This window comes from Chaetodon trifascialis, chromosome 16 (genome assembly GCF_039877785.1).
Source record: "Chaetodon trifascialis isolate fChaTrf1 chromosome 16, fChaTrf1.hap1, whole genome shotgun sequence".
Classification (NCBI taxonomy): domain Eukaryota; kingdom Metazoa; phylum Chordata; class Actinopteri; order Chaetodontiformes; family Chaetodontidae; genus Chaetodon; species Chaetodon trifascialis.
Genome location: NC_092071.1, coordinates 17020969 through 17153765, shown reverse-complemented (window position 1 = coordinate 17153765; position 132797 = coordinate 17020969). Strand labels below are relative to the sequence as shown.

Here is a 132797-nt window from a genome sequence, read left to right as displayed (position 1 = left end):
AAGGAACTCTAATGGTTATAATCTGTGGCGATAGGCTGTCTCTTATAGATGTTATCGCAGCGTGTTGGTGCGCTGGGGAGGGAGATAGCGCATTTCCCCATGCAGGCTCCCAGCTCTGCTTCTCCCTGATATGTAAACTCCCGACAGTATAACACTGTTTCTGTCCACGGATTTCTTTTTCTTTTTTTGTTTTCACTTGGCCAAAGCAGCAGCTCATACATGCAAAATGTGCATCAGCAGGTCGCGTGGTTACGTTCATGGAGGTATTTTGTTTGACAGCTGATGTCTTGGATGACAAAAAAAAAAAAAAAGATAAAAACAGAGGCAGAGATGATGTGTGTCTCTGTATGTCTCTGTCAGGTTCTGTCTGTTTTTATTCATGATTAATTTTACAGTTAATCAAAATGAATCAAGGCAAAAAATGGGAGAGGATATGTTTTTTTTGTTTTTTTTGTTTTTTTTAGATTCATTGAACCTCCTATGTCATCTATTTTCTTTAAGCCTCCCTTATGAATATGAACATGAATAATAATTACTTTCATTCAATAATAGTAGTGTATTTATCTATTAGTATTAGAGGAAGATGGAAAATTGAGCATACTGCAGTGAAGGAGCCAAGTACACCTATTTTTACCCAAATTCACACAGATTTTCACATACAAATAAGTGTAAACTCAAATTTACCAGTGTTCTCATATAGCCTAAAAATGTTTTTTGAAAATGCAACACAATAATTCCTCCCAGTTTTGTTTGACAGAGGATACTTTGAGCGTGCTCTGTAAGCACCCTGGACAGCACCTCAGAGCGCTCTTCAGTGCTAACAGTGCATAAATGAATAAAACAGCCTGATAGTATGAATGGCAAACAAGGTAATCTGTGGAATTAAATCATGTGTGTGACCTTGCATCTCTTGGTGAATTATTCAAATTAAAATGAAGATTTTTTTTTTTTGCCCCTCAGTCACAATTGCCAAACAACAGCCAGGTTTTGAATCTGATCGCAATGCTACTTTACAGTTAAGACGCTGCATGCTTTTAATCATTCGCCACCTAAATCATCAGCCTTGGTGACACTTAGCTGTACAAAGTGAAGACATCCTTTGCTTCAAAATAAAAGAGGAATCAAAGAATATTAATTGCTCTGTCAAGTGAGACAAACCTCAGCCTCGGGGATATCCTCTACCTTCATTGCAGTTTGCTCAAAGCCAGCCACTGCAGGCAAACAACAAGAATGAAGTGTTAAGGAGAACTATTCATTCTTTATTTGCCTTTGGAAAGTGTGTTTGGATGACTGAAAAACAAGGTATTAACCCTTGTTTGTACTCACAACTAAAATTTTTAATTTAATCTGATGGAAGTGTTCTGTGGGCTTGCCAAAGCACAAATGGAAGGAAATTTTCTAACTGTTTGGATGAAAAAGTGAATTTTCTTATAATACTAAATATAGTCTCTGGACACAAATGGGTTAAACAACAGAAACACTGCCAGGAAATGGATATTTTACAGAAGCCTCGCAATAAATATGAGACCACCAATGATAATCAGAGCAAATGCTTAAGACTCCTTTTTTGTCCCTCAAACCTGATCTGATCTTCCTAAATGTAAGGCTGGGTGACACTGAAGAGACCAGAGGGAAGGTAGGGATCTCCATGATATACTAAGTGTGTCTTGTGTGGACAAGTGTCTCCTTCTGGCTTTGTGTATCTTCATTAGAGGTGATGATTAGAAGCCGAGCACAGCGAGCTGCCCCCCCCCCCCCCCCGTACCACTCCAACACACAAGAGGTCTCTCTGCAGCACTGGAATTTGGCAGGGTGCATGCTGTTTGTTTTGGAATGAAAAAAGCATGTCATTAGTGTTTGTTAATTGCAGCTAATTGGCCCTAACGAGATGAACAGGCCACCCACTGGGACCATTCATACAAATAATTTGTTGAAAACAAAATTAATTACTAGATGCTAATTAAAGTCAATTAAAGTTAATTAGACAGTCGTGGAATGGGAAAGTTAGAGAGAAGAGGAAAATACCTGGCAAGACACAGTATGAGGTGACAAACACATCTGGCAGCTCATGGAGCTCCCCCCTGTGAAACACAATGCAGATGCCTTTATTCAGTCCCTGTATGCTGAATTCAAGGAGAAGTCTCCACTGATCAATCAGTCTCACCTGGAAAGTGATAACATGATACTTGCCTAAAGACTAGGATGTAGTAAATCTAGTAGATCTAGGGGGAAAAAAATCAAGGGAGTATGTCTTATTCTTCCATGGCCCCCGTTCCAGGAAGAAAAATCTCTCCTAGCATGTGGCCTGTATAGAGTTTTCATGATCTCAAAATGTAGAAAAGAGGACTTTCTGAACAGAATGACGCAAATTAAATGGGATGTTTCTTCCACATTTAAGAATACAATTTAGGAAATCCTCACCTGGCTTGTGTTCGAATACAAGTCAGTAATTATTTGTCAGATACCACAAAAAGATGATCCAGGTACAATCCAAAAACGCAGATGAGCAGGTCTGTTCCAGTCCGACAGAGTGCACAGCATATTGCAATTTTTTAAGGAAATGGATTAATCTTTATGAAATGTTTCTTGTTTATGCGATATATAATTTTTTCCCCCCTAACTATTATTAGATTATAATTTTAAAAAATCTGTTGTTTCACTTAAATAGATAAAAGTCTGTGCACATGGTTTGCTAGAGGCAAACTAACTGAACAATTTGTGTTTGCAGATGAAAAACTGTCTTTATTTGTTTTTGTTAGGATCCAAAAAAAAAAAAAAAACTGCTCATTGTTCCTTTTTTGTTCTGCCATTCAAGGGTTAACACGATTAAGAAAGCCTACAATGTCTCTTGTACCTACTTGTATTGTGTAATGCTGAAAGGTGTTTCTAATATTTAGCTTACCTTCATAGACAGATAGTTTAGGAACACTTCCCAAACTGCAGCCTCCAAAATGAAACTTGAATCAACACCTCTCTTAAACAATTTCAATAAAAATCTGCATTACTTTTTAGCGAGGTGTACCTAATAAACTGGCGACTGATGTTTAATGAGGCATTAGTATGTGTTACTGGTGTCAAGCATGGTTTAATATCCATTTCTGGCCAGGGAACACACCATCAGCAGCTATCCTGCTCTGAGCCAACACTGACCTCTTGCCTTCATATTTTTGAAGAGCTGAGAAGTGGAGCAGCTCGGCGTGACATTTGCAGTGCTCAGCATACAACACGTGGTTACTGTCTTTGCACAACCTGGATCAGCATAATACAGGTAGCATAGAGTTTAGAGGTAGCAACGTGCCAGAATGGTAACACATGTTACTGAAGCAGTGAAATCAATCAGTGCAGGGTTCCCAAAGAATAATCCAGTGACCACCTCTATAATGACCTGCTTAATCATATCAGGGGTTTGTCTCTTTCACACAGACATCTTTATCAGTCTGAGACCTATAAATTGATATCAGTGAAGGTTTTCACTGGCTCTGCCATCATTATACCATTAGTGACACAGAGGGAGCGAAGTATCCCAAAGCATATCCTACAGCTAAATGAAGCTAATGCAAAAACTCCCTTGTGTATAATCAAACAGCTATTGTGGAAATCAGCACAGAAATCAATCCTGCTGATCATGGGTCTTTTCTGTTAGAAAACACAGCGCCATTAAAAATCATTCTCAATTAGTCAAAGCTGCGCTGAAATGGTGAGATGGACATTTCATGCGCAGTGCTTGATTATCGAGAGCAAAATGTGCAGCGAGCGCCGGGGCCAACGCAGTATCGCATCGTTCGCATGAGCGAGTATGGAGTGTGAGCAATAGTAGGGGAGCAAGAGGAGACGCACAGAAGGGGAAACATATCCCATACGAGGGGACAGAGGGTGATCTGCCTGAGGGGCCGTTCAGTGAGGGGGCCCGAGGGACAGAGTGCCCGCGGCCCTGGTGATGATGGTGATTGATGGAGGCACAATTCAGACACCCCAGACGCCGCAGCAAATTAAAAGGCTATTTTGTAAAGTTGTAAAGGAGCAGAATGGCAAAGGGGAGTGATCAGCGCCCCCCTCCCTCACCTCCTCTGCTCTGTCACACTATCAGCTTCTGTTTGGTTTCTTTGGTGTCATCAGTCCCTCAGGGAGCAGAGCTATTACAAGCCCTTCACTCTCACTCATACTGGATACACTGCCGGTGCTGCTTGTGCACATATGGGAGTGTGTATGAGTGTGTGGACAGAGGATAAATATGGATCTGCGCACAAGGGAGAGACTGAGAGGCTATCTGTGAGTCAGAAGATGAAAGTCGGCAAGCAAATATTGATGAAGCATCCATGGGGAACTTGGGATGAATGTTTTCACTTCTCAACTGTCAAGCAGCGATGCTTCCTCCCTCCTCTGTGCATTAGTCTCTTATCTGTACATGATTTACAAATCATTTATCCTCAATTTGAATTTAATTGACCTGGCTGACCTGAGGATGCACCCGTTGCTGGGCGTGTGTCCTGTCTGGGAGCGATGTGTGTGGGGAGAGGAGATAGAGAGACAGGCTGCAGGCTATAGGCAGAGCAACCTTCGGGGAGGACGACTCACATGCCAGAGGTCAAACCTGTGTCAAGTGGGGAGTGAGGCCAGCTGAGCTGCCTTGGCCCACGCATTGTGTTCATCAACGCAGCTGCTGTCAGTTATCAGGAGTGGTTGCAAGGGGGGAGGCACAGCGGGCTGGGGGTGGGGGCTCAGGCTGTGTTGATAGAAAGGAGCGTGCTTGTGTGCAGGTTTGGGGGAAGTGGAGGGGCAGGGGTTGGGGGATTGTTGGAGCTTGGGGGCATATGGTCCTACTACCAGAGGAAAAGGGCTCTTTTCCATGCAACACATGCCAAGTCTCTCACAAGCAGGTCACCTGCCTCACATCTCTGCTCGCAGGAAACATTTGATGGATCAACATTTCATAATAAAAGTACTAAATGTATAGGATAGTCAACAACTGCCGTACTGTCCCGTGTATTTCTGATGTTGAAAGTACTAATTTTTGAAAAAAGATAATGATAAAAAGAAAAACAAGCAAAATTTATACAAAAGACAAATATTTTATATATATTTAATCTTTTACATTGATTATATGTATAATAATTTAGAATGAAAGGTTAATTTAAAATTTGATTTAATTAGAATGAAAGTTTTCAATATACATGCAATTTAACAACTGCACGAGTTTTAACACACTATAAACATATAATGACAATAATCATAATCATAATAATATTAATAAGTATAGATTTTCAACACAATTTTTAAAACCTGCACTATATTAGTTCTCCACTGTTTGCTATCTGGTTATTATCCTCTCTTTTGTTGCTGCTGTGATCTCAGACAGGGGTGATATATATTTCAGGCTGGAGTGTGCAGGCTTGATTCTCAGACCTAGCAGCCCCGGGTGAGCTATAATCAGCCCTACTGCAGTGGGGTCACGACTCTTGCTGGAATGATTTCACTGGCCTATAGCAGCTTATCACTTGCTCCCACTCTGCTCAGCCCATCCACTGAACACTGACAGCGAGTGGGGGGGGGGGGGGGGGGCTCACTGTATGAATCGATCTGCGCTCATACAGACATGTCCCGCTAAGAGGTCACCAAGAATGGGTAATATGTACACTGGCGAGTCAGTGGGAAAATATTAGCCAAACAGCTTAAAGAGAGGGAGTGAGGAGAACACAGACGCTGCATGCATGAAGGGATGGATGCGTGCATGTGTCAGACATCCCAGTCTGCTTCCCCTGTCGCATCTGTCAGCCTCTGATCTCTGAGTTATATGCAAGCAGGGGAGTCATACAGGCTGCATTAGAATAAGAGTGGACTGCAGGAGTGCTGCAGACAGACTGTGTCCTGATGCTGCCGCCCACCCTTGTCTTTTCAGCTGGGCCTTCTCATACTCGTCCCATTCATTCCAGCAGCTCTTTGGGACTGGGCTCGTCCCAATGCACTAAACAGATGGGCGTCTCACAAAGGGCCGCGCTTCTTGGCAAGCTGGTGTCCTACATGGCTGATTACACCTAAATACCAAACCTAGAATTGATACAGTGGCTCATGGTCACGTCGCGCAATGGGGTTACAGGGCAGATAGAAAAGACAAAAGATGATGTAAGTTGAAACCTTGTTTTGCTGGCGAAAAATACGATACATCAGATATGATTTGCAGGAAGAACAGAGGATGCATAAACGGCAACAATGTAAACCAACATCAACAAAAACATGAAGGCAACAACCTTACTGAGGTAGGAAAACACCCAGATAAACTTCAGTATAGCAGCTGTTTCTTGAAGTTTAAAGATAATGAAATCATCAGTCATTCAATCACAAGTGAGATCACCATTGTCTTAACCCTCCTCCACAGCTTCACCATCCTTCATGTTATACCTCCCACATTGTTGCATGAATTGCATGGCTTGAATAAGAATCCATGCACTGTGAATGGACTTGTTATTAATTATTAAACTGTTTATTTTGAATACACCTGTTGGTCTATCATAAAATCATTTGTTATTAAATACATGCATTTTATAGTCAGCAGACAGTGAGCTGTGAGCAGTGTTTATTTCTCAAAACCAGTGTTTCCCTTCTTAATTGTATTCCCCTTCTTCCTGATAAGACTCATCTTGCTGTGTGTGTGTGTGTGTGTGTGTGTGTGTGTGTGTGTGTGTGTGTGTGTGTGTGTGTGTGTGTGTGTGGAAATACATGCATGTCCATTCTCGTCTGAGGCTGTGCATGTGCACCTCAGATAGAGGGGAACAGAGCGAGGGGAGTGCGTACATGCCTGTAGCCAGACTATCCACATTTTCAATCAACATAAAAAAAACAAACCAACAAACTGGGCTTCTTATCAGCAGCTGTGTCCTTTCCTTCCTCTCAGACTGCCCTCCCATCCCTGTCTGGCCTCCCAGATATGCTAATCGCTATGTAAGAATATCCTGTTGGATAATTACCATACATTACCCTATGCTCATCTCTGGATTAATGTGCATAATCGCATTTGGGCTTCTTTTCCAGCCCAGTGTTAAAGGTGAAACGTGGGTAAATACAATTTATATCGGTCCAACATTATAGTATGGAATGTGTTGGCAGCTTTTACCTCCAGGATATTGTCTGCAGACTGAGATGGCTGAATGAAGAGGATTATCTCTTCAGACATAAACTACCCAGACTGCTGGATCCTAGAGAGTTGTAATGCCACCACCAGAGGCTGTTTTCAATGGTGGATATAGTATTATCCTTTGTTATTTGATGGTTTTACAGTCATTTGGATGTTCATGTTTTGTATTGATCTCTTACACTGTAACTGTCAATGCAAAATACCTCATTACGGCACAAATTAAGTTTGGTTTATTTTATATTTTTGTGTCTCACAAGAGCTTTACAAGGTAGAGCTATCGAATAACCAAAAAACAGAAACAATGAAAAAATGCAGCCCTAATAATAATCAACTCTTTTAATCTTTTTTAATATATTATTCTAACTTTCTAATAAACTACAACAGATTCTGCAGTCTTCCTTATAATAAACAGACTGACCAATAGAGACGTCAATGCTGGCATTCTGTGTTTTTCCACTTAAGTTATCGCAACCATTTAGAAATCACATCTGAATAAAATCACCAGAATAAAATAGAGGGGGGTCATTACAGGACACTGAAGTTAAAGAAACTATTTGTTCCAAATAGCGTAAAAACATTCAGATATAAATATGGCACCTTAAACTGGGTCTGGTCGGTTGACTGATCAATGCATTCTGGTCACATGATGCTACAACTGGAGCCATCCTCGTATTGATAGCCCCTCCTCTATTTTTATATCTCATTTGAATATATTGAGCGAGCCATCTGTAAGCCATTTATCTACATCAGAAAGCCGTTAGAATTGCCATCTCCTCCCCCTGGCCTTGCCTCCGGCTCAGTCGGCACAAACAAATCAACACATGCATGCATATGTTGCTGCATGCAAACAAACATACACACACAGACAAAATGCATGTTCAGGTAATTTGCCCAACATGTCTTGAAAGCTTTGATGTATATCTTATCCATGGTTCATTTTTATCTTAATCATTTTTCTTTCTTTTCTGCAACAGGGTATAGACGTCTGTCTGGCGTTAAACATTCTTCATGGACACAGGAAGCTGTTTTAATATGATCCTCCTGACAACTGATGCCTACATGTCTGTCTGCAGCCCTGTCAGCAAAGCCCTGCTGGGGCTGTTGTACACACGACCCTTGCGAACGAAACATAAAAGCACTATTACAAGAGTAATGACCAAATTTAACACTTTGCCTCAGCACACCTGGGTTCCAGACAAGGACCGTATATTTCCTCTGACGGTCCCAACATCTCTGCAGAGCGCAGCCAACCGGATCTTAACTGGCAGGGTCAATATCCCCGGAGAGAGAGAGGGAGAGAGAGAGGAGTCCTTCTATAAGGGAGGGAGAGAGAGAGAGGGAGAGAGAGAGAGAGGAGTCCTTCCATGAGGGAGGGAGAGAGAGAGAGGGAGAGAGAGAGGAGTCCTTCCATGAGGGAGGGAGAGAGAGAGAGGGAGAGAGAGAGAGAGGAGTCCTTCTATAAGGGAGGGAGAGAGAGAGAGGGAGAGAGAGAGGAGTCCTTCTATAAGGGAGGGAGAGAGAGAGAGGGAGAGAGAGAGGAGTCCTTCTATAAGGGAGGGAGAGAGAGAGAGGGAGAGAGAGAGGAGTCCTTCCATGAGGGAGGGAGAGAGAGAGGGAGAGAGAGAGAGAGAGAGAGGGGTCCTTCTATAAGGGAGGGAGAGAGAGAGAGGGAGAGAGAGAGGAGTCCTTCCATGAGGGAGGGAGAGAGAGAGAGGGAGAGAGAGAGAGGGGTCCTTCCATGCCTTCGGTGCCTACTGCCCTTTGTCTCAAGGAAAGGGGAGTTTGCATGTTCTCCCCATGTTCACCTGGGGTATCCTCCATGAAAAACCCCCACTAAAAACATGCAAGAAGATCACCACCTGACCAAGGACAACTAACTTTTCTTCCTGAATTCTTACAACAGTGGAATGAGAGAGTAGCTTGAAAGGGAAAAAACTACGTGGTGTGTTTTATTAGAAATTGGCCAGGTAAGGTGGATGGTGCACAGTTGGTGTTCAAATAGTCCAGAAAGCCAGACCGCTGTGGATCTTTAAATGTATAGTTCCTCATTAACACGCATAAAACCAGAGTGCACGAGTTTGATATTTAAACCGTTCTATTCTAGAAAAAGAGCTGGATCATTTTCTGCTGATGTCAGTGAGCAGCAGTTGCATTAACAGCCAGCGGGGCCTGAGGCAGAGCCAGAAGTCTTCATTCAGCCCCTTCAATGCTAATGTGCTAATCTGTTTTCTCCCAGCATGCCTCAGGGCTTGACACAGCATTACGGCCACAAAAAAAAGTATTTTCTTCAAATTAGTTAATTGGTCACGCGATAGGGAGGGGCAGGAGTGATAAAATGGAGTTTTCAAACTATATTCACTATAACATTAAAGACATAGTATACTGTTATATACTGCACTTGTGTTTCACACCTTGAAACTTTGGTCTATCTGCAGTGAAACATCTTGTGTGAAGAAGTCAGCTGCGGAAAGCCACTGAAATACCAGAAATCAATTGAAATCACAACATGCAGCAGGACACACGTTGTAAATTTGAACTGATATACATCATGATATATTTTTCAGATTTGGTCACCCTTTGAGCTGCCTGAGTCAGCGGGATGGTGGGTGGTGAGAGTCAGGGGAGCACACACTCACAGCTCTGCGTGTCTGCCAAGCTTCATGCCTCTCGACAGAGACATATGTTCAGAACAAAACATTGCTCAAATATAGTTGTAGCACCCTCACTGCTCTTTATTCAAACCTCCTACAGTCTTCTCCCCTGCCACCAACACCCCCCCACTCCCACCACACAGCCTTCCCTGCTAAGAAAACACTTATACAGTAGGAGATGGCAGAGGGCGAGACTGGGAGCTAATACTCCCTCCCAGCCTTTTACATATCCTACAATAGGTAAAATTAACAAAGAGAGGAGTAAATTAGGGTTTTAAAACATATTTATTTCACTGATTTGGGTCATTCTCCAAATTAATTATCTTAATGACCTTACAAGTTCAATTAGATGATCATTTGTCTGCTTAACTGTGAGACCATTTTAATCAGCTACAATAATAAACCAAACCAATATCTTCCCGGAGTGGCCTGGCTGACAAGTGGTCAAGAAAAAGTAGAATTTAATAGAGTTAGTAGAATTTACTCTCAGGTTTGGATTAAACAAGCGAGATATGATGTGTTACTTAGTGAGCTTTAGCAGTGCACATAGATGGACTTTGAACAGAGACAAGGTAGCTCTTTCCCTCCTGTTGCCAGTCTTTATGCTAAGCTAAGCTAAGTGGCTCCAGCTATGTATTTACTGTTCAGATGAGTGAGTGGTGTTAATCTTCTGATCTAAGTCTTGGCAAGAAAGTAAATAAATAAGCACATTTCATAACAAAGTTAATAGCATTACTCTCCTTCTCTTCTTAAAATTATGCACCTTCAAAACATGAACTTGTCATGATACAAACAACAATTTTCTCAAGCCATAATCCTTCAGTTTATCTGAAAAATTCAAAATCACTTTTGTTTGACCAGCGATAATAGAATAAATACATGATCTCATATCACACTGATCTCCAATCCCTATCAGTCATATGCTGTGACACTCTTCATACTATTGCCACGGTTACATGACCAAACCAACTAACTGTCCAAACAGCCCTGTCAATGCATATGTTTCATTAGTCATGTCAGTGAAGCTATTTGCAAGCAATTGATCCGTTGTAACCGCACAGATCTCACAAAAGGGGCGAGAGTTAAAAATAGAGGGAGAAGAAGAGGGAGTGCTTCTTCACATCTGACCCCAGATAATATCACAAGACCTGCAATCAACTCTTCCAAGTGGCCTTGCAGCAGCAGTGAGTGATAAAAGAAGCCATGACACTGTACTGTCCCGTCAGGAGTTGTCAAAGATCTGCATCAAAACCCCAGAGAGAGGGGAGGGTCTCCATAGAGAAACCAGTCTCTGAGTATCACAAGGCCGATCGGGTTGATTTGGCCTTTTCTGTTCCTGCTCAAGCAGATCACTGCATCCCCGCTTACCCAGAGTGCTTTTGGGCATCCCCTCCTTCAAAAAGAAGACGTATCTGCCAGTGCCAAAGCATTCCTGTTTTTTGCAAAGAAGAGGGAAAATCAATGGCTATCTCCAGTTTGTGGAGACACAATCAATTCTGTGGGTTTTATCCTCACAATGAAGATGAGGGAACAATAACAGAATATGGTCATTTCAGGGTCACAGTAGACTGGGGGAGATGGCCCTTGCTTGAGGTGTTTGTGTTGGATCCTGAGTGTTGTGTTGTGTATTGATTTCTTCCATCCTCTGTGTCTACAAGAAGCTGGGCTCCATCACATGGAGAGAAAGCAAATCACTCCTTCATGGCCGCTTAACTTTCTGTGTCTATAGGTACACTGAGGGCCCCCAACCTGCTGTATTCTTTCTTCTGTTGTTACTCTGAGCAGTACATAAAAAATGCTTCAAAACAAGCATACAGCAAACACATTTTCTGTGGTTTTCCTATTCTGAAGAGCTCATAAATTGGGGGGCTCGGGAGGGGTCGACAGTATAAACAAGATAATTATATTTTGAACTGCAGGTGGTAATTTTAGAAGTAGTATCCTATAGTATTCTTCTGTTAAGAGTAACCTAGGGTACCTTTGACGGTATATCTAGTGTGGACTGTGTGGCAAATTGCCTGCATAAAGCTGCAAAAGAACTATAATCAGTAACAACAACAACAACAACAACAATAATAAAGCCACATCAGGTCAAGATCAGTCAGTATACACATTTTGATGTTACATGAAGAAAAACAGTAATATTCAAATAAGGCAGAATAAAAATTATTATATTTTTATGTTATTAAGATAAAAAAAAAACAAATGTCACAATTATCACTAAGTATAAACCTCTCCTCACTGACACACACACACACACACACACACACACACACACACACACACACACACACACACACACACACACACACACATAGGTGGAGTTTGAATGATACAAGATTTCCATTTTAATTCCTATTAATCCCCTAAAATAATTCTTAATTCTATTTCTCACCCAGAGGATTAGGCTGCCTTATTTGGCTGCATCTGTTGTGTACCTCCTGTGATTTCACACACCTCTGCCTGCCCGCCACCAAAAACTGTTACCACCCATCTTTCAGTTTCTTTCTTTTTGAACCCCAGATAATCCATGATTGGCATGGTATGATCCTTCAAAGTGTTGCATGTATGCAAAGCTTCAAGAAGATTGTCTTTGTATAGATTAGTCTTGTTCTTCATGTAAATTGCATCTTTGTTGCAGCGCAATCAGTAATACAATTGGATTCTATTGTTTTTGGCCACAGTCAAATTTCCCAGGATGGTGCAAATACATTGACAGGTGATATATATATTACAGGGCTTTGCATCAGACAGGTTGTTCTCATGACCTTTGCTTTCAAGTCAGAGACCATCAGCTACTCTGAGACATGTGACTACTACTGGTCCACAATCAGACATGGCTAATGCGTTCATCAAAGGTGAAAAACCATTTGAAGGGAAAATCAGCTTATGGCAGACACATTACCTCCCCAACAGTAGCCAAGAGAAGGGCTGACAGATATTAGCCTCTTGTCACTTTCATGTACATTAAAGATATTTTTCCATGACTCTGACAATGCAGCATGCTTTGGTCAAACTAGCAGACCAGCGTTTTACACCAAAGGTCATTACATCACACGTGAACCAACCTTCACCATCTATCGCTATGTATGAGTATTTCACTGTTTAAATCAGCTACCAGATGAGAAATGACACATTGACTCCCTGTTCAAATGAAACCCACCACTTTCTACACACATTCATTTTCTCATATCATATGCTGCTGCCTCTCCGAGTGTGCATTTTATGGTTGGTCCAACACTTTCAAATGTTTCCACAAGCATTCATCTATAGAGGATATGGATGCCACAATCTGTTCCTCAGTTCTACCTCTCTCTTCTCTCCAGCCCTCCACATTACTCTCGGTCCCTGTCTCCAGACCGGTTACTCTCCACCAGATGCCTTAAATTTTCCCTCATTTGCCCATCTACACACCTGTGTCCACTCACTAATCCTGCAGTAACCTGGCCTACTCTGCCCACTGCTCACCTGCAGCTCATTCCATCATCAGCACATCACTCACCATACACACCGCTCTGCTTCTTTAGTTCCTTGCCAGAGTATTGAGTTACTTTGTTCCTCATGTCTCAGCTCTCTAAATCATGTACCTGTTTCTGCCTGTTTACATTTTTGCCTGCATTTTGGAATCCTGCCTTCTCCTTTTGGATTTGTTCATCTGTTTTGGATCACTGCCTTCTTGCTTTGACCCTTTCTTGCTTCACCATCCCGTAAGCCTTTTGTACTTTTTTGCAATAAAGTACCGAACTGCACCAGCTCAGCCTCAGAGGTGTGCATTTAGGTCCCCTCCCCTGTGTTTCTGCTGCCCTACTGGCCCCCGCTGTGACAGTTGAGCATTAATGAGCTGAGGGACGTAGTATAGAAAGATGGAAAATGAGAAGTGGGACCATCTGTCAGTACTTGTGATGAATGGAAATGGACCTCACTTCTCCATGCTCAGCTCTCTAGTATCCTCCACCACCTTGGCTGACATTTCTCCGATCAGCCATGTTTTGCACATTTGTGGCAAATTACTCCATCAGACATTGCTAGCACCTCTCCGTCAGACAAATGGGAAGCCTGATGTCTCACAGACAGGTGAGTGACAAGGGCAAAGCTTGGGGAGAAAACCAAGCAGAAGCAGCGGTGTGAAAGAACAGAGAAGAAAAGCCCGGGACTCCTTTGAACATGAATTCCCAGGGGTGAAGCAGTATCAGTCAATCTGCGGCTAATTCATGTCAGAATGTGTATGCTGTCTCCTTGAGAGGCCAGCAGAAGGTTGATAAAATTCAAGTGGAAATGAAGATGGTTCCACAAGTGGGCCAATATATCATCAGTGAAGAAAACAGGACAAAGATGCTGATGATCGGTCTGTAATCGACATTCCTTGGCTCTATTCTTACCATGTTTGGAGAATCCTCCTGACAGTAAATGTTCCACTTCCATTTTGAAATGCAAAAGTACGTTTGTATCCAGCCTCAACCACAAGCACCCTTTTAAAGAAAGTTGAGAAAAAGCTTGCATATTATGCAATTTTATTTTATTTTTGCACGTGAGGCATATGATAGTTGAGGGATATATTTTAAACATGGCTTCACGCTGACAGATAAAAATGTTCAGTGAATTGTATCCGAATCATCTCACCAAACTTTATGTTTGGTGAGAAGATGCTAGCAAAAAGCCTGACTCATTATTCCATCAGCAGCTCAAATAATGAGAGGCTACTCAGAGATAAACCCGTCTCACACTGAGGATAAAACATTCTAAGATGATTACTGCAGCTGACTCACACAGGAGAGGTCAGCTGTTTTCACATATGCAGAAGTACTGCCCAACACTTGTAAACAGACTTTGATTTGTGGAACTGGCTGAGCTCTCTTCAATGAAGAGGCCATCGGACTAATAAACCAGGCAGATGACATGCATTTGCTGAGAATTTATTTTCACAGCAAATTCAGCTGAAGTTGAATACTGTTTTTTGTTTCCAAAATGACATCAGAAAAAAAGCATATGGAGAGGCTTAAAACGAAGACAGGCCTGAGGACAGAAGACTGTGCTCTTAAGACTTTTGCCAACTCTGAGTTGCAGCCTTTGTGAAAATGTTTCATGTTTTCTCAGCCACAATCAAACAGAAAGCAGAGAAAGAGTCAGACAATACAGAACTGATCCATGAACTCAACCTGTTCTCCAACTCACAGTTCAAAATATATGACCCTTCTCTGGTTTCAAACCACTGGAATCCTTCAACGCAGTCTCTGACAAAGTCATCCAAACCTATTTCACAAGAAAATATAACCAAAAAATAAAAAATAAATAAATAAATAAAAAAATTCACTATGTTGTTGTATTGATTGCAGAAAATAGCAAAATGGAACATATTCATTAATGTTTGATCAATATAAGGTTGTGAGACCTTATCCTTGGAAATGCCTCCACTTTCTATATTTTCCATTTTTCAAAGAGAAATACTGAAAGCATCACGTATAAAGGAAGAAAATTAGAGGGAGTGGGGAAACAGAGTTCAATGGAGGTACACTGGGTGTCAGTCAGAGGCAGGTTAGAAAGCAGAGCAGATGGTGAGGTTGGGGCTCTGTGTCGAGTACGTAATGTGCCCTTGGGCCTAGGGAAGCAATGTCTAAATTAATATGATTTGTCCACCTTTGATATTTAAGAGGATTATACCTTATGTTCAAACACAGGGTTGTGAATAGCCTATGATGAAAAGTGACACAGAGCAGAATAGAATTAGCGGCTCCTGACGGACTTCTTCATTCATTGTTAACTTCTTGCCTAATCCTTATTAGGATATACAGGTCTGAGGGAGCCGGTCGTGGCTGTGGGGACATGTGCCCCCATTGTGTGTCTGATGGTTAATCATGCTGTCATGGCAGGGGGAGGGGAAAGCAAATGGGAAGAGAGTGAAGGATCAAGAAAGAGTATAAAGGCCCCCTGCTCCTTATGGGTGTTACCCAGTCTGGCTGAGCTCTGATCCTCCTCTATGGCATTAAGTATGACGTGTGGAGCACAGGCACTGGCTCCCAGCATGTGCACATGAGGTGTATCACATATGCCTTCACACACTCAAACCTGCAAATTACATGCAGCAAAAAGCAGCATGTGCCACTGGAACATCAGCAAAATGTGTCATAAAACACTGATTTCTTACAATCAATCCAATTCAGACCTTCGATTTCTGGTGCTGGAGCAGATCAGGCTGCACTACTGGTTCAAGCAGTGGATGTAGGAATCAGCTCCTTTTTGTGTACAACTGCAGGACTGGTCATTTGCAAAAATTTTGAGAAATTAACAAATTTTTATTCTATATATAGTTACTTCACAGTAATCTCATGTGTATAATTCTGCAGTTTTGTCTCACTGTTAGCAAGTGTGTGTGTGTGTATGTGTGTGTGTCTACAGTCTCTAGAAAAAGACTTCCACTCCACTGCTGACTTCTATGACCTGTTTTTTGAGATCCCAGCAGGGAGCAACACCATGGAAACAAAGTGTAATAGCCCACTTCATTTAAATGTGACTTATGTATATCAAGAGTAATTTTGTAATTTTGCTTGTTTGACATTGTTGGTAGTGTTTCTTTGCTGTGCCATCATATGAATCGGTATGTTGTGGATGATTGGCACGTTTTGACAGAATTACTGACCCTTTTGTTTATGGCCCATTATTCAAGAATGTGTCCGTCCACCCTCTGCCCAGCCCAGAGCCTCTGTCAGCCCATCAGCGTCTTTAATGAAAGGAAGCTTTATTTCACTTCGACCAACCCATATGCCATTGATCTCAGAGCAAAGCGTAGATAAAAGAAGCAAATGAACCCTGCATGCAAAGGGAGAAAGAACTTTGATTCAACGCTTGGTGACACCGTGTAGGCATTTGCAATAATTTATATTAGGAGGCGAAAGAGGGAATAAATGTTTCACCAAGAATGTCAACTATCCTTTAGGACAGGGGTGGGGAATTTTTTTCCTATCACAGATCATTTCAATTTTTAGCACATCCGTTGAGGGCTTTACTAAATTATTGAACACATATATCCACTCCAACCTCTGATGCGATGGCTGGAACTGCTTCTCTTTGGTGAGGCGTCTGATGTCAGATGGGAGTGATGATGATGGTGATGCTACTCGCAGCTGGTTGTCCAGGTCTTTGCGAGAGTCAGTTTTGAAAAGAGCTGCTCACTGAAGTATGTCGTTGCTTTGCACCTCAATGATTTCACTTTGTAGGTTGTCAGGCAAATCAGCTCGTTCCACAATAAACTCCATAGCAAATATATTCAGTTGCCTTGTTTTACTTTTCATGCCCTGAAACCTCTCACCGAATGCTTGAGGGAGTTTTCACACTCAGCAGCATATTCAGATGTCATAGCGCGCTTTTATGCTTGCAGAGCAGGAAAATGCACAGTGTTTCTTCTATGCAGTTGCACTTGCCACAGAGAGCGGAGAAGCTGCCTGGAGCTCGAGTTTTAGCTCAGTGCTAAAGGTTTCCCTTCATCTAGATGAGCTCAAGACAAGCTGACACTTCGGAACAATTGTACTTTGTTCCAAATTGTCCCTCTGAATGAGGTTTCAGCTTCTCAGCTTTTAGCTCTCTCACAATAAAACCTGCCTGGATAACACTGTGTCTATCAGAATGTGGTGTTGTAAAAGCAGCTTGTTGGGCATCCAAACCTTGTCAAACAGCTTATCCATGTTACCATGTTTCAAACTGTAATGATGTGTGACATTGGCCTTTTTATAAATGCAAGTGAATCAACTCAAACTAACTAAAGTGCAAAAATCTGTTTCTGTTTTTATTTTCTTAACACTTATGACTGTCATGACAACCGCTACATGTGTGTTACATTCAGAGCCCACCTGGAAAGACATGTTGTTTTATGTTATTTTCTTGTATCACTGGAAAAAAGATATTTTTTTGTGTTTCTGATTTCCTTTTTTGTATTTATGAATTTGCTCGCAGGCCGGATCAAATGATCTCATGGGCTGTATATGGCCAGAGGGCAGGAGGCTCCTCATCCCTGCTCCAGGAAGTGCCTCAATGCAGGCATTTTAAAGAAGGGAATAGATTGAACTTCAAAAGTTATGTTCTTGCATATGTGTAAGTGGGGTATAACTACAACAACTGTGTTGTTTGTAAATTCACAGTGTTGGAGCCAGTGGGAGTTTTTGCAACCTCCCCGTAACTGTGGTGACACAGAACTGAGTCAACACAAGGCTGGAAATAATGAACCACTTGCATTTTTTGTCAGTGCATTGCATTAAAAAAAATAACAAAAATGCAGGTTTGCATTGAAAACAATAATAATAATAAAACAATGCTGATCGGTGCAGTCAAACCTGAACAACATTGACAAGATCTTAGTTCGGTTATGTCTAAAAGCTGCAGCTGTTCTGACTGTACATTTTCAGAGCCTTTAAAATAAGTACAAATTTTCTCTCCAGTTCCTCATCCCCCAACTTTGCAGGTGCTGTAAAGGTGGACCGGCCTCTGTCCATGGTGCTGAAACCCTTACTGTCTCACCATTGAAGGGGAGGTCCAGGGCCGACATTAGGTCATAGTAAATGATGTGTATGACTACATCAATATTATCCACGTGAGGGGTCTAAGAATATCTCGTAGCGTAATGTGCTGGTATCTACATTTTGATGTTTTTAGCAACAGAAATGACCCTAGCACTCCAGTATGGCAAAAAATGAGCAAGAATATACATTCATAACTATCAGTGATTAAACATAGTTATATGGCTCTGTGTGTGTCAGTGCAGTACAACATTGTCAAAAGACTAGAACCCTGTCTTTGCATGGCACTGTGCATCATGTGCTCTCAGATAAGAAAGCTGGGTAACACCAGTGTTGTAAGTGTATTCTTCAGGGTGTGCACCTCCCCCTCACCTCTCACCCCCACTCTCCCAAACACCGACATGCTTCCATCTAATGCCACAGTGCACTGGTCTGACCCCAGCGTGCTCAAAGAGACACTGTGGCAATACTATCATGTAAATGAAGTCAGTGCCTTTGGGAGATCATTGGTTTATCAGAAACATGCCTGCCAGAGCAGTTCAGTATTGTCCGTTTACACCAGTGCACAGAGAGCGTGTGGTAGTCATATTCACAGCCCAAAGGTCAACATCAATACTAATGCAAACAGAGCCCCGTACTCACAAAGCCAGACACTGGGTTGAAAAAGCAATTCCGGCTGTTGCTACCTACTATTGTCATGCTTAGAGGGTCTACTTTCTAAATCTTAATACTAACAAGAGGACATCATTTACATGTCAAATCCTGCATACATTACTTCAGTGTTAAAGAACCATTTGGGAACTCCCTTCTCATATTCTTTTGTTCATATTTGACATTTCTCAACCACATAACCACAAGTAAAAATGCATGATCGCATGCAGTACGTGTGGGGAGTGTTATAATGGAAACCAAATAGAAAAAAACAACACTAGATTATTTGTGAAATCGAATCCAGTTCAATATCTGCACCATCCTAATATACCAAACAGTGCATGACATTGACAGCAACGTACCCGCTTGGTTATTCTTACGCCTGCAGAGCTCTCCATCAAAATGTAATTAAATTATGAACTGATACACATTGGGCTCGCCACGCCTGTTTGTTTATCCATTATTAGAGGCACAGAGCTTCTATCCTGTGAATACGAAACAGGGACTCGAGTGTGATGAGCCACACACAGGCAGACAAATGAATTTAAGCCATTCTTTAATAAATTGGTCTGGATAGAAATGCCAAATAATAAGAAGTAAGGCATGTAGTTGTGTATCGGTACACCCTCAGCCAACAGTGATGCAGTGTTAACCTAGACAGAATTTAAGTGATTATGAAGGAATTTTCCAAAAATATAAACCAGTTTCCATTTATATGAAACAGCAGCTGCTTGCTTGACTTCCTTTCATGACAAATGAAGTGCTAAAGAATGTTTCCTCCAGTTGAAATACATGAAAATAACAAGCTCTGACCCTTTCCAGACAACCAGCTGACACTTAAACCCTTAAGTCGCTGTTTAAATGACCTTTTGCAAGACCGTTGATGTCACTCTTGCAACAGTCCATTTCCCTGTTGCTGGCTTTTGTTCACCTGCTTGCCTGTTGCTTTTGTCAGGAGTGAAACACTTGCCCTACTTTTGATTTACACACACAAAATTGGAGACAGGTTATGCTTTAAGGGTGAAATTTAATGCTCCTTGGGCAACAATGCAGCCACTTCCTTTCCTCAACAACTAATACAAGTTATGATGAGAGATGTTGTCGTTCCCATTTAATATACTGTCAAAAAAATAGCGTAATTGTAGCTGTTAGAGCAAATTATGACACTTGTGGGTAAATGTTCTGTAAACTGTCATTAGAGGTGAGCAGGTGGAGAGGCAAAAGGCTGTAGCCGCCACAATCTGCCATAATAACCCACCCATTTACAAACACATCCTGTCTTCCATTCTTCTGTGTGACTGAAGTACTTTGACAGTTTCAGCACTCAGATGGTCCACTTCTTATCTGCTGTACATCAGGAACATGATTTGTGTTTAAACTTTGCTGTATTGGTAAATGCTTTTTTTCACCACCTCTCTATTTCTTTCCTCAAAAATGCCCTCTTTTGCCTTTTTGCAGAGAGTAGATGAGGCAACTGATGCAGCTCTGTATTGTTATGGTAAACATGAAGCTACAGCCAGCAGATAAGCTAACATAAGCTTAAGCTTTATTTTCATTTTGTTTTATTTTATTTTCTTATTATTTTTCATTTCATTTTTTTTCTTATTTATTTATTCATTTATTTATTTATTTTTGTTCTTTCTTCTTTTCTTTTTTCTTTCATTTCTCCTTTTTACTTTTCCCACTCTCTTTTTTTCTTTATTTCCTTGTCCCCCACCCCCATTTCTTCACTTGGATATACTTGGTGTCTGGCCAGTGGGTGTGTGTTCTGACAGGGAACTTCCCACCTACTCAACTCATTAGTGTAACACAGCATAGGTGTGCAAGTTACCCCAGTCTGACCCTGATGAAGACCTATGTTGTTCGATACGCGTTGGTCTTTTTTTAAACTCTTTTGGACCAGTTTTGCCATGTAAAATAAAGGCATTTTAACTTCACACAAGCTCTACAGTGTGCCTTGGTGTTTTTGAGGAGGCTTGTTATTTTTTGATTTTTTACTGAGACATTTAGACCTACAGTATGCAACAAGCCCTTCACCTGAGAAGTAAGTGCAAAGTACCTGAAGTATCCAAAGAGCACCTGTGTTGCAATCAACAAAAAGACCCAGCAGCGCTTCCACTCTGTTGTCTTCATAAGCTAATATAGCTTAGACAAGGACTGGAAACAAGCAGAAACCACTAGCCTGTCTGTCCAAAAGTGGGAAAATTCATCTACTGGTACCTGTAAAGCTCACCAGTTAACATGTTGCATCTTTATTGTTTAATTCGTACAAAATCCCAAGTGCAAAAATGGCGAGTTGCTGCTTTACGGGGGTTAGGTGCCAGGAGCAGTTGCCTAGCAACAACTCCAGGAAGTTTCTGCTCCAGCACATAGCCCCCCTGAAAAATTATTCTCTTTCTTTTCTTTTCTTTTCTTTTCTTTTCTTTTCTTTTCTTTTCTCTCTCTCTCTCTCTCTCTCTCTCTCTCTCTCTCTCTCTCTCTCTCTCTCTCTCTCTCTCTCTTTTTAACATTTCTCAAAAATGAACTGGTTCTGTTTTGTTTTTTAATGAGTTGCGAAGGCTGCAGATCTAGTTGCATGGTAACAGATCTAGTTGTAGATAAGAGTTTTTTTATTAAGACCCAAGGTGGCAGAAAGTAAGCACAGAACTAAGGGAGCTGTTTAAACGAAACACAGTCTCAAAGCACAAAAACAGCCCTTAAACAAAAAATCAACTACACTGGTGCAAGCAGGTAGGAAAAATTCAAAACTAGGAACAAAGTCTAGGAACAAACAAATTACTTGGAACAGGGTTAGGAATAATTAAACAGGCTACTAGGAACTAGGCTAGGAACAAACACTCTGGAGACAAAAGGCATAAAGCTGAGAACAATCTGGCAACGAGGCATGCCGATTAAATGGAGAGAGATAACGAGCAGATCAGTTTCAGGTGTCGCCTGCCCCACCAAACAGCCTGGCCACACCTCCACTGCCACACTGGAGGGGAAGACTCAAACACAAACATTAGTCCCAGCCACAAAACAGAGAAACATAAAACCAAACAAACTGTACTACTCAACACCACTAAGTTACATTCTGTCAACTTGTTAATGATTTCTTGTGATCATCATTTACTTGCAGTTATTTCCCAAGAGTGGTCAGATGCTTCAGCTCGATGTGTTGGTTCAAATTTGTTGCTGATGTTCAGACTTGTTTTTTACAGACCCAGAGGACACAGTTTGCATGAAAATTTGAATTTTTTTTTTTTTTTTTTGAGTTTCTGTTCTGTACTGCTGTGTTCATAAAACTCCTTCAGATACTCATAGCTGCATCTGAATTGGCATTTACTCTACGCCAGACACCCCATATGGCTGATTGTCCCGTTCTCTTTGTTGGTTGGTTTGGTTAGAGTTAGGCATGAGGAATGAGACTGCTTTGGGTTTAGAACATCAGGTTGAGCCAATCGGAGGCAGAGTAGGGCTGGTCATGGCATTGCCATGCAGCATGCTGGGCATCGTAAAACGTGGTGTGTGAGTGGCATTAACTCTGGTAGAAGTTAATGACGCTTGTGTCTATATTCATTAGTTGCAACTGGATATGTTCAGGTCACTGTTCATCAAAAACATGAGCATGTTCAGTGAACACTGAGATAAAACATCTTAATAAGTGAGCTGTACAGGCACTAGTAGTGCTAGCTGTTTTCAGTCTTTGTGCTAAGCTAAGCTAGCTTGTTGCTAGCTGTAGCTTTATATCAAACATACAGACATCACAGAAAGGTAGCAAATAAGACTACTTTCCTTTTTTTTTTTTTTTCTTAACCCATTAAGTGCACATGTACTGTACAAACTCATTGGGTGGACCTTCATGCTTCTCAATTTCTCCTTAATTAACAGTAAGAGCTCTTCATTTAAAGAGTCCTCCATTTTCATGGTCACTCCTCTCAGATATGATACAATTACAACAATTACAGAGGAAAAGTGGCACTCTGTCCCCTGTGAGTAAAAGTGAGTCATGTGACTGCCTCCACTTCACACTGGAGCTATAATGAGATTGGAGTGTATGGCTGGCTGAGGTTATGAACTCTAACTGGACTTCTCATCCGCTGGTGTTCATTACTCTGTTGACGTTCCTGACGTGATAATGATCCACTTCTGTCTGCCGCATAAACCCCTCTTCTTATTCATCACCCAAAATGAAAGCACACATAAATATTGAGGAATATTTTCTAAGTATTACTCCTCCTGCTTTCACTGCTGAAATTTTAGTGATAATACCAGAACTATAATCACTTAGATAAGCCTTTTACATAAAATAAAATATGAATCTTTACATGCTGATGACATGTTGATACTGTATGTCATGTTATTTTTCTCTTTGCATTGAACTATACTGTTGTACATATCCGTGTGGCACGAGAAGCCAAGTTGCACCTTGCCAGTTGTGGTATCCCAACATCAATCATCTCCAGCCTTGACCTTCTGCTTCCACTGGCCTTTGTCTCACACACAGACTTGGTGATTCACAAGCAGCGCATGCTTGGCTTGTGACATGTCTTTTCCCAGTATTTTGTGAGAGACAGAGATAAATCATTGCTCAGAAAACGTGACTTGCCATGAGAGTAAAACAAAAAAAGATCACAACTGAGTGACATCTCCATATCTTCTTGTCTTTATGCTGGGTTTCATTCTTTTTTTCTGTATCACACATCTTGCAAGACTTTATGGTGATCTGAGTGTATAACCTCACCTTTTCTTTCACTGCCCCATTCAGGCAGTGAAATGAAGGCACTGATTTCATTTCTCCATGACCATTCTCACTCCCCCATTGAGTGACTTTCCATTCATTATGATTCAAATATGTGACACAAGGCAGCTGACAAAATTTCGTGCTGGTGCACTTGAGGGGCATGTTTCTGAGCAGTTTAGCAGCTTAGCAAGAGTGTGACAGCTGACATTGAAACATGGGTTTTAAGGACATGTGTTTAATATTAGCTCAGCCTGATTGTAACAGAGGTTTCAATCATGCACTAAATACCTACCTCCATTAAACAAATGTATCATAAAAGTTGCTACAAGAGCCTTTTTTGATGCTATATGATGTCTTAGAAAATGTATAATTAAGCTTGTAATCATTACGCAACATTTCAGTGATGACCTTGGACTGTAAAACAATAAGTTTTCATTATTATCTCTCACTGGTTGAATAATGACGAGTTCATATGTGCCACTGTGCTCTGTATGACGGCTGGTCATAAGAGGAAAAGCTGCCATTATCAGAGAGGCAAATATCCTCAGGCTTCAGAAATAAGACTCTGTGCTTGTTTAAGAAGTCATATCATGCTACAGTAGACCCCTTTCCTTGTCATCTTCCTGCTACGGTAGTCATCATGACAGACCCCCTGCAACCCCGATGTAGTCCCACAACAGGGATCTGGTTGCCCAAAGGATCTGCTCCCCTGTTATGATCATATTCCATAGAAAGTTATGTAATAACTCTGCTTATTATCAAGCAAAAGGATGTCTTTTTTCATAATTAGGATATCTTAGAAAGAGCTGTAACAGCTAGTGGAGTGTGGAAATTGGGGTTGTAAACCAAAGGCCAAAGGATCTTGGGAGGTGCTCATGTTTTTTCATTAGGGAAATACAGTCCATTATCAAAAGCCTAGCACACCGCAATTACCCCTCCAATATCTTTATGGGCCTCATACAGTACTTAATCCCCATATACTGTATGTAGTTAACCAGAGCATCATTAACTAGGCTGTCGGGAATCTAATCTGGCTCATCTTTACAGTCCTATCTCCTCGCCATTGTTTATCACCACAAGTTAAATTAATCAACTTTGATTCAAATAGTTACACCAGTGTGATGGTGAAGCAGCAATCTAAGCCTCCATCCTTTGTCTGTACCACCTCATCCAGCTCACTGTGCATGAGACCAATCATTGTAGAAATAGAAGGTTAAGTTTAGGTTAAAAAGGAGATTTTTATGGAAAACAATACTTGCCCTGAAGTGAGATTCTCTCAAATTCCTGAACTTAGAATCAAATGAAACCCAGCTTTCATTAAGCATTCAAAAGGACTTCATTCAACTTTGTGTCAGCGTATTTTAATATAAACAATTATTTATTTGTACGTTATTTTAGAATTAATAATAAAACAATATGTGTGCAGAAAAGGTTGCGAAAGGGAGAGACGATTGCAGTCAGGCAGAAAAAATGACACAACAACAACAACACAGTCATTGAGGAAGTAAAGGAGAATCAATGACCAGAGTTAAGTAATATCTAGACATGGCTTTAGAAATGGAAGTTGCAAGGCTTCTTGTCTAATAGGCTGACACACGTTACATTGCAGATTTACAAATGACTCTGGAAATGCACGCAATGCGAAAGCTGCTGTAAGGGATGAATGAGTATTCACATATCAAGCTCCTCTTCAGGCATTATGAATGTTGCATTAACATGAAAACTCTCTGGAGCATGAAATATCCAGTGGTTGGCAGATATGACTGATGAGTATTGTTTCTACAGCACAGAGACAAAAGAGTTCAGCCATCCTTATCCTACAACAGTACAGTAACAGCACAGGGCGTATCAACACTCTGCCGGCAGTACACTGGAGATTTGGGAGATATTTATGTTTTTTTTGATCAAACATTTTTGTTCAATTAAGAATCACAGTCTTTCCATGGAAATGGTCCTCAGCTTTTCCTCATGTACCTTCAGCCACAACTGAAACAGAGAATGACTAATTGAAGTATAATTTGAAAATGCTGGCAAGTGATTAATCAAGACACTTGTAAAATATAGTCCTGTAGTGCCTCCTGGTTAACGCATTAAAGAACATATTAAATTTTAATGTTTAATTATAAAAAGATCTCAAATTAAATATTGATGACTGTTAATGATTCAGGTAGCAATTTTGATTCCTATTTGTGGTGTGTATGCTGCTTCCACAGCAGCCTTTGAAAACAAAGATCTTTGTTGACAATTACAGCTTTTTATTAGATGGGAAACTATTACTCTTCTTTGGTAATTAAGGTCCTGAATCATTTATAATAATTCAACTCCCCTACAAATACATTTTTTTCCTTTGTTACTATTAGAAGAGCCTCGCCTCAGATTAACCACAGACCAGGTGCACAGCTGTGTGTACTGTATGTTAATGCTTTAAATGTAGAGTACTTGACAAATTAACTTGAACTTCACACTAACAATGGGGTTATTAATGTTTTAAAACCTGTTCAGCTCAGTCAGAGTTAAAGTGATCTGTCCTCTTTGTTCATTTCTGTTCCTGCTGTCGGGCATCTCCCCTCCTCTGGTCCACTGTTTGTGGACAATTTTGAGGTTTATGAGACGCTTTTGTCAAAATTGAAGATGTAATTGGGTGAGAAAATGTATTTTTTTGTTGTATAGCCACTGCATTCTGGTGCTGGGTCTGGGTGCATGGGGTTAAGCACATTTCTTTGGTTTTAGAGGCAAACAAAAGTGCTTGCTAAAGATAATCACTTTTCTTTCATCTTTTTTTCCTCCCAGTGGTTAAAAGTCTCCCAGTGCCTCCAACAGAAATGATCAGGGAAATGTCAGTGCACAAGCTCTGCAAACTCAGTATTGTTTACTCCCCTCTCTATCTCATGCATCCAAATTAAGCCATGTAAAAAGAAACTCTACCTGGCATCCCTCACATTCCAAACCAGTAATGTCTGATAATGATTATGCATCACTATACTGAGCCGAAATATGGGAAGGAGGAGCGAGGAGAGACTGAAATCGATATAAACACCACGTTCTTCCCCTCCATGGCGGAAAGGGGATCCATTACGGAGAAATCATGATTTATGTCAATGATAGGAGGGATGTCAGGTTGAGCAAGGGATGGAGGGACGAGCCAATAATGATAAATGCCCCCCATTCCCATGCCCACCCAGCCCCCCAGTACACTCCTCTGTGACCAGGGGTGAAGCGCTTCAGCACTTCTCTCCATCCCTCCACTGTGCTGCTGCTCCTCAGCGTTTGCAGCACTGCACTCTCACCCTGTCTTGTGGTTCCACACTCCTTTCTCCATGTCTTTCTTCCCCCTTACCAGATGTAACTCTGTCTTCTTCTCTGTTGCCGTTGTTGTCTGTTCCTTGTGATCTGTCTATGTGGAGACCAGTGCTGCAGCTCATGATGGATTCCAATGATCCAGCGCTTTAGGGAACAAGGAGCGAGGCAGTCACCTTTAAGCTGTGGCTGAGCAATCTGTCTCTGTCAGACATCCCCCATACGTGCAACATGGGCCAGACAGTGAACAAGAGGAAGAGGAGGAGATGAGGAAGAGAAATGGCCAAGATAGTGTATAGAAGATCAAATATACTAGATGGTGATAAAAACAAAAAAAAGGTTGACAAGTAGAGACATAAATCTGCTCATCTGGTCCCAACATGTTCAAAACATGTTTTCATTCACAGTATAAAAATGACAGCATATACAGCCATAATGCACTTCATGCAATGTGGGCAATCTAAATATTGTGTGCTGTAGCAAATGAAATTGAATAGTAAAATTTATGTTGTATAAATCAGCAGGCTTGACATTTCTGTAGTTGGGTAATGATTTGATTTTAGTTTTATTAGTATTGAGTTCTGCAGAAAGTCTGCAGTAAGCACAATGCTGAAATCTATTAGCACACATCATCAATAGTGATTTTACACTGGATGTCTTTTTTTTTTTAAGAGATTTTAGTATGTATGGCAAATTATGCTCAGTGATCACCATGGCCAGCCTGACCTGTGATTGCGTATTCTTTCAATTTGCACTTCCTCAGTTTGTGTTTCCTCATGAAGTCTGAAGCAGGTCAGGTGAGCCAATAACTCTAAGAATGACTGTACGTGAGCGATTGTCTATCAACCACCGAGTATCAACTGAGATAGACCCCCCCCCAGCCCTATTACCACTGGAACTCAATAAGAATAAACAGGTAAAGTCAGTGAATGAATGAATGAATGGATGCACGAATGAAAGCATTGTTATATCTTAAAGCCAACACTCACCAAAATAATTACTCTGCACACATTCAGCAGGTGTCTGCTGTGGATGTGTGGCGGGATCTTTTTCACTGCGTGGCGGCAGGAGGGCAAGAGGCACATAGTGTGTAATTGACAGTGACAGATAGCAGTCAGATGTGATTAGTTCCGGCTAGGTAAGCAGTCCATCGGTGGCCTGGCTGACAGAAGAAAACAGAAGTGCAAAGGCAGCAGTGGAAAGACCCAAGCTGTTTGGACACAGGGCAAACAGTGACAGCAGATCACATTCAGCAGAGCCTGTCTTCCTCAAAATTACTCAGATGATTAAAAGGTCTTAATTTCTTCTCCTTTCAAATTAATTACCACATTTCTCTGACAGTAAGTCACCTAAAAAGGCTTTAATCTGACACCCCACCCATCTGACCAAACATCAACAGTGCTTTACATTTACCACTATACCAGCCATGAACTTTATATTGACTTTGGTAGTTTGTATAACACAGTCTCAAATATGCAAATTGTCTTATTTCTGTATTTAGGTAACCACCTTTTTATGTTTCACAACTATGAATTTACATATAAAAATGCTGCAGTTGATTGGCAAATAACTGGAACGAAATCTACTTAACATGCTGAGGTGCATGAGTAAATACGACAGCCCCGGCCTTCCACCCCCACTCAATATTTACCATGTGGTAGACAGACACTTCCCTGCTTTTAAGCTACTAGCAAACAGGATTGTCCGCTGCAAATTTACATATAGGATGGATAAGCCATGATATCTCAATGCACCTGCATACTCTGTTGAGAAGGTTAGCCCACGGGTGAATCAGCTAATACCTTTCAAATAACAGAAGCAAGGGGACAATGACTTACTTCATTTTTCTCTTATTTTTTTACACTCTTCAGAAAATGGTGTGAAATGTTCAGACTCATATTGCGCTGATGAAAGGCCTAAAGTGAATGCTACCTGCTGCCTAACAACATTTCATACACAATCAAACTGTTAACTCTGAAGGTATTAGTGATACGTTCTTAGTAGTTCCAGTTCTGCTATCAATGAAGGCAAAATATATCTGGCAACAGTTTTAGGATAAAGCTAAACAATTAATCTTTTTAGACTATAGGTAGCAATTAGAGTTAATACGCTGTAAAGATTAGAGTTGTAAGTTTCTTGTTCACTGGTGTAAACTGAACAATAGCAGAGGTAGCGGTGCACAAATAGCTGACAAGATGTCTCTGCCGAGCAGGAACATGATCTAAATACTAATCAAACATCATTTACAGCTGGCTTTATTTGAGGCTCCTGAGAGACTGTCCCATCCTGCCTCTTCGCCATGGTAACCAGGGATTCATTTCAGAGGTGTCATGCTGCATTATCATCTTACCAGCTCATCCACTCCCCTCCGCCCTCTGGCTCGCTTGCTTTTGTCCCTTCTCTGTTCAGACCCTTCAATCTCAAACCTGCCCAGCATCCTGGAAGGAAAACATCTCCTATCTTGCTCGAGCTCAGATAATACACCAATATGATCTCTCTGGCTTACACACACACACATACACACTCACACAGAAACACACGTGCAGGTGCACACATACTGCATACAGAGCAAACCGTGGACACACTTTTAGACTATTTTCGCACAAAAACACACTTGCTTTAGAAGCTACACATCCAACCATCGCGGTGCCTTATTCAAAGAGACAAACATTGAAGTAACAAGGGAGTGTGGAAGGTGCCTCCTCCATCTCTGCATTATTCAAACCATCAATTATTATCTTTCTAACAACTTTGAGTTTGGTTTATTTCATTTTTGATATGAAGCATTTTGAACATTTGACGGTTCCTACGTGTAGTTATTTTCACCAGATCGTGAGTTAATATAGAAATTGTGTGATATGCAGCTATGCCAGTAAACACGTCACATGGGCTGCATTCACATAGAGCCTTTATCCAAAGCTCTCATTCACCTGTCCACAACCACACTCACACACATCAGTGGCAGCAAATTGGCATGCAGGGTGACAGCCTTACCATCAGCTCAGCATCTTGCTCAAGAGCACTTTGATATGTGAACTAGAGGATCCAGGGATTGAACCACCTACACTTAGAGGACAACCTGCGCTACTCCCTGAGCCACAGCCGCCCCTGTCAAGCCCACTTTAAGCCGGCTAACCTACGCTGCGTTGTTTGCCGCAGCTTCTCAACCCACCTCCATCATCATCATTCATCCCTTAACCCAGCCTTCTACGCATCCATTCATCCTCGTATTCATCCTCTCATCCCCTCCTACCCTCAATGTTGCGCATACCTCCCCCATTTCTCCTCCATGCTTCAGATATACCATCTGGAGCTACAAAAAGGTTGACGCCTGAGAGACAGATTCCCAACATTGAGTCATTTTCTTTCCACATGGCCAGCCCTGTCCAACAACTTCCTGCTTCATTCATCCTCACAGTCATTTATTCTCCCTCTATCCATTCACCCTGAACACCTAAATGCTGCCTTTACATCATTTAACCTTTAGTCATCAAGTGGCATTTGTCTTTGGCAGTAAACAAATCTCCTCCACTTTACATGTGAAAGTGCAAGACGTGCTTTGCTGCATCCCGCCGGTCAAAACACCTCTGGCTGCATCTGATTGGACGTGTTGCGCAGGAAGAGGTAAAGATGAACCACGATAAGAGCCATGTCAAGCCAAATCTACTCTGAAATGGAAGATCTGTGTGTGAATGTTTCGCATGCTCAATAACCTGTGTACAAACCCTCAAAGCGTGAGCTTCAACATCCTTTCCCCATGATGAATGGCATTTCGTAAGACAGAAATCTCATCAAGCACGCACAATATGCACACAGAGGTTGTTAAAGGCAGTGATCAGCTTGTGTAATTATGGTACGAAATGTAAAAACACACTCTGTAATTTCACTCTTCTATCTAAACAAATCATGTGAAGGAAGATATCCTCTGAAACTGTGTCTTTTCAGGCACATTTTATGTGTCTAGTGGGTCCTTTTCTCACAAGAGAAATAGCTGAGCAAGATAAAATGTAATTTGATGTGCCATTCAAATGAATGCAAGACATGAAAACGTATTTCTCACTCTGCCTGAGATCAGCTATGCCAGTAGGGGTCTCAAGGTTGGAGATGGAAGCTTATTCAAGCACTTCTTTGTTTACACGAGTCTCAGTGATCTGAGGGCATTAAGGAAGCCCTGACCCCCTACATATGCTGGAGATTTGGCATCTTGCCACATCAAGCAACACCAGAGGCGTGCAGAGGGTTTACCCTTTGTTTTGTGCAAAATGGCTTCCTGAGGCTGCACTTTGTAATAACAAAGACAGTCAGCCCTGTCTGTGCGATATGACATGGCTGCCTGCCTCATCAGCCGCTGCTCCTCAGGGACTGTAACAAATAGTGTACAGTAGCAAACTGGAGAATTTCCTTCCATGAACACTTGCAATGAAGGGATAAAGAAGGAGAAACACATGATTTCATGTTGAAAGACTGAGGAGAGAAATCACTTTCAGTAGTTGAGTAGTAGCAGTTCCATGTCGAAAGCAAAATGAGCCACTGAGCTGCAGCAAACTGATCAAACACTTGCTAAATTCAAATCCTTCAGGTTATGCTGTGCTGTATTTCCATACCTCCACATTAGTCCTCAGTCGTGTTTTACTATGATAAGACATTGGTGACATGCTGCTTGTCAAATGTCTGTGATTCCTAAATCCATCTGTGTTAATGATTATATTATAATCATTAATAATCATAAATATTAATGATTATGTTATAATAATTAACACATTTATTAGCTATATTAGATGATTAATACTTGGAAAAAGGCACTAAAGGAATGGTCAGATATGTCATTTTGGTGTAAAAACAAGACAATAGCAGTGTAATATATATAGAACAAGTAATTATCTGTTCCAGTGGTCATGGTGCACAGACAAGCCTAGTGTAAAAAAAAAAAAAAAAGACTTGTGGTGGCCCGCATACAGCACTGTGGGTCTGTGTGAACAAAGGTCAGGCCTGTGGGGGTCACAACCTCTTTGGAGCAACTGACCCTGGCACTAACCTTCATTTCCCCTGCACCTGGTGCCACCTTAAACAAGAAGCAGCTTTAACAGGTCCGGGTCCCATTGGTGAGTAGATATTTCTCCTGCTCTACTGTCTTAATGGCATATTAATCAGATTAATAGAATCCCGCTTAAGGGAGGGAGAGCTGTCTGTCAGGCTTGGCTGAAAACACAGAGGTAAAAAAAAATAAAACAAGCCTCGGGGTGAACCATCAAAGTCCTGATTAATCTGATTAGACTTCAAATATAAGACAGAAACAGACAGAAAGGACTTATTTATGTTTCTTTTCCAAAACTAAAAGAGATAAAGAAAGCCACTTTCACTAATCTCCTCTATGTGAGCCCAGTGGAATCGCTTGTAAATCACTTTCACCTTAAACAATAGTTACACCAGTCCATCAAGACCAGCCTGCAAAATGTCCACACAGAGCTCGTAAAATGTTCGAACACATCTGACACATTCACCAACTGGTTTTGCTGGGCATACTGTGCTGTGGAATTTCTACAACTCAGTGCATTCAGTACACTAGAACTCTTTGAGCGGGTCATTAGGTTAAACTGAGTCTCATAATGTGCATCCCACATCCCCGTGGCAAGCGTACTGTGTGCCCTCAGGCTGCTGACACAGAGAGGGAGGTCTAATGGTCTGCTGTATTAGTGGGTTAATTGCCATGTCCTGGTCTCCATTGGATTGTGAGTTGGGCGCTTTATTTTAATTGCGAACCATACTGTCCTGTAAACCCCCACGCTAAGCAGGCCGGCACCGGTGCATAGGGGGAGTATTCAGCGTTGGTGATGGTCTGCTGCATCTTGAGGCAGTTGACCCCCCTTAGACAACTGTGCTGGTAGTAGACTGCCACCTGCTGGCACCATGATAAAACTAACCCCTCTTCCATAACAATAGAGCCCATACAAAACATTCTTGTGGCTGATAAACAGATTTCATATAGTATGTTGCCTTCCATCACCTTTTATTTTGGTTGTCTAATATCTTCACCTTCACCCTTCTGTCTAATCTCATGCATGCCAAACTGATCTACAGACTCAGCTAGGATGAACTCAGGAGCTGCAAGATGCATATCATATGTTAGCAGCACAACAACACAGTAAAAGTTCTTTTATATGTTTAAAAAATATTTTACTTTGTTGAACAGAAATGTAATCTTCTGCTGTGGTTCCTGGCCATATTACATTAATAATAATCTGATACAGGCCACAATAGAAAACGCTGAATCTATTTGGAATTTAGCAGATCTTACAATGTTAATCCAAAAACCTTGAAACTATGCAGTCGTGGTGTTTTCTTTATCTTAGATCTACATAAAAAGCAGTTTGCTGTTCACTCTTGGTATTTATGCTATCAGACGATTTTAATTGTTATCAGCTGGTCCTGCTGTTTTCTCTACTTTGATTTACTTTTAACACATGCAGCCTTTCGGTTCATTCATGAGGTTTAGAATTTGAAATCTGGAAACAAAACGTACAAAAAGGGGTGTAACCCACAGCAATGACAAGCCAACCTTGAAATAATCAATGTTTAATTTTTCTATTTGTGTTTTATTATATATTTTATTAGCTTTCGTCATCTCTGTGACAGCAGACACAGAGTCAGTCTGTCAGTGATTAACATGTGAGCACAGAAACAACGACCTGACACGTTATCCTCAGCTGTGGTCCTTTTGGTCAGGCTGCACTGACTGCACAGGAAATTTACATTTTAATGGCTCAAACTGCTCCTTGCCCCCCAAACCCCCATCAGAGCGAAAGCTCTGTTGAAACATCGCGTGACTGCCTGCAAAAAACCCACTGAGACAAACCAGCTCCCACATAGACACAGGCACAAAATAGAAACCTTGACATGATCATAAAATTACATGTAATCAGTAGAAATTTACTATAATACAAACCAGAGTCTGTTAAGTTGTTTTGTTTGTTCTTTGCACATTTGAGGTCCTTGGTGCCTGCTACTGTGACTCTAAGTAAACCACAAGCTCTGACAATGTGGTGTACTTAACACTCAATAAAGCTCCTGAAATTCTGAAAATTCCCTGTTTATTGACTCATAATTAAAAGAAAATGAGGGCAGCCCTGTTCCTTTGCTGGTATCTGGGAATCTGAACTGTCTACAATCACATCCTTCAGTGCAGATTAAATCTAGTCCCACCATACCAGCCAAGTCCAGCCTTCCTCTTCTTTCCATGTGAAATTTAACTTCAATATTTTTTTTATTCTGTGTTGGGTACGACAGATTGAAAATTGTCAGGAGATATTGAACAAAAATGGACAGAGGTGTCTTGGACACATGGTATGACGCAACGCACAAATATAAGTTGAATTAGATCTACAGCATGAGCATAACAAAGGCTTGAGAATAACTTTACCTCAAGTATAACCCTCATGTCCTGCTTGTTATCATGCTGCCATCTAGAGGTAAGCAAATGTATTACACATTAAAGTTGGCACCCCCTCTCATACTGCTTACGTGTGTTCGCTTACATATTATGCTTCAACTGATAATTCTGGCAGAATTTGGTGCTTGACCTTGACTAACCTGTAAAGGTCGTTCATGCAATATGAGCTAATATTTCCATTTAGGTATACTTTATTGTCTGAAGTAAGGGTTGTGTTAGTGTGTTTCTGTTAAATGTTCAACCATGAGCAACACTCAACACTCATTAATGAGTCAATGACATTACTTTAAACAACAATTTATTTTATTATTAACCAGAGGATTATAGATATTTGAAGGTGATTTGGTTTCCTGGGTGCGGTTTCGCCAGCCGTGATGCTGAAAGACAGATTTGTTAGAGTAAAAAGGATATGCACAAAGGATATGAGGTCTATCTACAAATTTAACACAAGCAGATGCACCACAACAAAGTGAAAACCCGCCTGTTACACATGGATCTGTTTTGCAGTCAGTACAGTTTTAGCTGTTGATTTGCAGGAGTCAATCTGATGCAGTTACTGCATGTTGTCACAGGGTTTTATCTGAGGGTGCAGTGAGGTGCAACCACATTTTGGAACATACACAAATGGACGAATTGCTACTTAAACTTTTGAGGCAGACTTCACAGTATGACAGAGTTATCCACAGCTGTTGAGTCCCACATGAAAACATGTACAGTATCTGAGAAATCCTCTGATACGCAGTTGGAACCACGCATCAGCTTGTAGGAAAATATCCGACACCATTTGTTTTTGTGTCTCGGAGAGAAACTGTGTGATCGAAAAGACTGAACACAGTGTGGAGTGCTAAGAGTCAGGCCTACGAATACAAAATTATAGTTAGGTGAGAGGTTCAGTTTTCATAACATTTTCAAAGATGTGATTTTTCAGGTTATAGTCAGTCGTGAGGCACTCATATTAGACAGGCAGTTTATTTACAAATAGCGACCCATACACACAAAGAAAAGGAAGTAATGATGGCAAATTTACAAAGAGTGTCGGGTGATGAGGAACTTGTAACAGATCTCAACAATCAAAGCACAATTTCGCTCAATCTCTCTCATTTGCTACTGGCCTGGGGCATCAAAAAGTACTCAAAAACATACAATCACCAACGGTCATCAGCAATTTACTTTATAAAAATATCACCATGGTGATCCACAGATTCACAGATTGGACCGTGGAAAGAGAGACTTATTTACAGCAATCCACACAGAGGGGAAATGGAAAGAAATCGTTTGGGAACAAAAAGGTTGGAGGAAAAGATGAGCAGTGCAGAGAGGGTCCCAAAAGGCAAAGCTTGAGCAATTCTTGCTTTAAGGTCTCTAAATGGACACCTCTTAATCTTTTTCATTTGTCCTGTAAAGACCAGACAAATACATCAGTTAAAAAGGAATCATGATGGGAGAGGATAGTGTTAATTGAGATGCACAAAGTAAAATACAGCAAAATATGTTTTTACTTTCTTACTTATCATTGCATTTTTGCAAAAGTGACCTGTGTGCGTTTAGATGGAAACTCTATCTACTCCATAGTGCTGGCGTAATGATGATGTATTATAAAAGCAATACTATCAGTATTGTCTTGGACATTTTAATAACATGAAATTTGGAAACAGAGAGCAATACCAACAATTTGCTATGAATATGATGAAAACAACTAATTCCATGATGAGAAGAGATATTGTTGCATTTATTACTTTACTGTACACAACTATTAATTCCTGTTACCATTTATTATCAAAAGTGCCATTTCTAAAGTTTTCACATTTCATTAACGCCACATAACTGATGACTACTTTTTTCAGTGTTTTGAAAATGGCGCCTTATAGATCAGCATTTATCTGATCCTAGTTCTTTTCCCCATTATTCCTCCTCTTTTCTACATTTATTTGTCTGTTGGCAACTTCAGTTGTTTCATTCATCTTTTCTTAAGAAACAAGCTAATAAGAAAATACAGCCCAGACTAACATAAAAGTTGTGAGACTGTGTAAAAACATAAAAGCAGAACGCATTCATTTGTATTTTTCGACAATGGCGTTACAAAGTGTTCATGAGTCCATGTAGTGATATTCTTGATACAATCATGTGTTCACAAAGTAGTGAACCTCACCCCATCCTCGCTTGTGAACGACTGAGCCTCTCCAGGATGCTCCTTTCATACCCAATCATGATACTATCACCTGTTACCAATGAACCTGTTTACCTGTGGAATGTTCCAAACAGGTGTTTTTGGAGCATTCCACTACTTTCCTAGTCTTTAGTTGCTTGTTTAAAACTTGTTGCTGGCATCAAATTCAGAATAAGCAGATATTTACAAAAATCAATGAAGCTGATGAGGTCAAACGGTAAATATATTATGTTTGTACTGTTTTCAGTTGAGTATATTTAAAAAAGAATCTGGTTTATTTATGTTTTACACAGCGTCCCAACCTCTCTGGATTTAAGGTTGTAACAAAATAATGAGTGATAAAGTAAAGTGCTGCTACTATATACTTTAAAAACACTAACAACAAAATATGATCAGCAAGCTCTGCAATACAGATGTTACAATAGCACATACAGTATTACAGATGTTATTGTACCAGGACATCACAATGTTATCAACTTTACTGAAATCTTACAATAATAGAGATTAAAAAGGGCAGAGGGGTGGGTTTAAATGGAGAAAAAAAAAAAGATTTAGAAAAAGTAACTGAAAACTTTTCAGACTGAAATCTAAAAAGTTAGATATTGTATGAGGTCAAGAGTTTTCATTCAGTTAAGTATTCTTGAAATCTTTTATCCATTACTTTAGACATTACCAAACATGATTTATATTTCACATATTTAACAGGCCACATGTCCAACCAGTGGTTCTGTATACTTAGTGTGGTCTGTAAATATAGATGGTTTTAGACATCAAGCATAATTAGAATAGAGAGCAGAATGATTGTTTGCAAAACACTCTGTCTACAAAGTGCCAATTGAAGCTCTTCTCATCAGAATGCATGGCATGCTGGGAGAGGTAGTCAAAACTATAAGGTAGAAGGATGAGGTGTCAATGAGTGAGATGTGGTCTCAGCATCAGAAGAAAATCTCACCTCTTATCTTTCCAGCAGTACAGCCAAGCTGGACGGACTGACAGGGTTTAGTATCTAGAATGAGACTGCCAGTGCTGAAGGAGCGGGGTGAAAAGAAGAGAGGGCGCTCCAGTCACAGTGTTTGAAGATAATACTGAAGATTTACATTCATGTATTCACGTAGAAACCTGTGGCTATAAGGTGCTTAGCTCATATTCATCTGTGTGATTGATCAGTCAGACAAACATTTAACATGGGTACAATATAAGCCATTGAAAATTTCTGTGAGTAAGTAGAATGACTTGAATTTACAGGATTGATCCTGCTCTCACTCCTTTGTTAGATGTGTGGAATTCATTTCAAATGAATAACATCTATGAATGAATAATACTGTGTTTTACAAAACAGAGCAGATCAGCTAAGACTAGCAAATGTGCCTTTACACTCCTGGTGTGACTGCAGCATACAACATGACATGGATAAGAGATGACATACCACGATGTGAATGATGCAATGCTAACACACCACTGTCACTCCTCCAGGTGGATAATGTAAAAGTGACACATGACCACACAGTGAGGTGAGGAAAAGTGCCCCTTCTTTATAGTCTTATGAGCCACATCATAAGCGAGACCACCAGGTCTCATGGATGATGAAAGATGAGGTGGAGGGTGCCCTCTGCTGGTGAGACATTGAGATGACGACAGGATGACAGCCAGATGGGAAAGGATCAGGACAGCACACTGGTGTTGTGTGAATCCACGTCTTGCATGCTCATGACATCTGTACTTACTCCGCTCTCATATACAGGGTTGTCGAAAGCTGACTCTTCTGTCATGTTGTCATACGGTGGCGAGGATGTTGGCATTCTGATAGACTTCCCTTGGAGTCTGAGTAAAGAGTGGAGAGACAGTGAACATCGTGTGATGGCTCATTTGATTCCGAATGAAATGAATAAAGTTTTAAGTTATTACTTACTTTGCAAAGTAGACATAAATCCCAAGGACAACCACCAAGATGATTGCAGTTGGAATTAAAACTGCGAGGGCAATGTTGGTTCCCTCCATCCCATAATCCATATTAACAACTACAAGGGAACAGAAACACATAAGCAGGGATATCTTTTCTTTGAAATATGCACAAAAGAAAAATATCAATATATTGATAATGAAATGTTTCAGAACATGACTCACCATCTAGCCTGCGCTCGTTCACATACTGGGCTGAGGATGCTATAAAGACACAGTTGCAGATTAGTCAGTATTTGGACCAAACTCTGTAACACAAAGTACAGTGTGCATCAATGCACAATGCACACCACTTAGGTTCAAAATAAGCACAAAGTCTTTGCATTCACAGCCAGCAACAAAATCAATAGCACATATATATATAGTCCAGCTCGCATTGTATTTCCAAATGTTGTGAGAATACAGTGTGTGGGCACGGTTTACCTCTGCAGGCGGGGGGAGTGCTATTCCACTGCGATGGGTGTCCAGGGATACAGTAGATGGTGGCCTCACCTTGCAGCTCATAGCCCGGGTGGCAGGAGAAGGTCAGTATCTCTCCTGCTTGGTAAAAGGCCTTTTCAGAGCTCTGCACACTGGTGGAGGCAGCGCCAGGGTTCCTGCATGGCTCGTACTTTTCAGCTGAGAGGCAGGAAAATATCTTATCTTAAAATATTGTTTTTGAACAGCAGAAACACTGACACTCGTATGAGCATGTGGCAAGGCAACAGGCACGTTAAATCATCAAAGTACTCAAACGCTGCAGTTACAAGTTTCTGTCCATGATATGTTGTTTCAGACTTACGGACACACTTGGGCAGCCTCTCGCTCCACTTGGGTGTGGCTGAGTCTCGGTTGTAGCAGGTGAGGAGGCTGTTGCCAGACAGGATGTAACCTTTATCACAGACGAACTGCACTGTTGATCCCACGGTGAAGCGGCTGCCTGTGAGCACTTTATGACTGTGCTCCACACTTCCAGGGTCGGGACATGTCATAACTGGTGCATCGCCCAAAAAAAAAAAAATACCATACCGTTAGTGGTGGTAGTGGTAGTAGATTGCAGTCAGTGCAGCAGAGCCACGGACATCTTATTTTCTACACATGTTTTCCTTGTAAAAACCTGGCACTTTCATTACCCACAATGCAACTTGACCATCAACAGTTGAGTCAGAGATTTAGATGTGTTATGCTAGTGGTGGTAATGTAGCCTCTAGCCGCTAGCCTCAAACAGAAGGAAGGAGCGGGCTACAGAGCTCCACACATAGAGATTTTTTCTGTTTCCAAATTTGTTGTCTTAAAACCCAACAGATGCCGACCCAAATGACATCACTTGAGGCAAATTATCAGATTTTGTGCAGCTACTTCTGTACCCACAAAATGCTTTATACAGCTTTTCACAGTAATATTACTCAAGACCTGAGTTCCCCTTTAAAGGCCTAGCACATGATTTCTGCCACTAGGGCTCAAAACAATGTCAACAAAAGGAGTAGTTTGATGACATCCTGAAGAAGCATGGGATCAACAGTGAAGAGTTTTTGTCTTCATTCTTGAACAATGCACTGACTTCCTTCCTCACTCTCTGAACACGCATCTGGTGTTTTGCCACCGAATGAAACACCGTTTCCATCAATAAAGTTATGGATTTCTCCGGGTTTGAACATTATTGGAAACATTTGGGATACTGTAAGTACACAACTCACAACTCAAATTTTTTCCCCCTGTATCATCAGTCTCTATCCAACCAACTGATTTGAACATGTATATCTGATGTCTTAATGTTTGTACTGTAGACAGTTTGCTTTCTTTTGGAGTAACTTATCAGGCATTTCCTCAGTCTTATCATTAATTGTCATTTTGGCCCTTTTTACCATCTAATCTATGAAAAATAACTTTGGGCTGTTCTCAAAAGTGTACCTTCGACAAGATGATTTTCCTCACACTCAACGGATGTATGCACTGAGTGTTACGATGATGACTAAACAGGCAGTAATTAGTGATTCTGAAAACTCTAGAGCGCAGAAAATTGTATATTATGTGCAGACTACGCTGAATTGGGGTCTTATTACATAATCTGGTCTGCTGAACAAATGGAATTATACTACACTTTGAGGACTTCCTCTTACCTTCCTCACATCTCGGCACATCACCGCTCCAGGTGAGATCCCACTGGCACATGAGGATCTCAGAGCCTACCAGCTCGTATCCAGGGTAGCACTGGTAGGTGATGACGGTGCCGTGGATGAGATCAGGGTGGGAGGTGCTCTTCCAGCCATTGGTGATCTCGGGCAGCTCAGAGCAGGTGTCGTTCCTCGGCACCTCTGTTGGCGTTGGAGCAGTTGGGGTTGCATTGTGTTGGTAGGAGAGAGGAGAGGCAGAATGGGAAATGGAAAATTAAGAATTACCTATTCATGTTGACACAATGAGGAAAGACAATGGAGCTGGGACTACAGAAATACTTTAAAAGGGCTGCATTTTCTTATGAGACGATTATCCAATTTTCATTCTTTATATGGGATCAAGATTGCGAAAGGACACATGACAAAGTTCCTCAAGGAAATTGTAGCATTATCATGTAACAACCTCCTCTGCAGGGAATGAATACAACTGCAAAACTGTGCACTCTGTGTGCACTAAACAGCAGCAGTTTGGGAGGCGAATGTAAATAGAGGCTTGTGATGTTTGCTGGAAGGAGGAACACAGCATGTGGTTTGGCACCAGTCAATCTGTGCCTCCCCAACAGCAGCATGCATGCCCAAGAACACAAAGCACTGGGCAAAACCAGCTGATGTTTAAGTGTACCCTATTATTGTGTTTTTGTGTTTGTTGTTATCTAATGTAGTGCACTTGGGAAAAGCCAGAGGACAGACAGAGGAGCAAGAGAACGAGGCAAACAGAAAGGGGAATAAATAGACATTTCTTTTCTAATTGGGAACCTGCTGGGTTTCAGGTAAGAGTAACATATTATACTCCACACTTGTTACCATTCTTTCCTTTCTTGTCAGTCTTGCAATGGGAATTTTACACTGAAGGTTGTGGAATGCAGTTAACTAGAGAAGCAAATTATTTTGTTTTTTTTTAAAAAATCCCAATTTAACCATAGCTAAACAACAACAAAAAAAAGAAAGAAAGAAAAGAAAAAGACAGGCTTACCGAAGAAGTGGACCACAAAGCCGTTGTTGTAGCCGTAGATGTTGGTGGCAGGATCTGACTGAAACTGAATAGTGACATCAGCCATGGAGGTATAGAGCTTGAAATGTGGTCGTGTGCCGCTGTATTGGCCCAGGATGTTGGCTGTCAGGTCATCACCATCATAGAAGGTCAGCAAGTCATTCTTGCCAATATGGAGACTGAAGCACAAATAAAAAAGGTGTTACATCTCTTCTTAATGGTGCGCATGAAGTTTTTCACAGCTGTACAGAATGTGCCATGTCTGAGGTTATGTGGCATGTTTGTTTGTGTATTTTTGCTCAGTTAAGTGACTGGTATCTTCCTGGGCTGATGAAAGCAAACGCTCATGACATAAGGCGATGTCAGCGCTACTTGGGAAATATTAATTCTGTTTATATTGGATGGATCTGATGTGAAGTAAACACTAAATAATTCATGAAGTGGGCCTCTCCCTCCCCCCCTACATCGCTCTAATGAATATGTACTAAACTGCATATGTGCAAATTTGTGAGCATAATATAATGTTATCCTTTATGTCATAACACCTATACAAAAAAGCTGCAATACCTGGCAACCAGGATTACAGATAAATAATGAGGACTGCAGGCACTTAAGCAAATGAATATCCAATAAATAATTCAAACATCTAAATGTTGCCCAGTACCCTGTAATGCTCATATAAAATTGAATATGAGGCAGCCAAGATGGTGTTTGACAGAATCTCTGCTGTCATTGATTAACTTAAGAATACATTAACCTTTTACATTTGGAGATTCATATGTCCTTGCTCCCTTTATAGAGCATGAGCAAAGCTTGACATTTATTCACACACAGGGGATGGAGAACGGTGATAAAAAACAATAAGCCACAGAAGTTGTAGTTCTCTGCTGATATAATAAGCAAAACTAGTTGCTCTTTACGTGCCTTAAGCGCAGGGTGTCAAAATAGCAGTGCAGATTGGCTGTATGACTGTATTGTGTTAATATTCACAAGCTCTGCTGAACAGATCTCAACAGTAATAATAGCGCACTGCCATTCTTCATGCGCACCATGGGTAGGAGCAATGCCTTTATACCCATGAATCACCTGTCCCCTGCATAAGTTCTCCACCACCATTTGCTGTGCATAACCAAGCAATCAATCAAGTGCACCAACTATTTTCAGGAAACCAGTGTTTTCCCAAAATGATAGCAGATAATAAACTTCCAGGGTTGTCTCAACTCCTCTGCACAATTTGCATTAATGCAAATTGCCTGACACCCAGATTTCCAGCTCCTCTCTCACCTGCAACTGTGATCACACCCTGTTCTCAAATCATCTGTCATTGTCTTTTCCCCTGTGTTTATCTCTCTTTGTCATGGATTTGCTTTGACTCTGCAAAAATATCTCTGCTGTCATATCTTCTAGGAGCTGTGATCCTTTTAAAGACAAATGTTTGTACACACTTGCAGATAGCTGTGTGATTAGTTCACTGTAGGTCAGACTTATTACATGTGGGTTCTGAGACAATTTTCTATTCTCAGATGAAAGAATTGTCTGGAAACACGCTGCTAGCAAGGTTGCGGGTAAGAGTGAGAGAGCCACACACTCAAAAAGCTGATGCAATCTTTGGGTTTCAGTTAGATGAATCAAAATCTTTGCACATGCTCCCCAGTTTGGCAATTAAACCCTCACAGCATGCTGAGAGACAGGTGAGTCAAATCAGTGACATCACATAGATTATAGAAATAGACCTCATAGAGAAGAAATCCTTGCAGCGTCCATAATATGTCCTCATTCTTATATAATCACACACACAAATTGTATCACTTGGGTGTAAACATACAAACTATATCAACACAAATCTAATAGCTGATTGGTTAATAAGGCTAAATTAACATAACCTGTTAGCAGTGCTTTTAACCCTTTGGAGGACTTCCCCTACAGTCCCTAAAGAACAAGGAGAATGAATGAATTTCTACCTCATACACATTTGTACTCTTCAGTTTTTTCTATTTTATGTTTATCAGTTCCTAAAATACAGACAAATGGATGTTGCTGGGCTTTCTTGCCGAATGATTGACCTCTCTCAGAACTCTGTTTACGTTCAAGGTGATTGCTTTGTGAGCTCACTGATTTGAATCACCTGTCTGACACACAATATATATCACTTTTTTTTTCTTTTACTTTAAGAGGGCAACATGCTAAAAAATTGACACAGACTTTGAAGTGAAAAGCTCACATTAGAGTTGTGATTGAGGTTCTTCTTCTGGCAAGCTTTATACGTGGTTGACACTGAGTTTCATGATGATAGAAGGAAGAAAATGACCCGAGTCTGTTATCTTTCCTCAATCTCTTATTCACAACCTCCCCCACAGAATTTCCACATCACATTTGAGTAGAAACACACTGCAGTTAAAATCAATGAAATGCACCAATTCCAGCTTTATTCATCCAGACTAGGAACAAATCCTACCTATTTAAGTTGACTATCAGCCTTAACCAATAATTTATACAATTAAACCCACAAGGTGTATATTAATCAAGCGCTAGTTGAGGATATCAAGTCCCTGAAGGCACAATTTTCCGACAAAAACATGACCAGAATGAATATAGATTCTGCAGCCTGCTTGTGCAATGTGCTGGTGCTGAAATCTGGACAAAACTAAATTCCAGCTTCTCCTGATGGGGACAAATAATAGATGCCAGCCACATGAATGGCAGTGAAATGAGGTGGCGAGTGGAAAGGTACTCCCTCTGGTTAGCTGGACAGCTATAGGGACAATTTACACTTCCATGTTCTCTAACAATCAGCAGCTGTGGATAGAAGTGACAGGAATGACAATGCCAGTTTCCATTTCCAAGTCGCCATGAGAACCTTTGATGCATATGTGAAAATGGTGCCTCTTAAAGGAAACGGTGGAAATCATCACACTATGGGCTCCTGCACTCTTTTTTTTTCTATATTTTTGTAACATCTTATTTGATTCACACCCTGTGGATAATCTGCACCTTGCACACACTTAGTGACTGCACCGGATGACAGACAATGGGGATTTTTATTGACAGTAGGAGTAGTGGTGTCACAGCAGTTGTCACAATAAAACAAGGATGTCCATCAGCGAAGTCCACAGAGGAACACAACAGCCAGTGGTGTTTGCATCTTTTTCTATCTCCACATCTCACACCTCACTCCTATTCAAGCTCTATCCTTCACTGCTCATGTCAACAAGGCCATGCACCTTATCGTTGCACTGTATTTCACCTTATCTCCTCCCAAAGGTCTCCCTGTATGCAGACTACTCTTGACAGAGGGATGTGGTACTGTCAGGTGGAAATCCTACTGTGTGATTATCTCCAGTGTCTGCATTTCATCGAGCTCAACACACATAGACGGGGCGTGCTACTCCCTTCTGCTACATACTGCACAGGTTTAGCCCTTCTCCAGATGATGCATTCTACTGTCCTTCAAATCAACCTCTTCTCTGCTTTCAGTCCTTTATTATCTTTCCAAAGTCCAAGCAGCTCAAGACTGAGCCTGTGCTTCTGTGTCTCATCATGGAGAGATCAGAGTTTAAATCTGTTTTCACACTTTCAGCTGAGAGCTTGCAGGTCCTGGGCCCCTTTGTCTTTCATGCAGAATGTTTTGGCTGTGCCATCCCACAAACCTGGGCGACAGCCACACTAAACTCTGAACTTTACGTCTCCTTCGCTGGCAAAAAATGTGCATCAAAAGTAGATATTTGACAACTGACAATGATCATTTGTGGTCTTTTGTTGGACAAGATGCAAGGCCAACACCACAGCCATATCTAAAAACAGATTTATAGTCAACAGCATTAGCAAATCGCACCCTTTCACACTTGACATACTGTAACTTTCCTCCTGTCTGGGTTCCTAAATAGTCTCCACTGTCGCTCTAACTCATCGAGAACGCTGCTGTCAACCTTGATTTTAAATGTTCCCACTGACCCCATCCATTCACTCCACACTCTGCTTGAAGTATTTCAAACAGAAGAATGCCAAACTCACAGCGTTTGCAGTCTAGACTTACGCAGCACTCACTGCAGGTCGCTCAACTGCCTTCTCTGTAGTAACCTGGCAGTCGCTCCACCCAAATGTCATCCCACCTGGCTCAGGAAAGCAGTCCTATGTTGCAAACTGATAACAATCTTCTGAGGAAATATTTGCACCCTGTCTCCCGTGTGTACCTGACTTCATCTCTCTTTTCCATTTAATTTGCCGTAACATTAATATAAGACTACTCTCAGGCTACTACTGTTTTGTTCACTGCAATACTTTCTTGTTTTATTCTTGAAGACAAAGAAATTGAATGTTGGTGACCGTCACTCTGCTGTATAATGCTGCAATAGCATATCAGACAATAACAATGAGTGTGAGTGAAACTGAACAAGTAGCTTTAAGAAAATCACAAGCCGAGCTACTTTGAGTCTTGTCCTGGTCTGTGATTGGACAGGGTCCGGATGACTAAGACAAATGTGTGCCTTGAACTACTAGTACACAAAGTGATGTCAAAATGGTGATGTGTGAGGGTGCAAAGCTGGCTTTAACATGATTAATGCTGAAAAGAAAGCAAATGCACAAAACCTACAAAACTTTAAAGCAATACTTTTTTTCCAAGTTGTCTTATTTGATTAAATATCTATTCCAGCTGCGTGGTTTGGATGTTTGCAAAGGTCTGTTTGAAAAAGGACTTGGAGATTTTCTAAAAACTCCACTGCATACCAATGACACCAGCTCAATTCTGCAGGTGACGGGATGACAGCTGTATTTTGTACAAGCCTCTGGGCATTTTGTCACCTTCACTGACCTGTCAAGGCAAGTCGGAAAATCTCCACTAACTCTTACAGAGTGGAAATTGCTTTCAGTGTCAAGCTTCCACAAGACAACCCTCTACATCTTCCCATAGACATATCTGACATTTGAATTGTTCTGCTTAGTGAAAAAAAGGTTCTTTGTTCAAGTAAAAATAATGACTTCGTTTCCAGACACCCTTGTAACTCGTGCACAATGGGATGATGCAGATGGCATGCAATGCTCAGAGTCTCCACAAGAGGACTCTATAAACCCAGTATGCCCTCTATAAAAGGGCTCTGATTTTGCTCAGTAAACTGACACAAGCATTATCACCACTGTAACGCAGACTTGCTCACTGTGTTGCCATGTGAAACACAGTTCTAGATACAGTATATACTGAATGCTAAAAGCCACATGTGAACCATTTACCTTGCTGTGTTCCACAGGTGTGGATATCAGCTGTAACCTCTCGTCTGCTGCTCGTGCTCAAGACATGCTCCATGCTAATTAGCAAAGAGCCAGCCCTCCTGTTTGGCCTAAATTAATTAATCAGTCCTCATTATGCACACTGCTCCTCTGTAATTGCCAGCACAGGCACAGTGATGAATGATAATACAGAAAACATTCTCATTATTGTGGAAAAGTGTGTGCCCACCCTCATAATGAGACAGCTCTCATCAGCAACAGCCTTTTGTCACTTCAACATGCGTAACACGCGCACACACAAACACACTTTCACACAAATTACATGTTGACCGAGCCTTTAGGAATGCCACTCTCAAAATGAGCAGGCCGGACATGAGGGTAATGGTAGGGTCTGCAGGGATCAGACAGGCTGTGTGTTTCCACTGCCATCAAGGCCATGCATGACCAAGCTTGATATAAACTAGAGCTGGCCACAGCACCATTAATTTACAGCGAGTGGCCTCATGTGGCTTGGATTAAAACAAATTTAAGGCTGGTGCAATTTATTTTAAAGGGATCCCTGAATGAAAATCAGTTTACCTCAAATCAAACTTGTTTACTTCTGCATGGAGAAAAAAAATCCTCTCTGATCTTTTTACCCTGGGTGCACTGGTTGACTTGCAACATCTGACATTAATCACTAAGTCTTAATCTCCAACTAAAGAACAGGGAGGCAGACAGGGTCACACAAACCCCTGTGTGGTATTCAGACTTTGTGTATTATTGGTATCCTCTGATGCTATTATTCCCTGTGATCTATGGAGCATATTTGAGTGATGGCTCATATCTCAGTAGCTGTAAGCCTGAGAGATAAAGTTTGGGGCATTATGTGTGTTGTGACCATGCAGTGGTATACAAAACTAAGCCTGTGAAGAAACCAGCCATGCTCCCACCAAACCCTCCAGTGACTGTATGACAGCTGTGATGGAATCCCTGCAGCTATTTTAATCAGTATATTTTAGATTTAATTCAGCATCATCCTAAACATGACTGAATATTGTCATGCAATACAGAGTTTTAGTACAATCTGTTATCAGTGTGATAAATCTGATGTTATTCTCATGTACAATTGATATTTTCCGTGGAAATAAACTCATTAATTTATGCAGATCCAAGCTGATACTACTAATGCTACTAATCACTAATAATCACTACTAATCACCCTGATTCCCTTTTATTGTAATCATCTTTTCAAAATGCCTCATGCAATGAGTTACACAAAAAGATAAGACAATATTTTTGCAGAATGGCTAAAGGAACTACGAAATGCAAAAAACAAACTAAACAATGAAAAAAAAAAAACGATGATGGTGGTGATGATGATGACGGTGATTTTTGCTCTTTCTAGGTGGTCTCCTACTGTGGATGGCAATCTGTCGGCATCAGCACAGCCTCCAGACTTCATGTTAAAATGAAACTTTGTAATTTCATCAACTGTTTAGAAACATGTATTCATTCTTAGAGCAAGAACAAATGAATTATGAATGTGAATATTTTTATGAACATAAAAACTGATGGGTGCAAATGCTTGCATGCATAAACAACCACCATGACCAACAGTTAATAGTAGCCTCTGTGTGAGATGTGTCAGCGACTCCATTTTTCTCCAACCCCAGGCAGTATTCCCGGTGGTCTAATTTGGACCTCACCGCACCGTCTTCTGTGCAAGTGCTTCAGGCGATAACGCAAATCACTTATGCTGTAGTTTTTTTTGAGATTTCTGCAGGATGCACGTTCATGGAAATATTGCGGGAATCACTCAAGGCAAACAAATGAATCCATATAAGATAAGCAGACAAAGATGCAGATTCTCATGCGCACAGTTGAATTGTTTTGCTTTTAAAGAAACATTTAGTGTTACAAGCAGAAACAAAGCAATGCGATCATTTACATTTCGTTTAGGTGCAATAACTTGGATGAGAAAGCAGGGACGTGTGTGTGTGTGTGTGTGTGTGTGTGTGTGTGTGTGTGTGTGTGTGTGTGTGTGTGTGTGTGTGTGTGTGTGTGTGTGTGTTGGAGGAGACATTCATGTACAGTAAGAGTGATGGGTGAAGGAGAAATGGAGCGTGACTATATTTGTGTGTGCATCTGTCTGTTGTGACATCTGCATGCATGTGTGTTGAATTACAGTTGGGAAGGCTGGATAAGTGGCTCAGAGTAGTTCACTGCCAGAGCATATTCATTTCAAAGCCAACTCTGAGACACACACCAGGGAAGTGGGAGCAGGGAGGCTTACTGGCTAATCTGGTCAGAGAGCGAGCTGGAAGCTACACAGAATTCTTAATGTAGCGGATGAGAAAAAAAAAATCTAATTAGTGACTGCAACCACCGAAACACTTTCCCATGTGCATGTCATAGTGTGTCTATGCGAGAGAGATAATAGATGAGAAGGAAACCGTGAGTGTGTTTATGTCTGGAGATGGAGTGTTTACCATCTCGAGGTCAATCTGACCTCCTCTCTGACCTCCCTGTGTGATTTCTCAGTCTTACACCTGAGTGCAGTCTCTTACACTTGGATGTCAAGCATGATCCTCTTGTCCTCTTCCACATGGATACCCCAGATGCAATCCTGCCCCTTGTCATAGGCCTCAGGCCAATTAGGAGACAACACCACACCGGCAGAGTCTGTGATCTCCCCACTGCACACAGCTGCAATGCACAAACACCTCAGGTTGACACTAAGAAGCAAATGTATGCATTGCGACATATTTACAGACACAGAAAATTTGATTACAGTCCATTTAACAAGCACAGTTAATATTAAATCATGCAATTTGTAAGAAATCAAACTACAAATGTACATGAACTACTATGTGGCTTCACAGGACGGAAGCATGGTCTTAATGCTTAACAAAACACAGATGAAATCGAGTGTGCAGTCTCCTTGACATGAACCTTGTAAAAATGCATACTAGAGCTGAACCGCATGGTGACCATGACCCACAGGAGCAGAAATTAAATTTTCTCATATCCAGCTTTACAAGAGAGCTTTTCAATTTCACCGCGTGACAGAATGACCATGCAGGCAACAAAGACCATGTGTGAGGTCAGTGTGAGTGTGTGTGTGAGGGAGAGAGAGGAGAGAAGGGAAGGGTTCAGAGGTAGCTATTTAGTGTGGTGCATAGTCTGTGCAGTGTGGCAGTGTTCATCTCCGGCCAACTATTGTATGCCATTTATTTAATCTTAAGCACTTCTAAAAACTGCCCTGCAAGCACAAATGTCAAAGTAAATCATTGTTACAATTTTAAGTGAAAATTTATCATGGATCAGAGGCAAGCAGCTTAGGAAGATACAGCTAACTGCCAGCAGTCTTTAGTATTTGAGTAAAAAGACTTCACTAACTCCTGCAGTGATCAAGCAGACAATGAAAGCCCTGGGTCCTTAGGTCAGTCATATCTGCCTCTGAGTTCTGCTCCAGTGGAAGCACATTTTTAAAAAGACTTAACGTCGCACAATTACTCGAGCGGATGGAATCCGTTGACTCACCCCGGCAAGCCGGCTCGGTCTCGTTCCACTGTGGGTTTTGTGCATCCACACACTCAATCACCACGGAGCCTTGCTCCAGCGTGTAGCCGGGGTCACATGAGAATTCAACCACTGCACCCACACTGTAGGTGGAGTCACTGCCGCTGAAGTTGCCGTACTTCACAAAGGGCTCATAGCACATACCTTTCGCAAAAGCTGTGGATACAAATAATACATGGGATCAACACATAAGTGACAAGGTACAGCATGCTTTGAGCAAACTGCACACTACATGATCAACCTACCTTCGTATCTGATGGCTGCACCAGTGGAGGTCACAGTCCCATCTGTGGTGAACTCGACAAACAAGTAACGTCCAGTGCTGAGCACACCCTCATTAGGCAAATACTCTACCTCATAGGAGTCGTACACAGGGGGAGAGTCTATGTTGTTTCCATTCTTAATCAGCAGCCTAAGACACACACACACACACACACACACACACACACACACACACACACACACACACACAGAGAGAGAGAGAAAGAGAGAGAGAGAGAGAGAGAGAGAGAGAGAGAGAGAGAGGCAGATTAAAATAGATGTAAGTGAGCCTTGAAAGGTAAGAGAAGCATAAAGAAGAAGCTACAAGGTATCTGAGAACTGCTCAGTGTTCCAGTTGTGGCTGTAATAACTTTGTGATAACATTCTCCACCACTTGGTAATGAGGTGAATGGCCACGTGTGACAATAGCCATGTGGATCAGTGGTTACTGAAAAATGTAGTGCAATTTCTGTTTCCTACTTCTCACTACCCTCTGTAGTCCCTTCAATTCATTCGCTTGATGGAACACAGTTAAAGGATTATAATGATAAAAGGTCTTTTCAAATTCATCTTTCATCTGTCCCTAAAGATTTTGGTTATTTATAGCCTTAGAGGGTTTTAATGGTCTATCCACAGGCATAGTGTTATTCAGAAAATGAGTTTCTGTGAGCTCTGTGCCATCTATTAGCTGAAGACTCACACACAAATTCACACATTCTTGCTGCTCACTCTCACTTTCAATGTGTGTTTTGAGTTTAACAATGTGCATACGCCACCTGTCATCGTCCTCTGCCAGAGCCACCTTCTCAAAGTGAATGTGCAGCCGGTGACCTTCGGGGGCCTCCAGGACCCAGTGGCATGTCAGATTGTTGCTGTAGTTGCCAGGGAAACCGGGAGAGATGATACGACCATAGGTGGCATTTTTTATCATTCCTCCACAGGATGCTATGTGGGAAAGACAGTGAGGGAAAAGAGAGGAGGAAGACGAGGAGTTGGAGGGTAAACTAGATGAGAAAAGTAATGACAACAACTACGGTAGGGTGGTCTTGGAGCAAAGTCCCTGTCTGAGCATAGATTGCATCAATATCCACTGGACTGTGGCTGGACTACACTAGGCGGCTCACCTGGGTCTTAGAGCTTGTGACTGTGTGTGTGATGGACTTGTAAGGAGAACAGCAAAACAGCGGCAGTAACACTATCAGTTCAGAGCAGCTGCAGGCAGGCACGGAGACAGGCTGGAACTGGCAGATGAGCCTTTACCAGCAGGAGAAGGAGTCATGCGGCCCAGTTCTAATTAAGGCAGCCAGGTCCAATGGCCTTGTTTTGCTCCATCTCCAAAGAATAGCTCCCCGTGCTGCTAATCACATGCAAACACACTCATTTGGCCTCGGAGTGTAACTAATCAACTCAGTAGGAGACAAGGTACTGAAAGCCTGCGTTAATCAAAATCACCTGTATTCTACAGGAAAGCTGAAGAGGGAAATGTGCACAATGTATCCAGATTATATACTCTGATTTTCAAGATTTTGAAATTGCTGCACAACAGCAGCAGAAAAAAATGTCTCCAGCAGATTCTAAATTGCTCAATAGCTTATTTGCTTTTTTTGTTGTCGTATTTTTACCATTTTTTGGGTCTTTTTCTTTTGACTTTATTATTTTTTTCTTTTACCATTTACCAACCAAGACTAAATGGCCGGCAAATTATATTGCTCAACAATGATTTAATAAAAAATTCTTGGTAAATGGTTGGACAAACGTAGGATGCCTTTGTGAAAACAGATAAAAGCAATTCTTAAAAGGGACGAACTAACGCAAGTGTGACTGATATTCCTTCAGTGCACAATAAAAACCCATGATTTCGGAACGTTCAGATTTGTTACGATGTCTTATTTAAACAACCCAGCACCAGTTTGATGTTCCCTGGAGTGCACAAACACAATTAGGTGGGTTAGGAAAATAAATCAAACAGATATCTGGTTTTGAATATGAACCTTTCCAATCTAATTACAAATCCAAGTGCACTTTAGAAGTCTGCTCCCCAGTCAGTGTTAACTACTTGGAGGTAACTGAGCACAAAAAAGAAACTGAGTCTAAAAAAAGTAGCCAATATTTCAATTAACCTGAAGGCAAAAGGACCTCCAGTTCCAGAGATTTAGCTTCATGTAATGACATTTTCAGCTGTTTTGTTGTTGTTGCAGTTCAAGGGGTAACCATACTGACCTGAACTTCTAATTAATTAATGAGCCAACATATGTCTGCCAACGGGCCAGTTTGTCTTACCCACACATCGAGGCTCCTTTCCACTCCAGTAAGGTGTGGTTGCATTGCGACAGGTGAGCATTTTGGGGCCTTGCAACTTGTAGCCGGTGAAACAGTGGAAGTAGGCTTCTCCACCAGCGTGGAGGTGCGTCACAGAGACTTCTCCTCCTGTTGGCTCTTTGGGGAATGCACAGCTCAATACAAAGGCTGGAGAGCAAAGAAAAGAGTCAGAAATGGAGAGAAAAAAAGAGTATAATCAATGATATGTAATTTTTTTTTTTTCATGTGATATTGTTCTGTGGCCTGTAACGGGGCTAAAAGTCATCTAAAAGTGAAATGTATTATTTGATCAGCACCGCATGAATGAGTATTCAGTGACTTTGCAGGTGGACAAATGTGTTAATCTGGTTCTGCTAATGTAATGTCACTAAAATGTATTGAATGTGTGATTGTTGCTGCGGTCTGTCCACTGCGCAACTTTGTATTCACGTGTTAACACTATGATGCAATACAATCATATCGACAGTTAATAGATCTGCTAATTATCACCTCTGGAATGAAAGTGGAAATAACTACATCTATGTCCTGATAATAACACTTTCTCAAGAGACGCACGTGGAACTTCATTTTTGTCACAATGTTGAATGTTCTTTCAGCAGCCTGAGGGAGATTTTCAGTGTAAAAATGACAAACTTTGCTTTTATATACCAAATTGCCAAAAGACTCAGTGTTTAATTGTGAACAAAAGTCAAATTCTTGCCAAAACAAACAGCCAACAATGTTAGCTGGCTCCACAACATAATCCTCTGTGTCCTGCATTGTGTATAAACCATGCTGTTGTGTTGCATTGTTGACTATGTTGACTCTCCTCCAAACCGCCACTGAGCACTGTCGACATTTAGATATAAAGGGAGAGAAACAAATTGTTTTCCCATTTTTTATGCAAATAATTCAGGTAGGATGTTTATGACTCTCTGCCTTCCTGTCAGTCTCTCTCTCTCTCTCTCTCTCTCTCTCTCTCTCTCTCTCTCTCTCTCTCTCTCACACACACATAAGTAGACATTTGTGAGGACCCTCACTGAAATAACGCATTCCCCAACCCTTACCCTAACCCAAACCTCATTCTCACCTAACGCTTAAAACTGAGTCTGAACCCTGAAACTGCTCTTTGATGGTAAAACTCAAATAGCGTCTAAAAAAGAACAAGTCTACACACACAGTACGCGCAAACACACACACACAATTCAAGATGCTTTATAACCAACCTTCAACTTTGTCTCGAAACACTTCATTTCTTAATTAATTTCAGTTTACCAGTTTCACGCAGTATGCAAATGTACAGAGACATGTTTGCAGCACTACAGCAATTAACACCACTGTGTGGTGCGGTGTGTAGAGCCACTGCAAATACTTTGACAAATGGAAAAGCTGCTGATCACTTGAACATCATAACGGGCCTGTAATGTGATAGCGGGAAGAGGAATCGCCTCTGTAGTGGTTGTCAAAGAGTCATGATTCCAGCACGGTAAGATCAATGTCTCTGGACTCGCTTTGCATTGTTGTTCTGTCCCTGTTTTTAAATGAATGCAGTAGGATGGGATAGAGTTCACATGGATAATGGAGTGAGCAAACCAAGTCTGTAATGGAAGCTATTAAACAACCTTCTCTTCCTGTCTAATAACCACACTGTTCTACCTCATTAGTGTAGGCACTTTAATGACCAGACTAAAACTTTCAAACTTTTGGAACATGTTAACAACAAAACAAGCAAAATAATTGGACCCGCTCCAGTTTGTGTTACAATCAGAGTGTGATTGTGCAGCGGCAAAATTACAGAAACATTTTAAAAAGCAACTTTTCTCAAACTCTGCAAGTCATGTTTCAGCTTAATGGAATGTGCGCACAGCCTAAATAAGAGCTAATGGAGGGAGAAGACAACAAGGAAAATGTCCACGTTGAAAGAGTATGTGCAGTCTTGAAAGCAATTATGATAATAATCGGGCATGGTCTTTGTAATGTAAACACCTTAATGTCCTTGTGTTAATATGATTCAGGTTATTTGGTGTTTACAGAATTAAAAGTGGGCGACAGCAGTTTCTAGAGGCTGTTTGGTGGGAGCCTGTCTATAGAAATTTACTTAGATGCTGACTGTTTTTGTTTTTTCTCACATCCAGCCGCTTCGTTCTTATCAAATTGAACCCTGTTACTACAATATGCACTTTGCATAAAAGAGGCAGAGGTGGCAAAAACCTGTCAGGATATAAAATTACTAAGGAAATTGAAAGTCACAACATAATAAGGTTGTTGTTTTTTTTTTTCAGACGGTTTAAAACATGCCTGACCCAATCTAAACTGTCCTGATAAAGTAAACACCAGCTGTTAAAAGATTTTGACACAGGTCCCATGGTAAAAGATCCAAAGGCCTCTCTTGACATCACAACGCTTAGAGCTGGAGCAGCGGTCATGTAGAAAGCAAAAGCTGACACCTGCTAGACAAGCTCATTCGTCCACACACACACACACACACACGAATAAAATATTTTCGGTTCTGAGGTTAACCAGCACAAAATAACATGAGACGATCTGCATCAGGTTTCGGATTTGAAGTGCTTTCATTGCAGCCGCTCATTTGCAGATGAAAAACAAACACTCAGGTGAGGTTTCTAGCATTACCTTGAAGCTAAATTGGATATTCAAATGTTGCTCTATCAATCTTTGAACTCGAGGGAAAACAGCCCTAAATGTATAATGGCCATAAAGGCTTGTGAAACTGCCCCCATCTACTATGTTTTAATCTACTGACTGGTTTTTCTTTTACACAAGCCACTGGTTTCCACCGTAATGAAACACGCCTTTCTTTTGCAGTAAATCAGTGAGCCACAGGGACGAGGTACGCTGCCCCTGGGTCATCCATTCAATTCATAGTTTATCACTAGCTCCAATGAACCTAGTTATTGCCATTATCATAGCAGCATTTACATCCCTATTGAGCATGCAGTGGGAGAGCCAGAGGCAAAAATTGAGGAGCCAGTTCCTGAAGTATTAAATTACGTGCTGCCTCCATTCCAGTAGATGTGGTGCTGGGCCATAAAGTCTGATTGTTTTGCCATTACAAATAATAGATCCATGGTGCAGACAGCCAGGAAGATTAGCTGATGGTACTATGGGGCCACAGGAAACAGCTGCGGAGCTTATGTCTTTAGTTAGTGCTTCCTTGTAGAACGGAACAAATGGTCACATTGGTGATACACAGGTAGACCTTCAGTTTTACAGCATGAATAGTTTGGGATATAGCATTTCAGATAAATTTCAGCTTTTGTGCAGTCGGAAAGGTGTCCAATGCAGACAGGAAGTTGCAATGTATAGATGAATCACAGACAGCTGATTTAAACAAAACACTTGTGTGTTAAGTGATAAGTAGACGGTAACATTAAATAGATAAATGAGAGTCCTAGTGAAAGAACTTGATGTGGAAATGATGCATCACCTCACTGCCTTACCATATTTCTTTCCAAATTACACTGTTTAGATGAAGAGGGACATCACAGGTCAAAAGACGGAGACAATGCTGATATAAATGCTAGAATGTCAATGTCAAACATCATTTATATGTGACGTGTATTGGTACTTTGTTTAATGACGTTTTAAAATAGGGTGTCCATAAAAAAAGTGAGGAAAAAATAGACAAAAGCCTTTTGGATTTAAATGGCAGAGTTTCAAGTTAGAAAGTTGTGTTTTATGTGTAGCTTGTCATAGACAATACATAATCATAAGGCATCTGAACATGGGCTAAATGTTTTTTCAGTTTATTTTTGTCATTTCACAGTTCCTGTTCACAAGAGTTCAAGAGGAACACATCCTGTCTCTCTGTCTCTCTTTCTCTCTCTTATCCGTGCAGCGGCAATGGATTTGTTCTGCCGCTTCTGAGGAGAAAGTCTTTCTGTCTGTCTTGCTTCCTGCCCTTTCTCACCTATCTGAAATTCAGGTTTTTAGCATCAACAAATACGGAACCATGAACCTGCATTTTGGATCCAATAACGAGTTATGGTTTCTTCAGCCGTCTGTCAAAAGTTGCCGCGAATCAACTTTCGGAAATCATTTATGGAAGGAAAACATTTCCTGAAAGAGCCCTTGGTTTGACTCCTGCATTCACTCGCACACTCCTGCCATTAATGAGCCTTATTCTGCTGTATGCACATTTCTCATTCGCCGGTGTACTTCAAATTCAAAATGCTACTCTTCAGCCAATAATGGACAAATATTGTTGACTTGGGCAAAATAGATGAGGTGAAGAAGCCAGAAATACTAACTTATCCACCACATTTGGGCAAACAAATAAAATGCATTTCAATTTGGGCCTAATAAACTGTTGCTCTGCTGTGCAAGTGTCGCCCGAATCCCTTCAGGTATGGAGAGCTGGAATGAGATCAAACCTGGCAAGGTGAGGCCAGGAGATAATGAAATATGGTGACAAAAAACAGAGCACAAATAATGAATGGATTGTCAATTGTTATTCTTGTATTTAATGGCAGCGTATTTGGAGAATGTCATCCTCTGTGTGTTAAATCAACACTTAGAGAGTAAAATGTGTTTCCAAGGAGAGCAAACTCTGTGCTGATGACTTCCCATCTCTAGTCAGTCGCTGTTCAGGGGCGCCGAGATCACAGCAGTGCTGGAGTTTGCAGTGTGACGGTGCGACTGTCACTGTATCCAAGCCTCATGTCCTGGCTGTGCACCAAAGCATTACCTTTTAGAGAAAGATCAATAGTGTTGTCTCTGGGAAAGTGATTCAGTTGTAGAAAGCCAGACCATAGTTCTTCCATGATATGGCCTATTGATATTTATGTGGTTGGGTTAAAAACTCGATTTTAATGGTCATTTACTCAATAAAGGCTATTAAAGAGAAATAACTTTGGACCAGAGGCGGCATCTCATCCATGCTGCTGAGAAGTTGTGGCAAATGGTGGATCACTGCCAGTGGCAGGGGTCCCCTGGCCACCTCACTTGTCAACCCAGTGTATTAGTTACAGCCAATCAATAATTCCTGTAAAGCATTACTGCCATTAGCAAACCCATTGATTATGCTCTCTATACTTCAGAAAATCCTGAAATGACAATTCAGGCTCATCGGTTAAGAGGTCAGACATGATGGCATCATTAAAACAGCTAAATGACAAGGAGGCTGTGCTTGAATTCCACCATAAATTGAGTTTAATCTAAAATGAAGAAAGTTCATATTTGGGAGTAAAATGGGTCTTGGGTTGTCCACATTTGCATGTGCAGTGTTAACATTTAATTATTGGTACTCACAAGGCTCATGCATACAAATGATTTTCCTTATTAAATGAATGACAGCATTCATTGACCCCTCTGTTTAAAAAGTCATAATATATCTTTTCTGGTAGAATCAGGGTTGAAATGAAGTTTTTCCCTCACCTGCCACAGGCTGCTGAGCATTTCTATCGGCTACACTTTTTGTCTTCCACTTCTAAAATATGTGCAGAACTCTTCAGAATTTTAAACAGCGTCAGTGGCACCTTAAGGTAGACATATGGAATAAATTATATTGCCTCAATTCCTGACTATTCTTAAGAACTGATATTTAAAACAATGTTTATTAATATAAGAAAAACTTATTTGCCATGGTGCCAACATTCCCTCTGTATTTGGCAGGTGCTAATTTTCATTTCCTGGTTAAAATCAAACTTTAAGCCAAAAAGTCTTTTCATTGCCGTCGCTGAAATGTACAAATCGTTATGCTTTGAGAAGAGAGGTAGAGATGTCATTTCCCTGCTCTGTATTCAGTTTGCTCTTCTGGGTGCTAACTCTTTAGGATGAAGTATCCTCTCAACATGCTAGCGTGCATTGTAGCACACCAAATTTTACAGGTTCAAACTGCAGCCAATCCTTATTATAAGCATGTGCAAGTATAAGAATGCACATTTTCATTTACATTGCAAGTTCATATCTGTGTATAACCAGTAATATTTGTGTCAGCAATGGAAATGCTGGTGTGGGCTGATTGTGTGCGTATTGGTTGTTTACACTCAGGATGTAGTAATTTATGTTTGTGCTCTGTTACTTGCATGCATGCATTTGTTCATATACTCTAGCTGTTACTGTGGCTGTTCCCGCTCCATACACACCAGCAGGAAAACACACCTATGACCATGCTCCATGTGTCAGGCTCACTGCTGATGTTATAGAGGCATCCATCAGTGTGCCATCGCAGGCCGAGCCAACACTGTAGCAGATATTAATTACCCTGAGCTGAGATCCATCTCTCCACAGTTCTGTCTCCTTCTCCACGCTTGTCCAATCACATTTCTCACAGCCCATTATAAAGGACAAGGTGATACTCTGCTTACCAAGGAGAGGAACACAAATTGAAATATCTTCTGTGTATCCAATATGTCTAGTCTCCTCAAAGTCTGCTCTTTGCAGTTTTTCTCATTAGTGTAACTAAATATGTCCCATCATCCTCTAAAACAAATAGGTTGTTTGGTGGACAAGTAACTTTGCACGTCTGACTGCGGGGGTTTTATCTGACACTACTGCTGGCAACAATTACAGTACCGGAGGACGTCTATGTGTTTTCTATGGGTTTTATAGGACCATAATAACTGATATCATAAGGAGGCCAGAAATATCTGCTGTCACATCAGACACAACAGGATGTAGCAGGACAATTATCTGAGCTGAGCCTATATTAAGATGAAGCCCTCTTTGTAGACTGAGCAACCCAGAGCCACTGCATTCCTCTCTTTCAGCTTATCTCAACGTCTGGTCTGTGCTGTCACCATCATCATTATCACTGTCCAATAAATGACACTTTCTGTCCTTTCTGTACCATGGTGCAGTTATTACCAGTGTCCGACTCTCACTTACGGATGTCTGGGGCACATTTTAGAGACTAGCATTAAATTTAATAAGCAATTCAAATATATTTAACGCATGCTTTTGTGCATGTGTGTGGCTCTGTGGTTTACTTGTTCATTAAGATGTGTTTTAATGGGACACAAGAGGTGTTTTCTGACAAACTTAACAAACAAATGACTACAGCCAAATATATATTTGGCTATATTAATCAGAAATGCCTCTGTTGGTCTCTACAGCATAGATCATTACAGCTTTTACTATTTTATCAATACATATTTTATTTAACTTATTAATAAGAATATGACTCATGCAAAGGGTGCACCTGCACACATAAATGCACTACTACTTAGAACTACTTGGTTATTCATGTTTTATATGAAGCAGCATGAGCAAATGTCATGTCGGTCACAAAATATGCAGCAGCCAGCAGTTTCAATTAATAATATGATGGCCATCGGCAGCCAGTATATTCTGCCTGCCGACCCCTCCCAGTATCAGGTCCATAGTGCAGTGCGACTACTGTGCCTATCTAACAGTGAATGTAGAACGGAGGAGCAGATGAAAAGGCCTGTTTTAATAATACAAAAGAGTCAAAGAAATAGTACACAGTGTCCATTTATATTCATCAATAAACATTTCACACACAAAATTATGCTGAATAAGATTAACTGAAACGCGAAGAGGAGAACTGAAGGAGAAAAGTACACCTACTGACAGCGTAATATATTTCAACCATTTGCCGCCATCTGTCCCCATCTATGCATCACCCTGTATAATCTGCTCTGACCCCTCGCTGTCATCCTTCAGCCTGACCACACACCAACATTCACACATCCAACAGCGCCGGGTGATTTATCCCACGTCAGCAGCACTGTTTTGATGGTCGCTTTCATTTTCGAGCTGATGAAAGTGCTACAGTAATGTGGTGGAATGAATGCTTTGTCCACCAGCTTCCACCATCAACTCAAATCGATGGGGCATGTAATTGGTGGCCACTTTGTGTGATTGCTAAGATAAACAGACATTGTTGCGGACACGGAAGATCAATGTCACGCACAAAACAAGCGCGAGAGAGGGAGGAATTTATGGGCCATCAAATTCACCAACATACAGTAACTATCTCTGTGGACAAATTTTGGTGCTGTAACACTCTTTCAAGAACTATTTGACCACTTTTAACCGTGAATTCTGTATCGTTTTAACCTCTGCAAAGGCCACTGTAAAAACTAAAAAACTAGTGAATGCGTTGATACCAATGGCAAGCTATCTTCCTTCCTGCCATGGACTTCTGAATGACAAGCATGGAAAAAGCCTGTTCACATCATGGGGCATATGATTGCATTTTCTTGTAAGTGTAAATTGCAGTCAATGTTTTGGAACAGAGCATTTTATTGAAAACAGACCTTGTTACTAGTAAAGTGAGCATGACAGCACTTTGCTGCAGCAACAGCTCTTCCCACCACATGAGAGGAAAAGTCTTTACATTTCTGTGAAGAAAGGTTGTCTCAAAACCCAAATGACTCTGCCTTTTGTTCTTGAGGCCGACCCAACCGAATTCAAAAAGTGCTGAGAACAAGTACAATGACCGAGGAGAAATGTCAGCATAAAGGCTGGTTAGTGTTCCCCCGATGTGGCATTTACATATTTAACGTACATGCAATTTGAATACACTCTGAGGTCAAACTAAGCAGTTGTTGGACAGATGGCCAGTTTGTGTAACGTGACAGCTGAGCTATCATGGCACTGACTCACCTTGGTAATGCAGCAGGATGAATCCAGAGTTGTGCTGTTGGTCGCTACGAAATCGGATGGAGATCTGGTTGCTCCAGCTGCGAAGCACGAGGCCCCTCATCAAGACTGACTCGTTGGCAAGGATGAAGGCTTCTCGGCCACCCGTGTCCTCCACTGTCACCTGCTCTCCCTCCAACACGCTCACATTAAGCACCTAAAAAAAACAAAAACCCAGAGCATGCCATATGATTATAGGCCTTTATAGCTGACAGATTTACCCTTTGCAAAGGGTCTTTGTAGAGTAACACCTCACACAAAAAAATTATCAAAGCTACCAGTCAGTGCATTGTATTTTTAGCACTGTTAGAATGAGCACATTTATTTGCTCTTTGAAAATTCACTTTTAACACTGAACATAAATAAAATCACACTGCACACAAACCTGGCAACTAACTGTTGACTTATGAGGTCTCAGTTCACATCACAGGGGATCTTAATTCAGCACCACCTCTGTTTCCATTTAAAGCCAAGTTTAGTCTAATGATGTTGCTGTGAAAAAAATGGGTCACCTACTGCGTTGCTTTGCTCAGGTGCCTACACACACTTGCAGAGGGATCCATCTGGTTTAGTGATGCCTTTGTTAACCTGCTCCCAGATTGTAGACATGCTATTGAGTCTGAGTTGGTCACTCTATCCATGTTTTTTTACATGATTGACTCATCCTATTTCTGTGTTCTGCATGTGCCTTTAAGCCACTCTGACAGCAGTTCTTTACGTCTTCAACAGGTTTGAACAGCATCTGCAGCTAAATCTGGTCAGGGAACCTCCAGAGGATTGCATGCAGTTAAACTGTCTGAATAATGGAGTACTGACACATTTTCATTCCCCGCAGAACTATAGAAGCTTAATGTTAATCCAACAGCAGGTCATGGTTATTATTCTGTATAATAAAAATAAGTTTTCACCTTGTGTTTGCTGGGCAGTCTTAAATAGCTTTGAGGTTTGGTAGATTTTTAATTAACACTAATCCAGGTTGAATCTTCTTATCAAATCCAAATGAAGAGACAGTGGGCAGGACAGGCACATTGTGCAGCATTTGCAGGAAAATGAATTTGGTCAGGTTGGCTAACCGTCACTCAGTCGAAGGAGAGCCGACAACAAGCGCAGTGGGGCTAATGGACACTCTGAGACTGAGCTCAGAGGTGGCTTCTTCCTGAATAATCCATGAAGTCAGCCACTTTGATTGATCTGATTTTCATCACAAGCAGAATTCAACACAGCACCATTCTGGAGGTTTTCTGACAAACTGGCAACACAGAGAGCGAACAGTACATTAAAATAGTCAAACAACAGATATTCCTATGTTGTGCATGTGTGTTAAAAATTAAAAAAATTAAAAATAAAAAATCACTTCTGTACATTTTAGTCCAGAAATCATACATCTTGTCATTGTGGCTTAGGTAGTTTAGTTATTGCATGAGCCTTAAACAACAGTGTCACAGTGAGTAATAAAGGAGTGTCACACAAATTTAGAATCCCTGTTTCTCTGTTTCTCAAGGGCAACGGCAATGACAAAGCCTTAGGCACAGTCCCTTTTTTCTCTCTTCTGCCTTTTTTCTCTGAGTTAATATGGAGGGCTTGGATGTTTTGCAAATCATGTTACTTTGCCTACTTTCTCATCTACTAACTTAACTAACTAACTAACCTAATTCACCCCACAGTGCAGCACAGTAATTTCGCCACAATTTAACATTAGTACTTGTGTATCATATTCAAAGAGTGAAGTGCGAAGACTGAAATGTTCCTAAAGCCCTCCATGGAACTAGTGGGGAGCCTGTTATCTTTGCTCCAGACTGTCCACCCCCTGAAAGTATAGGTCGTCTGTGCAACAGCTTAATACGTAATGTAATTTACATACATATCTAAAATTGCATAAACATTTTTATTTTAACCTTAACCTTACCAAGTAGTTTGGTGCCTTAACCAAACTGCAAGTGTTTCGCAACGTTAACCTCATGCTTACAACTGTGACTGTTTCACAAAGTTAAATAGTAGTTACCGGGTGTAAGTCCAGCTCTGTGAGTACATTTGCCTGTTGCAAGCATGCTCACTATTAAAGAAAATTAAAGCTATCCTATCATACACATCTGGCAATTTGTTTTATATGGAAGCGTTTATTCTTGGTGCAAACCAATAGAAGAAAAGATTGAGAATCAAAACTAAATTTCTTATATTTTCATTTGTTTTCATTGCATTAATGGAATCCTTAAAAATTATTTATATGACTCTCCGACTGTCAGATGTCATGATGTTATTTTTGTCCTTTCATGTTTTTGTTTATTTTTTTGTTTTCAACTCAAGAAAATCATTTTTTCATGTTGGCTCCTGCTGACATAAAGTTGTACTTTTTTTTATCCGTCTGGACTGATGTACTTTATGCTGGTATCATTCAGAGCTTTCTCCTCTGACTCCACTTGGGGCAGAACATTGGCACCAAAAGATAAGAACATATTACATCTGTACAAGCCAACTTGGTTGGCTCCCTGTTCTGCATTGATTTTAACATTTTACTGCTGACTTTCAAAGCATTACATCGCTTTGCTCTATATATATTGCATATATCGCTGATTTGCTGACTCCTTACATGCATTGGTGTCACCTCAGACTGATGGATGGGGCTCTTCTACTAACTTCAAGGTCTCGGGTAGTAACCAAGGGTGACCAGGCTTTTGCAGCAAGCCTCTGGACATCAGAACACTTTGCTCATTGCAGATCGCACAGGCCTTCTAAACACATTATTTCATACATAAGAGACTGTAAATATTTAATGTGTCTTCTGGCTGTGTTTGCGTCCCCTTAATAATTTATATGACTACATGGTGGCTTTTAATTTGTCAGTTTCAGTTATTTACCTATTAATTTTCATTTATTTCATAAATTGAGATCGGTCTGTTCCATTCTGACCATTCTTGTCAGTGATGGATGCATTTTTGATCATTGTAAATCTTGATTAATAATCGTATTATTATTATTATTATTATTATTATTATTATTATTATTATTATTATTATTATTATTATTATTATTATTATATTCATACTGATGTTCATCTGGTGAAAATCGCAGTCTATTGATTATTTCCTAAGCAGGCAGGTGTTTTTGGTATTGTGTCCTTCCACTGCACAGTGTGCACTCTAATATTCAGTGAGGTCACACAGATTGTGGGTCTGTGACCACTTGGTTTACACATACACAGGGAGGCTCATGAAGGACAGGTGAGCAGATAGTGGACGGTGAACATTTGGACTGATAGATAGTTTGGCCCCAGAGGGCCCTATCATCTGTCATCCACCCTGGGACCTGTCAGTGCAGCCAGCAACAGCTGTCCTACCTCAATTATGAATCATTGGCCATGTCAGGAGACATCAGACTACCTTATCTTCGCTAGTGCTGCAGCCAAATGCCCAGAGGGACTTCTTTGTCACTGTCACACACACACATACATGTACGTGCACGTGCACGTGTGCACACACACGCGGATGTTCCTCTGGACTGTAATGAGAACAGGCTTATTGTAACTCCTAGCTGGAATCTCTGCCTCAGCAGACACATTTTGCGGGGCTGGGGATTTGGCTGACCAAGCACACTTCTGCACCAACCACAACATTATCAGAGGATGCCATCTAAACATTGTGCTGTTCCATTTTGAGAATTGTGTTGAGAGAAGAAAGAATGTCTGTTTAGTGTTTTTTTTTTAACCCAGCTTATAAAAGGAAAGCTCTAAATAATGCAAGAAATATGAGACTGTCCTTTGGGTAGGTGCTCTTTGACTTCAAGTGTTTCCTTTTTTCCTTGAACTACTCCAATAATATTTCCTGAGCCCAATCAAAATGAGAGCACTGGAGGACAGAGGGTCATCTCTCTCCCCTAGCCAGTCTTTCCAATCAAACCGCTATAATGAACAGACCATCCTGCAAAGCCACAGGACAATCGACAGACCTACAGTAGAACTGGACTCAGAATACAAAAGATGGGGGAAAATCTCTAAAATAAATGTTTCAAAGATAACAATATTTGCAGGATTGAGTACCTTGATCTTTCTGTGTTTACCGTGACCTTTGTCAAACAGGGTGCTTCCAGTGTGCTGCAGTGTTAAACTATCTGAGTGAACAGTGAGCAGAGGTGAAGATCCATCTTATCACATCCAAACAGAAAGCAGCCTGACACGGCTTTTAATCTGTAACGTGAGTCACGCTGGTATCTGACAGTGAGTCCCACATAAGAGATAAACTAAATAATCTGTATTGCGCAATTAAGGAGTTATTGTCTACTTAAGAAAAGAAGAGAAAAAAAAAAAATGCTAATAAAAACGCAATTTGGGCAAGAGAAAATATTCCTCCTGGCGCTCTGAAATACACAATCTGTCAAACATGCTGGACTTTTTACACATGGCATGTAATCTTTATTCACTCATTTATGAATTTACGCCTACGTACACAGTGTGAGTTAACTGTCCGCAGAGGCTGTCTCTCCCTGATAATTTACTGTTGAAAACATCTGGTGGTGCTCCGCTCTGAACATTTACACTGACTCACAGGAGCCATTGCCGATGCAGAAATGAGCAGTATGTAATCAAAATGATCCCACTATACATGGAAATTAAATGACCCTGCTGCTGGGGGCAATAAATCAACAGCCACTGGACTCACCAGCTGCAGCGTCATCATTACTGTGATAAAACGCATATCGTGGAGCACAATGGGAGTGTACCTACCTCATCGTCCCGAATCTGAGGCTCACATTTGAATAATTTCGTACACCACATCCATTGGTGTTTTTGTGTATCTCCTGATAAATTTGCGCACACAAAAAAATAGTTCTTCCAGTGCTCATTATATGAAAAACGCTATCTTAATTGAACATTCACCTCTATATAAAACAGCCAAGGCCATTTCCTATTTGCTCTGCTGTCTAAAACAATGGATCCTTACCAATCAGCAAAAGCTGAACGGTAATGAGAATGTGCCACAGCCAGTGGCTGAATACAATACTAACTTGCTCATTGTCACTTATGTTGCAGTTAAGATGGCCCATTTTCTGCTCTGGAGATCACCATATGCCTCTATAGTGACCATCGTCTCAAGTATTATCCTTTTTCCCCTCACAGAAATACACATTAAGACGCTCAACACTTCAAACACGTACTTATTACACTGATAGATAATAGAGTACTGACATATTTTAGGGCAACATCTAATAAATCAGCCTCACTTTCTGAGGTGGCTCTTGGGCCTTAACATCTCAGTTTATTTGCCTTAGTGTTCATTTTTGCATTTAAATTCATGCATTGCTGATTACTCTCCATATTTCCGAGAACGCATCTTTACTCTCCCATCCTCATCATGACACTGAAAGAGCTGGAGAAAACATAGCCTTCTGCCAGACAGTCTTCTCCCTTTATGACGGCTAGCTGGGCGGAGGAGCAATTAGTGTCACCTGAAAGCATTCCTCTCGGGGTGGCTAGGCCCCATGAAAACTCATTTCAGCAAAGCTCTGACACCCTAAAAAGCTCATCAAGATCAAACTGGCCTTCTTTATGTCCTGCCTTACTCCCCCAAGGCACGACATGATGAAGGCTTCCCTCTGCCTCATCTCAAGTTGATTAAAGGCAGCAAGCCTGTCTTGGCCTCCATTACTCAGTCAAGATCAGTTTCTCTGGGACAGAACGGCTACATGTTGTGTCATTTGTGCTGCTGGGGACTAGAACCACAGAATAGTCAAAATGTGCATTACCTTGTTAAAACACCTCTTTAGTACCGTGTCAGAGGTGAGGAGGAAGGATTATAGGCATCACTGTAAATTAAAAGGGAACTGTTTGGCTTTACAAAAGTGTCGAGGCTTCTCTCTGGTGGAAGTTTCATAACACTTTCTTGTGGCCCTTTCATCTGATGAGAGCGCTAGCGGTCACTGAGCACCAACAAAACAAATTTAATTCTCTCCCTCAGCCACATTCGGCCAGGGTCAATGCCATGTGCATTTTGCTTCTTTTGTAAGAAATTCTCGAATTAAAATGAGTGCAGGGATCAATACAGCAATTCACCCAGCGCTGAGAGGAGACTGTGTATCAAGTGTTGGTGCTGCTTATTAACATGACTATTGATTGGAGTCAGAGGAGCGTGGTCACAGAGGCAGCATCAAATACCGATCGTTAACCCTCAAGCCGGGGTTAGCTATAAACATTGGCATGCTCTGTAACGTCTCAATCCTTAAAGGGCCACTTCACTGATCCACCTTGACAGTACTTTATCCCCACCTGAGGCGCGAGCACATGGAGCCTTGAGCTCATTAGATGGTTGGTTTTAATTTGCTTTTTTTTTTTTTTTTGAATCGTCTGAAACAACATTCAGTCATTTGAGGATGACAAACTTGGAAGCTGTAATTTTCCCCGCTGAGACTCAAGGCCTTTGCTTATTTTATTAATTAAAGCTTATAAATATGAAACAAAGAAAAAGTTTGGAGTTCTCTTTTACCTGATTGACAGTTTTACATTTAAAACTCTTAAACTTAAAACTTTAACTGGACTACTAGGTTTGTAATCTTCCATCTTTGTTACGATATTACATTTCCTTATGACTGAAATCCTGCTTAAACATTTTTTGTCACTTATTGTTTTAATCGATATAATCAGGAGAGTATAGATAAAAAGATATTAATGAGAAAATGAGTAGGGATGCACCAGTGAGACTTCTTCCGTCCCGATACTGATATGGGCTTTGGTTATCAGCCCATACTGAGCACCAATCTGAAACCAGTGTTTGATTAATGAGCTGTATGCCTCACTGTGTGGAAGGAATCATTCTTTTATGTTTAAGGCAGCATCAGTCTTGACTTCAACATTAGTTTCCAAACTTTGTAAAAGAAAATGTAACAAGTATATACACAGATATAAATGTAATGACTTGCTCTTTATTAGAATGATGGTATCTGATAGCAGATGGACCATTGTCACTATTGCCTGATCCAGCTGTTTGAGTCACTATACTCAAATATCATCATTGGTACTGGTGCATCTCTAGTATAAAGATATTAGTACATGCTCTTAGTACACGATTGCATTCTATTTTTATTCATGTTTTACACAGCGACCCAACTTTTTTGGAATCGGGCTTGTAAGTCAAGCTATAGTTGTGTTAAATCATTCCTGCATTCTGTTAATTTATCCCCTGGTTCAGCACAAGAACTGATTGATACGGTAGAGGAGCTAGACAAATAGAAAAATGAGCAATGAGAGCGGGATGGAAATAAAAAAAAGCAAAAGAGGATGAATGAGTTGTGAGAGGGATGGGGAAAGGAAAAAAAGAGTTGTACAGTATTGACCTCAAAATCCTCTCTCACCATTTTCTTGAATGATGCTGCTTTAAACCTGTCAGAAGATGGAAGCACTCCCCCAATCAGGCTTTGAAGCAGTGGGAGAAATTGGCCATGTCTGGGCTCCCAACCTCTGAAATGTATCAACCACTCTCAGCCCTGCCTACACAATGCATTCTCTTTTAGCGGAGAGTGCAGAGATGTGGCCACCATGAAACAGAGCTGGGACAACCTGTGCAGAGCCTCTGATGGTAACTCCTTGAGACCTAGGCAGGTAGATCAGTGAGCAGAGGAGACGGAGAAATAAGAGCAGGACAGATGGCCTGGAAAGAGCTGATAGCCAGCTAACCCACTGGATTTATTTGATCAAATGAAAAAAGCTCCAAAACAGATTTTAAGCACTTTAATACCACAGCCCAGTTCTGGAAAACCTCCATCTGTCCTCTACTAAAACCTTATTACCAAGTGCCGGCAGAGAAGAGGAGGGAGACAGATACAGAGGACAGAAATAAGATGTGCTTAAGATATAACTACTTCACTGGTAGAAAGCTTTAATTTAAGCGTGTGTATATAGAGAGATGAAAGAGGGCCACCTCAGCTGACCCACGTGCAACAGCAAGAACTACATGTCATCAATGCTAATTCATAGGTAATTATCTCTGAAATTATCCCAAATTGAGTTCTGACGGCCATGAAATAGCAATTTTAAGTATCTAAATTGAATAGGTCTATCTTTATTAATATCAATTAATCAAATCCACACCAACGTAAGTGGATGGACAGATTGATGGTTTATATTTTACACTTAAATCTGCCAACAGTATGTTTCAAGGACATGAAAAATGAGTGGACTGAACTCTGTATTCGAGTAAATCTCCCTGGCTTTAAAGTGAATCATCATTGCTAACCTTGATGAAAAAGGTACTAAGACAAAAGAAATCTTATTACTTTAACACTTCAACTGTCCTGCACTTATTTTACATATTTAACTATTAACATACTTTTGTGCAGTGTACACTAAAGTGCAACACCTTTTTTTAAAAGATATACTATAAGTGTTTATTCCACCATTAATTTATCTCTGTGCTAAAAGTTGGTATTACATCAGCCTCCTAATATTTGTGCAGTGATTCTGCAAATAAATTGTAATGCAGCCAGAATCACCAGATGGGCAATGCATTATATGCCGTTAGCTGTGGCAGAGAGGTTGAACATTCAGGCTGAGGCCAGTAAATTCTCCTGATACATTTTTCATTCCTCTTCTCTTGCAAGCTGCCACACTGCTGAAAGGAGTATCGACTAAACACGAAAAGGTCTGATCTCGCTTAGTTATTCCCCAAAAATCTCTCAATTAAATGCTGGGTGAAATATATATATATCTGTGTACGTGTTTGTGCAGGTGTACATACCCCAACACACTAAATATATATGAATTATGTTCTATTGAATCATAGGAATACACCAACGTCAATATTTGTTATACAGTAACCACATTTGTCCTTCAGAGTTTTTCTTTCAACTGATTTCCTTTCTTTGTCCTTGCCAACTGCTGGTCTCTCTGCTATAATGATGACACTCTTCCATAACAGAGGCTAGCTGCCAAAGAAGAACACGCACTTCAACCATAATGTCCCTCCTACGGCTCCTCTGCTCAGAAGTGTGGAGCATAAGCATTTTCCCCATGTTAATGTTCAGCCCAGTGAGTGCTATCAAAACCCAGCTGATCAAAGTGAATACTAATACAAAGATATTTCTGCTTCGAGCAAATCCCATAGAAACACTATGGCAGCAAATCAACAAATGGCAGGGGAAGGGTCTGTGATCCCTCCAGAGATCGTTGTGTGACAATGACGCTTGTCAGAAAAGTGGAAGCAATCAGCTTAGTCTCTACAACAGTTCATTCCACCTCTCTCTTTCCTGTCTACTTACTGGATCTATCATTTCAACAATTAGCATTATCAAAATGACATGACTCTCGATACAAGCTGTTTAATTGAACCTTTTGCATTGTTTTCTGCTGTTTCTGTGTCATTCAAATAAACAGTTACATTGTATGTTGTTCAGTAAAGCATCTGGTGTTAGTCACATTATAATAACTACGCTGCAGTGTCATGCCTCACATGTCTCTGTCACAATGTGCCTTTTGGATAAGTGTATTACTAGCGGTTCCATGTTACATGTAAAATGTGCGGGAAAATGGTGCTTTGCAGCATTGTTATCTGTCATTGTGTTATATCTCAAATAAAGTACAGTAATCCATTTTTTCCCAATGTGAGCTGGCTCGTCCTGTATATCTTACATGTTTCGCTGTCCATCTGTCTTGCTGGTGCAATAATCAATATTGCAAAGGTGAAAATAAGACTTTCAGGTGCATGACCTGCTAGTAACCATAATGTCAAATCCTGCTGGGGACTGTTGTTGCAGTTCACCCTTATTTTCTTTTCATGTTTCCTGTCACTCTCTACTGTGTGCTGAGGCAAAATGCCAAAAAAAAGGATTATGAAGAGTGGCTGACCAAAACACTGCTGAGTGTGTGTGGATAGAGGACAGAAGATAGCCAGAATGCAGCAGCTCACTGTTACCACCTTAAGCTCTGATTCTCAGAAAGGTGGTGTAATTGCATCCTGCTCTCAACTTTGAATACCTGGCTTATCTGTGTATTTCTACATAGGCGTGCATCTCTGTGTGTCTATATGTGTTGGATAAATCCTATCAAATAGATAAATGCCATGAAAGCTAAATGTGTGTCCATTTCTTCCTGCTGATATTGGGAATTAAACAGGTGAGTGAAGAGGAGAACTAAAAAAAATCCTCCATGTGTAACAACATTCAAAATGTGAGGTAAAAATGTTCCTGCTTGCGTAACATTTTCTGTGCACATTGCGGCTCCACAAATCTACTTTGTGATCTCCTTCATTCCTTTAAAACCTTGGGACCTGGAAAGCCTCTAGGCAGAGAAACTCCACACATTGACTGATGAGAAGGTATGACACATGCTTGACTTCAATTTTTGTCTTCCCATCTACAGTCGGTTGAGTCTTCGCCTGGAACAGAGACCATGGCTCCTCATTCTATTCAGCCGTGCCAAGTAGTCTTCTGTATAGTTTGCCATCAGATCAATATCAGTTTAGCTCAAGCAGCAACCTCTGGGGCTGAAAAAAGGAAGCAACGAAGAAGCGCCAAAAACAGCAGTTCCTCGTATGGCCACTTGAGGCTGACTCCAAAAGTGAGTCAATCCCCATAGACCTCTTTATCAAAATGTCCAACTAGACAGCAGAAAACAGCCTGATACAAAAAAAAAAAAAGGTTTTGGTCTTTTTGGCTATTTTCCCTCTTCATGCAAACTTTACTGGGGGTGATCTTCATACAACTCGCTGGTTTAAATTACATTAAGGCTAATAGTTGTGTGCAATTATGAGCATGGCCACTTTGAGTGACAGCTAGCCACTAAGTTTCAGCAACCAGTCTTCATTCGACCGCCTCAGCTCCACCCCTGCTCCACCTCTCTGTCCATTATTGGATTAGCTGGGAGTTTGGCAGAGTCATGAGCTGGCAGGATGACGACGGCCAGAGTTACTGTCACTGAGCGTCACAATGCCTCTTCAGGACCCTATGGGTGACATCACAGAGACTATGTCCATGTTTTGCAGGAGGGAGGCAGACTGCGGCATCTGTTCACATTGTGGTACTGAGATACATGGATTCTTCCTGTTTCTTTATTGGATCTGGCAGATGTGATGATAAAATGTCTACATGTTTTCACCCTATAGCTCCAAATGAAATTTCTTGCCAAATGACACTGGAGAAAAGTTGAGAACTGATAAATCCGTGAAATGCATATGTGTGTGCATGTGCACATGTGCAGGTAAGCGTGCGTATAAGAGGATCAAGATTTACTTAAGTTACCCACAGGAAGCTTTCGGAGAGAAACACACTCTCAAACCTGTACTCCGTCAAGACTTATCTTAGCCCTCCAGAGGCAGCAAGACAAAGCTCACACATTTTAAAGTCTCCAGTGGTAAATGAGGCATTTGAGAAATTGCAAATGCCAGGGAACACACACCCTGACAGTTAATTTTTATAACCTTTTGTGAAAAGGCTTACCAAGCAAACATTAAACCTGAGACCTACCCCATCACTTGTGCCCCCATCCACCCACTCACCACAGCAATTTGCTGCCTGTCTATCTCTGTCAACCCACACAAGACCAGCAAATACTGTAACAGCTACAACTTGACTAAAATATGTCCCTGCTTCACTGGTTGATTAAAATCTGTTTTTACAACATTATTCTACTTTAAGGAGTGTTAAAGAATCAAACAGCACAGCTCTTGTTCAAATGAGCATGTTCAATATTCTTAGATTTACACTGGATCACATGGCTATTTGTACGTGAACTGATTCTGCAATTCCTCTCAGCTCCACTGAGCTTTGTAGTGTCTTTCAGCCTATTGTTTTGGTTTTATGGCCCATAACTGTACTGTTTTGGTTCAGTCTCATGGCTTCCAGCAGCAGCTTTCATTGAAAAAGCACTGGTAAACCCATTGTATGCTACCTGCCCAGCATCAAACCGCAAACAAAGTTAGCAGGTCAACACAGTTTGGCTGCTAAAGAGATGCATTACTTCTTATGTGTTGGTGGAGACCAAATGTGTGTTTAATGATGCAATTTTGAACTTACCAAGTTTGTCAGAAGTTGCATATCATAGTTTAAAAATTGAAGGGACAACATCATACATCAGCATCGTGAGCCTTTAGCACTGACCTGAACCTCAATGCCATATCCCAGATAAACGGTAACCAAGTAGTTACACTCCACTCCAGAGTCAAGTTGCTGCAGGATTTCGATGTTACCCTCAGGGTCAGTGAAATTCAGGCTGCATGGCTCTGTAGGAGACAGTAAAAAGACGAGTGATTCCCTTTTTCCCGGACCACTGATCTTTCTGACAGCCCACCTGTGTCTCCATGGCCCCGTAACCCTCTAACTATCTCCACAGATTTCCTCTCAGACACTGCTCATCTGCGCCTTCAGCCCTCTGCGGCCAGTGGAACGGACAGGCAGGACACATCAGGGAAAATCAGATTGTTTTTGACACATGAGCAACTCTTTTATCCCTGGTGGAGAGATGAATAGCGCTGTGCAGCATGCAAAATGAACAGCAGTGACATTGATGACCTGACGCTTAATTCTCCAGTGCTATGGAATGGTTGTGTTAAGTCTTTCGGAAAAGTTTACTCAAATTCCAGTCTCTATTGGGGAAAAAGCTACTTGGATGATGCGTCTATTTATTTAACAAAGGTGTTTGGATGTTCTGCTCAGTATATCGTTGAAACTCAGAGAACTGCCTACCTGCAGTTTGCATGGTGGTGATGGTGGTAGTTGTGGTAACGGTTGTGGCCGTCATGGTGGTGCCCTCTTCTCGGGATGCTGGACTTGGGTTGGTGGGTGGGTGATCTATGCTGGTTTTGTTTTTCACTGCTGTTTCCTTAGCTTCCCCTTTCTCTATCCTCGCTGAGGAGGATGCAAGGGTGGCCTCTGCTGGAAAAGCACTCCAACTTTGAGGTCTACCTCTCTGTGAGGACAAGGATGCTGCTGGGTTATTTTTACTGACTGAACCCCTATTGTTTGGTGTCACTTGAGTGGTGAGGGAGTCTGTTGTTGGCTCTACCTTTCCTCCTCCCATGGTCTTCTCCCTAGAGGACTTCTTTTGAGGGAGAGACATGGGCGGCCTTGGTGTTGTGGGAGAAAATGTGGTCAGCGGGGAGGTGGCAGCCGCAGTGGCAGTAGTGGCAATGTCAGAGAAGGCCGGGGCATCCTCATGCGACACCAGCTGAGTGACAGGGTCTCCTGTATCTGAGGCAGACACAGAGCCTGGCATGGTGGAATATGCAGCCACAGAGCCATCCCTCCTAAAAAAGTGCTGGTCCCCCTGGAAGTCCCTTGTAAGTAGGTGCTCATGCAGCAGCAGGCCCTTGAAGATGGGCTGGTGGTTGGGGATGTTCACTGGTGAGACAGTGGTGACAGCATGGAGATCGCTGTCTGTGTCCAGTGTTGATGAGTCTCTGTGTGGGTCCAGTGTTCTCTTACTGATGCTGTGGCTTTCCTTTGGACCTTAGAGTAAAAGAACAGAAGAAAATATAGTTCAGTTGAGTAAAATATTACAGCCAAGTAAGCTACAAAAGCCACACACACCACACAAAAGCAGCCTGTCTTCTTGACAGTTTCATTGTAGAATCATCAAGTTTGCCAGCCTATAATCTGCAAAAATTATGCCTGATGAGGTGAGGGGCTGGCCGCATGTTTAATTGTTCCACACATATTCCATTGCTATTTAAATCAGTTCATTATGCATGTATGCGCGTGTATGCATGTGTGGCTTTGGGGGAGGGGCAGTATTAAACATAATCTCTTTTGCTATCCATTATAGAAGATTTAATAATAGCAAAACAGTCCAATGGGTTGACATGCAGTATGTAGGTCACTATAAGTAACAGTACACATGATGTGCTCTAAAAACAGTCTATTCTTAAGTGCATCTTCTGTATTGGAATCAGACCTTTTCTCTGAGTACATAACATGTTACACTGTATATTTCATTAACTTACATTTTTATTAAAAAAAAAACAAAAAACTGCACAAGGACTACAAGGACATTCTTTTAAGGTTCTTGTGGTGGATTAATACTGGCAGTGGTGAGTAGCTGCTTGCAGAAAGCCAGTTTATTATCAAAGACAAATTCCACAATCGCTCCCTGCAGGCAATGAAATCTCAATGCAGAGAAACACCGAGCAGAAATAGTCTAGTAACTTATAAGATAAAAAGGTTTAAAAACACATATTTTTCTAAGGCGTTCTTCTGTAGGCTAGTATTCTTATTCCCTCTTTTTTTTTTCAACCTCACACACACAACTCTAACACCGTGCAGGCGTTGTTAAATGTTCCGCAGGAAAACCACTCAACCAGTGAATGAATCAGTAAATAACAAAAAAAAAAAAGGGAAATTCTGAATGAATAGATGAACCTGTGGCTGTGAAACACTCATATATCCACATTTAGTAATTAGAATACACTGGTATAAAGGCTAAAGTGAATTTATATGCCCTACACAGGGAAGGTGTTGGAATTGCAATAGCAACAACAGAATGGATACTCAGTGACTTGCCTTTCCTTTTGCCTCCACTCTTACTAATTATCACGTTTCACAGCAGTTTACATCATATGTGATACATTACTACAAATTACAGAAGACACTTGCTGACGTGAGTTTAAACAGGGAACTTTTACGCGACATTTTACTGTGGGAAAGCCAAAACAAAAGATGCTCTCTGCAGTGACTTTGCCATTTTGGCAGTGACACTGCTAATCCATTTAAAAGACAGACTGAGCTCCAGTTTTAATCAAGCAGCCATATAAACGCAGTTAGAGGTTAGTACCAGCAAACAGATGTGCATGTTTAATGCCTGATTAAAAAATAATTTCCAGAAATAATAAAGTAACACCACCGGGGGAGAGTAAGCAACACGAACCTGATTAAGACAAGAAGGATTACAGCTTCACATGTTGGCTACAGCCGTCTTTGTGACACCTGTCTTATCAACCTTAAACGCTGTGTGAAATCACTTACAGTAAAACAGGAAAGGATTTAACCCAAAATGATAAAGTGAAGATAGAAAGGGACCAATTCTAAATGAGTAATGCTGCCAGATATACTGCAAAACTCATTATTAATGCCAGCGTAAACATCAGTGTATCTTTTAACAGCTCAAAAAGATCAGTCAGTTCATGCAGTGTACTTCTTTTCTTGTGTGTGTGTGTGTGTGTGTGTGTGTGTGTGTGTGTGTGTGTGTGTGTGTGTGTGTGTGTGTGTGAGTGTGAGTGTAGCCAAAAGTGCCATATTAACCCCATTGTCTGCTAGATTTTCCTCGCATCATTTTGTCACCGCTGCCAACTCCTCCAGTGTAAACATTAGCAGAGGCGAGCCTCTCTGTCCACCCCTCTGTGGTTTTGACAGGACAGTTATCCTGAAATGATCAAATGTTCTCCAGCTGGCTGCTCGTTAGACAAACTCGGATAACAACAAAGATTTTTCCCTCATTTATGAACCTTTATGTGGAGAGATTTTTCTTTGGGTTTTGAAACTCCAGTGCTGACTTGCGGTTCTAAGGTGTGCGTTGGTAGGGTTTCTTTCTATCTTGTTAAGATAGAGGTAGAAATACAGTGTATTTCTCTGGGCACTGTTGGACATAAAAATAAAACATCTCTGGCAATCACAATCCTTTTAGGAAGGTGAGACGAGCTGACTAAAAATACCACAGCGAACTGTGAATCCTTGCTTTCATTTTGGCATCAATACAATCTCTATATTTCTCTTTTTTTTGTCTCATTTTCTGCACTTTATGGGCACTTCACCTTCTTCCAACCTTTCACTAAGCATCTTTGTGCAGCTGTATATAGCCAATTTGCAGATATAAAAAGACAAAACAATAATATTTAACTACAGTAAGCAATATAAACAAGTCTCTGTTTTGTACAGCATGAATAAGTAGCTAAGATAAATGCGGAAAATAGTGAGGGAGTCCATATAATCCTCTTATTTGTCTACGTACATGTGTCGACATGAAACAATGGTCTCTGCTTTGACACCTTAATTAGCTTGCATTCAGGATGACAGCTTGTCTTAATGAGGAAGAAAAGCTGCCAGCACACTTTTCACGCTTATGTAGATGAAAGGATGTTGTTGACACAGGCAACAAATGACTGAGGTATCCTCATGGTGAGCACTGCTGTTTGCTCTCGCCTCGGCTGCAAGATTCATTTTTAAAATGGTCCGCGGAGGTCGGCTGAACGGTAACACAATGTTTGTGTCCATGTCAAATGTCTTGTAAGATGCAGTAGAGTGTCATGAGTGAAGCATTTAACAATATGCTTGCAAATGCTTTTCAAGGTGAGTTTGTCTGACGTTTCCTCATAAATGTTCCAGGATTGTATCGTACATCTTCTGGTTGACAGTTTATAGTGAGTTTCACAGCCGGTCTAGTGTTTGCACCTGTTTAATCCTGTTGTGATCAGTTCTTAACATCTGATTTAATTAGAGCGCTTGCATATTTGACAATTGACTGCCTCATTTTGGGTGTATTGATTACAAGTGCCGGTTGCTTTTCCTCTCTCCCTGAAACAGATGCTTAAATCTGCTTGGAGGAAAACGTTTGCCCTAAAAAACTGACTTTGTCTTTATTGATTCTGTAAAGATTCCCATAACAGGAAGCATACATTTAGCTGGAAAATGAGAAATGGTGCCTGAATAAATGTGAGAAGCTCTGCTTTGCTCATAAAACTTCCAAAGTAGTTGTAAGCCATTGTAACATTTTGCTGATGCAGAGCAGTTTCACCATCATCCAGTTAATAAAAGTTAGAAAGTAAAAAATAATAAAAGTTAATAAAAGGCTATTCAAGAGAAAGAGTAAACAATTGTGTTACAGAGCCTCTCCCAGGCTGACAGAATTGACACATGGTTTTACATTTTACTGGCAGACGCGACACCACATTTATCTTTCTTGGTGACAGAAGCAATTCAAAGACCTTTTGATGTTCTAAGATGGAGGAGAAACATTTCCTTGTAGCCTTATTCTGTCACAACAAGAGCAGCAAAAGCTGCACTATAAAGGCAAACTAAGCATATTTGACATGTCTCACTACCAGCAAGAAGAAAGTGTGTAAAGGGAGGTCTTCATGAATGATTGAAGTACGTAGTACTGCCCCCCTCCTCATAATTGAAAAGTGTTGAGGAATCTCAGACACATATATACTGTATGGTAAAGCTGAAGAATTGTCCTTTGCTAAGAGTGTTATTAATACTGCATGGAACTAGCAACTTAACCCTGCCTTTTATTTTCTTGTCAATGTCTCCCTCTCTGTCTCTGCCTATGTTGGTGAGCTTTTGACCATCCAGTTGCTGCACCTCAGTCAGAATATCGAGTGAAAGTGGAAAGCGAGAGTGGAGAACTGGGTTAGACCAGAGTTTCTCATACACAGATCAATAGAGGATCAATGTGTACAGGTTGGAGACCTCGCTGTGGTGATTACAGAGGAGCAAGTATCGCTACCATACTGTTCTCCTCTCTGAACCTTAACTGGGTGGAGTATAGATCCGAAAACTTAATTTTGAATGTAATTTGTTGAGTCTTTGTGCAGTGCAAATCGATGAATACAAAACAGGAAATAACCAACTGCAGTTCCTCTTCGATGCAAGGTGAAATTCCATATTTACACTAACATAAGTACAACACCTGGGAAAATGCATTGTTCTCATGAGACACACTCTACAATTGTAGGACATGCCCATCAAATTAGATTACTGCCCCTACCAGATTCTGAACATGACATTTAATCAGTGCAAGCTTCTTCCGTTTTGAAAAATTTATCATAAAACCAATAAAAAACCAAGTAGCTTTGGTGCCTAAACTAAAGCAAACTGTGTTAAAACAGGCCTTCACGAGGACATTGTATCGGCTTGTCGCTGGTACTCACCAACGGCAATATATGTCCTTTTGGAGTCATCGACCAATTCAGTCTTTTAGGTATGAGGATGTGTTGCAAAAAATAGTTAAAAAAAAAAAAAAACACTAATACTGATAGAGACAATAACTAATACAATAGATAAGAGGGAGTAAAACATTTTAACCCTAACCCTAACAGACAGGCAATCAACTTGTCATTGTCATTGAGAACATGTAGCCTAAACAACTGACAATGACAAAGCAAATAAGTGTATTAACAGGCTGTTTATTCATGAATGAGGAAAATACACTTCACCAAGGATGCTGTGTGCTTTCGGAACAAAAAAAAAAAACAACCATAGGTCAGGTTTGGTAGACTCAGCTACACATTCATTCACACATCATTCACAAATTATTCCTTTTATCAAATACGACCCACAGTGCATTGATTTTTGTATTGTGCTAATTCTAACATGCCAAGTTGAAAGACCAAAATTTATCCTCTGTCAAAGCTTGGACAGCTGACTGTTCTCATACATTTCAGTTGGGATAAACAGGCAGACCACTAAGTAGCAACAGAAAAGAGGCTTTTGTGTAATAGCTATTTTCTTGTTGTTGTTGTTGTCAAAGATGCAATCTGTTCAGAAACAAGCTATAATGTAATGCAAATGCAGAAATTATGTTCACTCGATTGGTTATCCAACCCTGTATTACTGTCAAGTTGAAAAAATTACAACCTTTGCCAGATCCTGATTCTCTATACAGAGAGCAGGCCCCATTCTCACCTGTTTCCATCCAATGTGAGAAAATCACACCCTACTGCCAGCCAATTTAAATTTATTGTGCTTGAAGGACTCCAATCAGGTATAGATGTACTGTAATATGCCAGTCTACTGTCAGAACAAAGTGATTGTGATGTGCTCTGTCAGGTTCTCAGAATGGGTGTCATGCTATCGTACTTAACCCCTCACACACCAGCGAGTTGCATCAAATCACAGACAATGAACAAAATCACAGAGAGATGGTAGGTGTTAACGTTTGTGAAAGTCGTGCTGTGCATCGTGCTGTACCGCGAGGGGCCAGAATGTTTTGCTATAGGCTGAGTGGAAGTAAGCTGAGTATATCTGAGCGGAGCTGAATATAGCTTGTTGCTCTTTGCCTTGGTTAAACTTAAGCTACTGCAGTAGATCCAACGGCTAAAAGTAGATACCACTTTACACACTCAAGAGTTTATGTGTGTAACTATATTACATCACACCACACTGAAGCTGGCTAATTAGAGCTAATTCATAAATTAGAGGTGGTAATTACCATGACAGAATGAGATTACAGTTATCTTATTCCAAGCAGTGGCACAAATACAATAAAATACCATTTATTGTCCTTAGAGAATCGTAGTTAGTAAAATGTTTCTTCCTCTGCTTGCACATTTAGTACAGCCCACCTTTGGTCTCAGAGTGGAAAACCTTCACCTGTTCCTAAACACACTGTTTCCTTATGCCCAGCTATCCAGCTATGTAATGTCACACCATCCCTGTTGCTAACATTCAACATCGTTTTAAAACTGAAGCTAAATAAGTAGCCGTTAATACCAGAAATGAAATCTGCCAGACCAAAAAATCCTGTGTCTGTGTCTGCATGAAGCACGTTGAGTTTTGCTGAAAATGAATACACAATCTTACTGTGGCTCCGTGCAACTTTAATGCATGTGTGAAAAGGTGTAGTCCCCCTCTAAATCTTTAACTTTTTAAAGACTAAGATAATATGAAATATGCACATGAGTGTGACGTTTTCACAGATCCCATGTGCAATAAGCACTCTTAATTCTAATACATCATAAATTGGCTCTTGATTCCTCACAGCTTAGCATTTTATATTTCTTATCTTTATTCTTCATGTTGCTGTTTTCTTTGCTTGTGTCATAAATATCTTATTATACACCAATTCTAGTCTGAATTGCATGCCTAGTATCAGCAGTTTTCATGTCTTCACTTGTCTTGTTGTGTTTTTACTGTGTTGTAGGTTTTTGTGTTTTCATGCTGCCCTGCTGCAAATAGAACTTCCTCTTGTGGGACAATACAGATCTGAACTGAACGTCTCAACTGGGCATTTGTTTTTCAATATGCAAATACGGTTTGCAGAAGACTCCTGAAATTCTAAGGCATGTTTGCAGTCCTAAGGCTCATCTCTACTGCCTAGATTATAATAAAGGATGGCTGGCCGTCCTGATTATGTGTGGTATTCAGAGTGGAGGTAAAAGCCAGAGCTTTGCCCCCAATATTCAGTGATATCCATGACAATCTCTCAATCTACAGAACACTGACTAAGATGACAGAGTGAGCAATCATGGGGGAATCCTCCTCAAGATGGCAACAGACAGCCTCCTCTCTTCAGTTGCATATCAATGGAGTCATCAGTGAACACTCAGTGCATGGAGAGAGCGCTAATAAGATGGGACAAGCTACACTTGAGGCAGGCTGCTGATTGACATCAATCTCCTTATATCCAGGGGCTTTATTTCCTTATTATTACAGAGAGCCACTAGACAAGCAAATCAATAAGCAGCTTCCGCTGGGCTCAGATACGAGGCCTTCAGATCACTCTACATGACTCCTTTTAGGGTCCTCAGTGGAGCTTTGTGCTCATGAATTCACTCTAACACCTTGGATGAAAATTTCTTAGCAGTGACATTTGCAGAGAATCCTGCAGTATGTGCAGATTCTCCACTTTTTATGCTGTTTGAATAAAGTGATAAGGAAAGACTATAGGAAATAATGGGGTGAAACTGATAAATGATTCCATTAGTTAACTTAATGAATTGATAATTTAATTTGGTTTGCGGGTGTGACAGGTGCATGCGCGTGGGGGAAAAAAAGAGGTAGCTGCAAGGAAAAGAAGCAAATTAAGTTAGGTGAGCGCCAGCTGGAAGAAGAAGCCTTTCACAAAACAAACAATAAAAACTCACAATTTCACTCCTCGCACAGTAATTCCCAGTCTAAAACAAAAAAGGTGCATCTGTGGCTGTGCAGGGATTCCAATTTCAGAGCATCAAATTTTCCTTTTACTGTCTGGTTTTTGAGTCATGAGGGTAGCAGCGTATTGAGATGAGACACACTCTTATCCTCCATCTGCCCTTTGACTTCACTGAGCGGAACCATAACTTTTCCATTTCATTTATTACGGCCTGTCTGTGTTCCGGTTCATTGAGCATTGTCCTTCAGACAGGCTTTAAACAAACTGTGTCTTAATGGTGCTCAGAAACTCATAAGACCTGACCTTTAAGCTGGAGCAGAACAAAAACAGACCCTACCCAGCTCCACTATTTGCATGTAAAGCTCTAAAGCTGCAGGGAGTAAAGCAGCCAACCTTAAACAAATCTGCACTCACCATGCATGGTGACGGGTGAATGTGGTTTAACTGGCAATAATTTTCTATAATCTATAATTTTGTTGGCAGAATAAATTTGCATTTTACATGCCACAGCCTTCCCTAATTTATCTCCTGCATTCTTTCCTTTTCACCTTTCATGTTTTTTCTTTTTTCTACCAGTGAATTGAAGAATTAAACTCTCGCGCCTGGTATTAAAATTACATCATTTTCTATAATCGTGGCAGAATCTGCCTCATACAGAAGCCGGATCCTTGTTGTATTTCAATTTACCAGAGTGCTACATCCTAGAAAATACTGGGAGGAATGTTTCTTTTCACACTTCATTTCCTCCCATTAGAGTAATTTATCTTTTCATTTTCTTCTCATTTACTCCATGGTGGAGTCAATTAAGAAAAGAGCTGTGGGTGAAACAAAACCTGCAACTTTTACATCTTTACTGCTTTACTGTATTGTAAATATGCAGAATGAGTTTTAAGGGTAGTTGTGAAGTCGCAGAAGTTCTGGATTCACAAAATATACATTTTATAACTACAACTTAGCTCTCTTTCAGCCGTGTTATATATACTATCAGGTCCCAAGTGTGTACTTTTACCACTGCGATAATGTAATACATCAGTATGTAGAGGGAAGAATATGTAATATACACCTCAGTACCTTCTCTGAGGGTGTAGGTTGTACATCTGGCTCTCCTTCTGACAGCACAGACATTAGAGCTGAATTTAAAAGCCACCTGATTGATGCCCCACTCTCCACCTCTCTTCCGATGATTTCCCAGCCCCAGAATAATTCCACCATCTCAAGGAAAACACTACTAAAAGACCACACTGGCAATTTTCGGCCTGATCTGTGCACTTGTCATAGATGGACATGCCTATGTATGCCATTACACTTGCCAATATTCACAGGGAGGCTGGTGTAACAAACACTAAATCAGACAGAAGCAAGAAAGACTCATTTCAGCCTCAAGAGCTCTTTGGTTTTCTTTGTCAGACAGCAAAGACCACATGAAACTAGGAAAATTGAGGTGCCAGCAAAACACATCAAGCACCATTGTGGTTTTTCCATGTTTTGCTTTTTACAAATAGAGTGCTCTTGTGCTCATGTTGATAAAGCTAAATTGAAAGGAAGGGAGTACTGTCAATGGTTTGAGCAAGCATGGCGGCATTTGACGAGGCTTTAGCGATGAGGTTAAAAGTCTGGTAAGTGGGCTTGCTTGGCCAGCTGCTACTTTAGTTTATTGCAGCAGAGTGGAAGAAAAAGAAACAAAGTCAGAGAGAAGAAGGGCCCTTTGCACTGGAATACAAAGGGACCCGAAAGTATGACGTCAAGGTAACATCTTCTTTTTTTTGTGTGTGCGTTGAATAAATGCAGCATCATTCCATCAAATTGTTTCACTCTCCCGAACACTCCTGCAAACAAGAAATCTCTTGCCTCAGTCTTACACTCTGTGGGAGTCTTCTCCAGCAGAGTCACCTTCCTTTGAAATAAGCCTCCTGGCGTTCGCAGTGAAACAGAAACTGGCTCTGTGTTTCTTTAATACAGACTTAAGACTCAGTACAGTTTGCCTTGTGCCTTAACTCTAACCTGACCAGCTGTTCCATTTGTCAGCCTTTATAGTGTGACATACAGTATTGAGTGATCTCTGCTACCTGGTGCACCCACACACATACAGTGCACACACAGCTGGATACAGATATACAGACACACGCTCTATTGCCTGTAATAACTGCAGATCCCTTGTATAACAAAACCCACAGCCACACTCACGTTAGACAATATACTGAATTCTATTTCAACAGCATATTCTTTTATCTGTTACAACCCATGAATGGACAAAGCAAGTCATTCAAATAGTCCTGCTGAGTCATGTTTCAGGTTGATATTAAGGATAGTTCTGTATGCTACTTTTCTCCCAAATTCAGAGTAAATATTTGGTGTAATTTCTCAAACTGTGGTTTTAATCTTCTGATCTCTTGCTTCAGGCCAGCGCTGCTCATTTCCACAGGCTGCCACGAGGAACATGTTAGATAATTATGATATAAATATTATATTTCATCAATGGTTTCCGTGGCTATCTGACACAGGCAAAATCTGTGGTTTGCAAAGAATCAACTGTGAAAGTAGTATTTTTGTCTTTGCAACAGTATGCCTTCCCTTTTTCACGTTTGAAAACATGGAAGCGAATGTCTGTGGATAAGAGGGAAAAGGTGAGTTTACTGTAATAGCGTTGGAAAGGAGAGCAGAGGCGATCTTATTCAAGTGTGAACCTTGACCTTGGTGTTTTTACAGGATCGGTTCAAAGGAAGCGGCGAGCAGACTCTCAGACAAAAATCACTTCGGCGCTTACATCACGGCAATGTGAGCAGCACATTGTCTGCGCACTCTGCTGAAGCAAGCAAGCAAAATTAAGTATAATTGGTGAAAGACACTACAAAAGAGGAGAGAAGTCAGAAGGAGCAGAGAGACGATGTGTTTGAAATTGTCATTCTTTGACCCTTGATAGCTGTCTTTTATGTAAAGACAGCAACGCATGTAGATAAAAAGAATCCGTGGTCGGTCTCTATTCTGTGAGAGAGATGTTATCTTCTTCCCTCTAAACGTGACGGACACATGCTGGAAAATTCCATCTAAGTGGAGTGACAATATTCACCTGAAGAAAGAGTCTGGGAGTACCGCTGGCTTACTTCTTACACTGTAGCTTTCTATTCTAGCATGTTGCAAAAAAAATTTGCCCAGCTGTTACCCGCTGGAAACCTGTGGAGAAGAAAGGTCTGTTTAAGGCGCCTGATCCATACCGAGCATCCAGCAGAGTTAAAAGAGTACAGTGGACTATTCTGACGGCTATTTTTTGACCAGCAGGTTCTCCACAAGGCCAGGTCTACATAAGACTGCACAAACCAGCCCTTCACTTTCAGTTCGAAACCCTTCCCTTAGTACCACAAGTGCAATGGACATAAAACTCCTTTGTTTCCTGCGCAATAACCCTGTGTAATCTGCTCATGGAATTTAACACTTTGGAGATTGTTTCATTGCATTAGTGTTTGGTATATTGTTGGTACAGGAAACATTTTTGACTTTTCGTTGTTGTTTTTGTTTTTTGTACTTGTACTTTTTGTACCATCTGGGATAATAAAATGACTGGACTGAACTGAACTGTGGACAGCTGTCATGAACTTTTTCACTTTACGCTTTTTTACCACTAACCCCTGAAGTGGGGTATTGGATTTAGGCTGTAGTTGTAGTGGCATTTCAGCTGTCAGTCCTTTTTTAACAATGAAAAACTCCTCCAGCATTTGTAAGTGTAATCAATTACAGCGCGACCATTGTCATCCTCTGATGGCACCAAACCTCAGCATTTTTTCAAAGCAATCTTGAAACAAGACACAGAATACCAAACGCAAACAATAATAAGCTAAATCCTGGAGGAAGTGATGAGAGAGGGAGCGGGAAAGAGAGAGAAAGATGTCTTGGAGCAGTGGCATTTTAATATGCTGGCTGCATGTAATGTTGAAATTAGCTTTATGCGTTTTGGCAGGGGAGTGCCAGAGAGCAAAGCCAGGTGAGGGCCTGTGAGTACACAAGTCTGAAAACATAAACGCTATAAACCAAAGCACAAGCTGCCTATTGGGAGGTGAGGGGAAACAATATTAACACTGACAGTGATGGATGATGCTGCTTCCTGTAGAGGTCTGAAAGATAGAGGGCCCTTTAGAGCTGAGAAGCATCGTGTTCTAGACTAAAAAAGTGTACTCCAAGTGTGTTTCACATGCACAGGTAAAACTTGTATTTGCAAAGAAAAAGTATACAGTCGCAGTGTTTTTTGCATAAAGACGGTCGTGTTTATTCGGCACCTTCGTCGATTATATTTGCAAGCTCAACTGTGAAAGCAAAGGTTAAAAGCACACTCAAACTGTGCAGCACCACGTGCGTTGCCTCCAAGCAATTATATGTGCTATGTGTTTGCTGACATCCAATCTCACAAATGTATGACGCACCACTGTTTAGGCCTGTGACACCGGCCTAATTGCTAATAAGCAATCAGTTTGCATGTCTGGAATACATTAGCTGTTGTTTCCCCAACACTTCTACCTCCTGCTGATGAGAGTTATGAATTAAAATCAAAAGCCTCAAACTAAAAACATGCTTCTGCCATTTATCTTTCCAGTTATAATCAAGATATATTGTAATTTAGTTTATATACTGTATATGCTTTGCATATAGCCAGAAAACATATTCTGACTGGTAGCAGAGTGAAAAATGTACCAAAATACTTCCATGTAGTCTATATCATAACACGGACTTGATGATTTATCCCAGTAACTCATTAGCATCAGCTTTTCTTGGTTCTTGTGCAGCTAGAGTTCAAACAGGGCACACAAATAAAGTTCAGATCAGTTTACTGGCCTCTCAGAGGAAGAAGAACAGGTAAAAGAGAGATCAACAACCCTCCACTCCAAAAGCAGTGTATCATATTGTCTTCTGCTGCTATATTCCGAAGCTCAAATTGATGTTGCTCTTCACCACAACAGTGTGATTCAATATATCAGCCAGCCACTTGTAGTATTTTAGCTTTAGAGCCATTCCCTTCAAATTCTCCTCACATATACTGAAGCTTCACTGTGTTTTTAGAGCAAGGGAAAAGGTTAAAGGGAGATAAGGATAAAATAAAACATGAAATTGTCATTGATGATAAGAAGAGATATGATGACTCTGCTAAGCTGTGAGGCAGATTGGGGAAAACACACACACACACACACACACACACACACACACACACACACACACACACACACACACAGAAGCAGAGGTCATGCTGTAACGCTGTTCCATTTTAGTTTTTGCATGTTTTTGCCTGTAAATGGATCAGATGGTGTGTCACACATTTCTGAAGTAATTGTAGCATTCTCTCCATCATTTGTCAGATGTGCAGTCCACATTTCCATGCTGTCACTGTGCTGGAGCTTAGTATTTCTGAATCATATGTGACGGTAATTATTCTGGACGCACCAACACAATTACTATATCAAAGTGCCATACAAACACACACACACGCACACACACACACGCACACACACACACACACACACACACACACACACACACACACACACACACACACACATATATAGTACACATAACAGGTAACATGCCACTGTGGTATAACTTATATATTGATTTGTAATACTCTATTATTCCTCTTGTATTAAACCAATCTTCCATGTTGCTGTAGGAGGATGTTTTACCTAAAAATAGCCACTCACTGCCTCATGTGTTGCTTTATTAACTGCAGCTCATCTATGATTGAGAGACTGCACATATGCTGCCCTGATAATATCTAAACTTCTCACAGACAAAGAGGGCCCAGCCTAAGAGTGTAGGAGCAGGTTATTATGAAGTACTATACATTACCATACCAGGTAATTGGAGAACAGTACAACCAGTACTCAGTGTGCTAAGTAAAAATGTTGAAGCATAGCGGCAGACAGTAAAAACAAAACCCAGATGATGAACTAGTCTCATGGCAGGCAGCCGCTTATCTCCGGACACCAACTTTACATTAGCATTGCTGATTCCTTGTGTGCAATCCCCGGAGCGCCTATCCCTGCACTGAAGTTACAAACTTGTTTTCCATCCACTTCTGTGCGATGAAAAGAATCATCAGTTTCTAAACTTTTTATTTTATTTATTTTTTTTCTGTGGTTTATAGCTTCACCAAAATTGGTTTTCAAGCCTGGCTACCCTAAGAGGATCTGCAAACACATGTGGTGCAAGAGCAAATCTGTGTGGAACAGCACTGTGAGAAAAAAATAAAAGAGGGAAAATTAAAGTGGTTTAGCCTGAATAGGTTTAAGGGGCTGGAAAAGAAATTTTAGTGCCCAGTCATTCATCCTTCTCATATCAGCGTTAATGTCCATTTTTAATGGTCTGTCTGTCCCAGCTCAGCAGAAATTTGGAGGCATTCATCAGTAGGTGTTTCACTCACACCGTTTCAGGCTTCATAAGTGTCGTGTGGGTGGCATTAGACAGTTGTATTTATCCAATTCTATTAATTATAGATCCCTGCAAGCAACAGTACTGTACAGCTGATGAATGGCTTGCCAAATCAAAAACAACCATGCTCTGAGAGACAACACCAGAGCAATAATTCAGGAAAAAAACACTTTAAAATCAAAATTCATAGACATGTTCGGATGACACTTTGTACCAGGTTGCAGCATGCTGTTTTGTATTTCCAAGGGAAAGAACACTGAGACATTAAAAAATACCACATAACAAAAGAGGTTGAAATGGGACTTTATATATTATATAGGGTGTACACAGTTCATAATAATTCCTCTGAGACTTGAGGAGCATGAATCACTGAAATAATCATCATTTTATCAAGCTCCACAGAAAATAAGCACTTTCTTAACCAAACAGTCGTCATAATTGTCACCTCATCATAATCGTCCCTCTAGCATCTCATGGGTATTCCAAAGTGTCGCTTACAACAGCCACTGCAGCTCTGAGGGGACGGTGTACTGTCGATTTATGCAGAACTTATAAAAAATATAGAACAGGCATCACCATGCTCATACTAATAGTTGTATATGTCTTTTGATGTAAATCTTATTTCCATATGGGGCAGGATGATTGATCAGATGTCCTCTGGGCTGAAGTGAAAGAACTCTAGGATGAGCATTAATTGGTTTGTGAGCCGTATTGCATACTTAAGTGGCAGTGTTCTAATAATGAGAGAAACTCATTCTCTCCTTTGCTTTTTTCATGTTTCTTTTGTGCGCTCCTCTTTGAACCCCATTGAGAATCTAGTGTTGCTCCTCAAGGTCTTTAAAGACAGCAGGTGGTCACAACGCCCACGCCAGCGCTAACCCTTGTGCCGTTGCACATGTAAAAGACATACATCAAAGCGGAGACTCATATCTGCAGCTGTTTGTTTATTCCTCAGCTACGCAGCAAGACAGGAGATGAGCAGCTCTTGATTTTAACATGCTGGTTGATTCTCTTCAGCATAAACACACACACGTCTCACTTTCAACTGCCTGCACCGTGATCGTCTGCGCTGTGTTACTGTTGTGCTGCAAACCCAAACTTGTCAGCTACGAAACAGCGTCGTCAATTCAAAGAGGGCCTGATTTGCCAAAAAGAAAATTGTTTGCTGCCGTGTAATCTCTTTGTCTGTTAAGCAGCCTTTGTTGAATTTTATACAGTCCACCATACAAAGTTCAGGTTTATTGTGGTTCCTTTAGAGATAGTGAATCTGCCCACCAGGAGCAGCAACATCAGTCTGTGACAGCCTGACTGTTCGTGATGTTAGCTGCTCCAGATGTTCTTGACCTGTTTTGCTATTGTTTTCTCACATCTGCTGTTTAATGCAACACTGAGGTGTCATAATGGTGAATTCTCCTCAGGGGTCAATGGGATCTATCATCAGCTGTGAAGAACTGCACCCAGTTTACAGTAAGTTCTGACAGATTTGACTGGAGAGCAGCATCCCCTGGAAGCTCCAAGCCGTATGACAAGAACATGGAGAGCATTTCAAGCCTTACTTTTCCCAAAGATGTTTACATTTGAGGTTTAACCGAAAAGTCCAGAGAGCAGCGAGAACTGAAACTCTCGGTATGGCTTCATGTCCATATATAAAAATGAAAAACCTTATCAGCGTTGATCAGTATCCTCTGGCAGGTTTCACAAACATGACCCAAAAACTTCTCTCTTATCTGTTTTCAAAGTGATGCGGACTGACAGTAGCAGTATCATGCATGAAGCAGGGTGAATAATTCAATGTACTTTTTAAAAGGACAAAAGACTAGGGGAGAGTGACAACTTGTCAGCGGGAGATAAACTGGGAGAATGAATAAGAGATGAAGAAATAAAAAGTGTGCCGGCAGATGGAGGTAACCCAGTGCTATACACTTTCCTGCAGCGTCCTTTTATATGTGTTTATCGCTTTACCGTTGCTCCTTCTTCATCTTTTTTGTTGTTGTGTGCCCTAAAAAGAAATCCACAGATTTCTTCCTGTAAATTTTTCAGTTGCCGTATGTCAGAGAGCATAAGAAGCTGAAGCTGAGGCAGGGCTTTCTAGTTCAAAAGGGGTCATGGGGAGGGAGGTGAAGAGATGTTTAATGGTGACTAACATTGGCTGCTAATGCCTTTGGCCACTATGTGACTCACTTTAGCTCCCGTCAAAGTGAACTCTGACCAAGTGTGTCCAACACGGCAGCCATGCGCGGCGCTGAAGGGGAGTTACACAGACAAGACAGGAGGGAAAGGGTGCAGAGCGTAACTAAGGGAGCGGCCAGGAGGCAGGTTCTGCTATTATTTGACAGTTTATGGTCAGTGCATTTATCGCAAATGTCATCCTTCATCATTGCTGAGGTGTACCACACAACCCGCATATGGGAAATATATAGAAAAGCTCTGGATAAAGACATCAGTGAAATGGAAAATGCTGGACATACACGGAGTGAGCATTTGATGTTTTGTTGTAGACAAATTAACAAGGTGCAATTTAAAAGCAATGTAACCGCCATTGATGAAAACCATGTGAGTACCACTACGATATGAGCTGCATTTCTTAGTGTAGCAAGAATATTTCTGTGCAATCCACACACACAAACACGACTTTCCATATTGAACTAAAATGTTTTTTTTAATCCAGGCACAGTTGACATGTATGTGTAACCAGATATTGGATGTATAAAATGCACTGTGTTGCTCACAGATGAGAGTTGTACAGGGGTATAAAGTGCTGCCACTGCTTCTCAATAGTGGCTTTCACATGCACGGCGCACCAGAGCCTAGTGGGCAACAATAAAGTACATGTTATTAACATCGAAATGTCAAGGTTAGAAATGAAAAGTTTGATTTGAAAAACACCTTCTATTATGAAATGAGCCCAGGCATGACATGAAGCACGTACAAACACGAGGAACTAAAGAAGTAAGGAGTCAATTTAAGAGTCTGGATTATGAAAGAGCCATTATCTTGAGGATCAAGTCATCTCTGTATTTGAACTTCTGATTGAATTCAACAAAGGCAACACTTTTCATAATGGATACATAATGTTTTGGAACAAAGCCCTTCAATTAGTTGAAATATCACTCAGTTCTTTGTTTCATGCTTTTGGAGTTTGAGACAATTAGTCTGACATTTTGCTCCTGAACTTTTTAAATTGATCGCATGTACTTAAAGGTCTGTGCTGCATTCCGAGCATTTTTCTTCTGTGCTTTATTTCTGTGGAATGTCGACAATGTTCAATTCAGGGACTTTTGTTGAATGTATGGGCCTTGAAATCCGTAACACCTACATTTGTCACAATATATATATATTCCAGTAGATAGTTATCAGTACTATATATACAGGCATTTATCAGGGAGTGGGGCAGTAAACGCTTACTGTCCTACAGTAAATCTGCTAAATGTGTACATTTCCTGGTTAGTCTGAGTGGGAAACTGTTGTCACAGTAGGGCAAGGTTAAGCGATCTGTAGCACCATGGAAAATACAACCCCGCTCTAATCCCTTAAATCTTGGCAGATCGACCAGCACAGGGGAAAGAGATTCCAGCCAGCATTACTGGAAACAGATTCCATATCATACGCATTGTCTCATTGTTAAATGTTGATGATGATGAAATGATTATCTCAGCCTCTCTGTGGGCAGAGCTTCAGAATTAGGTCACCTGATATTTGCCCCATGTTTGGCTGGAATAAATGAAATGGACAGATAATTGCAGCCACCATTTAAATCATCCTATTACCCCTTAAGCATTAGATAAGGAAACATTGTTTGTATATATTATGGGATTTTTCAATTAACTTCAGTGTGATTGCAAAATGGAGCACTCAGTGTTTCATATCATTTGACAAGTGACTTTGCAGTCAAGTATAAAGCCAGACTTAAAAAAGGCCTGAGGTCTTCATGGCACCAGCAGCATGTGACTTAGATACTTAAATAAGAGAGAGTCACTGTTAAGGGCTCGCTGCAGCATCAGTTGCGTCAGTACAAAGTCCGCCAGCACTCGCACACAGCTCCATCTACCTGTCTGCCTCATCCCGCAGGGAGGTGAATAAGCAAGCCGTCCGACACATCGGCGTGTCAGTGCTACGAGTGGTGCCAACCACAAGGTTAAAAGGACGGCAACCTTTATGTACGGCTGTTCAAGGGGAGGTTATGCTAATTCTGATCTTAACTGAGTCTGAAAGAGTTGTTGCTTTTCATTTTGTAGCAACATATCATCAGAGTTTCACCGCTTCTCCTGGGAAAAAACTAAAAACAAAATCAGAGATTTTGGCTGGCTTAGAGCCTGAGAGCATCAGACCTTGTCATCCTTATTTTAATATTCTGGACCCAGAACACACACAGACACACACACACACACACACACACATAAACACACACTCCTCTGCCCCTGAGGCAATGTTTTGAGGTAGATGTTTTCAAAAAAGAAAATTAAAAATGAGCCACACGAACTGGAAGGATGCTGAATCTAAATGAAATATTAATAAGCAAAGGTATTTACGTGTGTAAAGAAAAAGGTAAAGTAAATAGGCCTAAAATCTGCTAGGGTCCAATATTCCTTAATCAAAAGTCTTCAATCTTTCTGCCCCAACATGAAAAATAAAATAACGATTGACACTTTCTCTTATGAAAATGTATATTGCGAAAAGTTGTTTTTTTCCCATTGGAATTAATTAGTCCTCCTCTGGAGCTGATCTAGGAGTATTTGCATGACGATTTTAGGATTTTCTGTGGCGCTTCCCTAAGCTAGACAACCACCCATTCACTCCCCCCCACTGTAGTTTCTTCAGTCGATGCTCTGTGCCATGCCGTATCCATCAGGCTTAGCATCAATAGTGCTGATGGCTGACTCCCTGGATCGAGGTCTTTGGATCAGGGACGTGCCGCATGGTGCCAGAGTGGTAATCAACTTGTGAGAAGGTTCATCCAGGGAGCATAAGCTCTGACTGGGATTTAACATACAACACATACTACAAATGCGCTCTGCTGCTGAATATTGTTTGAAAGGTAACAGGTTTTACGTACATTGCTTTACATACATTGAAATTTTAAGGGCAAATGCCACATTGATGTGATTTATTGTGATTTTTTTTTTTTTTACAAAACTAAGCAGCCAGGCAGCGTCATTTCTGCACTTGCTGCACAAGGGGACAAAGCAGCAGCCGCGACCTGCCAACTTGCCTGTAAAGTGCTCCTCTTATCAGCTGGAATTTATGTCAGCATGTGCGGTGCTATAGCTACATTCACAGATAAAACCATCTATCTCTCTCTGTCTGATGGCTGAGGACAGAGAGTTTAGGTCATGTTCCTGTTATAGTAAAGAGATAACTGATGAAGCGATGACCCTACCACGTCACCGATATTGGCACAGTGTTTTACAGCCCAGAAAAGGTCACTGAAGCCATAAATAAATCAGATCGGCAAATCAGGTGGCGACTGAGCAGGCAAGGCTGCAGATTAAAAGTCCAGAATTTTGCTCATAACTCTTGGAGAACTTATAAATGACACACAGACGCATCGACCACCTGATTGCACCATCAGTATAACTCAGAGACAAAGGGTAGTTCAATAAGGTGATAAAGCAGATAAACAGCTGACATTTGAGGCAACAAGTGGCAAAAATAGAGCGAGAAAAAATAAAGCAGACAGGGGCGATGGCGCCATTTCATAGCGCCTGAAATGCGGCCGGTGCACAGCTTGAGAGACAGGGCAGATTACTGTCATCAAAGATCTTTCAAAGTGCAGACTGCTGAGCTTCACTGAGTTGGCAGCATTGCCTTCTGACAGATTTAGATAAGAAACTGTTAGCTTTACGGTATTTTTATGTCTGCTATTTCTTTGACTGTTGTCATTCTGAAAACATGGAGAAAAGCTGTTGGGATCGCATCGACAACAAACATCTTTGCTTTAGATACGAGCTAATGGGAACAAAACAAGGGGAGAGAGCTCGTGTTCCCCATCCCGAGGTGTAGGGCAGCGAATGGATTTAATTCAGCAAAGGGAAAGGCGAGAAACAGCAGAGGAAATACTGCTATCTAAAGCCCCCTATGAATATCATTTTGTTTACAGATAATACACTGCTGTGCTGTGCTGTTATATGTGTGTAAAATAGAAATTACAGTGGCTACAAAAGTCAAGGTCTTACTGCAATTCTTTGTCCAGTATGCGTGTTGAGCATCTAGTTAAGTGTTGTTATCGTTTAAGACACACCTTCCCCTGAGATGACCATAATGATGATAGATTGACTGACACCATCCATGGATCATGCAAGCGTCTCTATAACTCCAGAGCAGTGAAGTCCAAATGGAAGGAGTCGCAAGTTTGGTTGTGAAAGCGTATAAATTATTAAGCTGTTTGCATACTGCTGATGCTGCAAAGAGATGCACAATGGCATTTCATTCCATTTGTGATTGAGTGCAATTGTCAGGCTATGAGCTGTAGTGTCATAATATACACATTTATTGAGCAAGACCGCCAGACTCAGACAGGCGTAGTTTGTCTAGATGGTATCAGTGGAAGGCCATATGACTCAATTAAAAGAGGGCTATTTTCTTCAACGGCGAAGAAATTTGGATTGGATTGACTAAAAAGAAAAGAAAAAAAGCATAAACCGTGCAGCAGCAGATTTGGGCAGCTGTGGCTGAGTTGGTCTAATGACTGAATTTAAATGGCAAATCAGCTCAGTGGACTTTCTGCGTAACCTGACATGCTGAGAATTTATATATCTCTTATCACACATCGGTAATTCTCTTTCACCTTTTTTGCTTTGAATAGCCCCAAAAAGAGAACAGAAATAGATGACACTGTACACCGGCGTCACCATGATCTCTGAGATGAGACTTAAAGCCACAGAGGTAGATGGCTGTCATTGGCAATATGTAGTTTTATTCTCTCAAAGAGGCCCTTTGTTCTCTCTGCTTATCATCCACTTAAGTGCAAAGAAATACCATTTTCAGGCCTGAAACGTGCTGTAATTGACGAAAACTACTGAGAGGGACGAAAGGACAAAGAGCGTTAGTGAGACAGACAGCGAGCGATGTTTGGGGGAGATGATGGCGGGAGAAACCCTGGCCATCCAGCAGAATTTTAATTACTGCAGGCAGCAGCACTTCTCGCAGACTAATCTCCTCCACAGTAGGATTTATAGGCATTACTGATGCTGACAAAGTGATTGCTCAGGGAGAGATAAAACATTATAAAATAAAACATGAAAATGGATATGAGTAGTACTTCCTCCTCAAGGCAAGGTTGTTTTAATGTTTGTTTCACTGAATTGAATTGCCTATTAACAAACTGCTATGGATTATTGTAAGAATATATGTGCATTTGTGCGCATGGTTCTAAGGGCTTAATGAAAAAAAAGATTAAATTTTTAAAAAAAAATTGCATCACACTGATTTATAATCATGAAGCGGTTTTGTTCTGCCCTTCAATAAAAGTCTTTTGCTGGAATTAAAGCATCACAAGTGTGACTTTCCTCGGCAGCAAAGGTTAAGGCCATTTTAAAGCCGATGTGACCGGGGAGGAGCGACGATGAATTCTACGCTAGATTTCTAATGCTTGCGGTTAGGACATCCCCCCTCACCCCTCCTTTCCCTTCCTCTTTCCCCTTCCTGACATTTCTATTATTGAGAAACAGCAACTCTAGGATAGCATGCTACTGCTGCTGTGCTATATCTGCTCTGACTTAATCCTCCTGGCATTTCACTAGCCTGCTCTCCTCACGCACACCAAACTATTTAATATTTAATCCACTTTGGATGGGATTACCATGCTACGAGTTAGTTGAAAATTTTGGCAGGAGACGGCCTTATCAATGGTTATGATGCATGGCAATTTTTTTCTTATTTCCCCTCAGGCTATGGAAAGGGCCGTCAGATGATTGTTGAGTGTGAACAGGGATTGATGAGAGGTCTGAGTCTGCAGAGGGAGTTCCTAATGAACAAATAAATCAAACATCTCTCCAAGATTGAGCCGGTGTCTCACCGCCTGGATTGCAAAGCCACACCACATCAGACTTGCAAAAGGAGATGATCAAGGGCACTAATTGAATTGCAGTATACACGCGTATAGTGCAGTGTGCCCCACCCCCGAACAACTAGAGCTATCACCTCAGTGGGTATTGCCTTTAATTTCACAGCCTGGAGTCAATTTCACAGCCTGCAATCTCCATATGTTTATCTACAGAAATTTAATTTCTGTTATTAGTGACAGTCTTTCAGCCACATGCTCAAGTGCTCACACACGCGCACGCCGTGAACAAGACACGTATTCCCAGACTCAGACATACTCTGAATGAACACACATACACCCACAAGGTTTAAGTGTGAGAGCGAACATCTTGTATAAATTCACTGCAAACTGTATTGTTCCTGAGTGAATTCACTCGGCTTATGTAAGAAATTGCTGGCTGATATTGAAATGAACAGTCTGAGAGAAGAAAGTTATTTGTCAAAGAGGACACTGATGACTTTGGATTGACATTCATTTTCAAACGGGTCCTATGAGCGAAAGAATAGTGTGACTTTGTGTAGAGCAATTACGTGGGTGAAATAGCATACTGCACAATTGCACGGTATTTTCATTTAAAGGAGAGCTCATGGGCTGAAGCAGAACTCTCAAGGTATGATTAATGCTTTAAATAAAGCTTTCCATATATCTACATAGTTGAGATGTTCCCTTTAATTTCCAACACTGTGATTAGCTGTTTGTCTACAAGGAGTCTTGCTGCCAATCTCGCACATGGGGAGGATAGGGATCATTACGGGAAAAATCTGGATAGATTCTTGTGTGATCACAATGAAAGCAAGGGCCCCTCTGGAGGCTTGTCTGCCTAAGAATAGAAACAAAAACATCAACTCACAAATCTTCTGAACTAAACGAAGAGAGAGAAATCCAATAGAACTGGATTCAAAGCACTCCATAGTTAACCATCCTATACTGTATCTACCACTGTGGCTCCTGCAGCAAACCTGAAACTTTCCAGTGCTACAGACAAAGGCAAAGTAATACTTTGCACCCACAAATCCGTGCGCGATTTTCCTTAAAAGCAGGAAAACACACCGATACACTGCTTGATGAACAGCACGAGTGACCAGATATGAAATCCAAATTATTTTCATACGAGTCCAGATTGCTGTTCCAGTTTATTCCTAAAAGTGATACATGTATAATCATGTTTACGCAGAGGCTGCTGGGTACAAGAGGTTTATATTTACCTCGCCTCCCACAATTCTGAAGACATCAAGTGGGATAAATTGTGCAACGTAAGCTGATGCTATTAAACTACATGCTGTAAAAAATGTTTTCAAGGTGCCAGGCTTGACTCATTCCCCCAAATCTTACATCTTACAGTGCAAGATCCTTGGTGTCGGCTCACCTGTGGTTGCAGTAATGTGCAACATGGACAGACTGATCTCGGGCATAGAAAGCGATTAGGTATTATTCCTGCCTGGCTATGCCTGTCAGCAAACAGTACTCTTGGGGTTGTTTACTGCTTACACATTTGGTGTGCGGTTCAGGAAACATCACAACAAGTCTCATGTGGAATTGGGAGGCTGTAGGAGAGGGATTTAGATGTGTTGCCAACCAGCCTATACGATTATTGAGAAACGGCATGAGAGCTCAGCACACCAGCATGAAAAATGAGATTTGTAATGTAGACATGTGGACATAATATGACAACACAAAATGTGGGAATGCCCACTGGCCTCCTTCCCAAAGCTTACATATGATAAGCTGCAACTATCACGTCTTGAGTCGCCAAGTCGGTGTGTAACACAGCCTCATCTGGCCAGGGCAGTGGGCTATGACATTTCACGGCCTTGCCAAGAGGATCCTTCTTCTATCTTGTCTCTCCAAGGCCCCCGTGGCCTCTAAGAGCACTGTCAGCAGTCAGCTGAGGCTGATTGAATTAACTGACACAAAATGGATTCTACTTACTCAACCTGCTGGACAGATGAATGCATCGCTGACGGACTTTGAATCGAGGCAATGTGAGAGCGTGTCCACTAAATGCTTCTGCAAGCATATAGGAAGCTGCAGCTCAGACAGCCATTAGAATAAACACATCCTCAGTGCTCCATCAAATACAACCGGGGCGATATCAAGCCTCAACCCTGGCATGGAGTTCTCCAAATCTGCAAAAGGTTTCTTGTGTCTACACCGTACCAAAGGCAGGGCTGGTTGTTTGACGTGCATTTATTTGTTTCCTAGCAATGAGGCAGTGGTAGCCTAAGGTTAAAGAAACAGGCTTGTTACTAGAGGTTGCTTCGGAAGTTTGGGTTGTGGAAATTAATTAGAAGCACTTTCCTGTGGTTGCAGCATGCAAGCCCTCAAGCATGAGTGAACGCAATTGCATATAATCCTCCATTCCCTACAACTATTGCCCTGAGGATGTAAAATGAATGTGAGCGATGAGTCAACATACCTGGTAAAATAAAATGTAAACTTCTTGTGAAATCTACAACAACATCAACCATTAGTGCCGTAAATATGATGCTGGGGTGTATTTAAGAGAATATGACGAAATAAAGAGCACTAATGGATGTTTAGACCACTGTTCCATTTGTTGCACTCAGCAAGCCAGGGCAAAACATATATATAGTTTCAGGGTTGCTGAAAGCAGGAGTTTTCCATTTTCCTGTTTGTACAAATGCCTGAGCAGATAAAATTGTTATTTGATAAAGGACAAAGATTCTGGGACCTCTGCCTGTGAGGGCTGTTTTCTAAGATTATATGTATTAAATTAAACACAAAGAAATCTACTGAATAGCGGAACAGAGGAATTAATCTTCAGTTGAACCCTTTCAATGACCCTGTAGCATTAACTGTCTGAGAGTTACTGACCTGGAAGCCTCAGCTTTATGTTACTATACAAACTAATGATGTTTTCTCCTCTTAATTTAGTGTTGCTGTCTCCTCAAGGAGACATTTAAAGAAGAAACCCACATTTGGAACAAGCCTGGAGGATGGGCGTGGGATCAGCCCCAAGCATCGACTCACTGATTCCCCTCAGCCCTTGAGGCTGGCTCTGAGAGCCACTAGGCAGGTTTCAAGGGCTCTCATTACAGACACGTACATGTAAAGCTGTTCAGTGCTGCCTGAAGCTGTCTGCAGAAGAGCCCTAAATTGAGCGCCGCAGTGAGGATGATGGATAGCCTTGTCGGGGATACAGATGGCTCCGGTAGGGGGTTCGGCTCCCCTTTGGGACGAGTCAGCTGGGCTGAGGACCACATGTTGACAGCCAGAACCTCTTTGCAGTGGAACATAAGGCACCACAGAGACATCTATGACTGCTCAGAGACGATGTACATCTCAGAGATGGGGCACGAGTACCACGCGATCAATAAAGCAGCAGAGTGTAACACTAACAGCTCCAACATGCATGTTATCCATTCCTGACTGTGCATAGTCATGTCTGATGAGAGACTCCCCTCTGGAACCTGTAATCCCAACAAAACCTTCTCTACTGCACCACAATAAAACTGCTGTTTTCGTAAGTATGAAATGGGTTTTTCCAAAAAAAAAAAAATCTTTGTAAAGCATTTTCGCAAAAGGAAATAATTAAAAAAAAAAAGTGATTCTTAAAAAAATGAGCTCAAGCTTTATCATTTGTCTTAAATAACAAGTAATTCAAATAAATGGTAACATCATTACAAGTAATTATTCACAGATCATTTTTAAGCATAAATAAAATGAAATAAATAAATAAATACACTGTTAATGTGTTAAATCATGTATCATTTTCATCATATGCATTTTTTAGATAATTATAATTTGCTGGTTTATTAGAAAATTTGCCATTTATAAACCATTCAAAGTAAAATTTTAGAAGCATACACAATACTTTGTAATGTCATGTCATGTTGGGGGATTATATTTGGATTCATCAAGGTAGAAAGAAAAAGTAGTTTGGGTGCAAATCATATAAACAAAATCAAAACGCTGAAAACGATTTGGTCCTGATAGACAAATCATCCTCTAAGAAGCACCGATGTACCATGTCCAACCCCAGGAGCTCTACTGAATGTGCTGCCCAACCTCACAGTGCAGGGCAGCCACACATATAAAACGGAGCAAGTGCAGGCTATAGTGGGGTTGTAGAGTAAGATCTGCACTCTATGTCACTTTGACAGAGACAGCAGGAGGGTAGTGGGTGATGGAGTGCACTTGTGAGTGAGGGCTCCAGGGTCACATGTCGTCGTGTGCTGCCCTTTGAATAGGCCTTGCCCTCCTGGTCCTGCTGGACCTGGCTCTCCTGTTGGTACAGGTACAGCTAATCAGACACTGTGGCACTGGGTCCATGCAGCCAGCCCTGAATAAAACATGGAGCGAAAGATTTAATCAAGAGGGGGCATCTGCGGCTGTCTCAGGCTGTTGGTACCAACACTCCAGCTATTCACCACATGTGTCCTCATACTAATGACAAGCCTAAAAGGAGGCAAAGGGCAACCTCTTTTCATAATCAAAGTGTTTTTATTCATGACATGTCTATTAATTAGTGTGGAATAGTTGCCACCATGTGCTCAGAAGAATTTAAATTGGCTGAAGAGGATTTGCCCTTTCTGTGTTGAGCCAATGATATCTTGGCAAGTCTTTATAACCAGGGAGGGACAAAGAGGGGGTTGGGAGAGACGAGTAGACAGAAAGCGTGTGTGTGTGTGTGTGTGTGTGTGTGTGTGTGTGTGTCTGCCTGTCTGTCTGTCTGCCTGTCTTTCTCTCTCTTTCTCTCTCTCTGTAAGTGACTCATAGAGCCTATAAATCACTGAGAGCATAAAAATTGAAACTGTCACTGGTGTTTGTCCTGTTATCGTGAATCTAAGATAGGTGTATGTATTAGAGAGAGTCACACAAACACACTTAAATTCGGGGGAAAAGAATAACTCTCCCCAGGTGATAGCGCTTTTGTGTTTGATTTGCCACATAATATTAAAAAGCTAGTCAAATCCTTAAACTTAACACCTTAAAATGTCCTCGAGTGGATCAAGGAGGAAAAAAGATCTTCTTTCTCCAGTGAGGGTATTCTATGTTTATACAGATTAATAATTAAATATGATTGCTTGATGGGTAATGACTGAGTCTTGAGAGACATCTACATGACAAACCTTATTGTTAGGATTGTGTTATCCTTTTAAAACCCGGCACCGGTATTTCCTATGTATTATTTCTCTGTAGCAACTAACATGACGTCGATAATTAAATGTCTTCTCTCATGGCTTAATCGCTATCCTCCGTGTCTCACCTCCACAGATAAGAAGCTATTAACGTCTCCCATTTACGTCTGCTGTCATTAAGGCCGTACTTCAACTTCTTTTTAACTTCTGTGACAATACAATCTGACACGAAAGCATTTGTTATCTGCTTTCATTCAAACTGTGAATCAATACCACTCCATAATTCAGAGCCACAATAATGGGAGCTCATATGCAACCTGTCTCTGGTACAGTTAACAAGCAGGCGTGCAGTATTGACACTTGTCAAGACATAATCAGCAGTGATGTTTTAGTCATGGTGACGGATGGAACAGGAGGCAAATTGTTTGCTAATTCTCATTTCACACTCCCAATGTGAAATCAGCCAGGCACACAGAGCACCGGTTCCTCTACATGCACAATGGTCTGGCTCGCTGCGTAACACCAAATTATCTTTCCCTCAGCTTAATTATTCATTAGGCAAACATAATTAATTTAAGAAGCTTCTCTCATAGGAAGTGTTTCAAATAAAGGCCAGAAGGACAGTTTTCTGCTTAATCATTAACTGAACACAGACCACAGCCAAGAAGCTGCAAGGGTCTGAAATCTTTGTTGAATATAATCTCAATCTGTGCCAATACGATTTCACTGTGCCAGAAAGTTGAGGCCTTGTGCGCTGAAAAACTTTTCTCGGTTCAGCTGAGACAGCTAGAAAATACCTTTAAAGCACCATTATGCAACTGTTTTTACCTTAAAACAAGAACGCACATGTAAATTGGGGCAAGCAGGAAAAATCTCCCGCAAAAGGTACGTAACACTTTACCCGACTACATCACACGCCACCAACTATGGGTATTAAGCTAGCTATAGGAAGAAGCCAGCTTGATATTCTCCGTAGGGACATTACGTCAGAGGAGATGGGATGGAGAAAGACATTGGAGGAAGGATGGAGGACGCTAAGAAGAGAAAAAGAGAGAGAGGATGGACACGAGTAAATCTCACATTGGCTTTTCGTCGATGGTGAGATCTTGGCGATATAAAAGGCTGCACGACAGAAGCAGAGCTGGCCTTCTTGCTGTTGGACAACTAAGTACCATTAGCTGGCTCGCCATGTCTCAGGTTGCACTTGCTTGATGTTTGGCTGTGTGAGCAAGGTGTTGGCTCACTAGTTTTTGATCATAAGCCAAGTCTTTTCTGGTTCCAAATCCTTCTGCTTGTCAACAAATGTACGTGTACAGCTGTCCATGTCAAAAACTGTCGGGACGCCAAGTCACAAGAAATACCAATTCTTGCCTCATAGTGCTAAACTTCCGCATTAACAGTGAGGGAGAAACAAAACAAACTTGTGATAGTGGCATTTTCCAGCCTCCACTCCCACACATCATTTAGCATTTAGGCCCTATTTTGTCTCACCATATCTGACGGGGGCCATAAGGCTTGTGTGACGGAGGGGATGCGAGACCCAGACAGAGGGATTTTCTTCTGCAGCTCCTCTTAGCCAATCCATCTCCCGCCCCACAAATTTCCCAGAAAACCACCTAATTACACACACCAACAACACAGGGACACACACACAAGCTTTGCCCCCTCCCTCCCTCTCCTCCTTTATGTTCCCTTCCTTCACTCAATGTTTCCGACTCTAACGGAAGCATCTCAGTGAGAGGGCAGAGGCTTTGATCTATCTTTTTGGTGATTCTGAGCCTTCAGATCAAGGGGCGGTTTGTCTTCAAGCTCACCAAATCCTCTGACGGCCGGAGACAGCGAGCAAACACGGTGAAGTGCCTTTCCAGATCCATTTGCGTAATGGCAGGGCTGTCTCTAAGAGAGCGTGTGTGTGCGTGTGTGTGTTTGTGGATTGACCTTTTTCTGTTGTACCGCCTTGTGCCACTCCATTCCAACAATAATTACAGACTTCTTTTCTTCTTCCCCTTCTTCTTCTTCATCTTATTATAATTATTATTATTTATTAGTGATACAGTGCTTTTGCCTGAACACAGCAGGGGCGAAGCCCCTGCTGTGTTCAGTGCAAAGCACTGAACCACTATTGTTCTTCTGCGTGTTTCTTCTTCTTCTTCTTATTATTTTTCTTCCGTACCTTTTTTCGGTTCGCTACTAGTCAAAAACGATAGAGAGCACCCAGGCAAATTATATATCAAAACGTGCGGCTCGATCGGGAATCGATGGCTATTATTTTTCTCTACAGAATACGCGTTTTTCGCGTCGTAAGACGCGAAAAACGTAAAACCTCGTCACCACGACAACCGCTGGATTTATAATGGGTGTGTATTGCGCGGAATGTTCGCGCCAGAGTGGAGGGGATTAACTGCCAGAGTGGAGAGACGCTCTGAAAATTGCCTGAAACTTTTGTCTTTCCACGCTCCTCCAAACCACAAATTTCACTCTACACATTTGAAATTTTCCAGAGTTATAGTGCCGCTTGTGCTGATTCTCACGATGCGCCTGGCTAAGCGATAGGACTTACGATTTTTGAATTGTGAGCCTCTGAGCGAGGAGAGTACCTCTGACCTCGCCCATAAGGTCCAATACAAATCAAAAACAGGAGAGACAGAAGTCAGACATTTTTTTAACTCACTGTAAAATCCGCATTGTGGAGCCCAGTGAAAAAAGAAAGTGATCAGCGTGAAGAGCAAAGCCTTGTAGCTCTGATGGTGAAGAAATTTCGGCAAAAGGAGTTTCGGTCGTTGCGTGAGAAGCGTTTGTTCGAGGGGTGCGCAGGAGCCAAATTCAGACGTTTCTCAGACTCGTCTCGTTCATTTCCCATAAGAAATGAATGGGACGAGCCGAAAAATGCAAAAAATCTCCCCCTTTTTCAAAGGGCTACTGCTCCGGCATACTTTCACCTAGAGACGCCATTCCAACTTTAAAACGTAGACACAAATCTCGTCTATTGGTGTCTTAAATCTCGTTTTGATAGGTCATGTAGTTTTTGATCAGTCGCCGTTCAATGACCGTGACCGTTTTTGGGAAAAATTGTGACTTTATAATGAGTGTGTATTGCACGGAATGTTGTGTTAGAGTGGAGGGGTTTAACTGCCAGAGTGGAGAGAAGCTCTGAAAATTGCCTGAAACTTTCGTCTTTCAACGCTCCTCCAAAGCACAAATTTCGCTCTACGTGCGTCAAAATTTCCAGAGTTGTAGTGCCGCTTGTGCTGATTCTCACGATGTGCCTGGCTAAGCGATAGGACTTACGGTTTTTGAGTTATGATCCTCTGAGCGAGGAGAGTACCTCTGACCTCGCCCATAAGGTCCAATACAAATCAAAAACAGGAGAAACAGAAATCAACCATGTTTTAACTCGCTGTAAAATCCGCAATTTTGACCCCAGCGAAAAAACAAAGTGATCAGCGTGTACAGCAAAGCCTTGTGGCTCTGACGGTGAAAAAATTTTGGCAATAGGACTTTCGGTCTTCGTGTGAGAAGCGTTTGTTCGAGGGGTGCGCAGAGGCCAAATTCAGACATTTCTGTGTCTGCTCCTCATTGACTCCAATCAAATGCATGTGTGTCCGCACCTGTGTCTGAGTGGGTGACATCATTGATCAGGCCACCTCAAGTTTCCATGGCAACCTCAGCACTCCTCTCCCACACACACATATGTAGCTTCAGCTGCAGCTGTGCAGCTCAGTCAAATGATCAGTTCTCCATTAAACTCTGTAGTGACATGCTAACCAGCCACAGCAAAGCTACCTACTGCTGAGTTGTATATGTTATAGAGGCAAATGAGTGATGTTGCCTTGTTAGCATTAGCCACAATGCTAACATGCTAATGCTAACATGAGGTCCTATGAACTTGTCGGTGCCTGGAGGTATACCTGTTGATGTCTAGTTGGTGTGCTAACATGCTAATGTTAGCATGCTAATGCTAATATGCTAACATACGTTAAAATGAATGTTCATCGCGTTCTAATGATGGTTCAGAGGTTTTTAATGTGTTGTTTGACATGCTAATGTTAGCATGCTAATGCTAACATGCTAACAGGTTAAAATGATTGTTAATGGCATTCTAAAGGTTGCTCAGAGGTTTTCAATGTGTTATTAGTGATTCAGTGCGAAGCACTGAACACTATTGTTCTTCTGCGTGTTTCTTCTTCTTCTTAATATTATTTTTCCTCTTCCGTACAAATTTCGGTTCGCTACTAGTCCTAAACGAAAGCGAGCACCCAGACAAATTATATATCAAAATGTGCGGCTTGATCGGACTCGGTCTGCTATTATTTTTCTCTACAGAATACGCGTTTTTCGCGTCGTAAGACGCGAAAAACGCAAAACGTCGTCCCCACGGCAACCGCTGGATTTTCAATGGGTGTGTATTGCGTGGAATGTTCGCGCTAGAGTGGAGGGGATTAACTGGCAGAGTGGAGAGATGCTCTGAAAAGTGTGTGAAACTTTCGTCTTTCCACGCTCCTCCAACGCACAATTTTTGCTCTACGCAAGTGAAAATTTCCAGAGTTGTAGTGCCGCTTGCGCTGATTCTCACGATGTGCCTTGCTAAGCGATTGGACTTACGGTTTTTGAGTTCTCAGCTTCCGAGCGAGGAGAGCGCCTCTAACCTGGCCCATAAGGTCCAATACAAATCAAAAACAGGAGAAACAGAAACCGACCATGTTTTTAACTCGCTGTAAAATCCGCTTTTTTGACCCCAGCGGAAAAACAAAGTGATCAGTGTGTACAGTAAAGCCTTGTGGCTCTCATGGTGAAGAAATTTCGGCAATAGGACTTTCGGTCTTTGCGTGAGAAGCGTTTGTTCGAGGGGTGCGCAGAGGCCAAATTCAGACGTTTCTGCGTCTGCTCCTCATTGACTCCAATCAAATGCATGTGTGTCTGCACCTGTGTCTGAGTGGGTGACATCATTGATCAGGCCACCTCAAGTTGCTGTGGCAACCTCAGCACTCCTCTCCCACACACACATATGTAGCTTCAGCTGCAGCTGTGCAGCTCAGTCAAATGGTCAGTTCTCCATTAAACTCTGTAGTGACATGCTAACCAGCCACAGCCAAGCTACCTACTGCTGAGTTGTATATGTTAGAGAGGCAATGAGTGATGTTGCCTTGTTAGCATTAGCCACAATGCTAACACGCTAATGCTAACATGAGGTCCTATGAACTTGTTGGTGCCTGGAGGTATACCTGTTGATGTCTAGTTGGTGTGCTAACATGCTAATTTTAGCATGCTAATGCTAATATGCTAACATACGTTAAAATGAATGTTCATCGCGTTCTAATGATGGTTCAGAGGTTTTTAATGTGTTAATTGACATGCTAATGTTAGCATGCTAATGCTAACATGCTAACAGGTTAAAATGATTGTTAATGGCATTCTAAAGGTTGCTCAGAGGTTTTCAATGTGTTATTTGACATGCTAATGTCAGTTTAGCATTGTCGCTGATGCTGAACACTAGGCACGCGCACGGCCCGGCGTTTGCGCACTGTATCACTCTCCAAATTTCCCGCCGAGGGGAATTTGTCTAGTTATAATTATTCCACTGTTATTCAGCTATGATGTAAGGACTGTGGCTTTCTTATCTCTTTTGCTATGGTCTGTATTCACCTTGTTTCAAATAAAGTTTCTTCATGGGTTTATTCTCTGCAAGTGAACAAACTCCACTATTACCATGGAAACAACAAGATTTTCTTTCCCCAAGGATCTATTAAAACACTTCTCTTCTGAGTGTCTGTTCATGAGTCAATGAAAAGGGTGAATATGACACTTCTGTGCTTCTTCTGTCAATTTGTCTCTTGGTCAATAATTTTTGTTTTAAAGGATCTAAACCAAGCCGTAACCAAGGAGAAATTAATGAAAAGGAGAGGGGAAAAAACACAGGGTTTTGTTTTGTGTCGTTTATTGATTATACAGTGAGAGACTCAAACGCTTTTGGTAGCTGCGGTCTGTTCAACAGGTCGCTTTGAGCAGAGAAAACCACCTCAAGATGATTTGATCTGTGCTCACAAAAGGCCATGGAACATCCTGAGACGCTTCACTTATGTCACCAAACATCCATCCATCCATTTTCTATGCCACTTATCCCCTTCGGGGTCGCGGGGGGGGCTGGAGCCTATCTCAGCTGTCAACGGGCGGGAGGCGGGGTACACCTTGGACCGGTCGCCAGCCGATCGCAGAGCAACATATATACACAAACAACCATTCACACTCACACTCACTCCTAGGGGCAATTTAGAGTCATCAGTTAACCTTGTTGCAGTGAGGCACACGTACTACCTGCTGCGCCACCGTGCAGCCATGCAGAAACATATCATTATTATTATTATTTGAAAAGATAACAGCTGAAGTTATAATCAGACACTGAGGTTAGATTATTGAGCATAAGAGAGCTAAGTTCGTCTCTGCTGTGTCGTCTCAAAGAAGAACACAGTCTGCATCCGGCAATCCAGACTAAGCCCATAACTCAGTAATCGTTAACTGGCGGCCTGCAGGCCACATCCATCCCGCAGAATATTAATGAATTGAGAAAATGTGTGCATCTAACATTCACCAGTGGAACAGGCCCAGTCCGACCTGTGAGTCATCATTGATTAGCTTGCCAACCCCTGGCAACGAGCCAGACTTCATAGTTCACCTGTTCTACAGAAATTAAATTATTCTCCAGCTCCATCCTCTCTACGCCGTGGACCCGCCATCAAACTGCTCGGCTCCCAGGCTGGACATTCCCTGGAGCCGACAGCAGCACACAGACCGGACAACAGGAGGCGACTAAGCTTGGTTATTATATGCAAGAGGCGTCACTTTATTTTCATTGGCAAACTATTGTATTGAGTCTGGGTATTGTTGTTTGCTTCCTGGATCCCAAAGAAGAGTTTTTAATAGAGATAAAGGCTCATTCATTGGTAGCCGATCTGTGGGTGTTGTACCAAGCACTGACGGGCCCCATGGTGGAGGACTGAGAGCATTTACAAGTTAAGTATCTAGTTATCATTATGGATTTTCCATGTTTTTTAGGAGCCTGGCATAGGCTCCTAAAAAAGGCAATTTTGGAAGAAAGTAAAAATATTAAAACAACAATAGGCTAATTAGGCCACATTATTATTATTATTATTATTATTATTATTATTATTATTATTATTATTATTGGCTGGCTCCTACAGTGTCCACTGTCCAGAAAAATCTGGCCCTTGGACAAATACAGTTAAGGACTCCTGCCATGCCTCATGTTATGAACAGGCTGTAACACGTTGTGAAGTTTTCTATTTTAAAAAGTTTCTACCTATGAATAAATTGTTAGTGACATTGAATATACAGTGTGTATCTGTCCCCAGAGTACTGTGGTTTTAATGTGGCTTATTTCCCTATCGTTGATGTCGTTGTCATGGCGACATTGAGTCTCATGTTCTCTAGTACGTAGTTTATACAACTAGAGTAAATGTCGCCATGAGAATATGTGTGAGTCAGAAATACAAATGGACTAACTGTCTGAATCTTGTCTGCCTCGGTTTTGTGCCGGTCCAATCACAAGAGATGCGTTAATTGATCGATTGACGTATTATTTTGTAATGGAACAATAATTAAACATAATAATGTTCACTGCACAGCTGATGTTTGAGTTTAAAAATGTTTCAGAAAAAAAGTTTTAGAGCAAACCTTTCGAATGAGGCTGACTTGTGCTGTGAAATGAAATGTGAGCGCGCAAATCCCATTGGATTATATGGTGACAAATCCAGTTGTGTCTTATCTCCACTTTCATTTACAGTCGAGTGCAGCAGATACAGTAGTTAACTTTTTTTCCTTTTGGGGCTGGGGGGGCACAGAGAACCCTCACTAATAGCAAGGGATACTGAGGCAGGGAGTGCACATACAGACAATGAAAGGACAGGCTGCAGAATAAAGTGACTCCAAAATCACAGCAGACGTTTAATCCAATTTCCTAGGCTGTTGGGGCTGTGTAAAGATCACATAGTGGCTTGTCCCCTATAAAAGCCATAGGGGTAGCTATGAGGCATCCAGGCAATCCCAAAGCACTAGAATTGATCAACAATTTAACAAGAGAAAAACAGGTTTGAAGAGAATCTACTGCAGCCAAAGGACAGAGGGATCAACATGCCTGAGTTAAAAAAAAAAAACAGGTTTGACTGTGAGGAATAAAGCTGTCCTCTGTTTACAGAACTTTTTCAATTAACTTCAGAATTTGTATTTTTCTCTCTCTTTTCATTCATTTTTTTCTCATGTTTGTGTAGTGTTATGGAATGCACTTCTTCAATATCTTGTCTCAAGTTAGAACTCTGCCCGAGAAAAAATGAAAGATATAGAAAATATCACAGGCATGAACCTTGAAATCAAACATCTGATAAAGCTCCCTAGAAGTCACACCATGCCTTATCTGGTTTTTCTATTCTCTGCATGCTGCAAAAGCATTAAATACACTATAGGCTGACTACCACTGCTTTAAACTATGTTACCGGGAGCTTCCTCCTCCCTCCTGTCTCCGCATTGCCTTTCATCACTTCCTCAAATGTGCATCTACGCGCAGAGCCGGGGCTCCTGGAGGGTGGCCAGGGAGCGTCCCTGCAGCCTCTCAGCAGAAACAGCTTTGTCAGACTCGGTTAGCCGCCTCTGAGGGGAAACACCTCTTTCCACAGTAATACTCCCAACTATTCACATCATGCCCCTGCCTCTGCCTCAGCCACCTCATCAATCCACACAGCAACAAAGGTAAACAGCCTCGCACCTTCCAAACAGAAGCCCATGCTGCTTTGTTGACACAGTGTATGTGCAAACCGCCTGCACAGAGGGCGAGCGACTCACAGGACAGACTGAGATTCATTTACAGAAGGTAATTGCACTGGAGCCAAGTGGTGCACTTTTGTGATGAGATTTTTTCCAGCTTTGCTAAAACCTTGTCCAGATTTGTTTACCCTCCGGATGGAGCTGCTTTGACAGGGACACACAATAAGTTCAGATAAACACAAACATGTCAGCTTCAAAAAGGAGCGGCCACTGACATTGACAGGCTATTTACCGACTGTCCTCCTTATTGTGTACACCTGGGCATGAAATAACATGCCACTTGTCTGATCAGGAGTCTTAAGATGCTCCAAATGAAAAGACTGGGAAATAGTAACATTTCCAGGGTGAGGTTGACCCTGTTAGATCCTGTGAGGTTTCATGGTTTTGTTACAGCACTCTGGATAAAAGTATCAAGCAAATGGTGTATCTAATGTTTTCGCTAATAAAAAAAAAAAAAGGGAAGAAGATTCCCCACCACTTTGCTTTCATTTCTCTCCCCGTCTCCGCAGCTCTGCTCTCACTTTTGCGCCCTCCTTGTCAAATTGTTTATAACCTGATACCTTAGTCAAGCCGAGACACAATTCTTGCCGTGAAAACAAAGGATATACCGTCCCAGCTGTGATCTCATTGAGAATGTTTGACTCCTCTCAATGTGAAATCTGCGACTTTCGCGCTATAATATGAACATGTTCCTCACTCTGAGTTCAGTGTGTGGAGGGGAAAATCACGAAAGCATTTCTGAAAGCAACTGATACCGAAGAACCCCGCGTGTGGAGATAATAAGAGATAGACACTGTGCACTGGAGAGTGCACCAGTCATTATTTCAACAGCTGTCCTCAAATTCTTGCAAATCCAGTTTTACTGATTTTGTCCTGATGAAAAACAGCGGATGAAGTGCAACATTTTGTGCTCAGCACAGCAACAGAAATGGAGAAAACTCGAGAAGCGTCCAAGCAGTTGTTAGCCTCATGGACGCTTTGCTCGAAAAATGCCCCCAGATGATCTCTCAGAATATATTCTCTCCTTTTCCCATGGCTGCCTGCTGATAAACATCAGGGTTTTTAGCTCCAGACTCCACTAAAAGAAACCAGAATATGTGTTGATGTTGATAGTGCAAAAATAAAAATAAAAGCACAGGAGGCTAAAAAGAATAAATCATAGGTATTTTCTTTGGTTCTATTCAGGCTGCTTCTTAAAACCAGTAATAAATGCAATATATACACTATTAGGAGCAGACACATGGAGTTTCTCAGGGCAAGGGAATTGTGCTATTTAAGTGTTGTCTATTATTCTAAATATAAGGACAGAGATAAAATCATCAGCTCTTTGAAACTAGAGCATTTCAAGGCAGCACTGCATGCCTTAATGGTTAGCATTGGGTTTATGTCTCTTAGTAGATTCTGCCTTGCAGTATACGTTGGGATAAACTGAGATGCTCTTGTTGCAGCATTGGCCTGTTCCAGCTCATCGTGCGCTTGCCCTGCTGCAGCAAAGAGACTGACCCAAAGATGACAACGTCCACTCCAGTTAAACCAAAGCAGTTTATTCTTAAGAGAAATGCATAAAAGCCTAATTGGGTTCAACATGGCTTCAGATGAATGGATTAACTATCATCATTAGACGTTATCCATTAACTTGGACACAAATATCAACCATTAAGTTGTTGATGCATGTTTAGATTCATTGGCAGCGAAGAGAATAATTGTTGTTTACATTTCAGTAAGCAGACACCTCAGCTGATGTCATGTTGACACCTGTGCCTATTCCCTCTCCGTTTTCCTCTGCTTCTGTCTCCCTTTGTGTGTGTGTGTGTGTGGACTTGTATTATATTGTCACGCTGTGGGGATTCATCTTCCATTTGCGGACAAAAAGCTGTTCCCCAATAGGAAAATGCTAATATTCTATAGTTAAAACTTTGCAAAATATGTTTGCAATGCTGTGATTGCCGTCAAATGGTGTGCAGACTCCACCTACTCAGCGCATCACCAGCATGCACCCTCGTGGTAACGGTGCAGACCCAGGGTGCTTTTCATTACATAAATTGGTCTCCTCGCCTCTTTCACTCGCTTCCTCTCCTCGCGTCTTAGCTCCGCCCAGCGAGGACATGAAAGAGGGATGCGAGGAAGGGACGTGAGGACGGAGGAAACGAAACTCCGAAATGAAAAATCCTCGCTCCGCAGCGTCAGTCCGAAGCGACGTCAATTACTGATGACGTTTGCACAGCTGTAAAAGCTGTAAAACGTGATATTATGGTCAGATCTGCAGTCAGACTGTTCTACTCCTGATTGCTATTGATGAGGTTTCAATTATATGCCGTTAGAGGCATAACAGAGGACGGCTGTGTGGTAGATTAAACCAACAGCCTTGTAGCCTTGCTTTAAAAAACCGTAAATATATACCAAGAATTTTCATTAATTTCTTGGTGACAGATACAATTGTTAAAAGGACACAGTTGAAACAAGAATCAAGATTACATTTGTGAAGACCTGCTCCCGCCATGATTCAAACGTGTGCCACATACGACACGCCCCTTAAATAATAAAAGACCTCCGCGTAGGCTACACCGGTGTATCCTCACTCTGATCTCCTTCAGAAGCCTCCTCTCTCCTCGCTCCTCGTCTCCTTCAGGTGCATTTAAGCAATTGGAAGATCCTTCATCATGGCGGAGGGGAAACGACTTCCGGGTCGACGAAGGAGAGAGGAGACGAGGAGGCACAATTAAATGTAATGAAAAGCACCCCCTGTGTGTCCCCCTGTCCTGCACACCTGTGGCTCATCCCCTCATCAGCCTTTGTGACCTGCTGCCTGCCTCACCAGCTGCACCTCATTACAACCTGTTTTTGTCAGGTCGCCTCAGTTTCCCCAGTTCCCATGTCTGTTTTTGTCTGCCTGGCTGTGTAGCTGTTTGTTTCCTGTTGTTACCTTTTGACAACTGAATTTCTATGTTTCTTTTCTTTCTTGCAAGTTTACAGTAAACTTTCTGTCACATCAAGTTCTCTACCTCAGTCTCCTGCTTCGTGTCTGCAAAATTGGGTTCAAAAGTGTGACAACTGCTTTTCCACTGTTGTGGAGATGTTTTTTATTTTATTTTATTTATTTTTTTTTTTTTTTTCATGGCCATAAATGCGGGTGATGCAAGACGCAGTTGTGATTTCACAAAGCAGCTGAGCGATTTCACCCTCTAGGCTTGATCCTACATATGCTTACATCATTTACACTGAACCATGTATGAAGCCAAATGTAATAAAGCAATATAAAATTGGTTCATGGTTCAGTATGTCCACATGTGCATCCAGATCTTCAATCTGCATTTGACTTAAACTGCAGATCGATAGTGGCAAGTGGTACTCAGACTGTTGTTTTTACCTCTTATTCAAATAAACCACTCAACTTGTACAAGAGCAGCCAAAGGTTGGTTAGCATTCTATGATGAGGATTGCATCCCTGAGGAGCCCAGAAATGTATCGGCAGGTGATGTAAATGGCCATCATAATCTGATTATGGCAATAATGTTGCAGCTGCAACACCTGCAATCCATAGTTTTGATGCTCACATGGCTAAAATACAGCTACCATAACAATCATGTTAACCTTATTTATGATGAACATCATCATATTAACATAAGATTTCAGTAAATGTAGCCCAAAATGTACCGCTGATGGCTGACTGTTCTTATATTTCCAACAAAAGAATGATGTTAACATGTTCAGGTATCCTCAGGAGATCCTCCAGAACAACTGGTATTTTGGGAAATAATCTAAATCATGAGGCCTTTTCCCACCAGTTCTACTTCACTTTAGCATGTACCTACTGACTAAAAGGCCTCGTCCAGTCTTTGGCAAGAATCCCCTACTGTTAGATTTCCTTTACTCTGTTTGCCCTCATAATTCAGGCTTAATCCTTTGAAGCACACACAGCCAGGCTTCATGGACTGAATACATGCTCCTCCCCCAAGCTGCTGATCTTGTTTAAGAACTGATTTCTGGGTTAAATGAGAAGTCAAGCAAAGGATTTTTTTTTGTCTATATGCTTTGGATTCAGAGGCAGAGCTGAAACATTTTAATCAATTACAAGAAGACAGACGGGGGTTGATATCTGAGCAGTGATTACAAATGCAGTGATCATTTGCTGAAGCTCAGTGAAGTGTAATGCTTGAGCAATAATCTGTTCAGATAATTCAGATATATATTATGCCCTTTGAATGTATCTGCCTTCAGCAAATCAGCCAAAAACAACCAGAAGCCAATCAGGAAGTGCGGCTTGACAATAGACAACACACACACACACACACACACACACACACACACACACACACCTCGAAATAAACACTGCAGACATCTGTTTCCAGGCAATCCTATTGGAATTACATTTAAACTAAGATGGCAGATAAGAACCACAACCATGAGCAGTTAAATAAAAAGTACTGCAGAAATTGATAATGGCGATAGTGATTTGGTGGTAATCCATTTGTGAAACTAGTCGTGGTGGCACAAGAGCAAAATCGGCAGGTTTTTTCCTCTGGGGACCTTGAATGTCTGCAGTGAGTTTCAAGGCAATCTATGTCACAGCTGTTGAGATATTTCACACGTCAGCTTGTCTTCGTCTTACAAGCTGAAATATGAAACGCAAACGGATATGAGGCGGTGTATTATGTTATGTTGTTTGGCTTTCAGAGCTTTTCCACCATTAACAGAAAGCTACAAGAAATTGCTTCATCATCTATTACACACAGCGTCTTGAAGAAATGTCAGAAATGCACGGACCAGCTTTTACCACTAAAAGCTAAAGTCCAGCAATCAATGGCATGGTCTAACAGAGCCCCAGCTGTCCCCTGCTAAGTAATCCATTCTTAAGGGTGTGTATTCTTTTTAAAGGCTGCTCGCTGCTTTGACAGATGAGAGCGGCCACAATGAGCAGACTCTCCATCACCAGGAGAGAAGCGGAGGTTGAGGATTGCGTTATAACTGACAGACAATTGCCTGACCACCCGCCAGTTGCTTGGACTGACAATGTTCGATATTTTGAAGATGGCGGTCGATGTTAGAACCTTTAAATTAAACACAAGATCCTCTGGGACACCACTCCAATACATCTCAGCACAGAGAACGAGGCGCACGGTCGCATCGCGGCCCGCTGCTCTGTGTCTGCGTCTAGTCTGGACTAAAGACGTCAGCTGTACAAAAATGCTTGGAAATTGATGCATGCTTGCGCAAGATGTGAATGCTTTTACTGATCTTATCATCAGCTTGTCATGTGCAGCAGCACTTACACTTCAAATCATGCATCTCTGGAAATAAAAGACATATATGGAAGAACAATGGAGTGAAAAGCAGACAAGCTGCAACTAACGCAGTGACTTTCCCCAGCGTCCTGCTTGTTCTTTGCTTGTGTTTTTCTTTGACTATTTTCAATTACTCGTGGAGCTACTATCCCCTTCCTTGATCTATCCACAACATTGTTATCTTTCTCTGCTACTTATAATATGTTTACTCATCCTGATGAATTCAATTACATCTTTTCAGAGGAAATTACTGTGGGGGTGGCTCAGCCTGCCAGAGGTCAACACTAACTGTGAATACTAAAACTACTCCTCCAAACACATTACACAGCCTATTACCTGCTGCTTTTCACACAGCACTCGCCAACCCCACATAAGCCTTTCCACTGCCACAGATGAAATGCTTTCTAGATGGGATGTGGCATGGAGAAGAGGGGAAGAGAGCTGGAGCTGTCCCCAGGCCTAATCGTTTCAGAGAGCCATCCCCACTGCAGCCGCAAAACACGCCAGTCCTGATTAGGGAGGTGTGTACACGGCCAGGCAGAGCGTGAAAGGTGTGGAAAGGAGGCTTGGCCTTGGGGAGGCTCACCGTGCCGACTCTTTTTTTTCTCAGCGGATCAATAAGGCGCAAGGCCGAAGGCAAAGGATGTAGAAGTAAACCAGCGATGTACTGCCTTGACGAAGTGGTAGACATCGCTTCATTTAGGGTTTTGCTGGAGAGGTATTCTTTACTTGGAATAAATTAAATGTGTGTAGCCCCACCCGATCTGGCGAGGCACAGTTTCTGAGTCCATTGCCTTCCCTGCTGGAAGCCTTGCCCCAGTCCTCTGCTTTGAGAGGGAGACTTCATAAATGGAGCGGCTCTGGGTGCCTGCTACAAATCCAGAGGAATTTTCTGTCCTTTGCTGAGAATACAGGTTGACAATTTCATTGTCAACCTGTTACTTTAAATCTCCGAGGAGATGATTGTGTTGAGACAAAGTGCAGGCTGTTGGAGAAACCTCTCACATAATTATCTAAGTGCAATAACCCATTTCAGGTCTATCCGAACTGTCAAACTGATTAAACAAACAGGACGGGAAATGCTATCCGGGAAAAGGCCAGTTTCATTTTGTCCTACCTTCCTATTTTTGAAATGCTACACTTCACTATGTGTGTTTGTTTTCCCTTTTTGTGCTCCCCAAGTAAAGCATCTTACTGCAATATGACATGCAAAGTTTTTACTTAAGAATTCATAATTAGTTCCTCAATAACAAACCACAGACAGCATCATATTCAGAGCACACACCGCCTACATTAATATTCACATCCACATGTCATATACTACACAGATAAACTAGATGCTAAGCTAAGTAAGCATATGATGGTATATTGTAATACACACATTGTTTATTTAAGATCGTTTGATGAAGCTTATTCTTCATCAGTGGTACCACGGGGAGCTGAGCGTCCTTCAGTCCTTCCTTTTTGATCTCACCAACTTCATTTCTAAAGCTGCATCAGCTCTTCCTCACTGAAGCTCACAACTGGAATTCAAGTCAGTTCAACATGAAACCAAATCTACCCAAGATACGCATTTTTTAATTGTAAATGAAAACATTAGAACAATTTAGAAAGACTTGACTCGCACCTGGGGAAATTTGTGGCCTCAACACCTGAGTTCCGCTAGCATTAATGAAGTCTCTAAATGGCGCACACTTAAATATGTTTTTTAAACATTTGTCAGTGATGAATATGAAGCTTTGCATAATATGTAAAGTAATAAGCTCGTGTGTAGTGCTCCTATGTTAGCTCACTGTAGGTAAATATTAATTTCACCTTGATAGTTTACAGTCGTTTATCCAACACATCCTCATTTCTAAATGACTGAATAGGTCTGGAGTCAACTGCCAAAGACTCCCAAAACAACATATGACCATTGGAGAGTACCAGCAATCGACATATTAGACCTTTGTCATGGACTGGTTTAATTGCTGCCACAGTCCATGGCTTTTTTTGACTTGCTATTGGACAGCTAACATGCCACTTAAATCCTCAAGCCAATAGCATGTGTCTGTTGTCATGGTAAAAGAAGGGATATAAACGAAACGTTATATTGATTTTTACAGGGTTAGTTCTGAGTGTACCTTTGTGTTTAGATTCTTAATCACTGATTGCAGCTTAATGTTAACAACAAGAATTAGTAAGTTAAACATAGCCACACATATGTAACAAGCATTTAGCATTGCCAACACAAATTTGCTGTATATGGGGCTCTGCTAACATAGCAAGATGCTAACTGTCAGTCAGCTGTAATCATATGCTCATCAGTCCTAAAACTGATGCGACCAGAGATGTGATGTGAAGCAATTCATCATGATCTATTATACAGTTCTCTAGAGTTATTCAGAACTGCTCAATAACAGTTCATTAATTATCAGGTCATTTCTGTTTCATTCCTCACTTGTTCTTTAGTAGCTAATCACAATTTTGTGCACCACATTGTGAAGTGTCTCTGTTTTTTTAGATATTGTTTGCAATACTGTACTTTATTTACCTGGGATTAGAGTGATTAGAGTGAAGGTGCTCAACAAATAAATGCATAAAAAGCGAGTGTTTCCTTAAAGCTCCCTAATTAAATATTGTTGCGGTATTCACTCTGTGTCTCTTTGTGTAAACAGTTGTGCCTTTCTACAGGAATTAAAAGCATCATTTTGCTAGCCAGTATTGTAAATTAGCATGTTGGTGCTGTTTTATTTATGGATTTAAAACATATAGGGTATGTAAAAATGAGGAATAGTATGCATAAATATATAGCATGCTAAGAGGCATTCTGTCAAGAAAAAAGGAAAGAGCCCATTTAAGTATCTGTTCTCTATGCTGCAGAAAAGAAAAAGTTTATTTAATTAGTTAGTTTACCTCAAAACAAGGACAGCAAAATGTTCAATTACTCCGGAGCAAATGAATGCCAACCACACTCATCTCCGAGTCTGCCTTAAGATGGACTGAAATGCAAAATTCAGTAAACAGGAGAAACAAGGAAAGAGAACCTGACAAAGAAACTAATATCAAAAATACTATTCATACAGTATTCAGACAGCATGCCCTGTTTTTTAAAGCTGATGCTGCATTTTGGCTACAGGATATGTGGTCAACAAAAAACAAAACAAAAAAAAACATGTGTCCAACACTTTGCGTTCTCCACATCTGAATTTTAATATAGAGCTGCAGATTTAGCTGAAGTGCTGCCTTGAGATATACAAGGCTTTATTTTCTACAGGGTAAAACCAGCTGTTGGAGAACTATGCCAAGCAAAACAGTGATGAAATCCAAAAAGATCCTTGAAAAAATATGCTTTTCTTTTGACAAATAAAGCGCCATACTTTTGAGGAAGAAAATATATGAGGCAATGACTCAAATTAGGATGCATAGAACATTCTCACAGAGCGAGAGAGGCATTTGCACATGAAGAGTCGAAAATGAGTCGCATTCAGCCAAGCTGTGAGCTCCACCTAGGAGGCAGTGAAAGAGACCGAGACAGGCACAGAGAGGGGCTGAGGCAGGCAGGCGCCAAGCCTTGAAGAGGGGCATTCTGGCATAATGACTCTCATTTACCATTGACAGGCCTTGGGAAAGTTAAACTAATTATGACAGCACACAGATGCTGAATAGCCCTTGATGAAGTTAATCACTGGCAATCCAACAAACAGGTGTTGGATGATTTCTGTTACCTCCCCTAGAATTATAGGATGTTCAGATTTTCCTAGTGCACTGCACAAAGCATCAATCCACCCTAAAAATGCAGTTTTGTTCCCACAATCCTGGCAATTTTCATGAACATTTGTGCACATGAACAACACCTCCAGTGCTGGGAAACAGAAATCTAGTGTTGTAACCTGTAATGTTAGTGAGACAAACAGGGAGCCTTAACTACTGAGTTGAATAAGTGCGCACAAAATGCCTTTTTGAAAGATCAAATGAACTTGGTAACAGGTGTCAATACAAAAGCGGGCCACACGCAGAAATCACCCTGTGTGAGTTCAGTATCTCAGTCGCTGTCAGCAGTGCAGCTTTAATATGCTCCTCTTCCAATAATAACCTCAAATCAAGCGTTATAGGATGCAGGGGGCTTTAGTTTGTTTTGTCCTTTTCATTTTAGGGTCATGGACTTAAACAGAGTAGATGGAATGCTCATCTTCAAGTGGACTGGATGCTAAATTGCTGTTTTGTACTAAACTAAATTGCAAAATATCATATATGAAGTTATTCAGATATTGCTGAATACAGACACAGTATGAGATATGATAAATAATCATACGTTCAAGGACTCGCACAATTCATAATATATGAATATACTTGAAACCAACAGTGGCATGTCAATGAGAGCTCTGTCAACCAAGAGGAGATCATAATTCATTTAATGAGCTTTAGGATACATAAAACATCCCTTTCTCCAATTCCCAGATCACTGCAGATCTTTGTTAACAGTTGACGATAATGTGTAAACATAAAGATAATAGGCTCGGCCGAATGTCATTAAATTGTGTAAAACTTCAAGTGCAGCACCAGGGCAAACAAAAACTCTCCACGCTGAATGGATGCATGATTAGCTATTAAATATCTGTCAGGATTTTATTAGATGTACTAATTTGAGTGCAAAACCCAATTATCATTGAAGTGCTTCATAAAGGGTGAATTGGGAACAAGCGTAAAAATCACTATGGTAATTCTTTACGTTAATGTAGATTTGGTACACTGATGTTTCTGAAGTGGTAAGGAATGGGGATTTCTGGGAGGAACCGGGAAGAAAAGACGTATACGCTGCATGTTCCTTTAAAATTTTGGACACAGAATCCAGCTTCACTCAGCGCTGTAAAACTAATAACAGCTACATCTGATAGCACGCTTTATATAAGAGTGTAAATTTGATTGATACCTCTTAAGACAAGTTCAAGCTGCTGCCTTCAGGTTGTCTATTCAACTTAACGTTTCTAACAAGCTCTTTCTCTTTGTTCCTTCGAGATTTGCAATGAGATAATGAAAAGTCTGTGCTGTGGTACTGAGCAGGACTTGTTGCACTTTGGCAATCGCATCCTGCTGCCCGTTGCTGCGGCTGCATTTATCACACACTTCACCAATTCACAAACGTCGTTCATGCTTTCTTTTTGAATTGAGTGAGCGCTGTGTTCATTTAGATCAGATTTTATATCAGTGAACGTATTTATGTTGTTTCTCCATTTATAATATGAGATGAACTCTAGTGTTAATATATGATTTCTTTGGGGCATACATATCTATGAGTAATTTCAGAGCCGCATACCACTTGACTTGTATGTCGAGATCATGCAAACTCCGCACTGAACTGGTGAGTCACTACCATTTCCAAAACGCAAGTGAACGCTGGAGGACAAACGAAATTAAAGTGCCTCATGAAAAGAATGGGGCAGATTTAGGGGCCTGGCTATTTTATGTTTCTTGTTGTTTTTGCAGTTAAAGGTGTGCATAAAGAATCTCGAGGGCCTGATCAGAATTTTAATGATCCTCCTTCAAATACGGTTTCTGTCCCTCTGCCTGTCTCTCCAATATGACCCCTTTTTATCAGTGTGAAAAATTCAATGGAGACAAAGCTTGACCAATTAATGAAAAGCAGCATTATGAGTTACAACCATGGTGCCTATAGTCCTGTTATTGTATTATTTTCAGCTTATTCAGCTGCTAATTATTTCTTGCATGCTTGAATGTTTTGCTGCTCTTTGATGCTTACCATATGAAAGAAACATTTGATGCTAACAAATGCAACTGAAGACACACTTTGCAAGTAATGCATTTATTTTTTTTTAACTTTGAAAATGAATGAAAAGTTAGAAGTCTGAAAAAAGTTGACTGAAATTTTTAATTGCATGGTGTTTGATAATGGCGACTGCAGTGACAACCCCACACATGGAACCTGAACACTACAGGACATTGTTTCTTCACAATGCCTGGTTGCACGCACGGTACAAAAACCCATAATTAGCCATTAGAAATTTGTGTAGTAGCTGCCTGAATTTGCAGTGAAAATAGAAAATGTAGGGAGCAATATAACTTGGACGGACAGGAAAAATAACCCAGCAGTGACAGAACAATGAGTCACTCATAATTTTTAACAACAATTGAAGAGTTCGTTTGCAAAAACTGCTAAATACCATTAATAAAATGAACAAACCAACACCAATTATGATTGATATTCGCTGGAATAAACACGATTGAGGAAAATAAATAGAGACTGAGATATCTGTTTTATCAAATGAATCCTTCAGTTATTAAGCTCTATTTGATGAGGTGAAAACGAATGAACATGCACACTGCGGACGGGAAAATCGAGGCTCCCTGCGTTGTTCCCTGTGCTCATGACAGTGAAATGGATGGATGGGTGTTTGTATTCCCTGCTAGGGAACTGACTGAAGCAAGTTCACAACAACAGGCTCTGCCACAAACCAAAGATTAAGACCTCTGCTGAAAAAAAAAAACCCCTCTCACTCCCGTTCATGTCTGCGCATTCAGAACTTCTCGCAGTGGCAAAACATCTCAACCACGAGAATTAAAAATTTAAATGGCTCACCTTGGAGAATTTACTCTGACGCGAGCATTTGCTGGCGAAGCAACGGCAAGGAAATCACTAATGGAAGCTGTTAAATTTTATTTTACTCTAAAAATAGCGCACTGTGCATTTTTCCTCTCCCTTGAGTTTTGAGCAGTGAGCGAACAGTGCAGGTGTGACTCCTCTGCAACTTAGCACTACTGTACAGTGCTCCATTTCTGACTGTGTGTTTATTCAAACCAGTGAATTTAACATTCAAGCGTTATAAAACGTCCTCTGACTGTGAATCGATTTGCACTTTGTTGGAGGTTCTGAAACTCAGTATTGAAGCAACGCAGCACCTTTCCTCCACTGGATATCCAATCGGCAGATGTTTTGCTGATAGTGTAAAATGTTGTTTCAGGCACTGGTCCAGAATTGCACCTCAGTTTTTTTTTATGGACTGAGATGTAATGAATGAAACAGCCCAGGCAATGTGAATTCATTTTCACAATTATTATATTGTTTAGTCATCACGCGTCCCAGTGTGTTCATTTTCAACATGAAGCAGACCGCTTACATAAACGCCTCCATCAAAATAGGGTGTAGGAAAGCATCCAGTTTACTGTCATTTATTCTCGCTCATGTTAAAGGGCTGTTATATGAAGTCACGTCTTAAATGATGATGTGATCTGACCTGTTCATAGGAAAAACCATCAGAAGCTGCAGAATCTTATTTTCAAAATATATTGAACATTCACTCCCATCCTATATTACATGATATATTATTCACAAGTCATCACACATATCCTGCATACTGGACAAACTGTCTCTGCATGCACCACCATGGAGGTGGTTCGTGTCCATTGTGCGTCCACTGGCTTGAAAAAGAAGAGATACAGATCACCACAGAGCGGGGACATGACAGTAAAACTGTGCAGACAAGTTGAACCGCATCCAGACCAATATAGCTCTAATGGTAAAGAGAGGGCAGACGCACAATAGAGAAATAAATTAGGACAAGGCCGCCGTGCATGAATCCTTCCACAAGCACTCAACTGTGTCAAACAGCTTGGTCAATAATCTTCAGCAATTCCTGAGGATTAGGGTCTTATTACCGAGCACCGTCTGTCACACAGACCTCGGTGCCCAAACATGTCACTTCCTTCTCACTGCTAAATTCATCCCATTATGCAGAATATGCTTCAGAATAGTGTTTGTGAACGTCTTAAGTTTTTTTTTTTTTTTTTCTTCATATATCTTGCCTTCATGCTATATCTAGGGCCAAATGTGAGCGTGTGTGTGTGTGTGTGTGTGAGTGTGAGTGTGTGTGTGTGTGTGTGTGTGTGTGTGTGTGTGTGTGTGGGTGGGTGTTTGTGTGTGTGTGTGTGGGGGGGGGGGGGGGGGGGGTTGGAGCAATCTAAAGAGGTTCTCTAAGTTGTGATTGACAGTAAACCGTTATGTAACTGACTGTTAAACCCATGTCACCCAGTGGCAAAATGTGATGATCTATAACTTCTAAATAGCTAAATACTGTGTTCAGCATGGAGCCAACTGGAAGCTGCTTTTCATACATTTAATGCATGTTTTTAAATCAATATTTAAATTATCTCTGTGTTTAAGGAGAAAAGTAGCAGTTCAGACTATGTGCAGATGATTAATGGGACGATCTTTGCAGTCAACTTTTAACGCAGCAGTATTGTCCTTTCTTGATTTTAACCAACAAAGTCTAAACTTAATATGGATTAAATCACTCCACTGTGCTCATCCCTCCACGTACACACTTGTAGATCCGACAGAGGTGAACCTGATGTCATTGCCCAGCACTCAGCTCTCGCCTCGCCTCGCATAGTTGGAAGTGCACGGAACAATCCCCACAGAAGTACGCATAAGACCCAAGTTCTTACCTTGTCCACGTATTTGGGCCACGGCGGCAGCCAGAACCAAAACCGCGAAGAAGGTCTTAAATTGACAGTCCTGTCTCACACACATGTTTGCTGAAGTGGAGGTGGCTCTTCGCGTAGCTACAGAAACGCGTCCCTGTGTTAAAAAAGAATACTTCCAGGGCTATGAAAAAAAAAGACAACAACAACAAGCAAAGCGAGATTTTTTTTTCTAACGTCTGCAAAACACAAACCGAGCCGTGCGCCTTGCTGTTGCGCTTCCTTTGCGGTTCGCGGAGTGAAGACGGTCGAGAATAATGAAGAGACAGGCGGAGATCCCTCTTGAATTTGGACGCTCAGTGAGCGGGTGCCTGGCTGTGTGAGCAGTCGGCACATGGAGAGAAAGAAAGCAGCCGAGGCTTCAGCACCGCGGACAGCTCCTAGCGTCAGCTGCTGGAACAGCCCCCTCAAACTTACTCAGGGGGAAGCGCTGTGCTCTGCGTCTTCTTTGCTTTTTTTTTTTTTTTTTTCAAGCATTTTTTTAATATTTGTCAGCTATTTTCATCAAGCTGACAGTCATAATCAGGTTCAAATGTGCAGAAAGGGGGACGTTATTTTAGGCTTTCTACTCTAGTGCTGCTGTTGAGGCTCCAAGCACCAGTAAATAGTGTGTTATGCTTGTTTTTATTCATTTAAACGCAATCATTCAGAACAAGGCTGACCTGTGCGCAAAGACAGCATACAGTATGAGCATATGTTACACATTAAGAGAAAATCAACCACAAGTAGCACGGAGTTTTGGTGAGATTCAGCAGCAGCTGTGTAATATTTAAAATCAGTTTTCAGTTCTGTTTGAGCATGCAGTATAAATGAAGTTAAAATAGCTGAACATAATCATAAATGTATTTGGATGTGATGAGAGAGCAGGGATAATTTGGCAGTTTTGTTTTTTTTTTTGTTTTGTTTTGTTTTTTTGGAGGAGAGCTTGAAAGATAAAAACTGCACAGGAGCAGCCCACCTTTTCATGTAAGACGCAATGTTGAGTGGGCAATTCATCATTTGTGATAAAGCCCAGTGCACTGTGATCCGCACAGTCGAGAGGCTTTAAGGTGGAGGGAGAGGCGTGTGTGGATACAGTATCAGTATAAAGACAGGATGGTAGAAGGAGCAGTGGTCAGAGGAAAACCTCATTTGTTTCTCGGCTTCAATCAGGTGTTCCGCATGGATCTTAAAAGTGAGTCTGTTATCTAACCAGCTGCCAAAATTTAGCATGCACCATTCTGACTAGCTTTTAGCCCTCGGGTCACGCAGTGGAGAGGACTTTCTTCTTTAGTCCCATTCCTGGTAAACTTCAGACCCTGCCATGCATGACGAGTCCTGAGGTGAGATGTTCCTCAGGTGCTGGAAATAATCATGCCATGCTCTGAGCCTCCTAGGCCATTTTTTTTGTCCCTTTTCTAGGTTCAGTTTGTCTCAGGGCTGTATCTATTTGCAATTGATGTATGTCTGCCAGGTGCTTGCAGGAGAACTCTATTTTAATGAATAAAGTGGGGTTCTTAAATTGGTTCCTGCGGCTGAAGCATAACCAGCAAATACAGAATTTTTACACTGTAGCAACGAGAGCCAAAACAGTGACAAAGATGTAACAAACAATGAAACAAATCCTCACAGAGCTGAAGCAATGAGCAAGAACTCCCACAAGCTCTAGGGGTTACTGTGGACGTCCCTGTGGAGCCTGAGCAAGTGAAAAGATCAATAAAGTATTACATCATTGCTCCCGTAACAGCAATTAATCAAAGTTTAGCCATCAAATAGTTGCAACAAACTATGCTTTCATTCATTTATAATCTTATCATCCAGTCTGAGTATGACAAAAATGATTATTCAGACATAACTAGTACGATAAGTTTGTTTGAAATATGCTCTCCCCTTATCTACGATGCTTATCATTACACTCCCTTTAGTTATCTAGGTCATATTAGCCTGCCATATCAAAAGAGCCTTAATATAGACAGGAAAATAATTGCTACGTGCCCACATTCTGTTCATTCAGTCAGTAACTTATACACAAGTGATGCATGAACAATGATGGGTGAAATTCAGAGATGGTTCACAGTCTACAGGAAGAAATAAGCAATAAAACATATCACTTTTCATCATGGTTTTCTATGCTGCAGTGTTGCACTCTGTCACCCGAACAGATGAAGATACAGCAGGTTGATGTGCATTCACAGGCAAGTGTGCAAGGCGGGACAAAACAGTATCAAAATACAAGCAATTAGAAGATGGGAATAGAGATGGGGGTGGGAGTTGGAAATAAAGGCACTGGAAGAGAAACATGGCGATTTCATTGAAAACACTAAAGGAGGGTGTGTAAGCAGATGCTATTTCAAACGAAGACCACTCGTTCTAAAAATAAAAGGTGTACTGTGGAGCAGTGAAATGTACATCTGTTCTCTGAGTTCTCCAGTAGCCCTCCATCAGCAACGTGTGATGTGTTATCGCTAGCCGATGGATGAATCTCCCTTCTTCTGTCACATCTCTGGTCCTTAAGGCTCAACTGCAATGGATTAAGGGCTGTGTTATTTCAAGGATATCATGTATGTGATTGTCGCTGCATGCAGATTCATTTCTTACTCTCCTCTATTCTGCTTTTTTTCCTTTTTCGTTTTCTTTCAGGTTCCATTTGACATTGTCTCACTTTGCCTCCGTCCGTCGCCCTCTGTCACTGTCTCTCTTTTTCTTCTAAATTTATCTCTGTTTCCCCCCATATCCCCGAGCATGGGACACTCCTTGCATCACTCCTATGCTCCCTCTGGACACACTCAGAAAAGGCTCTAATAGTGCAACTTTCCCTTTAGTGAAGCTCGGTGGAGCCATAAAGCAGCCCTGAGGTCTAGTTGGCAGCCAGATGGTTGCAGCCGAGCTTTCATTCTGCTAATGGGTAGGGGGGCAGAGCAGTTAATGAAAATCAGACCCTTGAAATGAAATGACCAATGTACCAAGGTAATGAGGCACACGTCGGCAGCAAGCCTTTACAAGCATTAAGGTAATCTTAGATGGCAGGATTATGTAAAAAATGTCCTGTGATGACTGTTCATTGCATAGCTAAGGACTGATTATTACACAGCATGTTCAGCTAACAAACGCACTCCTACTGGCTCAGAGCACTGTCTGTGATATTTAGATTGACTGGCCTGGCTAACTGCTTCATCCAAGCAAGGCTGCATGTCAAATGCTATCAATGAGTCTCTGCCCATGTAGCATTACAACCCACAAATTACAGCCCATATTACAGTGACAGACAGCAACGATATCACAGTCACAAGACTCACAAATGCATGCAGGGCTAATCATGGTGCATTACATTCACAGTGCAGAGCCCTTTCAGCGAACAATTGCAATTAGAGCACTATCCCAAAAATCTGTTCGCTGTTATTTACTGCCATTTGTCTTGCATTAGGCCACTCCAATCAGACTTGAGAAAGTGAAAGAATCATGGCTTGAAACCGAAGGATAATATCCGAGGTTGCAGCAGAAAATAATATATGCCTAGTCTGTACAGTTAGTAATAGCCGACTTCCTTATGTGATGCAGCTCAGTAAAGTCTTAATTATTTAACTATAGTAAACATTCAAAGAAGTCTGATCAAAGAGAACAGAACAGCTGGTGTTATTGTGCATTTTGGGTGTGCAAGATTGTCAAGGACGTGTATTGATTTCCTCCAAGAGTTTCTTTTTATGATTGCTGGAACATGTATTTTGGAGTTTTTTCAAAGCAATTTTCTCCACCAAAACACCATTCAAAGAAACAGATTATACCTTTTTCTCAACAGTAAAATGTTTGATTGCATATATTTTCACATAGACGCGTACTGATGGATTTTTTTTTTTTTAATGTCCATGTTATTTAAATGCAAATTGCAGAAGTTCATGTCAGTGTCATTAGTAGTTTTGTTATAGCACAGAATAATGCAGGCAAACTTGCCGAACCGTATTAACCATGGAATAGATAAGAGTGAGCTGAAAATCTTTCTGTCTGTCCCTTCTCTTCACTTTTTATTTCACTTATCGTAATATGCAATACAATTCCTGCCTAACATGCACATCCTGTGTGCAATATTTTAATTTGCTGTTTTCTGATTTTAGTTGTCAGAAAGTGTTGTCTATAAACAAAATTCATTTTCATAACGCTCTCTTATTACAATCCGTAAAACTTCACCTCAGAATGTGTAAACAGACAGAACAGGATAAACAGGCTGAGAGTATGAAGCGTGTAATCCACATCCCTGCTGATTAGAGGCAGACCGATACAAGACCAAAACAGTGTCCACTCTTATGCTTCACACCTCCCTTTGGAACTGACATTTCAACAGCAAAATGATGATGACTCCCAATTAGGAAAGCAACCAATTCTGTATACTCAGAGCCATATAAGATACTGCTCCGTATTTCTGGTCAGTACTGTCTTTGCTTTTGTTAAAATCAGACTCTCGTCCAGTTTTGACACATTGTCACCAGGACCAAGAGAGTCAGTGGCCAACTGCTGAATGAAATCTGCATTCTTAAATATGCAAAACCAAACCAAACAAATGAATTAAAACTAGATAAACAGAATCATTGCAAGTGAAAAATAATGCAATCTAAAAATGTGTCCGTTACCAGCTTTCCAAGTAATTGATCAATTATTTCTTTCTGTGATCAGGTTACATTACTGCTGTTGGTGCAACGCTGTTACTGCTCCTCAATGCAAAAATCTATAATGTTACAGGAAATAACAGACAATTCCATGTTTACTGATGTGAATCTCACAACCACTGTGAAGAGCCACGAATATATTGTATTTGTGTGGTTGGCCATCTTTAATTCATTGTTTTTCTTGTAGTCTTATCCACTCTATGTCCTGGTCCTTTCTACAGCAATGACCCAATTTCCCTATAAACATCAAGCCTCTACTTAACTTGCCCACGTCTGTGTAGCATAAATAGTTCAGTGTAGTTTGCAGCATTACTCTGTCCCCACCCCCTCCCTTTGTTGTGCACTTCCTCCTGGTAGAGCCCAGTTAATTGCACATTGCTCATTACCATGTATTGGAAAAAAGCTCCCTCTGAGCAAGTCAACTGTGCAGCAGACAGTTTTTCAAAGCTTTCAGAAAATCCATTTCCTGCAGTGGAAAAAGGATGGGGGAATGACCGCCTGACCTCTGACCTCAAATTATGAATCTCACAAACTGCTTCATGGATTTGCAACTGCTAGGTACAAGAGCATTGGGAGACAGTCTGGAGCTGGCCATTTTCTTCTTCTCTACAGCAAACCGTGTGTGAGCTCTGCGGATTGTTGTTGTGCTGAGTCTGGGTCCCAACAGTGGGAATAGAGTGGATGTGACCCCAAAGAGTGAGCAGCATCTGTTAACCCCCAGATCATTGCTTCTATCTGACGGCTAGGCTGGGGCAGCGTCTGCCCAGTCATGCGGGACCCTGCCAGTAGATTCAGCAGACTATGGTAATGAGCCCGAAAGGATTCCCAAGCTCAGCGCTGTCACTTTGATGACTCCAAAATTAACGCTGTGCTAGAAATTCTCAACACCTGCTCTAATAACATTCAAAGATAGACAGAATATGTCAGTAACACAGGTACAAGAAATTGAATGTAGCCCCTCTTGTCAAATGTAATTAGAGCCACAGTGGCACAGATATGGTGCAATGAGTGTTTTGAAAGGGTGAGGCAAGAAATTATTGCTGCAGTGAGAGACTCTATTTCACCCTGATAACAGTATCCGGTGTGCCATTGCAGAGGCATATGTTACGATGGAGTTTTCTGTCCATAAGCATAATAGAGTTCTCCTTGAAAAGAGTTTGTATTCAGGGTTTGTATTGTATTTGTGCAACACACACTCACACACGCCACCATGCAAGATGTTACGTCAGTAACACGCAGAAAATTAGCATTTTCTCTCTCTCGCACTCGCTTACACACATAAACCTTTCATGGAGTGTTTGACATGTTGTCCCATACTTTTACATCCACATCTCTGTTCAGCGTCTCTCTTCTTCAGCTCACTTTGTACCCCTCCCCTCTCCTTGACCTTCTCTTTTCATTAGTCAGAGTGCGTCTCATGCCCCTGAGCACGCTGATAGTGCACTGCTCCAAGGCTGCATTTATCAAGATGATAAAGCACTCTCAGACAACAGCCAAGTATCTCAAGGCTAGTGGCCATTGTACCTGACAAGTGACAACAAGTCACACAAACAGCCCCACCTCCAATCCTCCCAATCTCCCCTTCCCGCTCTCGCCGGGCATATACCATGCCTAGTTGGTCACAGGTTGTTACCTTACGTCACACCAGCCCCTCATGAGAATTCAAGTGCAGAAGAATGCAGGTGCAAGACAACAGATGCACACGCACTTTCCCCCTCCACACACATACTGCTCATAGTATACAGATGTTCAATGCACTGTGTCTGTCTGGGTCCGGCGACATCCTGTTAAACCATGCAGGCCCAGAGTCACAGAAATGCAAGTCTTGCCATTTTAGCTTCAGCTTTCATCTTTGCCTCCTGCTCACCTCACTTTTCTCAATTCAATGGCTGTTTTCCACTCTCAGCCGTAAAGGCTGCCGTCAGCCTTGAGAGAGCAGGGCTTCCAGTCGGCAATCACTTCTCAGCTCTCAGACTCAAACTGGCAACTGAGATGACAGGGAAGTTATGTTGTTCTCTTCAAAAGGTATTAGCAATTGCTCTAATGGGAGGCTGTGGGCGATTCTGACAGGCTGTTTTTGTCTCGCTTCTCTTTTCTAGTCACCATTAAATTTCATTTGGATGTCATTTTTATATTAGAACACATGTTCAATTAGAATTAAAAAGTACATTGTTCATGGAGCGTCATTTTTAATGAAAAGGCTCCAAAGGCGATTTTACTTTATTGCCACACAGTTTGATTTCTTTTGTTTCCTCCTGCTAAAATGGGCTTCTTGCTCTGCCTTCCTCTCTCTTGCACTCTCTTTCTCACACTCACATACTGTAAAAACAGACACACACATCATTGAAACGACAGCGTACCTTCAACCTGTCAACATGCAATGGAAATTTACTGTATATAAGCTTTTCCGCTTATCAACATAGTTGAACTACAATGGAATATTTATATTAGGTTTCAGTGTCAAAGTCACAGACTGAAATGCAATTTAAGACTCAAGAGGACATTTTGTTTATATGATGAGTGCAATAAATCTGTTCTAAGTGCAGGAAATTATACGGAATAGAGAATAGAGTTTCTATTTTCAAATGAACATTGAGAAAAATTAAGGAAAGCTTGGCAAGAAAGAGGACACGTTGCTCTGAGGAATCATTCTGAAACACTGTAATAATAGTTATTATATACTATACTTATATAGTAAGTGCTGTGAAAGGCAGCTGCTTGCGATATTAAGAGTTTTCAGTAGGCTTAGTCCTCCACATGTCTTGTTGTAGAAGCACAGTGGTGCACACGGCTGGAAAATGTGATCGGGGCTACACAGAGGTAATAGAGGACCTTTCTGAAGTGTTTCTGAAATACCAAATGTCAGGGGGGACGGACGGTCATTCTAGTCTTTTTTTTATCTTCTCCTGGAGCCGCCAGGTTAACAAACCATTTCAAAAAGTGCTGCTGTTTGAGCTGTAGACACATTATTTTATACAATATTTATTGTTATTTCTTGAAAGCATGGCTGTCAATTTTAAAACAGCAAACCCATTTGTAAGGTCGATTGGCTCTTCACACTTCTGAAGCCTTTTTGTCTTGATGACTTCACTCCACCAAAGGACTGTTCAGATAATCAAAGATCCTCGTACTGTCTAGCCCACTTCAGTCTTTTGTATGATAATTGCACACATACATTGAATTGCTTTTCAGTCTGTTCGATTTCTTCGCTCTAGCCATGAAAAAGGCTTTATTTCTGCAGAGGTCCCATCTTTCCATGAACACATCCCTTATTATACACCGACTGGATCTGTCCCAAAGTCTACAGTCACTTTGAATAAAAACAAACACAACAAAATCAATGCCCTGTTAAAGCCAAATATTAAATAACATAAGCAGAAACCCTCACCGTAACTAACTGGAACTTTATCTTTTACTGTCCACAACTTGTGCTTTCAGTATTTTTATGTTTGAGCTCTCGTTTGTCGGATCACCTCCACAGCACCTCCTTTATACGCACACAGAAGCTGCTTTCTAGTCCTGCTCTGTCATAGCTTTTTCTCACAAGGTTGTTCCTGCATTCCAGATCATATCTCTCTGTAGATGCTTAACA

At 41.2% G+C, this 132797-nt stretch overlaps 1 protein-coding gene across 3 annotated transcripts; it reads right to left on the bottom strand.

The window, feature by feature from the left end:
• Nucleotides 1–34683: 34683 nt before the first annotated feature.
• LOC139344312 (seizure protein 6 homolog) lies at nucleotides 34684–125002 on the bottom strand. Of its 3 annotated transcripts, XM_070982372.1 has the most exons (18): nucleotides 124533–125002; nucleotides 74307–75068; nucleotides 73722–73843; nucleotides 61611–61803; nucleotides 53001–53186; nucleotides 51497–51665; nucleotides 50705–50871; nucleotides 50421–50615; nucleotides 49445–49583; nucleotides 41655–41851; nucleotides 40628–40822; nucleotides 39310–39501; nucleotides 38952–39146; nucleotides 38694–38732; nucleotides 38479–38587; nucleotides 38294–38390; nucleotides 37522–37595; nucleotides 34684–35798 (listed from the first exon to the last, which is right to left on the bottom strand). In XM_070982372.1, the coding sequence occupies exons 1-17, from the start codon at nucleotides 124615–124617 to the stop codon at nucleotides 37569–37571; spliced, it is 3069 nt and encodes a 1022-aa protein (XP_070838473.1). In that variant the 5' UTR covers nucleotides 124618–125002; the 3' UTR covers nucleotides 34684–35798; nucleotides 37522–37568. The 3 variants fall into 3 exon arrangements, with proteins under 3 accessions (XP_070838473.1, XP_070838472.1, XP_070838471.1); XM_070982371.1 differs by lacking the exons at nucleotides 34684–35798; nucleotides 37522–37595 and having other exon boundaries at nucleotides 38106–38390; nucleotides 124533–124665; nucleotides 124763–124875; XM_070982370.1 differs by lacking the exons at nucleotides 34684–35798; nucleotides 37522–37595 and having other exon boundaries at nucleotides 38106–38390.
• Nucleotides 125003–132797: the final 7795 nt, after the last annotated feature.

Bases quoted from the DNA above. Each gene is read 5' to 3' on its own strand.
- LOC139344312 (XM_070982370.1), bottom strand. From the start codon at position 124,617: ATGTGTGTGAGACAGGACTGTCAATTTAAGACCTTCTTCGCGGTTTTG. The intron at 73,844-74,306 runs GTAGGCAGTTCT...TGTCTCCTACAG, and splicing joins CACCACCATGCAAACTGCAG to AGCCATGCAGCCTGAATTTC. The intron at 39,147-39,309 runs GTAAGTCTGAAA...CCTGCCTCTCAG, and splicing joins GAGGCTGCCCAAGTGTGTCC to CTGAAAAGTACGAGCCATGC.